We start from the raw sequence: 144,179 nt of genomic DNA, 5'->3' as shown, positions 1-144,179 counted from the left end.
GGTTGTCTTTTAACTCTGTTAATTTTTTCTTTTGCTGTGCAGAAGCTTTTTAGTTTGATATAATCCCATTTGTTTATTTTTCCTTTGGTTGCCCGTGCTTTTGGGGTCGTATTCATGAAGTCTGTGCCCAGTCCTATTTCCTGAAGTGTTTCTCCTATGTTTTCTTTAAGAAGGTTTATTGTTTCAGGGTGTATATTTAAATCCTTAATCCATTTTGAGTTGATTTTAGTATATGGTGAGAGGTATGGGTCTAGTTTCATTCTCCTGCATATTGATATCCAGGTATCCCAGCACCATTTGCTGAAGAGGCAGTCCCTTCGCCAGTGAATAGGCTTGGTGCCTTTGTCAAAGATCAGATGGCAGTAAGTGTGTGGGTTGATTTCTGGATTCTCTATTCTATTCCATTGGTCAGTGTGTCTGTTTTTATGCCAGTACCATACTGTTTTGGTTATTATAGCTTTGTAGTATAGCTTAAAGTCAGGTAGTGTTATGCCTCCAGCTTTATTTTTTTTGCTCAGCATTGCTTTGGCTATGCGTGGTCTTTTATTGTTCCATAGAAATGTCTGAATTGTTTTTTCCATTTCTGAGAAAAATGTCTTTGGAATTTTGATGGGGATTGCATTGAATTTGTATATCACTTTGGGTAGTATGGACATTTTCACTATGTTGATTCTTCCAATCCAAGAGCATGGGATATCTTTCCATCTTCTTGTATCCTCTCTAATTTCTCTCAGCAGTGGTTTGTAGTTCTCATTATAGAGATTTTTCACCTCCTTGGTTAACTCAATTCCTAAGTATTTTATTTTTTTGGTGGCTATTGTAAATGGGCAGGCTTTCTTGATTTCTCGTTCTGCATGTTCACTATTGGAGAAAAGAAATGCTACTGATTTTTGTGTGTTGATTTTGTATCCTGCTACTGTGCTGAAATCATTTATCAATTCAAACAGTTTTTTTGTAGAGGTTTTAGGCTGTTTCATATATAGGATCATGTCATCTGCAAACAGGGACAGTTTGACTTCATCTTTTCCAATCTGGATGCCCTTTATTTCCTTCTCTTCTCTGATTGCTCTGGCTAGTACTTCCAACACTATGTTGAATAGGAGTGGTGAGAGTGGGCATCCTTGTCTAGTTCCTGTTCTTAAAGGAAAACCTTTCAGCTTTTGCCCATTCAGGATGATATTGGCAGTGGGTTTGTCATATATGGCTTTAATTATGTTGAGATACTTTCCCTCTATACCTAACTTATAGAGGGTCTTTGTCATGAATGAGTGCTGAACTTTATCAAATGCTTTTTCAGCATCTATAGAGATGATCATATGGTCCTTGTGTTTGAGTTTATTAATATGGTGTATCACATTTATTGATTTGCGTATGTTGCACCAACCTTGCATCCTTGGGATGAATCCCACTTGATTGTGGTGAATAATTTTACGTACGTGTTGCTGTATTCTGTTTGCTAGTATTTTAGTGAGGATTTTTGCATCTATATTCATCAAGGATATCGGCCTGTAGTTTTCTTTTTTGGTTATATCTTTACCTGGTTTTGGTATCAGGATGATGTTTGCTTCATAGAATGAGTTTGGGAGATTTGCGTCCGTTTCAATCTTTTGGAATAGTTTGTAAAGAATTGGTGTCAATTCCTCTTTGAATGTTTGGTAAAATTCTGCTGTGAATCCATCTGGTCCTGGGCTTTTCTTTGTTGGGAGCCTTCTGATAACTGCTTCAATCTCTTTTATTGTTAGTGGTCTGTTCAAATTTTCTACATCTTCATGGTTCAGTTTTGGGAGCTTGTGTGTGTTCAGAAATTTATCCATTTCCTCCAGATTTTCAAATTTGTTGGCGTATAGTTGTTTATAGTCATTTTTATTTTCTAAAACTCTGTGTGAACATAAAAGTCTACCTACATAATTGTATTTTTTAAAGCAAAGGTCCGCATGGTTGTGGATAAATTAAACAGGTAACAGTGTCTATGTGTTGACTTCCTGTGGATTTTTATTTTCTACATATTTACAGTTCCTTATTACTTGAAATATTTTACAATGTGTATCTTATGTTTTTAATCATCAAGGATTAAACATATATATATATATATGAGTAAGCAGGTATAAAAATAAAATAAATAAAATGAAAAACTAGGCATTCATGCTGTCTTTCATAACCACATGATTACCTTCTTGTGCTCTTTGTCTTTTTCTGTGCTTTCACTTTACTTCCTGAGGTCTCTTGCTTTAAGACTGAAGAACTTCCTTTAATAATTTTGGAATAAGAAAATTTGAGGCACAATTAAGTTTTAAAGAGTTTATTCAGCAATTTATGAATTGTGAAGCAGCAAGTAAAAGAAGTTTAGTGCTTTGATGATGAAGTGTTAGAGACACGTGTTTGTAGGGTGATGACAGAAGCAAAATACACAGTTTGATTGGTTGCAGTCACAAAATTGCAGTTTTGTTCACCTTGCTGGAAAGGTCTTGGACACACAGTCATATGTTAGCTGGCTGCTTATGATCAGCTAAGGTTGTTTTGTTTATGTCCAACCCAGCATTTACCAGAAATAATCCACATTGCATTTCATTTATGTTTTCAGTTTAAGCAAGGTTAAGGCTGCAGTTTTAAAAGATTTAAAGCCTAGCTTTTCTTTTTCCTCAAGAATTTTTTGGCCTGGTTTTCTTTTTAATTTTGCTTAAACATTTCTTATAATATGAATGTCCTAGCAGCAATTTTTCTCAGCTTTTCTGTACATGCAATGTCTTTTTTTTCCTCTTTACTTTTGATACATAGCTAGCTGTGTGCAGAATTCTTCATTGACATTTTCTTTCCTGTGAGCATGGAACACAAATTTTAAAAAGAAGGAAGAGAAAAGCTTCCCAGAGGGCAATCAAAAAGACCTAAGGAAGCACATGGATGCAGCGGTGAGGCTGTGGTGATGGCAGCTGATGAGAGATGGGCCTGGGCTGGAGAGAGCAGGAAGAACTGTGTTTACAGACAGTAGAAGTCTGGCAGTGGGGTGGTCCTGACTGAGAACAAATGGAGGCTTGTTAGAGGATCAAAGATGACACATGAGGGTGAACCACGCTGAACCCAAACAGGCTGAGCTGCTGCCCTTTGCTGCAATCCATAGCGTTATAGGGGGGGAAGCCACCACTTCATCAACACATGGTGTTTGATTGATGTTACACTTTCCTCTGTGTCACCAAGATGGAAAAAAGGGAAAGAAAGAATTCACTCCAGGTAACATGGATGAGGCCTGGAGGGACTGCTGCCCATCAGGGGAGCAGCAGCCCCAATTCAAAATCAGCTTTTCTTTTTCTTGACAAAACAGGGAAGTTTCACAAGAAAAATCAGTTGATTCAATCATCAAAGAAGGACATAAAAACAGGCAGTGTTACAGAAGGGAATTATGGCTAAATATAGTTTTAAACAACTAAAACTAGTAATAGCAGTAAAATTAACAACGTGCTATTTTAGAATGCAATTTGTAAAAAGCTGAGTTGATCCACCAACAAACAGCTGCCCTTAGTAAACATTTTCTTTTTTACATACTTCCTACAGCCATTTCCTTAGCATATTCAAACAGCATTCAAGCAGTTTTTAAAAAATGTCTAAAGATCAGTAGGTTAAATAGTCAATAGTCATTCAAGCTGGAATCAAACCAGCAACCTAAAACAGTCAAAGTACACAATACCATCGATAACAGTGATTAGGATTGATTAGATGACTTTTGTCAAACTTATCTGTGGAGTTTCGACCCCTACTCAAGAGCCTTTTGGCTCATTCATGCATTACCTAAAAGTCCTATTCTAAGATTAAAGGAGAATAAAGATTTCTAACCCACTACACATTAAGAAAGAGAATCACAATGTGGCTGTCATAATCAGGACAAAGGGGAACATTAGGTTGGTTATAACAAAGATGTGCTTGATGGTGTCAAAGAAACAAAAAGTTCGGCAGATGCCAAGGAGGGGGTGCTGTAATGCTGAGTGTGTGAAATAAAACAGCCCTGTGAGTAGAGACAATGGTAGGGACCAAAGGCTGGGGAGGGGGGCAGAACACCACTATGAGAGCCTAATGCTCCCATCAGAGCAAGATGCATGAAGGAGGACAGTGCATCCCCCAAACCTCGGTGCTGTTTGGAATGGAGGTGTCCTTTCTGCTGCTATAAATGCAGCTGCCAGAAACTTCTGTGTGAAAACAGTCTTGCATTCTGCTCCCCTGACAAGTACACAGGTTCCGAACTATGTGCTCTGGAGGACAGAGCCCTTTGCCTAAGGAGGTCTGGCAGAGGGGCATCGTATTAATCATCTCAATGGTGTTTATGGTCTAGTTGTGCCCGTGTAAGCCAGAAACCACTGGGGAGCCTATGAGAAGACCACCAGGAGTCACTGGCACCTGTAGGGATACTCTTATAAGGCTGATATGGCACTATCCTCACGTTTGAAGTTAGGGTTAGTTGGAGGCTTCTTTTGCTGACAAAGACAGATGCAATACAACCCCCCAGGCCATGATGACCTAGGAAATGAGCCCCCACATGGAAAACTTTGCAAGCCGGCTGCTCCTCACGCTCTGTTTTCCAGTAATTAGGAAACTTTACTTTTTCTTTAGTTAGTTCCCTTTCTAGCAACCCCAAGGCCAGGGCCATCCTGCTTCACAGGTGACATGGCAATTATGGACCTGGAGGAAGATGAGCTGGTGGCATCTCTTCCTTATAACCATGTTTTGGGGGCCTCATCTCACAGGAACTCACTCCACAGACTCAGCTGGGTGAGTGTCTAATTCTCAGCTGCATTAACTGTGAGAACGCAAGATTCAGGTGGATCGTAGGAGGAGGCAGAACTGCCACAATGAAGTGTTAAGATAATTCTCTTCTTATAATTTTAGTTATATTTCAGTGAATGATAACTAAATATAGTGGATGTTTACAGTTAAAAATATCAATTTCATCCACCTTGTGCCATGTTAATAGATTAAAAAAAAACTTATAGTTTTATGATGTTGTATGTACATGAACTGAAATTGTGTTTGATATAATCTCATTTGCTTATTTTTTATTTTGTTGCTTGTGCTTTTGATGTCTTATTCATAAAGTCTTGCCAAGTCCTACATACTGAAGTGTTTCCCCTATATTTTCTTTTAGGAGTTTTATAGTTTCATGTCTCATATTTAAGTCTTTAATCCATTTTGAGTAGATTTTAGTATAAAATGATAGGTATGGATCTAGTTGCATTCTTCTACACATGGATGTCCAGTTTTCCCAGAACCACTTATTGATGAGGTGGTCTTATCCCCAATGTATATTCTCCGTGCCTTTGTCAAAGATCAGGTGGCTGTAAGTATGTAGGTTGATTTCTGGATTCTCTGTTCTGTTCCATTGGTGCACGTGTCTATTTTTATGCCAGTACCATGCTGTTTTGATTAGTATAGCTTTGCAGTATAGTTTGAAGTCAGATAGTCTAATGTCTCTGGCTTTATTTTATTATTATTATTTTCTTTCTTTCTTTCTTTCTTTCTTTCTTTCTTTCTTTCTTTCTTTCTTTCTTTCTTTCTTTCTTTTTCTTTCTTTCTTTCTCAGGATTGCTTTGGCTGTTCTGTGTCTTTTGTTGTTCCATATGAATGTTAGGATTGCTTTCTCTGTTTCTGTGAAGAATGTCATTGGTATTTTGATGGGGATCATATTAAATCTGCAGATCACTTTGGGACTTTTCACAATGTTAATTCTTTCAAAGCTTCTGCAAAGCAATGAAAACAACCAAAGAAACAAATTAAAAAAACAAAAACAAAAACAAAACAGAAAAGTTAATAGAATGAAAAGACAACCTAAAGAATGGAAGAAAATATTTGCAAACTATGCATTTGACAAGGGATTAGTATCTAGAATGTACGAGAAACTCAAACAACTTAACAGTGAAAAAACACCCAATTTAGAAAAGGACAAAAGAGCTGAATAGGCATTTCCCAAAGGAAGATATACAAATGGCCATCAGACAAATTTTAAAAATGCTTAGCATCACTCTGCATCAGGAAAATGCAAATCAAAACCATATCAAGATACCATCACACCCCAGTTAGACTGACTATAATCAAAAAGATAGAGAATAAAAAACACTAACAAACATGTAGAGAAAGGGGAAATCCTCCTACACTGTTGGTAGGACTGTGTATTAATGCAGGTATTATGGAAAACAGCATGGAGGTTACTCAAACAACTACAGACAAAACAACCATATGATCCAGCAATCTCACTTCTGGGTATGTGCCCAAAGGAAAAGAAATCATCATGTTGAATGGATTCCTGAGCTCCCATGCTTACTGCAGCTCTATTTACAATAGGCAAGAGTTGGAATCAACCTAAACATCCATCTTTGGATGTATTAAGAAGGAAAATGTGGTGTATTTACACAATGGAATAATACTCTGCCATAAAAAAGAATGTAATTGTGTCATTTGCAGCAACATGGATGAGCTTGGAGAAAATTGTTAAGTGAAATAAGCCATGCACAGAAGGAGAAATACTGCATATCCTCCCTCATAAGTGGGAACTAACAAAATAAACATAAAAAAGAAAGAAAGGAATATACAACAATTACACAATAAGTTGAACTTTCAAAAAATAGAACAGAACTGTGGTCACTAGAGGTGGAAAAGGGGGATGGGGAGGGGGTTTGGGAGAAATTGGAAAAGGGTCACAAAGAATGATTATATTCTGTAATATGACTATATTAATTATCTTGATTTGATCATCACGTATTGTACATGAGTATTGATAGAAAACTGCACACAGCTGATATATATAATTAATAATGTTTCAGTAGAAAACAAGAAATTATGCTTGACTTTCTTATTTTTTTATTAATTTTTATCAATTTAAATTGCTGCATATACTTAGGTAAAATTTTACCTTTTAAAATACAGGAAATCTGAACTTAAAATGAATTAAAAATGACTTATACTTTGTTTTTATTTCAAGTTTGAAGACATTTTAATACATTTACAATGTTTTATGTATATGTAAAATTATATGATCCAAAGAGAGAGGGAAAATGGAGAATGGTCAACAGATACAAACCTACAGCTAGATAAGCAGAATAATTTGCAGTGTTTTATAGCAGAGCTAGGTGTAAATAATTAACGACAACGTATTGCATGATCTCAAATGGCTAGAAGAGATGTGCTCAAATGTGATAAACACAAATAAAAATGTTTGTCATTATGGATATGCTAATTTGCCTGATTTAAACATCAAACATTGTATACATGTATTGAAATATCACTCTATCCAACCAAGATGTACAATAAAAAACTCAAAATTAAGTAAAAGATTAAAAACAAAAAAATAAACAAGATGTTTTTGATATTTTACATTAATTAGATTTTATTAAATGAGAATAAAGATTATTTTATCTTGTTATAATAATAGCTAAAAAGTACATTTTTTTGTTGTTGTTTTTGTTTACCGGGAAACTATCTGGAAATATCACTTTCTGCCATTTATGAAATCTTTGTAGAGTTAATGATACCTTGCATTAAGACTGCTTATAATATTAAGCTTGCTTTTGAATACTTCCATAAAATATACTTAGTTTTAATATTTTCTATTTTATAAACAAATTAAACTAATAAAATTTTCTGTATGTTTGTTTGGGTTACGTTATGTAGTGATGACAAAATAATAACCTTCAAATTTGAAAGACACAGCATCTACTTATTATTATAGGTATTCTCTAAAGGCTGAAGAAACTTGAACAGTGGAAAACTTCTGTGTTTCTAAACAGCATAAAAATGTGTTTGTTTTAAGTTAAAAGACCATGAATTTTATGCATTTAGGGAGGATAATGTTTGTGATAAGGTCAGTGAGGAAAGATGTCAACTGATACGAATAGAGAATATTTGCCTCCAAATTTCAAATTCCAAATTGGAATTTCTCTCCAAATTAGTATTTGACACTGTTGCTATGACTCTCATCTTTATGATACTGTGATACAGAGGAGCATGATTGTTTAAAAACAAACTAAACAAAACAAAACCAAAAACGCAAGCATTTAGAAAAAAAGCGTGTTATACTTTGATGATATTTTCTAGGCCGTGGTTGTCAAAAACACACTGTGTACAGGGAGTTTAGAATTTCTCCAAATTTGTGATTAAGCCCCTCCATTTTTTTTCTGTCTCCATCACCTGCAGCAGCACTTTCCCTGCTTCTGATGTTCTGCAGGGTAGCTGAGAAGTAACCTGAAATTATAACTATCCTTGTCAGCCACATTGTGCTTCCAGCTGCGCCTACACTGTTTAATTTCTAAGGAATATTAGATGCGTTTCAATTATTAATAGTATCTGATGCTTACCATAGGTAGTATTTTAACATTTGTACATTTCTTAAAGGTCATTTCATGGCACTAATGTTGGTGAGAAAAGTGTTTTTCTTTCTTGATTGCCAGCTGTGTTTCTCAGGTTGTCAACTATTGTCTCTGAACCAACCAACTCCCCTCCCCTCATCACCTGCAATTCTCATAATCACTTTGTGTTGTGTATGTCCAGACATAGGTCCCGCAACACTATTCCTACTGTATGATACAGAATATGACAAAATTGATAAGGAAATGCAACTTAATATAACAAGACAAATTTTTTTTATCACATGGATTATATTCTTAATTCTACACAAGACAAAGTGCAAAAAACTCTATTCAAATGATATCATGCCTAAAGTAACAAAACTCTAATAATTGCATATTATTATAAAGATGAGGGAGAAGATTTTACCAAGCTTCACTTTCCTAAAGAGAAAATATTCATATTATGCAAAATAGCAATTAGGTTCCTGTGAAAGTCTGCCTTGTTTTATTACATTCTTCGTATTTAATTCAGACATGGGATCTAAGCCCCCATTTGATGAAGTCTTTTCCTCCTGTTCCTTTTAATGCCATTGTTTCCCTTACCAAAACCCATGGTTATGAACATACTTTGGGCTTATACTAGTGAGAATAGCCTAAGGTCAAGACCAGTATAACTAGAATGTGCTTTATCTGAATGTCTCTTTGCTGAGAGTGCTTAGCCCCAGAAGATCTCTGGTTGCCATTTTTATTGTGGGTGCTAACTTCTATTTCATTGCACCCAGACTGGCACTGGATTATTGCAAATCCCATGATTCTTCCGTGATGGGGTTTTCAGATTCATCAAGTAAAAATACAGGACACAAGGTTAAGTTTAAAATTCAAATAAACAACAAATTATTTTCTAGGGCACAGAAGTATGTTTGTAGCAACTATTGCTTGTTTGGTTTCAGAACTAACTTTCTAAAACCTTTAACAAAAATAATTTTACTTTATCTGTGAACTCTAGTCCATGGGAAACAAGAAGACATTATTTGGTGACTCAGAACATCAACCTTTTCAGCTTTAAACAGTTATTTGCTGGGTGAAGGACATGAATCAGAAGGGGTGAGCTGGATATCACATGGGATGAAAAAAGAAAATATTAAAATTCTTACCTATCTTATTTTATTTAATTATTTTATTATATCTTGTTGGCACATGACCTATAGAACATGTACTATAGTAATACAATTATTCAGACATATATTTATATAGTATCAGTCCATGGCCAAATATCATTTTACTGGGACTGGAAAGTGATCCTTAAAATATAGAGCCCATCTCAGGGTGGGGCCACCATGCAGAGGTGTGTGTCGTTGGCACTATCAGTTGTGTCTTTGGTTCTGGCAATTAAGAGAAATGCGCCACTTTACTAGTGTAAGCTTTTGGACAAAAGGTAGCAACCATTTAATCAAGTAAGCATTTTCTCCTTTATAAACTCACACATATCAGGAGTTTTAGATTAATGTTTTACCTGAGCCATACATTTCTGAGTATGAGCCAGAAATACTGCCAACATTTTTGCATTAACATATATATTTATGTTTGTGTGCTGCTGTAATTACATGTGTCTTTGAAAACATAATAGAACAGTCTTCTATCTCAAAAGAATGCAAGTAATTGTAGTGGTTCTGCATTCACTTCTCTCATACAATTGAAGTATTCTAAGCCTTGGATTAAATTAATTTTATAAATAACAGTGCCTCCACGCAGAGCAAATAAGACAAGACAGTAATTGCAAAATTATTTAGTGAAATTTTATAAAGCGTTATAGCATTGAAGATATCTTAATTAAAACCTGATGGGACATATTGCCATTAAAAATCTATTTTTAAGGTATGGGAGGCCATCCCTGTGGTAAGGGACGTCTCAGTGAAAGGATCACCCTGTCAACATTATCATGCAACCTCACGGGTGTCACGTAGTGCATAAGTGTAGTATTTGTTCTCCTGATAGTTGAGAGCTGGGCTTTCACAATTCCCTCCTCAAATGAAGAGAGTTTACACAACAGGTTTCTGGAATGGAAACTAAACTGGGAGAGAGTCAGGACCATTTTGAGGAAATACCATTAAAAGGACTTAAGGTAAGCACAGTAGTGTCCCTCACCCAAAGCCCACACCCTAATCCCCAGATCCTGGAATTCATGGAACAAATGCCATTGAGTAATCTTATAGCCTATCACTGTTTGCAGTGCTAAATATCAGATGAGCAAATGCAGAAGAGAAAAGAAATACTTTTTTAAATGGGACACTCAGGTCACAGTGAGCACTGTACACAGGCATGATCACAGGTATGTTGATGCACGATCAGATGGATGTGGATATAGGTACAGACATAAGTATAGAAGGATATGTTATTTGGTGTGGAAAATAATACTGAGGTTGTATTTGCAATAATTTACACGAGCTAGTCATGACTATTAGAAAAATAATTGGGTGAAGTATAAATGACGATGGTGGGTGATAACTGTGACTTTTGATAAAAAGAACATTAATAACATAATATCTATTTTTTTCTATACATACAGAATATGTTTGCCTCATGCCATGAAAATGATCACTTTGCACTTATGTTACCATTAAAAACTACCTTTACTTTCCAAGCTGGCATCGGAATCTCAGCCAACACCTTCCTCCGTCTCTTCCACATTTTCATATTCTCTCTGTATCGCAGGCCTCAGTCCACTGACCTCGTCACCTGTCACTTTGCCTTTGTCCACATAGTGATGCTCCTCACCAGCACGTGTTTGATTTCTCCAGACCTTTTCAAGTCATGAGATTTTCGAAATGACCTAAGTGTGTGTCACTCCCTTAACGGAATGATGCGGGACATCTCCATCTGCACTGTCTGCCTCCTGAGCATGCTCCAGACATCACCATCAGCCCCAGCATCTCCAGGTTGCAAGAGTTAATTATAAATTCACAAATTATGTTTTACATGTTTTTGTCCTCTCGTGGTCCCTCAGTTTGTCCCGCAGTAGCTCTTCAACACTGTGGCTCCTTCTGAGTGACACCAACCCATCTTTTGTATATCAGTAATTATTGTTCCCTTTCTCAAGTAAAATTTACCACCAGGGACTGTTTTACAGGTTGACATTATCCGGGGATGTCAGCTTTGAGGGACTCGTGCTGCTCTCCAGTGTATACGTGGTGATTCTCTTGTGCAGGCATCAGAGGAGATTGCAACACCTTCACAGCACCAGCTTTCCCTCAAGAACCTCCCCAAAGAAAAGGGCCTCCCAGACCTTCCTGCTGATGTGACTTTCTTTGTGGTTGTGTACCGGGTGGACGTCACAGTCTCATTTGCCTCAACCCAGTTACCGGAGTTTACTTAGTTGTAGCGGGCGTGCAGAGGCTTGTGGCTGGTGACTATGCTACTGTCAGCCTTTTGATGCTACTCAATTCTAATAAAATAATAACCAATATTTTGCAAAATAATCAGTGGAAGTGCATCAATTTTTAACAGGTTAGTGATGAAAAAAACTTCGCGAAAACTATATTATTCTGTCATCAGTTAAATTTTTCAAACAGCACAGCATTTGCTCTCTGTTTTAATTAAAATGTATGGAATTTTACTTTTAATATGAATAAATTCTTTTGAAACTCTTGCTGTTTATTTCTGTCCTCTGGCTTCTATAGAAGAATGTGAAGATTTTGCTCTCAGCTTTGTAGCTTATCTCTGTTTCTCTCATTGCTTTCAAGTTGTTTTACTTTTTCTTTCTTTTTGTGTTATGCAGTTTTTCTAATATTTCTTTTAAGTCATTTTCCTTCTTTATAACTTTTTAACACAGTGAACTTCTGAATTGAAAGATTTGTGCATAATTTTTATTTTTAGAAAAAATTTAGAAGTCACCATTTCTTTGATTATTGTGTTTTATTCTTTTGCCTATTCTAGTCAAAAATTAGAGGTATTTTAGATCATCTTATTCTAATCGTCATGTATGCATAACTATATTTGTATTTTCTATCAATTTTACTCTGTTAATTATATTGTTACCTTTATTGTTCTCAATCTGTCAATTAACCAGTCTTCTCATTAGCTCAGTCTGATGTAATGTTTAGCTTGCACGTTGTGCATTAAGTTGACTTTTTATATTATCAATCAGTTACTCTCTATTTGGCTTTTCAAGCTTTTAGTTTCCTTCTTTTTTCATCTTCTTCTGATGAATTGTTTTTTCATTGCGTTTATTAAAACATTGTCAACATAACATTAGTGTCATAAGTTTAAGTGACATCTAATTTCTTCTGACCTTTCATCCTGGAATCTTGTTTCTTTTTCTGAATCATAATTTATAATACACATTATGTTACTGTCATACACATTATTATCTCACATCTGGGAGATACCATGTTTGGAATGTCACCCATCAGTTTATTTCTGTTTGTTCCAGTTGACCAGCTGAAAGTGGTACACACACATGGATTTGACATCATTGTAATTAGTATCCAAAGGGTGCACTTGATTCTTAGTGTGAATGCTCCTCTGGACTGTTTTCTTTATTTAAGTTTGCTCCTGGGCAGTACTCATATATATATTTTTAACTCTATTCAGAATTCAGAAGATTCTTGTAACTTTTTGAGAATTTTAAATTATCTGCATTAAAAGCTTTTGCAATGCAAAGTATTTTTCTAATGAGCACAAATATTCACAGTGTACACATTAGTAGAATATTTCACATAGATACCTTGTGGCTGACAACAGCATCTCATGAAAAATTGCAAATATCATCACTTGGAACATTTCTCTCCCCCAAATATGACATATAGTAATAATCTGTAAAGGGTGATATTTAAAATAGATAACATTTTATTTTATCTTTTATGCACATTTCTGAAAAGATATACTCTGCTGCAGGAAACAGTACCTGTATATGGTCAGAATTACTGTTTTTCTAGAACACTAAGCTAATAGGGTAAAATTATTTTTCTGAATTTGTTTTTCATGGTTCCAATCTCCATACTTCCTCCTTAGCATGTATGTGACTCTGCAAAAATAATCTGTTTAGAGTTTTAATTTAATGCAAAAGCTAATTAAAAGGAAAATATCCACACTACCCAAAGCAGTCTAAGATTCAATGCAATTCATACCAAAATATCAATGACATTCTTCAGAGAAATAGGAAAAATAATCCTAACATTCATATGGAACAACAAAAGACCCCAAATAGCCAAGGAAATCCTGAGGTTAAATAAATAAATAAATAAATAAATAGAAAAAAAGCTAGAGGCATGATATGCAAATTATACTGCAAAGCTGTAGTAACAAAACAGCATGGTACTGGCATAAAAACAGACACAGACCGATGAAACAGAATAGAGAACCCAGAAATCAACCCACTTACTTATAGCCAGCTGAATTGTGACAAAGGTACCAATAACATACATTGGGGAAAAGACTGCCTTTTAATAAGTCGTGCTAATAAAATTAGACAACCATATGTAGAAGAATGAAACTAGCTCTGTACCCCTTGCCATATACCAAATCAACTCAAAATGGATTAAAGACTTAAATATACATCCTGAAACAATAAAACTCCTAAAAGAAAATATAGGAGAAACACTTTAGGAAAGTGTTTGTGAATATGACCCCAAAAGCACGGGCAACAGAAGGAAAAATAAACAAATGTGATTATCAGACTAAAAACCTTCTGCACAGAAATGGAAACAATTAACAGAGCAAAAAGACAGCCTGCAGACTGGGAGAAAATATTTGCAAACTATGCATCTATCAAAGAATTAATACCAAGAATGTACAAGGAACTCAAATAACTTAACAGTAAAAAAAACAAATAACCTGATTAAAAAATGGACAGAGGAGCTACATAGGCATTTCTCAAAGGAAGATACACAAAATGGCCAACAAACACATGAAAAAATGCTCAACATCACTCGGCATCAGGGAAATGCAAAGCAAAACCACTTCAAGCTATCTCACTCCAGTTAGACTGGCTATTAATAGTGAGTGTGTAGAGAAAGTGGAACCCTCCTACACTGTTGGTGGGACTGTAGTGCAGCCATTATAGAAAATGGCATGGAGATTCCTCAGACAACTACAGATAGAACTGCTACATGTTTCAGTAATCCCAGTGCTGGGTATATGTCCAAAGGAATAGAAATCATCATGTTGAAGGGAGACCTGCACTCACATGTTTACTGTAGCTCTATTTATGATACCCAAGAGTTGGAATCAACCTAAATGTCCATCTTTGGATGAATTGAGAATAAAAATGTCACATATTAAAGAATGAGATGCTGCCATTCTCAACAATATGGATGAACTTAGGGAAAATTAGGTTAAGTGAAGTAAGCCCGGTGCAAAAAGAGAAATACCACATGTCCCCACTTATAAGTGGGAGCTAAAGAAAGAAACAAAGGTACAACTCTCACAACAATACATTGAACTTTCAAAAGGAGAGCACAGAACTGAGGTTACCAGAGGGAAAGGGGGAGGGGAAGAGAAAGGGGATAAGGGATGAATTGGTAAAGGGCCATGAAAATCAATCACATTGTGTATTGTTGAACATACTTATGGTCCTGATTTGAGCATCACATATTTCACACATTTATACTCAATGTTGCACCCACAAATACATACAATCACCGATGTTTCAATAATAAGAAAAAGTTTATTAAAAGGGATTTAAATAAAATTTGTATGTTGCTTAATATTACTGATCGGTTACACATTAACTTACAGTTTCTTTGGTTATTTCACAGTTCCTAAAATGTGACATGCTTGATATTAGCTTTCATGAATTTAATAAAATGTTTAGACAAAACCTTGCCATTTTAAATAACGTTATTTGATAATGGAAAATAATGTGCACCCCATGTTTACTGGTAAAGAATGCTGTCCATGTGTCTATACCTCATTAGTAAAACTTTCTAATAATGTAATTTAATATTCTTTAAGTTCCTTAATCTCTTGTATACCAAAACATTTTTATGGTCTTTTTAATGTCACCTAGTATGACTGTAAACGTGTCAATGTGTCATTGTTTATGAAGCATTGTGTTATATATTTCAAAATCTTAGGTGTTGTCTACAGGTGTAAAGCACTTAAAATTGTCACTAACACAGTATATGGAGTAAATAAGTACTTACCACTGTGATTCATCATGTTTTTACAAGTTTACAACTTTAAATATTTTCTGTTTTGTTCAGTATTTGTTCTTATTAAAACTTGTATGTAATATAAATAAATATTGATGAAAAAGAGGAGGTCCATCATCAGATGAGTGGATATGGAAAATGTGGTATATCTACACAATGGAATACTACTCTGCTATAAAAAAGAATGAAATACTGCCATTTGCAAAAACATAGATGGACCTAGAGTGAATTATATTAAGTGAAATGATTCAGGCACAGAAAAAGAAACATCTCATGTTCTCACTTATTTGTGGGAGCTAAAAATAAATAAATAAATACACAAATAAACTGGGGGGAGGGTAGAAGATACAACAATTACAATTCTTCAAAGTTGATATCACAAGAGAACAGATATGAGGTTGTTGGGAGCTAGGAAGGTTTCGGTAATCGGCCGCAATAATCAACCACATTGTATATTAACAAAATAAAATTAAATTATAAAAATAATAATACAAAAAATAAAATAAATAAAATAAAATAAACACACTAAAATCAGTAGCATTTCTATTCTGCAATAGTGAACATGCAGAAAGGGAAATCAAGAAAGCTTGCCCATTTACAGTAGCTACCAAAAAAATAAAATACTATGGAATTGAGTTAACCAAGGATGTGAAAAATCTCTATAATGAAAACTACAAACCACTGCTGAAAGAAATTAAAGAAGACACAAGAAGATGGAAAGATATCCCATGCTCTTGGATTGGAAGAATAAACATTGTGAAAATGTCCATCCTACCCAAAGTGATCTACAAATTCAATGCAATCCTCATCAAATTCCAATGACATTTTTCTCAGAAATAGAAAAAACTATCCTGACATTTATATGGAATAACAAAAGACCACACATAGCCAAAGCAATTCTGAGCAAAAAATAAATAGAGCTGGAGGCATAACACTACCAGACTTTAAACTATACTACAAAGCTATAATAACCAAAACAGCATGGTACTGGCATAAAAACAGACACACTCATCAATGGAATAGAATAGAGAATCCAAAAATCAACCCAGACACCTACAGCCATCTGATTTTTTACAAAGGCACAAAGTCTATACACTGGGGAAGAGACTGCCTCTTCAGCAAATGGTGCTGGGATAACTGGATATCCATATGCAGGAGAATGAAACTAGACCCATCCATCTCACCACATACCAAAATCTACTCAAAATGGATTAAAGAATTAAATATACACCCTGAAACAATAAAACTTCTTAAAGAAAACATAGGAGAAACACTTCAGGAAGTAGGACTGGGCACAGACTTCATGAATATGACTCCAAAAGCATGGGCAATCAAAGGAAAAATAAACAAATGGGACTATATCACACTAAAAGCTTCTGCACAGCAAAAGAAAAAAATTAACAGAGTTAAAAGACAACCAACAGAGTGGGAGAAAATATTTGCAAAATATACATCTGACAAAAGATTAATATCCAGAATATATAAGGAACTCAAACAACTTTACAAGAAGAAAACAAGCAACCCAATTAAAAAATGGGCAAAAGAGCTAAGTAGGCATTTCTCAAAGGAAGATATACAAATGGCCAGGAGACACACAAAAAAATGCTCATCATCACTCAGCATGCGGGAAATGGAATTCAAAACCACACTGAGATACAATCTCACTCCAGTTAGAATGGCTAATATCCAAAAGACTGTGAATGATAAATGCTGGCAAGGTTGCAGAGAAAAAAGGAACTCTCATACATTGTTGGTGGGACTCCAGAATGGTGCAGCCTCTATGGAAAATCGTATGGAGGTTCCTCAAACAATTGCAGAAAGATCTACCATATGACCCAGCTATCCCACTGCTGGGAATATACCCAGAGGAATGGAAATCATCAAGTCGAAGGTATACCTGTTCTCCACTGTTCATCGCAGCACTCTTTACAATAGTTAAGAGTTGGAACCAGCCCAAATGTCCATTATCAGATGAGTGGATATGGAAAATGTGGTATATCTACACAATGGAATACTACTCAGCTATAAAAACGAATGAAATACTGCCATTTGCAGTGACATGGATGGACCTAGAGAGAATTATATTAAGTGAAACTAGTTAGGCACAGAAAGAGAAATATCACATGTTCTCACTTATTTGTGGAAGCTAAAAATAAATAAATAAATACACAAACAACCTGGGAAGGGAGAGAAGAAGACACAACAATTATAATTCCTTGATGTTGATACAACAAGCAAAGAGATATGAGGTTGTTGGGAGGGAGGGGTAGAGGGAGGTCAGAGGGAGGTTTCAGTAACTGGCCACAATAACCAACCACATTGTATATTGACAAAATAAAATAAAACTAAAAAAAAAATAATAATAATAACTCATTTGAATCACATAACAAATATGAGTATTAAGTACAGCACTTATAGACATGTGTTTCATCCTACAGAAGAAACTTTGGGTCATTCATTGATTGTGCCAACATCTCATTCTCCTACATCAAGTTTTCTAAAACTTTCATGTGTACTGCCTATAAAATTTAAAAACATTGAACACTACAAATTAGAAATAAGTAACTTGGTAGGCACAAATTATCAAAGTAAAAGAATAAATATAATATATTTATAAATATAACAAGCAGAAAGATTGAATTAATTAAAAATGTTCTCATGAAGAGAAGCCCAGAGCAACATGCCTTAACTGGTAAATTCTACTTAATATTTAGTAAAGAATTCATGCCAGCTCTTTACAAACACTTCCAGAAAACAGAAAAACACTATTGGTTGGGAAAAACACTTCACAATTTATTCTCTGAGGCCAGTATTATCCTAATACTAAATCTAGACAAAAACTATGTAAGTAAATAAGACTGTGGACTAATAACTCAGATGAATATACAGACAAAAATTTTCAAAAAAAAAATTAGCAAATTGAATCAGCAACACACATAAAGATGATTATGCACCATGACCAAATAGTGTTATTTTACAAAAGCAATGTTGACTTATCCTAAAATCAATCAATGCAATACACAATAATGATATAATAAAAAACAAAAAATGATCTTTTCAATGTACACAGAAGAATATTTGAGAAATCTAATATCCACTTATAACTGAACTCCAAGCAAACCAGTAATGCAAAAATTTTTTTTCCATGTCTGCTTAAAGGAATCTATAAAAAAAACCTACAGCTACCGTAATAATGGTAAAATACTGGGTACTTTATCTCAATATTTGACAAGATAGACGTGTTTATTTAACCACTCTATTCATTGTGGGGAAATTACACAAGATAAACAAAATTCTTTATATTGAAAAAGAAGAAATATAATTGCCTTTTATTTCAGATGACATAATCTTGTATATAAAAGTTTGCGAGGGATTTACTTAAACCTAATAGAACAAATAAATGATTTTATCAAAGTCACAAGGTGGAAGATCAACATATAAAATCTAATTGTACTTTTATATACGAGCTATAAATCTGTAAATAAAATTAAGAAAAAAATTCCATTCATAATTATATCAAAAAAAACTTAGTAGTAAACTTAACAAAAGAAGTGCATATCTTTTACACCGAATATTTTTTTTAAAAAAACTTTGGTGAACAAAATCAAAAAGAAACTAAATAAATCAAAAGACATCCAATGTTTGATGATAAAAATACTTAATAGTGTTAAAATTTTTAAACTTCACAAATTGACCTAAAAATTAAATGCAGTCCCTTGAAATTCCCAATCATCTTTTTAACAGAAATTGACAAGTTTACCATACACTTCATATACGAGTACCAAGGTAACTTAATACCCAAACAATATTAATGAAGAAAAAAATGGATGACTCACACTTCCTGCTAAAAAATCTTACTACAAGGTTATACTAAGCAAGATAATCTGGTACTAGCATAAGGATAGATTCATGTCTGTGAATGTAATAGATATGAAGGTTCAGTAATAAACATTTTTATTTATGATAAATTGAATTTGACAAAGGTGTCAAGAAATTTTTTTTTTTTTTTTTTGGTGTCAAGAAATTTTAATGAGGAAAAAATGTCTATTTAACAAATATACCGGGGAAAATTGGATATTCATACTCAAAAAGATGAAGTTGGATGCCTAACTCCATTCATTTAAAAAAAATTCTGAATGGAAAATACACCTAAATGTAAGAGCTAAAACTATGAAATTTTTAGAGAAACACTGAAGCATATTTTTGTGATTGCAGATTAGTCAATCATTCCTAAGTTATACATCAAAAGCACATTGAAGAAAAAAAAACTTTCTAAATTTAAATTTTGTTCTTCAAAAAACTCCATGAAGAAAATGAAAAAACAACAACAAGAAAAAAACGAGTCACCAAATTGGAGAAAATATTTGAAATTATTAGTGTTTAGTGTCTAGAATTTATAAAACTCTCCACATCAATAATAGAAACAATTGACCATTTTTAAGAAAATGTTCAAAGGACTTGAATAGAACTTTTCACAAAGAAGATATACAAATTGCCAATAAGTACATAAAATAGTCTCAATATCATCAGCCATTAAGAAAATACAAATAAGAAATAGCTATGAAAAAGAGACTATAAGAAGTGTTGGTAAACATGAGGAGAATATAGAATTCTAATCAATTTCAGTTGAAAATGTAAAATAACGCAGCCATTTTAAAAAATAATTTAGCATTCCTCAAAATATTGAATATAAAATTGTACGACCCATAAATTTCACTCTTACGTATGTAGCCAAAGGGAATGAAAACTTATGGCCACAGATAAAAAGCGCTATGTGAATGCTCATAGCAATGCTGTTTATTACAGCTGAAAGTGGATACAACCCAAATGTCCATCAGCTAGTGAAAGAAAAAATACATGTGGTATATCCATGCAGTAGAATGCTGTTCCTCAAAATCAATGAAGTAACGATGCCAGCTATGACAGAAAAGAAATTCAAAAACATTAAGCTAAATGAAAGAAAGCAGACCCAAAAGAACAAGAAGTTTATGATTCTGCTTGTAATAATTTTTTACAAAAGGCTCATGTATAAAGACAGAAAATGCATTCATGATTGTAGCGCTTGGGCTGGGTCTGGAGCTCACAGACCCCTCAAGCCTCTTCACAAACCCTTCCGGTGCAGGTCTATGAGCTAGGTAACTGGACAAAACGGTCCTTGGGGCCTTGGCTAAAGTAGGAATAGTCTTTATTCAGCACACACAGCACTATGAGCTAGGCAGTACAAGGAGAAACTCAGAAACTCAACTGCTAACGGCAAAATCCTCAGAAAAACTGAAACTGAGCAGCTGCCAGCAGAGTAAACACGCTCTATTGTTAGACGTGAGCTCTCTGCCGCCAGCCTGCTTCACAAAGAACACACAACAGCCACAAAACTAAAAAGATACATTGATTGGTGCACATGCACACTAACTCCACCCACACAAGTTGTTTACAAGAAATGTAGGGGGAGCCTGAGTAAATTGTCCTATTTTTTTTTTTTTTTTTTTGTGACCGATAAGGGAATTGCAACCCTTGGCTTGGTGTCGTCTGCACCGCGCTCAGCCAGTGAGCGCACCGGCCATCCTCATATAGGATCCAAACCCGCAGCGGGAGCGCCGCTGCACTCCCAACGCCACACTCTCCCGAGTGAGCCACGGGGCGGCCCAAATTGTCCTATTTTCTCCACGATGATTGTCTAGTTCTGGGGTGGTAATGGGGAGTGAATGCAAATGGGACGAGTGATCAAAATATTCTAGAGTTAGATCGTGTGTATGGTTACCTAACTCTGCATATACTAAAAAGAGTTGGAATTAAAACATGCGATTATTATGTTACCTAAATAATATCCAAATAAAACCTTTCAAAAATAAACATGGCAAAAATTAGTGATGTTATTTCTATCTTTAAGGAACTGAAGTCACAATTTCTGAAAACCAAACCAATTTATTTTTTATTTTAATGAACATTAAAGTAAAGGAAGAGGTAAGGACATAGTTGTAGCATGAAAAGTTTGATAGTGGTTATGTAAGCATCAGAAAAACAAAAGTTTATAAAGGATTTTAGAGGACACAAATTATAGGGTTAGTATCACCAGGCTGGAAAAATGCAGTAAATGACGGTAACTTTAAGTTTTTAAAAAATTTTGTTTTTCTTTTGGTGGTTGGTCTATATGTGGATCTGAACCCTCCACCTTTGTGATACAAAGCAGTGCTCTAATTTGATAGTAATTTTTAGAACACCACACTGACTCACATATTGTAAGGAACATGGAATGGTGTCATGATAGGGCTAAGAATCTCTCTTATCAAATATGACTCAGAGAAGCAATCTAACATAAAATTTATTGATGGTACCCCTGCCCATACTTGGAGGTACTTTCAGGATAATCTAGTGCTAATTTTAAATCTGCACTATTTATTGCTACTCATTCACAAATAATTTACATCCAAATCTAATACTAAACTATTAAATTCATTACTACAACGTGCAAGATGTTGGCCTTTTCTTTATTATACAATATGGTTAAGGTCCAGTGCATGAAAATTTTCATTAAAAATCTTTAATTTTTCTTTTAAAAGTTAAAAACAATGAAGCATTAACTAAACAGGGACAGTTATATAGTAAAACTCACCAAAAGTCGCCATCACAAGTCTTCAACAATTCTCACTGTTCTTCTTGCACTCAACTATTAACTCTAATTATCCTGGTAGTATTTTAAAGTAAATTTAAAACAGCATATCATCAAGTCCATAACAATTTTAGTACCTCTATCGAATGGATGAAGAGATAAGATAATGAAGATACCATTATAAAACCTAATAAAATAGAAGCAACATTTATTATTAAAAAGTTTCAGAATTTTTTAACAGTCAAAAGTCTAGGGTTCTACAAAGAACAAAGACTGCATGAAATACCTTAATATTAATAGTCAAATATATAACCTGGAGACTCCAAGAGACAATAAATGAATATACTTGTATTTTTGGTCACAAGAGCTTGAAAAAAGTACAGTTTTTGGGGGGTTTTTTTTGTTTTTTGCATATTTCTGGTGTATATCAGTGGTTTTGACCACTCCCTGTGTGCTGGGGTAAAGCCCATGGACATAGGGAGGGTAGGCTGCTCTGATAGGTATTTTTTAACATCCCTATGTTTTGCTCAATCTGTGGATCATTAAACTCTTGCTAGTTAGAAACAATATTTTAGATTACAGGCCCAGGGGCCTAGGGAGACAGAATGGTCTTGGGGAACTGGCCCAAAGCACCCTTCATGGCTCCCTGCCCAGGGCCACCTCATGAAGCTGGTCTTCACACCTGCTTCAGCTGTGGCTAAATTGGCTCCATGTGTGACTGAACCTGCAGATTTGGAAAATACAAGCCAGAAGACTTGGCAGCATCCACGTAGAGTTAGTTCTGCAGGCTGACAGAATGTCAGAGCTGTGGAGACTTGGGAGCCTCCACCCTGATTTTAAAGGATGTATGGAAAAGCCTGGGAATCCAGGGAGAGATCTGTCACAGAGGGGAGTCACAACAGACATAGTCACTAGAGCAATGCCAAGTGGAAAGGTAGGGTCAGAGTTGCAGCAGAAGAGCTACAAGAGCACCATGCCTAGTGGAGCCTTGGGAGCTGGACCACCATGGAAACCCCAGAATTGTGGAGCTACCAGTGTGCAATGCCAGCCTGTTAGAGCTGAATTATGGCCTCAGACCAGGAAAGCCACAGAAGCAGAGCTGCCCTAGGACTTAGGGTCCCAACCCCCGCAGCAGCGCGCAGAGGTGGAACGTGGAGCCAAAAAAATGGCAGAACACTGCTCACTGGGCAGAATGGCTGCAGGGAAGGAGAAGCCCTAAAATCTCCTTCTTAAAGAGGTTACAAGTGTTGGGTGCCACCAATTTTATTATTCCCTCACAAGGAGCGAAGATCCAGAGGGATCACAACACTCAGATAAGGACGGATGGTTCTAACGTTTAAGAAATGCCAGTGGCCATGGGCAAGGCACAGGGCTGGAAGCCATATAAAGAGCGTCAGTCCATGGTCCCTGGCCCTGATGAAGTGACCCTCAGGAAAGATGGAGGCCCCAACACATGATAAGTGAAATGGTAAAATGACAAAACAAGAGATGTCTCAAGTTACCGAGAAGTTGAGGGCCCTGATTTTTTGGCTGCGGTATCCAGAGGGATCTTGGGCAGCTCCATCCCGGGGAGCCTAAGGCTGGCTCCCGAGGAGCTAGAGGCAGCATAGCCCGTGCTCGGTGTTCAGGGTAAAGGCAGAATTGCTCAGCACCGCATCCCCCGGCTCCAGGGCTGTCAGGAGCGCCCCTGCTCATTGTCAGCCCTCAGTCTCCCCACAAGAGCCCCAGCTGGGTCTGGGGCCTCCCCTCCCCATCAGCAGCGCCGCCCCGTGTCCCTCTGCCCGCTCCCCGACCCCCGACGCCCACCTGCCCCTCACCCGAAGTCGGGGGGGGGGGGACGGGGTTGACGTGGCAGGACAGCACGGCGACCGCGTAGGAGGCAATGACGGCGGCTGATGACCAGGTCACCAGGAGGAAGGGGAGGAAGGCCGTTCTCTGGCAGCACAGCGTCGCGCCACCGACGCCCGCCGCGAGGGCGCTGCCGTGCGCGGGCCGGGTTGCTGCGGGCTGCCTGGAGGAGGGACACCCACCCCACCTGGTGGCGCTGCTGCTGCTGCAGGGGTCCGGCAGGAGAGCTCGGTGCCTTCCTCCCGACCACGGGGCACACGCCTGGACGGCGTCCACCTGAAAACCAAGGCTGCAGCAGCGGGCGGCTGGCGGAGTGGGACTGAGCGCCAGCCTAGCCTGGGTCACCTATTGCCCCGCTCTCTAGTAGAGCGGACATGGAGACTTTTTCCTAGAAAGAAGATGTAGCTTTCTCCTCTCACAGATCTGGGTAAGTCCAGATTTGGAGCCTTGACCTTAGGTAAGTCATGGTGACTTGACACATTTCAAATCCTGCAAAAGGGATTTGTGTTCTGGAAGTTCTTGCCAGCGTGGGGATTTTGAGGTAATCTGAGTCCCATGTATGTGGCCTAAGACACTGTGTCGCTGGTGACGAAAGGTGGGTTCATTTCAGCCACATAAACCTCTCTGGGGTGCCACATTCTGCTAGGGATAGACTGCCGAGATTAAATAGTACCGCGGGGACTAGGAGATGGATACATCAGATAACATAAAATTATATGGAATATTAAATAGAAAGGAGAGAATTTTAAAAAGTAAAATAGAGTCACGCTGAGCTGTGGGCCAGGGGTCGGGGATCAAATGAAGGACCGGGGAGATTCTCTAACAGATGACGTCAGAGTTTTCGAAAGGAAATAATTGCTAACCAGACAAAAGTGGAAGCGGCATCCAGGCCAAGGAAACAGCAGAAGAAAGAGCATGCGCTGAAGGGCACGTTTCTCCGGAGTTAGGAGAGAACTTAAGTAAGCGTGAGGCAGTGAATGAAGGGAGGACACAGACGCCAAGTCACCAGCGCCGTGAGGGATCTTGGACGTGTTTTGGGTCGTGAGCACAGTGTACAACAGGGACAGACTAACGTTTTGGCAGGTCATTGTGGCTGGGGGTGAGTGCCACCTTACCGAGTAGAGCAGACACTGCGTATAAAGGCCTTTTGAAAATCACAAGAACTGCCATCCGTGGCGTTCCAGTGTGCGTCTCTCCCACGTTTCTGTGTTCTGAAAACCTTGTCTTCCTTTCCCGCCGACCCTACCTCCACCCGAGCCCCGGCGACCTGCAATGTGCTCTCTGGCTCCATGGACTCACTAGTTCTGCACATTTCATATAAATGGATCGTGAAGGATGCGACCTTTGGTGTCTGGCTTCTTTCACTTAGCATTCTGTTTCTGTGTTATGGCATGTACCACTGCGTCGTCTATTTATATCTAAATAATATTATATATATGAATATTTATGTTATATTTATTTATTCATCATACATACACTCATACATATGTTTATCCATAAGTATCTGTGTTTACCTTATTTATCCGTTTTCCAATGTTTATCCATTTATCAGGTGATAAACATTTGGGTACTTTTCATCATTTGGCTGTTGTGAATAGCGCTGATACAACATCACACCGTTCTAAATGAGGTGTCTACAAAAAGTTCATGGAAAGATTTGTCTTATGTTTTAATTCTATTTTCTCCCTAACTTTTTTGAAGTACCCTCATATGTATATGTATATGTATAATTTATATATCGTATTATATATAATGTGTGTATATATATCAGTTGATGAACATTGGGGTTGTTTTCACATTGGGCTATTGTGGGTTGTGCTGTTTTGAACATTCATTTATGAGTATTTTCTTAAGTACCTCTTTTCAACATTTGGAGTATATATACCTGGGAATGCGATTTCTGGGTCCTGTGATCATTCCATGTTTAAATTCTTGAAGAACTGCCAAACTATTCTCCACAACAGTGGAATTATTTTACGTTTCCACCAGCAGTCTACGAGAGTGTCAGTTTCTTCACATCCTTTTTAACTCTCGTTTCTTCATTATTACTCTTCATCCTGCTGTGTGCAAAGTGGCGTCTCATTGAGTTCGACTGACACTTTCCTGATGGTTAATGGTGTGGACATCTTCTCATGTGCTTCTCAGTCATTTGTGTATCTTCCTTGGAGAAGTGTCTATTGAAGTATTTTATCCATTTTTAAGCTGAGTTTGGGTTCTTTATCGTATTGAGTTGTAAGAGTTCTTTACATAGTCTACATACTAAACTCAATTAGGTATATGATTGACCATAGTATAAATTTTTTTTTGTATGTTGCTTCATTTCATTTACTAGATATTCGCTGTGGTAATTTGCATCCATTCCCATGAGAGGTATTTGGAGTTTTCTTTTCTTGCGATGTCTTCTTTGTTTTGCTATGATAGTAATCGTAGCCTTATATAGTGAGTTAGAATGAGGTTCCGCCTCTTGCATTGTTTTCGGAAGTTTGTGAAGAATTGGAATTAAATTTTGAAGGTTTGCTTTGAATGTTTTTTGTTTGTTGGTTGATTAACTTGTTTTTTATACTTCAACAGTGAAGACATCCTCCTCTAGGTTTTTCTTTTTAAAATTTTTTGTGTATATTTAAGGTGTACAACATGATGTTTGAATTTGGATATTCATATACACAGTCAAGTTATTACTACAGTCAAGCAATTTATCACATCCTTTATAGCATATCTTTTATCTCATATCGTTACCTTCCCTTTTTTTTGGTAAGAACACCTAAAGCTATACTCTTGGAAAATTTACCGTATATCATACAGGATTATTAACTATAGTCATCATGTTGCATTTTGGATATCTAGACTTATTCATCCTATGTAATTTCCACTTTGTACCCGTTAACCTGCATCTTCCCATGTACCCATCCCACTATACCCTACCCCTAGTAACCAGTGTTCTCTGTTTCTTTTTTTCTTTTAGATTCCACCTATAAGGAAATTATGCAGCATTTGTCTTTCTGTGACTGGCATATTTTCCTTAGCATAATGTCCTCCAGTTTCATCCATGTTGTGACAAAGGCTCGATAGTACCCCATTGAGTACATTACCACGTTTACCTTACCTATTAATCTGTGGACACTTAAATTGATTCCATAACTTATCCATTACATGCTGTAATAGACAGGAGAGGGCAGATATCTTTTTAAGGTGTTGATTTCATTTTCTTTGGGTATTTACAAAGCAGAGGGACTGCTGGGTCGTGTGTGGTACTATTTTTAGTTTCTTTAGGAAGCTCTATGCTGTGTTCCACAGTAACTGCACAAACGCACACTCCCGCCGTCAGTACACCGGGCTTCCCTTTTCTCTGCATGGGCACCAACATTTGATATCTCTTGTCTTTTTGATAAGAGCCATACTGACAAGTGTGAGGCAAAATCTCATTTTGGTTTTAATTTGCATTTCTATGATGATTAGTAATGTGGAGCACTTTTTAATATTCCTGCTGGCCATTGTGTATTTTCTTTTGATAAGTGTCTGTTAGGGGGAGTTGCCCATTTTTAAATGAAGTTTCTTGTTTTTGTGCTATCAAGCTGTGTGAGTTCCTTATAGATTTTGGATATTTGCCCCTCATCAGGTGTATCATTTGTAAATATTTTCTCCCAATTCATAGGCTATAAACTGGGTTTTACTGTATGGGTTGATTTATGTTGCTTTTGCCTGTCTACAAAATTTTCTTTTTCATCTACATTATGTAACTCATTGGCATATGATTTTTCAACTGTGTTCCTTTATATTTCTTCAAAGACTCCTTTATTTATTTCTCTAAATTTATTTATTTTTTACAATATATAGTCTTCTTTTATTTATTTCTCTAAAGTTGGTAGCGATGTTTCATCCTCTACAATTCTCAAAATTGGAGTTGTCTTTCTGTTTTCTTGATACATTTCTAGAGCTTTGTCATTTTTGTTGATCTTTTCAAAGCAGTAACACTTGGCTGCATTGATATTGCCTACTGTCTTTCTATTCTCTGTCATTAATTTATGCTTAAATTTTTCATTCTTTCTTGTTTTTTTGCTTGCTTGAAATTTTGTTGTTCTTTCTCAAGTCTAATAATAGATTAGAATATTGATTTAAGATTTGTCTTCTATCTTAATAAATGATTATAAAGTTATAAATTTACCTTTAAGGACTGCAATTGTTGCATCCCATAAGTGGCATCTTTATTTACTTTTATTTTAAAGTATTTTTGAATTGCCTTATCTATTTATTGATCCTTTGGTTATTTATGAGTATGTTCTTTAATTTCCACATATTTTTGAGTTTTCAAATTGATTTCCCTCACTGATTTCTAATTTTATTCTAACGTAGTTTGGAGGACCTACTTTATTTTATTTATATCTGTGTATATATGTGTGTATACACACACACACACAAACATATATATATACACACATATATATATACTTTTGGGGGGGTTAAAACACAAAAGATCTACTCTCAGCAAATTTCATGAATACAATACAGTGCTATTAACTATAGTCACCACAATGTGCATTAGATTCTCAGTAGTTACTTATCTTATAAATGAGTGTCTGTGACCTTTGATAAACATATTCCCATTTCTTCCATTCTCCAGGCCCTTATCACCACCATTCTACTCTGTGCGTTTGATTTTTTCAGATTCCATTTATAAGTGAGATCATGTGTTATTTATCCTTCTGTGTCTAGCTTATTTCACTTAGCGTAATATCCTTCAGGTTCATCCATGTTCCACATACGACAGAATTTAATTTTTTTCTAAGGTTGAAAAGTATTCCATTGTGTATGTAGAGTACATTTTTTAAACCCATTTATCCATTGATGAATCTTGGCTATTGCAAGTAATGCTTTACATAACATGAGAGAGAAGATATCTCTTCGATCTTCTGATTTTAATTTCCTTGGATATACCTCAACAGCCGGATTGCTGCGTCATATGGTAATGCTATTTTTAGATTATTGAGAAACTTCCCTACTGTTTTCCCAATGGCTGTACTAATTTCCATTCCCACCAACAGTCACAGGGGTCTCCCTTTCTTCAAGCCTCAGCCAAACCTGTTACCTTTTAGCTTTTTGATTTTAGCCATCCTAACTGGCGTGAGGTGATATCTCAGTGTGCTCTTGATCTGCATTTCCTTTATGATTAATGATGTGGAGCATGTTTTTACACACCTGCTTTCCACTTGTTTGTCGTCCTTTGAAAGTTGTCTGTTCAAGGCCTTTGCCCATTATTTAGTCAGATTTTTTTTTTTGTGGTTGTAAGAATTCATTGTTTATTTCGCATATTAACCTCTTATTGTATATATGGTTTGCGAATACATTCTCCCATTCAGCAGTTTTTCTTTTGATTTTGTTGTTTCCTTTGCTGTGCAGAAAATTTTTAACTTGGTACAGCGCCACTTGTTTATTAGTATTTTCTGAGATTTTGGTTTCAAATCTAAAAAAACAATTATATTTCAGATCTTACATTTAAGTCTTTAATCTATCTTATCTGTTTGTGGTGTAAATAGAAAGGTCCAACTTTATACTTTTCCATGTGGAAATCCAGTTATCACATCATTTATTGAAGAGATTATCCTTTCCCTATTGTGTCTTCTTGATGTCTTTGTTGAAAATTAGTTAACCATACATGCATGGATTTATTTCTGGGCTTTCAGTTCCATTCCATGGGTCTGTGTCTGTTTCTATGCCAGTACTGTACTGTTTTTATTATTATAGATTTGTAATATAATTTCAAAGCAGGAAGTGTTATGCCTCCATCTTTTTGCTCAGTATTGTTTTGACTGTTCAGGATCTTGTAGTTACATATCAATTGCAATATTTGTTTTTATACTTCAATAGTGTCATTGGAGTTTTGATGGACAGTGCATTGAATCTATATGTCACTTGAGTTAGTGTGGACATTTTCACAATATTATTTATTTCAACACATGAACATGGAATATCTTTCCACTTATTTTTGTCTTCAATTTATTTTAATTTATTTTTATTTGATAATTTCAATGACCATATTTTTCACCTCGATAGTTTAATTTATTTCAAAGAATTTTATTGCCGTTGATGGTATTATAAATGGGACTGTTTTCTTAATATTTTTCTGATAGTTTGTTTTTACTATATAGATTCAAATGGTATTTCTGATTTTTGTTGATTCTTAATTTTTTAAGTTGAAACAGAATTGGTTATACATATTTTTGGGGTAGAGAACTGACTATCAATACTTGTGTAAAATATGTGATGATCAAATCAGGGTAAGCACATTCATGATTACTAAATGTAATCATTCAAACTGATTTTTGTATGTTGATGTTTTGTCCCACAACTTTAGTACATTTGTTTATAATTATTACTTTCAACAAACCTCCACCAACAAAGTATATGTCTTTATAGACTTTATTTTCAAATTTTTAAATTTTTTTTCTAGATTATCATTCAGCAAACTTCATGGAAATATAGTCATACAGAAAAAATATCAAAATATTGAAATAACATTATCCTTAAGAGTGACCGTGAACTCAGATGTTATTCCAAATTATTTTACTGTGGTCTTTTCTTCTTTCACCTATTTCATAAATACCTCTGTTTTTCTCTACCTATCCCTCTCTTTTTTAACTTTCTATAAAATATTATTTCTTTTTTCTTTTTTGTCAGACAATTCTTGTTTACTTAGGTTAAAAATGATTAGCCAGATTAGACTTTCTTCCTTTCTTTCTTTCTTAGTACCCAGTCATAAGTGAGAATATGTTGTATTTCTCTTTCCTAGTCTGTCTTACTTCACTTAACATAATTTTCTCCAGACTCATCCATGTTGTTGCAAATTGCAGGATTTCTTTTTTTTTAATGGCTGAGTAGCATTCCTTTGTGTATATATAGTACATTTTCCTTATCTAGTCATCTGTCAAAGGACACTTAGGTTGGTTCCATATTTCGGCTATTGCAAATAGAACTGTGATGAACATGGGTGTGCAGGTATCCCTTCAACATGATGATTTCCATTCCTTTGGACATATACCCGGTAGTGGGATTGCTGGATCATATGGTAGCTCTATCTGTAGTTGTTTGAGGAACCTCCATACTGTTTTCCATAGTGGCTGTGCTAATTTATAGTCCTTTCAACAGTGAAGAAGAGTTCCCCTTTCCCTGCATACTCACCAGCACTTGTTTTTCATGGTCTTTTTAATAATGGCCTGCCTTATTGGGGTGAGATGATATCTCAATGTGATTTTGATTTGCATTTCTCTGATGACTAGTGATGCTGAGCATTTTTTCATGTGGAACAGAACAGAAAAACCAGGAATCAACCCATATACTTACAGCCAACTGATCTTTGACAAAGACAATGAAAACATACATTGGGGGAAAGACTGCCTCTCCAATAAATCGTGCTGGGAAAATTGGACATCCATATGCAGAATAATGAAACTGGACCTGTACCTCTCACAATATACCAAAATCATCTCAAAGTGGATAAAGACCTGAATACAAGACCAGAAACTGTAAAATTACTAAAGGAAAACATAAGGGAAACACTCCAGGAAGTAGGACTGGGCAAAGACTTTATGATAATCCTCCAAAAGCACAAGCAATGAACGGGCAAATAAACAAATGGGATTATATCAAGCTGAAAAGTTTTTGCACAGCAAAGGCAACAATCAACAGGGTGAAAAGACAACCTATGGAATGGGAGAAAATATTTGCAAGCTATACATCTGGCAAGTGTTTAATATCCAGAATATACAAAGAACTCATACAATTATATGGTAAAAAAAAAAAAAACCCAAAAAACAAATAATCTAATTAAAAAATCAGCAAAGGAGATGAATAGACATTTTTCAAAGGAAGACATACAAATAGCCAACAGGCACCCTGAGCTTAAACTTCCAAACCTACAGAGTGTAAGAAATAAATTTCTGTTGTTTCTAAGCTACCTAGTTTATGTATTTTGATATAGCAGCCAGAAAGTCTAAGACAGATAGGGAGGACACTGTTTAGGGTGGATAAAATGCCACACATTTTTCTACCAGCTTCAATGCATCTCATCTGAACATTGAGCTTGGCCAGGTACTCCAGCTTCTTAAATTTCTTCTAGATTTCTCTCAAAGGCCATTTGGTCTGCACATTGTTTTTAAGTTATTTCTCCATTGGGGAGAAAAATGCCTGGGGGACCTACTGTTATCTTGCTGATATAACTCTATAACTTCATTTTTAACTAAAAGTACTATTTAAAATTCTTTGACATGCTGTCATCATTTGTTGTTATTAAAATATAATAATTTTTATATAAATAGGGAGAAGACATTTTTTATAACATGAAATGATTACACTAGCAGTAATAATATCTGTGTCTTAAGCCTAATTATAAACACCCTTTAAATCCTATGGAAGTGGTATGTCACTAATGAACTCAGTCTGTTCAGTTCTTCTTAGTTTTTAAATGTATTCATGCTTCAATTTAAGTAATTCATGTTTTTATAAATTACATATAAGTTACATAATTACATATGTTATTTATAAATTTACATAACTATGTTTTATTGTTTTTCAAATGTATTATTGTAGATTGTTGAGTATTCATGTAAATTGTAGGCCAATGCAAAAAGACATTTCAAATAATCAAAATGCATAGAGTAAAAAGGAATAAATTTCTCTCTGTCTCTCAGTGGATAATATAATCTTCTTTGTAGTAAATACACTGAAACAGTTGAATTCTGCAAGTCACAGGATATAAGCTAAATGTGTAAAAATTAACTGTGCTTTTTCAAGAATGCCAATTAAAATTAAAACAAATTTCAAAATCATTCCAACAGCATGAAATACTTATGAAACATAATCAAGTATAATCAATACATTGAAAAATGTCAAAAAGTGCTGAGAGAAATTAAAGAAACCTGAATAAGTAGAACAGTTCATGGGGGTGTTCATGAATTAAAAGATTCAATAAAGCTAAGATGTAAATTTTCTCTAAATTGATGTATAAAGTCAATGCCACTTCAGTGCAAGTGTCACCAAAGTGTTTGTAAAGTGGGATAAGCTGATTATAAAATTTAATTGAAAACACAAAAATACATTATTTAAAAGAACACTGAAAAAAATAAAATAAAACATTACAGACTTAAAGTACCTAAAATTAAGACTCACAGTAAAACTACAGTACTCAAGACAGTGTATTGTTGTTTAAGAAAATAATTATAAATAATTTGAATGGTATACGAACTTCAGAAACATACTTTCACATATATGGTCAGCTGCATACCAAGAAATTTACCAAGACAATTCAAAGGGAAAAGAAATAATCATTCTAATAATCATTCTTGGAAGAATTGTATATCCATACGCCAAAAAAGAAAAAAGTAATTATGCAAAAATTACCATTAAATAGATTATAGATCTAAATGTAAATGCTGAAATTCTGTATCTTCTGTAAGAAAAGCATGGAATAAAATTGTGTGACTGAGAGATGGCCAGCATGGGGTACACAAAGCATAAGTTAACAAAATAAATAAAATTTTGGTCATTGTAAAACACTGTTAAGAAAATGAACAGGCATCAATAGCTTGGGACAAATTTTTGAAATACATGTATTTGATAGATTGGTGTTCAGAGTATATCGAAATCTTGTAAACATCATTAATAGAACACACACAACCTGACAAAAAATAATGACTAAAGTTCATCAGCTGTTGAAAGAATAACTATAGTTTTGGTGTATGGATACAGTGGAATATTTCTCAGCAATAACAAGTAGTGAATTGCTAATATGCACAACTTAAATGGTCCTCAAAACATTATAATTAATTAACAGAATGAGGCATAAAATACTACATACATGCTATCATTTTATTTATATGAAATATAATACCTAAAGTCTCTGGTTTTTGTTTTGTTTTGTTTTTATGGCTTTTTCATTTGTCTTAGATTTGGAAATATGGGAAGACACCATACTTTAAAGACACAAAGAAAGGAGACAGTTTGGAACAAGGTTCAAGGTAGTTTGGATTCCAGACAAAGGGTCCTGGAATAATCCGCTATTTAGTACCCGAAAGGTCTGCTTGTCAGACTCTTGGCACAGTTTCTCTGGTTTTCTTAGAACATTAAGTACTTTACTTATACAATATTATCTAACATAATTAATTTTTGCACATGAAAGTCCGCATTACTTAAACAATTCTCTAATAAACCGCTTTTGTTGTTGCTGACACTCTGAACTAATTCACAGTACTTAGAGTAACCAAAACACCCTAAAATTGTTTGGGAGAAAACAAAACAAGCAGAACAATATGAGAAAACATAAGGAGAAAATGTAATTTCTTTGTTCTTTAAAATAATAGGGTTTTAATAAATGACCATGATGGCATTTTATCTGCTCCACTTGAATTCTCTGTAATATAGAATAACCTTTGCTGGACATGTGACACTCATCCACTTTCTACCTCATGTCTTTCCTGTTAGAGAAAATTCACAACTTTATGTTCAAAGAGAATTGGACATTTATCCTAAATTCGGTATATTGTTTAATTTTACTAAAATTTATAATTCTGTAATTTTGAACTCCAGACTCAGAATTCTGTAGTGCAAAAAGCATGGATCCCATCTATTAAGGAGCTAAACATCTACTAATGTCAATATTCAGCACCATCTTGAGTAAATATAAATGGGTTGGTCAGTTTTTCACATTCCATTTGTTCATATGGGTCAGAGAGAAATTTTAGTGTCTAATTCTTCTAGGTATTACAACCTGCCCTATTTATAGGTAATTTATTTCTTAACTATCTCAAGTCAGCCATTCCACAATGTATGCATACTTCAAAACATCATGTTGTGCACAATAAATATATACATTTTTTATTTCTCAACTTAAAAAATAAATATGTAAATATGTTTTTAAAATTTGACAGAATTTACAAAAAACCATTAAGACTAATAAGTGAGTTTAATAAGTTTACAGGATACGAGATCAGCACACAAACATCCGTTATATTTTTATACACTATTCATAAACAATAGAAGGTCCAGGTTCCCCCTAGTGAAGAGAGAGAGGAGAAATGACTAGTCAAGTGAAGTTGGCAGCAGTGGAGCAGGACGATGACCCCCTGCACAGCCAGGCCATGCCCAGTCTCTCTCTGCTCAGGCGACAGACTCCCAGTGCTCCCAGTGCTCCCAGTGCCCCCAGTGCTCCCAGTGCCCCCAGTGCTCCCAGTGCTCCCAGTGCCCCCAGTGCTCCCAGTGCCCCCAGTGCTCCAGTCAACCACAAGTTTCCTCTCCCACAACTTTCAGTAAAGGAATGAGAACCAGGAACCATTTCCCAAGAGCTCTAATAAACCACATCTTCAGACAGGCATTTTATACCCATTCACATAGCCTCCTGTCCTCTCGCCATAAAGGGATTTCTAAAGTCACATGAAGAGTCACATGAAGAGTCACAGACTTACCTCCCTCAGTTCCATCTGGTCTAAGCATCTGAGAGGTAAACCCCTCCAAAGTCCCTACACCTGCCATCAACATGGAGAGAATGGCAAATCGAGGTTCCTGAGACGTTGTCAGAGCAGACTCAGAAGCACATAAAATGCCTCCAGCTGGTACGGCCCTCGGGATTTTGGTAGGAGCGTGTTGTTCATGTCTCCCTTGAGTCAGCTTGACTATTGTGGGGCTGAACACTTGCCCCACTTGGATTCCTTGGTCCTCCCAACACCAGATTCAGCAAGAGTAAGACCCATCACCCTCACTCTGCTGGCTTCTGATGTTAGTATCCCATCCATACTTTGGAAGTCTGCTAGCTCTTTTGCCTCTCTCTATTTCTCTTACTTAGAATATGCCTGCCAGGCACAGAAAACCTCGTAAACGGGGTTCAAGGTAGATGGAAAAATCAGGAGAAGCCGCAAGAGCTGGGCCTTCGGGGATGGAGGATATTATTACTTTTTTATTAAACAACAAAGCCAAGCATATGTGTGAAAATAGATACAAATTCTAAAAGGAAATGTTAAACATATCGACGCGGGAGTTTCTAAGAAAAAGACAAATTGGGCAGCAGATTATGCTACCCAAGAGCTTACAGATGACGAAGTCAGACATGGCTTCTAAAAGTGAATGCTTAGTAGACTTTGTATTGGTCAATTCTGTGATGCCTACTTATTTGTGTTTGAGCCCAGAAACCCTTCCAGCAGTGGTTTATACCCACATCCAGTGGAAGCCATGCTCTCGTGGGCTTAAAACCACAAAGTGTAGAAGCAAGAGTTGGCTTACGAGGGGCCCTGTGACCCCAAAGTCCTGGATGGCCATTACTTCGGGGCTTTCCTCTTCTGACTCTCAGCATCCCCATGTCTATACTAGGGGAAAGAGGCTGTTAGGAGGATGGAATGAGATAATGTAGAAGAAAAACAAGTCTAGCCCTAAACATTCACCAAGTGCTCCCAGCATGGGCTAGTATTTTCACCATGTTGTAAATAGACACACAATTGAACTTCCATAAATTCTGTGCTTAGCCATAGTGTGGAAAACAGCAAATGAACATATGGATGTACAATTTACTCTAACATATAAATATTTTAAAATATACACAGAACATGGGAAAGAATACGTTCTTGGACAAGTCTTCTGGCTGGTGTGTTGCATTGACCCGGCTGGATGACTGAGTGGAAGAACATGCAGGCAGAGAAAGGCGCGTGCTGCAGACAGTGCCCCACTCACCAGAGGGGGTCTTCGGCTTGAGATTCCTGTGTGGGTGTTGCTCAGAAAACATCCCCAGATCTGCTTCAGAAACATCTCAGATATGTGTTAAATTTACAATTTCTAGATCTGAGCCAAGCCAACCTGTTGTAACTTTTTTTTGAGAGGGGTGAAATCTGAGGTCTGCATTAATAAGAAGCATTTCTCAAAAGTCTTAGGTCCACAGGAGCACGATACCGACTGCTCTAAGGAGTCTTCAACTTGCTAAGCAAGGCTGAGGACTGGAGATCTAGGAGGAATCACCTATGCCTGCAGATTAAGGCTCCCGTCCTGTTCTTATCCAGAGCTTCTTGGTGGATGTCCTTGGGGAGTTAACTGGTTTCAAAGAAACCCTCAAGGGCAACACTAATTTCAAACAACTATTTTATGTTAAAGTAGATGTGGGCATTTCCCCTTGGGCATTCTGATATTCTTTACATATTCCATACATTTTATGGCTCATGAGAACTCAATCGGAAACATCCTTGCAACTGACCCCTCACTATTTTATTTTTAATTGAAAAATAATCATCGTCTGTATTTATGGGGTGTAATGTGATACACACACACACACACACACACACACACCCCACCTACATACACGCATGCATTGTGGAGCTACTGAGTAAAGCTAAGTAACACTACTCACAGGGAAGAAGCCTGGAGAGGTGGAGAAGCTCTTCTGCAACAGGAGCACCCTGAGGAGGCTGGGGCTACTCATTTCCTTCTCCTTGTACAATCCCATTCCCTGCAGAGCTTTCTGCACTTTCTTCTTCCAGGTCTGAGTTTTCTCCCAAGTTAGAGAAGGGAGGAAACAGCTACTGAAGCACTGACTTTGCACTTGTTCCCCAGTGGTTCTTACATGTGTTAGAACTGAGGGGAAGGTGCTTAGCACGCCCCATGCCCAGGCCTCACACAAGACCCAGTAAACTGATATGCCTGAGACAGGAACACAAACATCTGTATTTAAAGTGATTCCTGTTTGTAGTGAACCTGGGAAACAATCTATCCCACTTAATTATTAATGTGCATATGAATCACCTAGAAATATATTTTTTTCAATCCAGAACCTGTATTTCTAATAATGTATATAGATAATTGGAGCACATGGTAACTACAAGGTCTCTTTTTATCTAAGCAAACAAAATTTGATGAAGAAAGATTTTTGAAGTTGACCTGAGGTGACAAGGACAAGTCAGAAGACCTGTGCGATTTGTCATTTGTAGGAGCACTTTGTCAAAATGAAATAAATTATCCAAGCATAATTTAATGAGTTTGGTAGCCAAATTAACACAATTCATGAAACACTGAATTGCTAGACCCTATCTGTTCCCTGCATCTGTCCCCTCCTTAGGGCAGCAGTTCATCAGTCATGCAAGTCATGGAAGAGTGGAGGCTCAGTCTCATTCCTGAGCCTTCTCATCAGGGAGGAGGGGCCAGAAGAGAAGGTCCTCTTACAGGACACTGACTGGGACATGGGCTTAGTCTCTAAAATGTGGGTGCTCTGACCAGTGGGAAGGGACTTCTCAAGAGGGAGGAACGAGTAACCCATTCTGAATCTGGGGCCTCACCACCTCTTGTCCCATCTCATCCGGGTAGTTCTGAGAGGCTGCTCTGGAACATATCTGGCATTGAATGTTGAAGGACAGAGTAGGTTTTAATGGTACTCTTGTGAGGTCTGTTGTGCAGAGGCAGGATGTTAATGCTCAGCTTCTGGGCTGGCGTCCTGTGGTCACTTGATTTGGCTGGTTGGGTCCAGGTCTATTTTTACCAGGGAGGAGGCAAAGCAGTCTGGATGGCTCCTAGATCCCATTTCTAATTGTCTGGGGGGTGGATTCTGGAAGGGTCAGTATTTGGGGGAAATGCTAGAAAGTCTGGTTGAAAACCTGGGAAGACCTCTTGCCTGGTGCCAGAATGCTCAGTGTGGCGTCCTGGCCACATTTACGTTTAGCAGGCAGAGAGCTGGGTTTGCATTCCTGCTTTTTGATGCTGTGAAAGGACCCTGTATAAGTCTCCCCGAATAATAAATGTCTACGTCCCCAGCACAACCACAACCCACAACATTCCTTATTGAGATGCTGATGAGTGGCAGGAGGGAGGCATCTTTTCAGCCAATAGGAAGGAGCCACGCCCAGCTGAGAGGCTTACAAAAGGCACGTCCTGCAGGTGACACTGTGCCCTGAATCTGAATGTGAAGGAAAGAGGACATTTCACTTGGCCCTCAACATGGAATTAGGAACTGAGAACCGGATTCTCACTTCCCCTCCATCCAACACCCCACTGACCAGCCCTCCTTCCTGCAGATAATTAAAGAAAGAGGATCACATGAGGAGGAGAAGCCATCTGAAGAAAAAGGCAAGACACTGTCTTCCCATTTCATTAAGAACTGTACCCATTTCAGTGACAAGGTAGGGACTTGGGCTATTTATACAGAGACTGAGAGGAGGGGTAGAGTTAGGAGTACTGAGTTGTGCATCTTCGGGAGGGTTTGATTTTTAGACTGGAGGTGGTGAGTGGATAATAGCCCTCAGAGGGCTTTGAGAAATGTGGCAAAGATCTACTAAAACCATATTCTTCCTGCTCACTCTTGATGCTTGCTGAGCAGCCCCAGTTGAGAGAATGACCCACAAATATGAGTCAGGGTATACAAGGACAATGTGAGTCATCTGAGCTCCCTTTGCTCTAGAATCAGAGCCCAATCCAAAAGAGAATTCCGAGGAAACAGCTCAAAGCCAAAAACAGCATTGACATATCAGGTAAGATGTGACTCTTCTAAGAAGAAGGGGGATAGGAGATGGTTAACACAGTCTGCCCTGGGCAGGGAACTGGGAGCTCTTAAGCATCCAGAACCTTCCAGATCCTGGACTCTGGAGAACAGAGAAGAACCAAGTTTTAGCTGCAACCTCAGCTGTTTGAGTCCAGGATGGACTCAGTTTTCTAAGGTGTTGGTTTAGAAGCACTCAGACTCATTTTACCCACAGAATGAGAGTCCAGCTCTGATGGAAGAGAGTTCAGGAAGAGAAAAATCAGTTCCAGTGACAGCTGCCAGGATAGAACTGGTAGGTTCTTGCTTTTATTTTGTCCCAAGGGCAGACAAGCTGGTAACTTATACAGAGCTTGGGCAGGAAGGAGGTTTCTCCATGGATAAGAAGGTTTTAGAGTTTCTGGATCCAGGGAGCATTTGTGGACTAAGGACGGGTCGGCCTTGCTTCATTACAGAGGATGAGGGGGTCAGGAAGGAGGTAAAGACATAAGCGGGGTTCACCTGAAGGTGCATGGTGAGGTCCTGGGAATGAGGATCCAGGGGAACTGTCCTGGTGAGTCTCTCACTCACTTGCTTCCTCCACAGGGAACTGTCCAGGAGATGTGGGCAGCTTCACTTTGGATTAAAAAATTAAAGGTCTCTGATTCTGTACACAGCAGTGAAACTGAGGAGACCCATGATACTCATTGTAGGGGATCCCTGGAGGTTGACTGTGAAGAGCAAAGTGGCCCAGATCCTGGTCCCCAGGAAATAATCTGCCACCACTTCACTTTTTGGGATCACCCAGCTCAAGGGGCCTCTGTGCACCACAGTGCAGACCTTTTACGCCAGAGCCAGCCAGCCAGTGAGTGTCTTCCCTATTGAAGGCTGGCTTGAACCATCCCTACTGCCTGGCCCAAGGATCCGGCCCTGGATGAAGAAATCAGAGCTTCTTCTAGGAGGGAGGTGTGCCACCCCTTCCCTAGACAGGAGATAACTGAGCTGGCAGTGGATCAGATTAAGCTTGATCTGGGACACCCTGACCCTAATCAGCAGAAAACTCGAATCTGGGAGTGAGAACAAAGACCTGCTAAGTCTCACATTCTTCCAGATGATGAGCAGTGAAGATAGTAGACACAGTGTGCTGATAACTGATGGAAGCTTGGGTGGTCATAGGAAAGGAACTTGAACAGTATATTCAGAATGTTCAACTCTGGGTTTCATTGAGAGCTAAGATTGTATTTTATATATATTTTATTTGCATTTTACACTGAGATCTTGCAATTTTTCTCATCTTTTTTATTTTTACATTTTTTTATTTATTATTAGCATATTCATTCTTACAAATCATGATTTTTGCAGCAACATGGATGAATCTGGAGAAAATTATGTTAAGCAAAATAATCCAGACAAGGAAAGAGAAATACCACGTGTTCTCACTCATAGCTGTGTGCTAGGAAGGAAGGAAGGAAGGAAGGAAGGAAGGAAGGAAGGTCATACAACTTTATCATATAAATGTATATAAATTTTATGTAAAAATAAAAATATTTGGGTTTTTGTCCTTTGCCTTGTAATTTTCATATGACATAGTAATGAGATAAATATTAATTTTTTGAGTGTCATGTATTTATATATTAGATATTATATAGTTCGATCATGTGCAGGTTGTCTTACTTATGTGCAGGTTAGAGTGCCGCTTTCCCTTCACTCCTGGTTCATCTCTGCCCTGACCACTCTAACACAGCAGCTCTTGTTGCAGAGACGGGAGAGCAGTTTATCATTCCAGTACATGGGGCAACTGAACAGCAATATATTACAAATTTAACCCAAGACGTATCTTCAAATTACATACAAAAGGTGCCTCTGTATGTATAAAATAATATTCTACAAGTTACAGATGTGTTTGGTGTGCATTTACCAAAAAAAAAAAAAAAAAACCAATAATTAAAAAAACTAAGGAATAAGTCCAATAAAAATACATAAAATGTATTTAAGGAAAAGCATAGAACATTTCTGACAGTATGAAAATAGACAAAAACAAATGGAAAGCCACACCATGCTCTTGGGTAGAAAAACTCAACATTATAAAAGCAACGATTCTTCCTAAACAAATTGATAAATTGAATTTGGTCTCAACACAGATACCATCAGTTAGGTGTTAGAGCTAGGCATGTTCTTGTAAAAATCTTATACAAAAAAAAAAAAAAAAAAAACCCAAAAACCCACAAATAAAAATGGCCAAGAAAACTCTGAACATGAAAAAAAATAAAGGTGGTTAGTCTTATGAGATATGTTGATTGATGAATAGACTGATAGATAAGTGGAGCTAAACATTCATAACCAGACCAAAGTGCAGGGAAAAGTTAATAAGCTAAAAGGTACAGTGGGGATGACATCACTAATATTTGATGGAAATTTGATATTCCTATCACAAAGGTAGAAAAATCAACTTATTCTTAACCTATAGAAAAACAAAGGTGTAATGAAAGATAAGTTTACATGGAAAAAAAAAAACCAAATAAAACAAACAGAAAACACATTCGTCCTAAAATACACTCATTTTAATAAGGTTAATTCTGACAGGTTACCCCAGGTTTTTTGAGGTTTATGGGGATGGACAGACATTTCTTCAACATTCCCTACTCTGATATTTTTACTGATGTTACTCACCCTTACTTAATTTGAAAGTGGATAAAAATGTTTTCTCTATTTCCCTGAGAAATTGAAAATGAAAAAGATCTACTACCCACACGTGATCTTCAGACAATTATTTAGTTGGAGTCAGTGGCTCTTTGCTGAGGAAAGGCAGTGAACTTCAGACCCACAGAAGCATGATGTTCCTTCAGATAGATTTCACCCTGAGGCCAGAGCTTCTTTGATCTTTGACCTCCTACTTTCATCTCTTAATAATTCCCTCCTGGGTGGTAGGATTTTTTTCTTTTCTTTTCTTTTCTTTCTTTTTTTATTTTTATTTTTTTGTGGTCTACCTGACACAGACAGGTTGGCTTGGACAGAAGTTTTGATCCTCATTGGGACCCCTGCCCTGTACCACCACCTTTTCTAGAAGTATGATGTTCTAATCTCTCCTGAAAATATCATCTCAGGATATTTATCAGTGTCAACATAATTGCTTTAGCAAAGCAGGATGAGAAACAGTCAAGAGTCAGGGTGTGCTGGGAGCTGGGTCTCAGGTTCCCTTCCCTGATTTATGTCTCTGATTTATCCAAATATTGACAAAAATATATACATCTTTATGTGGCAGAAAAACAGAATAAGAGGCTCCAGCTTACACACAAAGTAAAAAACAAGACCAGTGTTGCATGAAATCCTGCTTAGGCTCAGCCAAAAGGTGCTAAGTCTCTAAGGAAAAGAAAAAAAAGCAATCATTCTCCATCATCTGAAGCAACTGTGACCTCAGACAGCTGGACTCTGAGTGTACACAGTCCTCACTAGAATTCTATGGCTACATCACACAGAAATGGAACAGTTTCCAAAAGACCTTTAAGAATGAGGTAAGGGACCAAAAGGAGAAGAGGACCCACGGCTTCTGACCTACTATCTGACTTAACTGATACTAGCAGTGTAAAATGTCCAGGCCCAATATGATCTCCAACTCTTCTCTGGGCCTCCTACCTCCAACCTCCATGCTCTCATTGTGTCGTACCTGCACTTTGGATTAACTCTGTAGTTCTTTCACATATGTCATTTCACATGTAACCCAAATATCACCTGTGTATAGCTTCACCCATTAGAAATCTCAATCTGATTCCTCCCAATCCATGGCCATAGTAGTCATAAATGTTCTGAGGAATGTTTTCTAATTTCCATGGATTTAAACTCAAGATCTCTACTGTCCTCAGGTTAGTCTTCCCTGTAAAATTATGTCCCCTTTTCTTCTAAAGTCTTTTCTGGTCTGCTTTGCTGTTGAGGCCTCTCAGTTCTTCCCCTTCAACTCATGAAGTGCCCACCTGCTGATTCACTCTGTCATTCATTCACATTTTATACTGATCACTTTACTGTCCCATGTTTATCCTCCACATGCACAACTAAGCCCATCCTTATCTTTAGAAAGTGGGATTGAAAGGTAATTAATTAGACTGATTCAAGCTAATAAGTTAGGTGAATTTATGGATGCAAGTAGAGGACATAAGAGCTCTGGATCAGAGAAAAACCTTTGCTTTTAATACAAAGCAGGTAAAGAAGAGAGAAGATCCAAATAACAAAAATTAGAAATGAAAAGGTGATATTACAACTGATACATCTGAAATACAAGGAATCATTCAAGACTACTACAAACAACTATAATGCCAACAAATTTGAAAATCTGGAGGAAATGGATAAATTTCTGGGCACACACAAGCAACCAAAACTGAGCCAAGAAGATGTAGAAAATCTGAACAAACCAATAACAATAAAAGAGATTGAAGCTGTTATCAGAAGGCTCCCAACAAAGAAAAGCCCAGACCCGATGGGTTCACAGCAGAATTCTACCAAACATTCAAAGAGGAATTGACACCAATTCTCTACAAACCATTCCAAAAGATTGAAACAGAGGCAACTTTTCCAAACACATTCTATGAAGCAAAAATCACCCTGATACCAAAGCCAGGTAAAGATACAACTAAAAAAGAAAACTACAGGCCAATGTCTTTGATAAATGTAGATGCAAAAATCCTCAATAAAATAATAGCTAACAGAATGCAGTAACACATATGCAAAATTATACACCGTGATCAAGTGGTATTCATCCCAGGGATGCAAGGTTGGTTCAACATATGCAAATCAATAAATGTGATACACCATATCAATAAAAGCAAACACAAGGACCATATGATCATCTCTATAGAAGCTGAAAAAGCATTTGATAAAATTAAACACTCATTCATGATAAAGACTCTCTATAAGTTAGGTGTAGATGGAAAGTATCTCAACATAATTAAAGCCATATATGATAAACCCACTGCCAATATCATCTTGAATGGGGAAAAGCTGAAAGCTTTTCCTTTAAGAACAGGAACTAGACTGGGATGCCCACTCTCACCACTCCTGTTCAATATAGTGTTGGAAGTACTAGCCAGAGCAATCAGAGAAGAGAAGGAAATATAGGGCATCCAGATTGGAAAAGATGAAATCAAACTGTCCCTGTTTGCAGGTGACAAGATCCTATATATCAAACAGCCTAAAGCCTCTACAAAAAAACTCTTGGAGTTGATAAATGATTTCAGCAAAGTAGCAAGATACAAAATCAATACACAAAAATCAGTAGCACTTCTATTCTCTAATAGTGAATATGCAGAAAGGGAAATCAAGAAAGCTTGCCCATTTACAATAGCCACCAAAAAAATAAAATACTGAGGAATTGAGTTAACCAAGGATGTGAAAAATCTCTATAATGAGAACTACAAACCACTGTTGAGAGAAATTAAAGAGGACACAAGAAGATGGAAAGATATCCCATGCTTTTGGATTGGAAGACTCAACACTGTGAAAATGCCCATACTGCCCAAAGTGATCTACAAATTCAATGCAATCCCCACCAAAATTCCAATGACGTTTTTCTAAGAAATGGAAAAAACTATACAGACATTTATATAGAATAACAAAAGATCATGCATAACCAAAGCAATTCGGAGCAAAAAGAATAAAGCTGGAGGCATAACACTACCTGACTTTAAACTATACTACAAAGCTATAATAACCAAAACAGCATGGTACTGGCATAAAAACAGACACACTCATCAATGGAATAGAATAGAGAACCCAGAAATCAACCCACACACCTACAGCCATCTGATCTTTGACAAAGGACCAAGCCTATAAACTGGGGAAGAGACTGCCTCTTCAGCAAATGGTGCTGGGATAACTGGATATCAATATGCAGGAGAATGAAACTAGACCCATACCTCTCACCAAAAGTATAATATCCAAAAATATAATTCCAAACTGGAGAATTAACTGAAAATTTATAATATTTCAAAATGATACCAAAAGATTATTTAAATTAGTGTGCGGAGAGGGGCTTAGCTTTTTCCAATCCAAAGACCTCATATGTCTACATTTGAAAATGTGAATTCTCTTTGTCAAAAAGTAAAATAATGTACTCTTAGGCATTTATCTTGCTACCAGGTATTTTAAAAGGAATTTTCAGCAAACTGGTAAGGGAGAATATAAGATAAAAATTACCACGTGTATGTTTTTTCATTTGAATTTATTTATTTTAAATAATTTAATTCAACTAACATTTATTGATTGACTAATATTTTACTATTTCCACTAAAAAGTAAAACAAGATAAAGTAATAGGAAGTGACCAGAATGATAGCACTATTCTACACAGATGGATAAGAAGCCTCTATGGGAGATTTCATTTTAGGAGAAATGTAAATTCAGTAAGGGAGTGAGCGAAAAATTGAAGAAGTTGTGTCTCAGGAGAAAGATGAACAAGGGAAATTCATTTAGGAAGAAACAAAAGTAGAGTGTTCTAAGAACAGAAACAGACTCCAGAAGCCAGTGTGGATTGAACCATGAAAACAAGTAGCAAGTGAAGTGAGAAGAGCAAGAGAGAGCCAGGTTTCAGAGGGCCTGTGGGCCATGAAAAGGACCTAATATTTAATTCTGAGTACTCTGGAAAACCATTAGAAAGTGTTGAGAAGAGGGTGATAGGAACCGACTTTTCATAGGACAGCTGCTGCTATGGACGGGAGTGTTCATGAGCAGGAGCAAGAATTGCAGGGGAATTGGGGGGAGATAGGTTGGGTGAATGGCAAAGAAAAATCATGATTTGTAATAATAATAATATGCTTATAATAATAATAATAAAAAGTTGCCAGAAGCAAGCAGTTGCAGAAGTGCAGGTTGGAGACGTTCAATTGAGGTGGTGGAGGGGCTGGGAAATGGTCAGATCTTTTAACTGTTTTTAACTAGTTTAAAAATGCAGCCAGAATTATTTTAGGAAGACGGGGTAGATCTATTCTTCTCCATTTCTTCACTTAATCACAACTAAAAAATTCATTATATATATATATATGTATATATATATTTATAATATTGTAATATAAATATATATGTATTAGTCCATTTATGTTGCTTAAAACAAAATACCTAAAACAGAGTGACTTATAAAGAATAACAACATTTATCGCTTACAGTTTCTGAGGCTGGGATGTCCAAATTCCATCTGGTGGTGGCGACAGTGACCCAGGGGCCTCACATTGCAAGATGGTGGAAGCAGAGAGAGAGAGAGAGACAGACTCTCCTCTTCTTTTAAAGCCCTCAGAACCATGCCCCGATCACCATTTTTAATCCATTCACTACTGCATGGTCCTACAGTCCAATCACCTCCTCAAGGCTCTGCCTTTCAATTTCCATAATAGGATTTCCCACCCTCTTAACAGTCACAGTGGGGGCTAAGTTTCTAATACATAAAACTTGGGGAATGCAATTCAAGCTACAGAGTTTGGTGGGAACATAATTCTATCCAGTACAATATGATGTAAATATATATAAAATATATAAATATATAATATGTAAAATATATTATATATAAAATATAACATAAGATGGAAATGTGAAATTACATATTAGATAAATATATATTATGTATTTTCACAAACATAGGATAACATTAATGTAAAGCAAGCACCCAGACTGGTTAGGGACCTCAGGATCCAAGTAATGACACAGCGGTAGGTTCTCTGAGTTTTATTTTTGCCTGATATATCCCAGATTGGATTATGGAGAAGTCAGCAACCTAGTAATGCCAACAGGCAGAGAAAAAAATCCCCAAGAACAGCCTGTCTCTGTAGCCCCAAATCAGGAATTGGGCAGTCTAACAAGACAGGAAACCTTTAGACAATAAACAGACAAAAATTTTTCAGCCATAAATAATATATTTCACACATATTATACACAATGGGAAAAACCTATAGCTCCACTCTCATTTCTGCTAGCAAATGCATCCCAACGTTTATCCTTGCCAGGCTGTACAGAGGACCCACTGTGATGGTGTCAGAAGACCAAGGAGAAGCCTAGAACTCCATCCCAGTGCGGCAATAACCGATCCATTCTCCGACCTCGGGCCAATCCCCATCAGTGGGGAGCCTGGATTTCTAGCCCCAAGGAAGGGTAAAAAGGCACTCCACTCCCACCCCACTAGGACGGTATCAGAGGAGAACTTGTGGAGGGTCAGGATTTTCATCACCACGTGGTGTTAATAAGGCTCCTCTTCCAAGATGTCTGTGGAAATTAGGTGGTGAGCAGTGATGCCTCGCCTCCATTCCTTCTGGGCACAACGCTGTAGGCCTGGCAGAGATCTAACAGAGGGCCTGAAGTTCCGCTTCACCCCTACCCGGCAGTAACAAAGTGGCCCTCACCTTCCCGTGCTTCATCTTCCAAGAGGCTGAGTAGAGAACGTGGACCTAAAACTCAGCCTGGAAATAATGACATGGTGCCCTCTTCACCCATTAGAGTGATGTCCTGTGGTAAGGATAAGATTTTTAAAAATCTAGAGTATTACAATACAAATTGCAAAATGTTTAGGTTATAACTGGCAAACACTCATTATATCGATTCCCAGGACGATCTTAAACTGAATGAAACGCATCATCAACACAAGTCAGCACTGAGATAAATGAGGTGTTTGAATTACCTCATCAGTATTTTTAAATGGCTACCATAAAATTCTCCAAAGAGAACTGTAAACATGCTTGATACAAGTAAAAAATAGAATGTTTTAGAAAAGCCCTAGAAAATATAATGAAGAACTTTATGGAAATTATAGAACTAAAAAAAAAAAATACAATAATTGAAATACAACTCAACTGATAAGTTCATTACCAGAGTGGAGAGGTCAGAGGAAAGACTTTCTGAACTTGCAGACAGATGAATAGACATTACCCAATCTGAACAACAGAGAAAAAATAGACCGGAAAACAAAATTACACATAGCCTCGGGGACATGTGTACTACAACGAAATATCAAACATTTGTGTTACCAGAGTAACATAAAGTGAGAAAAATAGGGTAAGACTTAAAAAGGTTTTGAATAATTTATGGCTGAAAACTCCCAAAATTTAGCAAACAAAACAAAAAGCAGAACACATTCAACAATACCAAATATATATAAACTTACAAATTTAAGAAAGTCAGTGAAACCCAGACAGGATAAACTCAAAGAAATCCACATCAATATATATCATAGTGAAACTATTGAAAATTAAAGACAAAAATCTGTGAAAGCAGCCAGAGAGAAAGAAGATATTACCTATAGGGAAAAAACCACTTTAGATGAAATGATTTCTCATCAGAAAACAGGGAGATTTGTAAGAAGTGGCACAACATTCTTTAAATGTTGAAAGAAAAAAAGCGTCAACCCAAGAGTCTATATCGAGTGATAATATTGTTCAGTAACAAAGCGGAAAGCAAGACATTTTCAAATGAAGGAAAACCAAGGTTATTTGCCACTAGCGCACTACCATAAACGAATTACTAAAAATATTCTCTAAATAAAAAACAAAAATAATAATAACAGAAGGAATTTTTGGATATTAGAAAGAAAGAAGGAAAGAAAATGGAGACAGTAAAGTTACTGATAAATATAATAGATTTTCCTTTAACTCGAGTTTTCTTAATTATGTTTGAAGCAAAAATGAAGACAATGTCTAAAGTGGTTACCAATGCATGTAGGTAAGAGCAGGAGGGTGAAAGGACATAAGGGAGATATGACATTGACATTTTACCCCAACTGGTCAACCATTGGCACAAGCAGATTTTGTAAAGTATTGTATATAAAATGAAATACTTAGAGCAAACTCTAAAAAATGTTATACAAAGAAATGCACTAAAATCCCTAGAGATTAATCCAAAGAGAAGTTTAAAAAAATGTTGAAGTAGACCAAAGAAAGGCAGTAAGAAGAAAATGGAGAAATAAAAATCAGAGAGAAAATCATAATACTTCAAAATACTTCCTAAAACTTCAAAAATATGGCAATTAAAGACATTTGCTTTTAAAGATATAGTTAAAAAAATTTTTTAAAAAGCTAAAATTGGAGAAAATTTTTGCCAACCACATATGTGCTGAAAGAATCTATAATATATAATGAAAGGACTCTCAAAACTCAATCATAAGCAAATAAGTAATCCAATTAGAAAAGATACAAATGATATGAGGTGGGATTTAACAAAAGAAGACATGAAAGTAGCAAATAATCACGTGAAAAGATGTTCAACAATACTAGTCATTAGGGAAATAGAAATTAAAACCTTAATGAGATATGAATGTTTATTAAAACAACCAACAGTTTTAAAAATTTGAATGCCAAATTCTGGCAAGGATATGGAACAACTGTTGTTGGGAATGTAAAATCGTTCCACCACTCTGGAAAATAATTTGGCAGTTTCTTTAAAAATACTAAATATACATTTAGCATATAACCCAGCAATTACCCTTCTGAACATTTTTGAAAAAAAAAAAAGAATATTCACATGTGCACAAAAATCTGTACACGATTGTTCGTATCAGCTTTATTTGTAAAAGCCAGAACACGAAAGAGTCCAGATATCCTTCAACAGATGAATAAACCAACCACAGTACATCGTAGCACAAAACACTACTCAGCAATGACAAGGAGCATACTATTGATGGACACAACAACTTCGATGAATCTCAAAGGGTATAATGCTAAGTGAAAAATAATCTCAAAAGGTCACTTTACTACACAATTAAATTTATATAATATTTTTTAAATGACATAAATATAAAGATGGAAAACAGATTAGTGTTTGTCAAAGCTTAGAGACTTCAGGGAGGGGGTGGGGGAAGATCTGTGTGACCATAAGGAGGTAGGACAAGGGAGCTCTATTTGTGATGAAATGAAGGCACAGTAAATTTAAATTCAGAAGACAATTATTGGAATGATCAGATAAAATATAAAAAATGTACATTTTAAATGACTTAAAAAGTAAGTGTAATGAAGAAATATCAGTCTATTGAAAAATACTACACGTATTGGCAAAAGAACAATATAGCACTTCAAGAAGTGAAGAAAAAAATACCTACTGCTTTAGCAACAACTAATTTTACCTAAAAATGTAATCATTTAAGTAAAAACAAATAAACAAATGAGTGTTCCCACTAAAACACATCTAGCTTTTATATACCTAAACATCAGGAAACTGTGCAACCCAACATTTTCTATGTATGATCATATATATGTATTCAAAAATGTATATAATGTATATTTCTTGTGGTACACTCTTCAGTAATGTTTCCCAGTGACAGGTCTCCACGTATCCAAGTCTTCCCACAGTATGTTTCTACAGTCAACTTTGTGCTTTGCCATTTGACTTGCTTTGGCCAATGGGACGTTTAAAAATGTGGTGCAAACATAGGTTTGAAAGGTACTTGCTACTGGTGCTTGCCTTCTTAAACAGAGTCATATCATAAGGAAGCCACCAGGAGCTATCCTGTTGGAGACACAGGGTCTAGCCAAGAGTCAGCACAAACCATAGGACATGTGAATGAAGCCATCTTGAACGAACCAGTCTCAGTAAAGACACCAGGTGACTAAAGTCTCTTTTGTAATCCAGGCAACTCTAGCATAGAAAAAGCCCAGCTGGATGCACATCAAAATGTGTATCCACAGAACTTGTAGCAAATTTTTTTAAGCTACTGAATTTTGGTTAGTTTCTTACCTAGCAAATGCTAGCTAATGCATACAAGCCCCCAGAACTCAATATTAACAGAAACATATGAGAGAGACTGTCAAACTAAGTGTCAAATACAATCAACAGAACTTCACAACCACACATACAAGTTTTGAAAATCACAATGAATGACAACTGGATGGACTTTAATGAGGTTGCTGGCACTGACGGAAGTCATGTGAATCATAAAAAGCAACTGTTTGCACACCAGTAAACTACATTGTAAGTTTTTTGGTTTGTTTTTTTAAGCAGCTGTCTGGTACAGCGATCCAAACCCTTGTCCTAGGTGTTATGATATCTTGCACTAACTGCTGAATTAGCTGCCAAATACACATTCTTATTTTTCTTAACATCTTAAAAAATCTGTTTACTTTAAAAAATGTGAAACATAAAAAGGGCTTGTTACTTATAAGTGAATATTGCACTGTATGATTATTGCATTTTAAGACATCAGTTTGGAGTAGAAGTGTGATGCAGCCTAATTTTCCCATTTTAAATACTGTTAAATAGACTTGCATTATATTCCTGCAGAATTCATGATTTTTAAGAACAGAGTACTGACATTAAATGGAAAAAACTTGTTTATTTGACCCTTTGAGGTCACATGATCCACAGAGATTGCTGGGGATTAAAAAAAAAGTGATGTTTAAGGCAAGCTATATTAAAGCGATGTTGGATCCAAGTTGACTTTAGTGTCACAAAAATAATCTCAAACATAACACTTGCTTTGACTTAAGTGTGGCAAAATGAATAACACTAGCCAAAAGACAGGATGTCAGACACCAACAACTCACAACACCCTGGGCAAGTCATGTTTCCTCAAATCCAATTTTTTACCTCTTTCTTTTAATATAGATATACCTTGACAAACCCTTTCTGAACGACCAGAAAGAACTATCAGTCTAGTGGGAGCATCAGCACATTCCTAGATGCCAAATTTCATGATAGACTAGGTTTGAGAGACCTTAGACACTGGAAAAATTAAGGGAAGATTAAAGGAATAAGAGTGTGTTTGAAGAGCACTGCAGACAGATCTTCTCAGGTATGACAGGTTATTTCTCCATGCCAGACCACCCTCTCAACTATATTAAATAAAACACTTAGGAGGCCATTGTTTTGGGCTGTTTCTGTACTAGGCCCAACAAAAACAGACTAGAACTCAAAATGGAGTCAGCCCTGCTAAGTTCCAGGTCACTTAGGTTGAAATCATGAGAAAGAGATAACAGCCAATTTCCCAAACAGGCTAGTTTAAATCTTTAATAGACATGGTGATGAAGTTCCCTCTCTTTTAATTCTTACACAAAAGGAATAGCTCTATTTCTAGTATTCTGTCTTCCTATTCTCACCGTGACAAGCAGATTGATTTAGCTTATGCCATTTTTACTGTTTGAAAAGAGTTTTTTTGTTTGAACCCCCCCGCCCCCCGCCAGCACCCCTAGTAGAAATTAGAAGTTAAAAATTATCCTGTACTTAGAAAAATTTTAAATTCTGCCTGCCTTTGCTGTTTCCCCGCCTATGCTATTTCTGGCTGATAAAACCAAGATCTGTATCCGGATGTATCCAGATAACTTAGTGAGGAAACTGCCCTGGGGAACTTCCTGCTGTTCCTGAGTGATTAACTGGCTTATCTTGGCTTCTGTAACCAGCTTGCACTAGGCCTCACCAAACCCCCTCCCTCTCACGCCAGGAGGAAATGTGTGTGACTATATGATAACTTTAAGTGTGTGACTATGTAACTGTTTGCCTTCAAAAGGCCCCTTAAACATAGAGTTGGGGCTGCTCTCTTACCAGAATATCTGGACAGACAGTTGCCGGCTGGCTAATAAAGATCCCCTTTTTTAAACTTTCGATTGGGTGTTCTGGTTCCTTTTCCATTCAACAGCCTCACATCACCTTATAAGGAAAGTAAATGTGAAATAACCAATCCACTTTTTTTTTGTTGTGTTCACTTTCTTCAGACTTTTTCTGTCTATAAAATCAATATCCTTTGTGGCTCAGCTCATCAGAACACTTAATTCTACTTTATGGACTTGTTGCCCAATTCTAGAATCACAATAAATTCAACTGAGATCTATATCTAAATTTATTGTAATTCTATTCTTGGACAAACCCCCTCCAAACAAGTAACATTTTCTAGAACCTTGCCTATCTTTCTCAAACTCTTCTTAGATCCATTAGAATTGAGTTCTCAGGTCAAATCACTGCCCCAAATTGGAGACACAAATGCACATCCAGAGAATCATAACTTACGTGATCACAAACCATAAGAAACCTCTCGGGGAAGAGTACAGGTGTAGGAAAACCTTAAGTGTAACTGGTGAATTGTTTAAGTTTGAGAGTCAATGTCTTCAGGGTTCCCAACACCGGAGTTCCCACAAGTTGATAAGTTTTACCTCCAGAAATATTGCCAGGCTCTTACAGTGAAGATCTTAGAAAGAGGTGTCTTCCTGCCGTCAGCACAGAGAGAAGAAAAGTAGCTATTTCCCAAAATGCTCAGAGAATCCCGTTCTTCTTAACAAGTTCTGCCTTCAAAAAAAACTATTTCTCAAATGACTAACAAACAGATTTTACCAGGGCCAAACTTTCTGGGGTAAGGGAAATGCCCACTTCCATCCCCCTCTAAACTTCCTGCCTCAATAAAAACAGAGGCAAGGACCGACAAGTACTTAGGCATGTCATACCCCAGGGAGATGCGGGCTTCCTAAAAATGAAGCTTAATCGTAGGTCTATACGATGTTTCTCCTTACCAACACATCAATAGCAGCAGAACTCATGCATAATAACAGCAGAGCACAACTACAAAATCTGTACCCCTCAGACCTGATGGAAGAAGTCTCTCACGGTATGCCAGCAAATGGATAACACTGGTGGAGTGGACAATGTCAAGAAACACACAATGTACTTAGACTGAGTCATGAAGAAATAGAAAATCTGAACAGACCTACAGTTGTAGATTAATGTAGAAATTAAAACCCCCCCAACAAATAAAAACCAAGGATGAAATACTTTCACTCCTGATATCTACTAAACATTAAAAAATAAAATTAATACCAATCCTCCTCAAACTCTTCCAAAAAGCTAAAAAGGACTCATTCTGTGAAGCGAAAATTATGCTGACACCAAAAGCAAAAGACACTAGAAAAAAGAAAACTGCAGACAAATGTCCTTTATGAATATAAATGCAATAATTTTCAAATATATACTAGCAAACAACATTTGTCAGATATTAAGAGTATTATATACCATGACCAAGTGACATTTATCCCTGAAACACAAGGATGACTCAACACATGAAAATCAATCAATGTAATACACCACGTTAGCAAAATGAATGGAACACTGCAAGTGTCTCAGTTGATGCAGAAGAGCATTTGACAAATGCAAAAACCACTTATGATAAGAACACACAAGAAACTAGGACTAGAAAAAAACCTCAGTATAATAAAGACCTCAGTATAATAAAGACCATATATAAAACACACAGAAACATCATAATCAATAGTGAAATTCAAAAAGCCTTTCCTCTAAGATCAGGGAAAAGACAGGACACCTGCTTTCACCACTTCCACTCAATACTGTTTTAAAAATCCCAGCCAGAGCAATTAGGAAAAGAGAAATGCATCCAAATTTGAAATGACAAAGTAAAGTTATATCTGTTTACAGATGAAATCAACTTATTTGTAGAAAATCCTAAAGAAAGCACACATAGAAATTAAAAACAATAACAAAACAAATAAACAATAAAAAACACCCCCAAACAATTGGAATGAATGAAATCAGCAAACTTGTAGGATACCAAATCAATGTGCAAACATTAGTTGTATTTATATATGCTAACTATGAACAATATAAAAAGAAAATTAAGAAAACAATACCAGGAACAATAGCATTGAAAAATATAAAATACTTAGGAATTAACTTAACCAAGAAAACAAAAGACATATACATTGAAAACTACAAAATGTTGCTGAAAAAAATTAAAGAAAATACAAATAAATAGAAAGACATCTCCTGCTCATGGTATAGAAGACTGACTATTATGATGTCAATACTATCCTATCCAAAGTGACGTACAAATTTGATGTAATCCCTATCACAATACCAATAACATTTTTTTAAAAAAAAAGAGAAACAGAAAGCAACATCCTAAAATAAATGTGAAATCTCAAAGAACCCTAAATAACCACAACAACAGAAAAAGAAAATCAAAGTTGAAAGTATCACTCTTCCTCATTTCAAAACTTATTCAAAGGTACAGCAATCAAAACCCTGTGGTGCTGGCATAAAGACATACATATTCACCAATGGAACAGAATAGGGAGCCCAGAAACATACCCTCATGTAGACAATAAAATGATTTTCAAATTCCAGGATCAGTCAGTGGGAAAAGAAGTCTATGGAAAAAATGGTGCTGGAAAAACCTAATATTCACATGTAGAAATACACATTTGTACCCTTACCTTCTACCACATACAAAAATAAAATAAAAATGAATCAAAGACCTAAAAGTAAGAGCTAAAACTAAACACTTAGAAGAAAATATAGGGCAAAAATTTCCCCACGTTGGACATGGTAATTATTTCTCAGACAGGACACCACAAGCTCTGTCAGCAACATTAAAAAAAAAAAAAAAAAAAAAAAAAAAAAACCAGACAAATTTGATTTTGTTAAAAACTTTTGTTCCTCAGGGAACACTATCAATAGAGTGAAAAGATAACCCATGGAATTGTAGAGGATATTTTAAATCACATATTTGGCAAGATGTTAATATCTAGAATGCACAAAGAAAAAAAGCATTTGACAAAGTTCAACACCCTTTCACAATGAAAAAAATAAACTAGAAACAGAAGGTAACTTCCTCAAGATACGGCAAGGCATCTATGAAAACCTCCACAACCAACATCTCACTAGATGCTGAGAGACTGAATGCTGTCTCCCTAATACTAGAAACAAGACAACAATGTCTGCTCTCACCACTTCTACTTAACATGGAAAGAAAGGTGCTACCAGGGAAAATAGGAACAAAGAAAAGTAATCCAGATTTTAAAGAGCATACACACACAGCCACCCAGAAAGACATACAAAATCTCACAGACTATGTCTCTGCACATACAGGTGGGTGCACCCACACAAACACAAAAGTTCACTGACCCTCAGAGATAACAACCTAAGGACCTCAAGAAATGCTCTGATAGACACACACACAGCTCCGGCCTCTGAACTCTTCTGCAACTTTCCCTCCCTCTTTAGCAGTAATCACCATCTGATACACTGTATATTTTACTTCTACCCCTCTCTCTTGTTTCCTATGCCAGCTTCAAGTGAACAGGGATATTTGTTCAGTTTTATTCACTACAGCACCTAGTAGACGGCCTGTCACACAGAAGAGTAACACTTGTGATAAATCACTGGGTTCCAACACACACACACAAACACACACACACACACACACACAGAGGTTTTACACAAACCTCATCATAAACCCATATCAACTTAATTTTCATGGAGTGAATTGTTTTCATCCCCATCCCATGGGGATGAGGTGTCTCCTGGACCCCAAACCAATCCCCAAAGGTGGGTTTATACAAATGAGTTGAAAATGGAGGTCCACACAAAAACCTGCACAAGGATGTTGATAGCAGCATTGTTCATAATTTTCATAACTTGGAAGCAACCAAGATGAAGGTGTGTTCACCAAGGTCAGAGGTGCAAAGTTAATATACAAAAACAAACTGTACTTCTACACATTTGCAATAAAATATCTGAAAATGAAATTAAGGGAAAAAAACAATTTGTGATAGCACCCAAAAAATACATAGGAAAAATTTTAACAAAAGTACAAAATTCATACTCTGAACACTACAAACCTTGTTGGAAAAAGCTAAAGATCTAAATAAATGGAAAACCATCTCATGTTCATGGATCAGTAGGCTTAATATTATTAAGACGGCAATACTCCCCACAACAATGTACAGATTCAATGCAATCTTTATCAGAATCCCAGTGACTATTCTATAGAAACTGAAAAGTTGATGCTGAAATTCATATGAAATCACAAGGGACTCAGACTACAACATGAAAAAGAGCAAACTAGGTCTCACAATTCATAATTTTAAAACCTGCTTCAAACCAACAGTAATCAAGATAGTATAGTAATGGCACAAGAAAACTCATTTAGATAATCAAATACCACAGAGTCCAGGGACAGTGAGGTCAGCAGAATGGCAGAGTGAGCTGCTCCAAACACCTGTTCCCTGACAGAAACATGGAAAAACAAGAACTACCAGAAACAAGATTTTCTAAACTCTTGAAAAAGACTGAAGGTCTATAGCAACGATGTGGATGCAAAATTTTTTTTTAAAAAGTGAGAAATGGTAGGAAAGCCTTCTGGAGTTTTCACTTGTCCTTGCCCCAATCCCTCCCTGATTTGGCGCCAGTCTTCAAAACAAGATTCCTAGTTCCTAGTCCCTCTGGTCACTGATTCCAGAAAGAGCAGTGCAGATCTTATTTGCAAATCATTCTGTTTATGTATTACAGTCTGTCTGGGGGCAACCCAAAGATCTGAAAAAAGCTTCAATTTCTGTTTTGTCTAAGTCAGAAGGCAATCGGTTTAAATAATTAGCAGGAATGGCTTGAAAATGCTGCTAAGTAAACAAAAAGCCTGCAGCAGTCTGGAACAATAAATTACAGTTGACACATACACTAGACCGCCTAAAGCTGCAGTGAAAGTTTCTTTCAAAAATTAGAATATTCATAGCAATCCAGATACACTGGGATAGTGAGAAAGCCCTGTTGCATGCCCAGGAAAAAACACATTTTCAGAAAAGACCCTCATTTTAAGCACTGGCTAATCTCTAGATTGAGTTAAGCAGGAAGTAAAGGCTGAATGAAGCTGAGTTTTAAGCAGCCTGTCTAAAAGAAATGCCCCAGCTCAGAGACATCCACAATAAAAGAGGTGAGGCTTTTTGTTTCTTCTCCTTTCTTTTTTCTTTTTCTTTTTCTTTTTTTAACACCTGGTATTCAAGAAAATCCCTGTGAAAAACATTGGCTGAACACATGCCAAGAAAACAAAGACTGCAGTGACTGCACACACCAAGTAATACGGTCTCTGCAGAAATACCCTGGAAAAGCCACTAAGAAAATGGACAGCTACAGCCCTCAACAAACAAGAACAGCAAACACAAGTGTCAAGACAGGCCATCCTATCACTTGGAGCATCCTCTCCCCCGCATCTGGCTCATTAAAGTCCCTAATAACAACCCTCCCAGGAGACACTCTGCTCTGTCCACCAATCCTCACCCTGTGCCCAAAGTTCCTGTACCACCTTGCTGGGGTGGGTTTCCCTTATCCTTTGGAATAGTTTTTCTTCCTTCACAAACCTGAGAATCTCCAGAAGGCAGAAATAATTTGTCTTTTCCTCTCAGTACCAGCATCTGATTGGCTGATCATGAAGGAATAAAAAGTGGGGATAGGGAAAGAAAATCTCAATGTCCAAGGGGTTAGCTTTTTAGGTGAAAGGCAGACCAGATTTCCCACCAGACCCAACACATCCAGTTGCTCCCTGAGAGGCTCCATCCAGGCCCATACCTCAGGCTGTCCTCTGGGAGATGAACCAGGGGCTGATGTTCACCACACACTACAAGAGATACGGCTGCTGTGGGCATCTTGTCTCAACCCCACACGGCTTTGACACCGAGAATAGGAGGGTGGCTGAGGACACATCATCCTGTCAAGTTTCCAAATGGGAACCTCAACCCAAAGGCATTCTGATAAGGCGTCTGTGCCTAAGGAAGATAAGAGGAGAGGAGGAGCAAAGATTTTTTTTATATATAGCAGAGTGTGAGGTAATTATTCTATGCTTTCCTGTCATGTGAAATATTAAAAAAGCAAAAACAAATATTTTAAAATGAGCCATCAATTGCTGTGTGAAAATATGATGAACAATTAAAATACTGTGTCTGTTTGAAATGTACGATAAAGAACAAATAGTTGACAATGTTCTGAATTGGAGAGGGGAAGTTGGAGAACTGGGAATGCGGAGAAGGAAATGGAAATTTAGGATATTACTGCAAGCCCTAGAAAAGTGTAGAATGAGGCACAGGGTGGTGGATTGGAGACCCTGCCTCCCATATATTTGGAAAAGGCAGAGGGAGACCAGCACCCCTTTGGAGTGTTAAATAGTAGGCAGTTAGAATGAAGTGGCTGTCCTGCCCTGGGTTCCTCCCTAAGGAAAAGGAAATCTAACTCAAATGCATTTCTCATAAATTACTTAGAGAAAACGAAAGAAATTTAGGTTTAAGCAACCAGAATCCTCCAACTAAGCTGTGATTACACAACCAGGAAATGTCCCCCCAGATAGTCCAAACAGGCGACGGATAACTGCAATCAGTGACTTGTAAGATTTACTTTGGTTTGCTTCACCAGAACCTTGTAAACGTCTTTCTTTCAAGCCCCTCTGGTGGACCCCAAACCACACACCACGGCTGGTGCTTCCCATTCACGAGTGGTTGTTTGCTCAAATAAACTCTCTAATATTTTAACCGGCGCCTCAGTTCCATTTTTAACAGGAGAAAGGAGGGACCGGGGACCCCACGCACCGCAGTTCCTCCCATGCCTGAGCCCCACACACCGGGTGGGGATTCTCCCGACGACCCTCCCGCCGTCACAGCACGATCTGGGGAGACGCGGGGCTGCGGGCACGGAGCTGCCCAGAGCGGGATCCGAGCCGCCGAAGTCACCGTTCAGGGTCGGGACAGGACGCCCGGGGCCTCGGCTGCCGCCCAGTGCCCACCCAACGGCCTCAGGGGACCGAGGGCCGAGCGGTGCCAGCGGAAGACTCGGCCGCAGACAGACCCCAGAGCTGACCGCGGGGAGGCCCGGGTCTCCCCCCCCCCCCCCGTCCCGGCGTTTCCATCCGCGCCCCCTCCGCATCTCAGGACGCCTTGCCCCGCACACTCACCATTTCCTGGCTTCCGGCGGGTCCCCCGTCCTCCCTAAGGAGCTCCCAGGACCTGCAAGTCACAGGCGACAGAGGCCAGGAAGGAGCCACCTGGGCCACGCAGAGAAGAAGACACAGCTGTGGGGACTGGACTAAACTCAGTGGGCGCCAGACACAAAGATCCCGCGAGATTGTGGAAGGCCGCCCCCTCCTCCCCGGCTGCGCACCTGATTGGACAGAGCTCCAGGCCCCGCCTCCCTCAGGCCCCGAGTGACAGGAGATGGGTGTGACACGCTGCTGGACGAGGCCAGAATCACAGACTTTTGGCTGCAACCCTTTTCAGGCAAGGCTTCCTCCCTGCTCTAGGACCTTACCCTGCCAGAGGGCATATTTGTATTTGTATAGAAGGTTATATCCACTTACAAGTAATATATACTTACATATATGTTATTTAAAAATGGAAACGTTATAATGATATTTTTAAATTTCCGATTTCGTAAGCTTCCCGGCCTCTGGTTTTGTGAGTGCAGATCTCTGACCAATATTTCGGCCAGGCTTTCAGCAGGGAGAAGCAGCAGCTGTGAGGCTCCAGCTTCTGCAGCCCCACGCTCCAAACTCATGTCGCTCCTCAGATTCTACATCAGCCTCCGGCCATGCCTAGATGGGAAGTGCGCATGCGCAAAGTAAGAGGCACCTGCAATTCCAAGAATTCCCTGGAACACGCTCTGCATTGGACTTCATATCCCCCCTAATTACAAGGGGTATCAGCAGATTCTTTACTTTCTGCATTAAAATTGTTTGAGCATTAAGGGTCTTTCTTATGGCAATAGCAATAGCACTTTTTTTGTGTCTAAATGCCTTTATTTGAAACAAATAGTTGAACTAAACAAGCATTTCCTTTCTCCACTCAATTAAAACGAAGAACAGTAGGGGCAGACTTCATTTGGCATTACAGTGGAAATATGTGAACATCCCACATCCTTCTACTTGTCGTAGTTGGGGTAACTTGGTTTACAAGCAGTGTTTTTTCATTGTTTTGTTTGTTTGTTTGTTTGTTTTTCCCATAGTCTTTCTTACATAAAATATTAACCGCAAGCTACTAGTGTCACTCAAAAGTAAGTGGTCTTCATTTCATGTGTGAGGAAGTATGTTCTACGCTGAAAGGTGAAAGAAGTACTACCGCAACCCACTCTATAAAAACAACCAAATAGCTCAAAGTAGAGTCTTCTATTCTTTCTTTGTCCTGCAATAAAAGGTAGCTCTGGGATCTGGCACCCAGATTTGGATTTTATTCGGACCGTTTACAGCGTTCTCCCATCTGACCTGCGTCATTAGTGTTGTGGGTGATAGTCCGCTCCCTTTGAATCGAAGTGTATCTTCTCCTTCCTCCACTTCTTGCCTTCGCACCCATGTTCCCTGTTACAGCAACTATATGAGGGTCTTTTAGAGTCGCCCTAACCAAAAGGACCTTCCTCAAACTGAACTGGTTCTTCTGGACCTCTTTGCCTAAAGTCTGCACCAGAAAACTTCTTATAGGGCACAAGTCTGTGGGACTTTTTTCTGACTTCCTGTTGTCACTGTATACATCTTTGTTACTGTAAACTGAGCAGTAAAGATCTAATTAAGTTAGGTTACTTGTCGCACTGAGAGCCAATAAGTGAGACAAAAGTAGTGTTGGGGAGAAGAATGTTATTATGGCTGAGAAAACAAGAGAAAAGTGTCAGCCCACCTCCTGGACTTACTAAAGTTTAGGGTTTTTAAAGGGAGGGAAGGAATGCAGGTGAGTGCAGTGAGGTAGTGACAGGGATTGTCACGGGATTAGTAGGTGGGTTGTGTCAGCCGTAATGACTGCGTGATGGACAGGGTCGCTGCACCATGGAATCTGTGGTTGGTGATATTCCCTTGGGGAAGAAAACACCCTCAAAGACAATAACCACAGCCAAGCATTGGAATCTGCCCCCATGAACCAAACACCTCCCAAACGATCCCAAGTTTGGGATCGATTTTGACATGAGCTTTGGGGGACAAAACATCCAAACTCTATCACAAGTCTTTTTATTTTAAATTCAAAATTGTGGTAAAATATCAGCCTTAAAGGGGGGAGGGGGACATTCTGACACATGCTGCAACAGGGTAAACCTCGCAGATGTCACATTAAATGAAATAAGCCAGGCACGAAAGGACTCCGCCTAACGGCCTCCCTAATAATAACTTTTAACACATTGCCAGTTGCTGCAAATCTATGCAAATCTACAAGCAGCACGCACGTCTTTTATAGCTGATAGCTGAAGAAAACTTGATTTCAGTTTCCCAATTTTTTCTCTAAATTCGTGAGGAAAAAATGTATTATAGAAGCATTTCAGGGAATTAACCAAAACAATACGTTTTCTGGATTTTGCAATGTTTGTGGTGAATGTCAGATGTTAAAGTGTGTACTCATTATTTATTTTCTCTTTCTAAGGAAATATTTCTTTTATCGCCTAATTTACTTATAATTTTGTATTTTTTTGTTAAAGAAGCACCCTCCCTTTTTTATGTTTCAAGCCTCACAAAACTGGTATCCACCTCTCCCACACACACCTTTTCTTTTTTTACAGATCCTACCTTTATTTGAAATTTTGATCATTTTTCTTTGTAACTTTTTTGAATTGCTTCTGATTTTTTAAAATATGGAATTATTTCTATTTATATGTATCTTAATAAGTGGCCTTTGATGCATCCCCCTCAAGTGCCGCACTCTTTTCTTTTCTTTTCTTTTCTTTTCTTTTTTTTTTAAGATGACCCTTAAGGGGATCTTAACCCTCGACTTGGTGCTGTCAGCACCGCACTCTCCCGAGTGAGCCACGGGCCGGCCCTGCCCCACTCTTTTTTCTTTCTTTCTTTCTTTCTTTCTTTCTTTCTTTCTTTCTTTCTTTCTTTCTTTCTTTCTTTCTTTCTTTCTTTCTTTCTTTCTTTCTTTCTTTCTTTCTTTCTTTCTTTCTTTCTTTCTCTTTCTTTCTTTCTTTCTTTCTTTCTTTCTTTCTTTCTTTCTTTCTTTCTTTCTTTCTTTCTTTCTTTCTTTCTTTCTTTTCTTTCTTTCTTTCTTTCTTTCTTTCTTTCTTTCTTTCTTTCTTTCTTTCTTTCTTCCTTCCTTCCTTCCTTCCTTCCTTCCTTCCTTCCTTCCTTCCTTCCTTCCTTCCTTCCTTCCTTCCTTCCTTCCTTCCTTCCTTCCTTCCTCCCCTCCCCTCCCCTCCCCTCCCCTCCCCTCCCCTCCCCTCCCCTCCTCTCCTCTCCTCTCCTCTTGTCAAATGTGACTTCTGCTGGCTTCATCTGATTGCTTTGAGGTTCTAAGTATTTAATCTACGTACTCAGAAGGAACGTAAGAACTGGTGAGTTGTGATGTGTCTAGACAGCCCTAATCCCTAACCCCATCCCTAATCTATGTTACGGTTATTTCGCGGAGAAGACTGTTCTTGCATTTGTCCGTGAGTAACTCATCTGATTTGGGGGTTTTTAGTTAAAGTTTGTTTTGTGACATTGTTCTAAGTTAACTTATTATGCAAAAGGTATAAGAGGTTTGCTTTACTTTCTTGTACTTTAAATTGTTCTTTTATCTTTCTCTTACGGTAATTCTTCTACTGTGCAAAAAAAAAAAATTATCTTTTATACTTCTTGGTGTTCAGATGTTTGGGTCTAAAATAAGTATAATTATTTTGTTGGTTTGGTGCTAATAATTTTGATTACAGCGTAAGATTTTCAAATGTTGGTCATTTAAGTACTTATAGCTGAAATACAATAATTTCTCATTTCATTAGTTGTGTTTAGATTCTGTGTGAGAATTATGACGTATTCTGTATTTTCAATAAGTACTATTTTTTTGTAGGTTTTATAGGGTTTTCTTTAAAACCTTTGCCTAATTATAGTAGTTTAGAATTAATTATCAGTGGTGGTTTTAGTTATCAAATTGTAATAAATTTAAGGGGTCTGTTCAGAATTAATAATATTTTTGACATATTTAGAGAGATGGTGGTCGTGTTTGGGTGTACTACAGAAATGGCTACTTAAGAATAACCTGAGACTTGAGGCTTTAGTATTGTCATCTGGGGAGTTTTACTACGAGGTTTATTAATAGAGTTATTTATGATTATACAAATGATAGGCTATGATGAGTGGAGATTTTTAGTGATTTTAAAAACCTAGAGAACTGGTTAATTTCTGAAGATGAAGAGATTGGGCATCTTAGTGAAGATTCTATGAATGTAACCATGTTCTATTCTTACGAAAGCCGATTAATAGCTGTGTCTGGTCAATCTTTGTTAGTATTTTCATTGTTATTGAAATTACTCAAAAACGTTAGGTGGTGAGAAGCATGGCTAGTAAAAGTGAAAAAAGAAAGGAGATAAAATATAATTAAATTAGGCTCTTTTGGTTGGAAATGAATGTTGAAGTTATCTTTTGGAAATGAGAGATATTTTTTGGAGTTACTTTTTCTAGTCAGGTTAAGTCTAATAAAAATGATGTTCTGTTTTGGCTTTTTGATAGGTTTATACATGGTGACAAATGTTGGAAGAAACCTAGTGAAATAGAGCTTCCTACACCCTCATAATGTATGCTCTCTGCTTCTGTAGAGTTGCTTGCTTAACCTAAGTAACTCCATTTTACCCCGTCTGACCTGCAGACTACCCCCCACCCGCTTCTGCATGACATACTGTTGACCTTCTCATAGAAACAAAAGCCATTGCATAGAAACAGGAGCCATACACAGTAAAGTATTACATGGTAACAGGAACCATACGCAGTGAACTATTGCATAGGAACATACACAATGAAAAGTTGTACGCTTGATTGCTCTAACGGCTCATTCTTGGCTTCTGTGACCTAGCTCCCTGGCTTGCTTTGTGCAACTGGACAAACCCGTGTGCCAACAGGATGTAGTTTTTGCCTTTAAAAATCCCACAAGACCAAGGCCCAAGGCTGCTCTTCCTTGCTTGCTCCTTGGAAGATGGACACTGGCCAGCTGGAGTGAATAAACTGCCCTATTCTGCACAAGTGGCGTGTAAGTGCACTTCTTGTGGGAAGGTTCCTCACAACACTAGGAGGTTGAAAAATGTATGTTTGTATGAGTAGGATTCAAATCTGAGATTAAGTGTGTAGTAGATTGAATTATGTCCCCCCAAAATTCATTGAAGCTTGAATTATTTCCCCCAAGTATTATGTTTTAGAAACTTAGCCCCCACTGTGACTGTTAAGAGGGTGGGAAATCCTATTATGGTAATTGAAAGGTGGAGCCTTGAAGCGGTGATTGGATTATAGGGCCATGCAGTAGTGAATTGATTAAACATTGTGGTCAAGGGAGTGGTTCTGAGGGCTTTAAGAGAAGAATCTGTCTGTCTCTCATTTGCTCTCTCTGCTTCCACCATCTTGCAGTGTGAGACCCCTGGGTCAGTGTCGTCATCACCAGATGGACTTTGGACTTCCCAGCCTCAGAAACTGTAAACAATAACTGTCATTTTTCTTTATAAATCACCCAGTTCCAGGTATTTTTTTATATGCATCAAAATGGACTAATCCAATATGTTATTAGGCTAAATTCTAATGCTATATTAAGGCCTAAGATACTGATGGCAAGAGCTGAGAGCTTTAGGTAGGGTGGCATAGCCATTTGTGAAATATTTATAGGAGTAATGTTGTTAGAGATAGCAAATCTAGCAAAAATACTACCAATCATTAGATACTCAATTGAATTAATTAAAAGGGGGCTGTTTTCATTGACATGAATTAGAGTTGAAAAGTGAGGTTGTTCTAGAAGTGCAAAGAAAATAACTAGAGTACCACAGAGAGTTGTTAGGGAGGTGGCATTAAGTCTGATTACCAGGACTTGGGCATTAGTATAGGACATGTTTGTGGTTTCAGTATTTGAGTCTTTGGAGCAGAAGCGTGTAAGAAGGGGCACAGCCGCAAGTGCCAGGCTTCAGACACTGACTGAAGTGGTGACAGGTACAGCTTTGAACTGGCCTCCTGTTTTTCAAATAGCTTGTTTGTGATTAAGGTTATAAATAATTGATCCAAAGCGTATGAGCAGCAGAGCTTGAAAGAATGCATGTGCAATGTAAGGAGTGTCTAGATGTAGTGGATTGATGATGATAGCAATTATCATGAGACCTGCTTGACTTGACAAAAAATGCAAAATAATTTTATGATGTCATTTGTGTTAGGACACAGGTTTCTTTGAATAAAGTGGCAATAGCAGCTAGGCATACCATTAGTGTTTGTTTTGTTGTTTCTGTTGATGAGTAACAGCAAATGAATAAGAAAATTCCTGCTACAACTTCTGTGCTGTAGTGGACTGGGGCTGAGGCTGATGCGGGGCCTCCTTCTGTTGAATGTAGACACGGGTGAAGGCCAGGTTGGGTAGATTCACTCATTGCTGCCAGAAAAAGGCTGATTAATTGGAGAATATCAGGGTAGGGTTGAGCACGAAAATCTGTTAAAATTCTCAAGTGTTTGAGTGTAATACAAATCATGGCATTGATAGAACAAGTCCAATATCTCCAATAGGATTATATAAAGTTGCTGTTATATTTGTATCTAATTGGCCATATTATTCTTTGATAAGTAAAAATAATATAATTTCTACTACTTTTCACCTAATGAAGAGTTGGAAGAAGCTGTTAGCAGTAGCTAAAATTAGTACGGGGATGAAAAACATAAGTAAATATTTAAAGAACTCATTTGGATGGTTTGATGTTTGGATCTGAATGTATATATTTTATTAAAAATTATATGATCAATCATTATGACAAGAAAGTGCTATGAGCACAAATATTATTGAGGAATAATCTAACTTGAAGCCAAGTGTAAGATTTAAGAATTAAATAGTCATTCGATATCAGTTTGAGGTGATTTTTTCTTGGTATGAATAAATAAATATCAGGGTTAAATTTAGGCAGATTATAAAAGCATATGAAATTGATGTTTCTACATAGAAGTGTAGAAGATATTTTTATAAATGTTAGTAATGGTTATGGTAATTAGTAAAATTAGTATTGTGAGTAAAATTATAATTAAAAAGAGAAGATATTTATTACTTTTATTTGGAGTTGCTCCAATTTTTTGGCTCCAAAGATCAATGGGTTACTTGTACCCTTTGCAAGTTGAACAAGCCATGTTGTCATTCATGGAGGCATGATTTAGCAGTTCTTGCATATTTTCTCAGTAAATAAAACATTTTAAGCTTCTATTAGTAGATTTACAAACTAATATTTAAACTATATTTACAGTATATGGCTTTTACAATAATGTTGTGATTAAGTGAGGAGTAATAGAGGTAGAAGATATATAAATATAAGAGTTTCTTTGTGTGTGAGTGATTGTTTAATGTTGTTAATGTGATATGTAAGTTGCCTCATTGTGTTGTGAAGAATATGTAGAAGGAATACAGAGCTCTTCTTACTATATTAAGTCCTATTAGGGTAATTGTAAAATTCGATCATAAAACTAATGCTAGAACCTCAAATATTTCTCCAATTAGGTTACTAGTTGGTGGTAAAGTTAGGTTGGTTAAGCTAGCCAGTGTTCCTCATGTTACTATTAGGGGAAGTAATGTCTAGTCTGAGAGATAATAGTATAGTTGGGGTATGGATTGATTCATAGTTGGGTTTTTGAGACAGAGCAGTGTTTATGATGTGAGGCCTCAAGCAATTATTAAGGCTCTGGCTCCTATAACACTTCATGGTGTTTGGATGAGAACGGCGGCAGTCACTCATGCCTCATGACTTACAGGTGAATGTGTGATAAGTGATCATAGGTCTGTCTGGTGCAAACAAATGGAGCTTGTAATCATTATTTACCAATGGATAATATGAGTCATTCTGCTATGGACTTGGTGAGCACTTCAAGCACCTCTCTCCCTAGGGAATCCTGGAGGAGGAGGACGGCTTTGAGAGTTCTGGTCAAGATGGTGGAATAGATGGTCCCCAGTGTCACTCTTCCACAAATCAACCAATTTACAACCATAAAAATGTAACATCAGCCAAGCTGGGGCTGCTCGAGCTCAGGGGAAGAGGAGGAGAGACCTACAGAGTACATGAAGGTGGGAGAAACCACGATGAGAGAAAGAAAAAACAGCTCTGTGTGTTTGGGCTGCTGCCGCTTTAAGGCTGGAACTGCTGAGCGCATGGAGCAGGAACCAGCAGAAGCTGCAGCTGTGCCCTTCAGATGGAGATGCTTGGAAGCAGCAGGAGAGAAGAGGGCCTTGTGGCCCCAGGACAGCAAGAACACTAATAGGGTTCCCATGGACCCACGCAGGAGTGAGGAGCCAGAAAAGCTGAAAAAAAAGAAGCCACTCAGAGGCTGGTGAGTCATCACAAGGGAACAGTGCAGGGCCCATCCCATGGGAAGCATTTGCAGCACGGATGTTGGAGGAGATGTGCCCACCAGGAGGACACTGGGACACAGCAAGGACAGCTGATCTGCCCCCCAATCAGCACAGGACCAGCCAGAGGAGACTGGTCAGGAATATACAATTGCATGGGGTGCAGTTTGATGAAAATCTCAGGCCCAGACCAGAGTTTCTATACAATCCTGGTGCACTGGGTCTCTGGAGAGATGGAAGCACCTTTAAGGTCAACCGTTAAACCCTGAGCTGCACAAAAAGCCTTTCCTAGGGAAACAGCTGCAAAGCAGCAATTTAGCTCAACCACAGAGCTCAAGTACTGGTTCCCACAGGAATTCCCCCATTTTAGAAGTAAGCAAAAGACAAAAAATTAGTTCCAGCCCAGGCACACCACCAGTGTCTTGGGACCTACCACGGGACATGAGGCATGGACCAGGGACTGGACCCTCCCTTCCACAACCAGGCACACCATCCCAGTGCCTCAGGGCCTGCCTGGGGACCCAAGTCATGCAGAAGGGGACTGGACCCCTCTCCCACAACCAGGCACACCACGCTGCACCTCGGGGCCCACCCGGGGACCCAAGGTATGGAGCCAGTGACCAGACACTCCCCACAACCAGGCACACCACCAGCACCAAGGAGCATGCCAAAAACATCACCTCCATGTGGATGGCCCACCACAGCCACCACAATAACCATGGCTGCCACAAAAACAGCTAACACCACAACCACCATGCAGGTGGTCCACCAGCCACTGGAGTGTATTGACACAAGGAGAGTCACCAGCAGAGATGAAGAAAGAAGGAGGATGTCTCTCTCCAAAAAGCCCATTTCAAAGTGACAGAAGAAGCATCTGCTCTATGATAACATTGGGGGACCTGATCACACCTCTCAGCATTGGACGGATCATCTAGGCAACAAATCAACAGAGTAACCATTATTCTTTCAGAAGGAGAGAAGAAATCTAGGGTAGTTAGAGGGGGAGGGAGGAAGGAGAGAGGGATGGGGAGAGATTGGACAAGGGGCAAAAAGAATAATTATGATTTGTAACAATATATATGCTAGTAATATTGATTTGATCAACATATATCAATGTTGAACCCCCAAAAAAGAATAATCAATTTTGACTCAATAAAAATTAATTTTTTAAAAAAAGAAATAAAGACGATGGCTCTGACCCCAAGTCAAACGGATGCCCTGCAGGCATTGCTTGAACAGAGCCCCTACCCTGGTATAACCACCAGACAAAAAGTGGCCAAAGAAATTGGTGTTCCGGAGTCAGAAAAGAGATTTGTTTCAAAACCAGAGAGGACGACGCCTCAGGCAGAGCCAGTTGGGGTCTGCAGGCTCCTCGAGAGGAGAGCAACTTCCTCAGCAGGAGCCACCTCGGCCTCGGACTCAGGAAACCTTACCCAGAGAAGGCAGATGACAGTGGACATCCATTACAAGAGCACAAAACAGTATCCTGCTTTGAGCTTTTGGAAAGAAAAAAAACCAAGTTCCCTGGAATTGCCACTAAGGAGGAACTGGCTAAAGAAACAGGCTTTCCAGAATCAAGAATTCATGTCTAGTTTTAGAACCAAGGAGTTTGGCACCCAGGTCAGAGCAGAAGTGGACCCATGAATTCCCTGGCAGAAGGTCCACAGCAGAGACCTCGCCTGACTTTTCAGCTGCAGTAAAGCGGCTTGTGCACTGCCCCAAGCAGCGACCATCATCTTCTTCCTTCCACTTCTTTCAGCAGCAAGAAGTCATTTGTGCCAGCTCTTCCTCCACCCCACATGTCCTTTGGTCTTTGGGATCCCTCTGGGGGCTGAATGAGCAGGCACCGAGGCTCAGGATGCTCCAGCTCACCCAGGCTATGCCAGGAGAACTCTCTCAACCTGTTCTGACACTTATGAGTCACATGTCATTGGCACCAGCTCTAGGAGGGGGCTGTCACATACTCAGACTCCTTTCTGGTGTGCATACCAAGGAAAGTGCCGGGATGACAAGGACAATGGGCACACTGGCCGGGCAGTTCTGCCCATAAAGGGGCAGCCTCAAACAGATAACACTGAGGAACACTCACAGGGCCTGGCTCAGCACATCCCACCTCATGCAGTGGTGCAGTGAGGAGCCCAGGACATGATGGTCCAGCAGGAATCTGGAGAAAAGGCACCTCAGCAGCCCGCACACACCCAGTCACCCGTGTGGTGGCAGCAGCCAGTACCAGCTAAGAAGCCATCTCATCTCGTGAGCAGGCAGACCAGCATCATGCACAAACCTCAAGCTTTGAGATGGCCCCTTGCGCCCACACAGTGTCCTGTGGTGAATCTGGATCCACAGCAGGAAGCCCCTCTACCACCCGAACCACCGCTCAGTGAGGAAGAATTTCGGGCTCTGCTCGACACGCTGCAGAGCTCACCAGGGCAGCAGCTGGAAGAAAGGATGGGGTCCTCCTCACCACTGCAATCCAGGCCTCCTTCCCATGGGGGCAGAATCAGTGTGATGCAAAAGAGGACAATGTAGAAGGAACACATCCTGTTTGGAAGCCAGACTAACACAAGAGTAAGTACCAACCATGTGGAAACCAAAAAGGAACTTTTTTCTCTGTCCTGTGGGCATCACTTAACTTCTGTTCTCACTTAATGGCTTAAATGATTGTTTCCAAGCTCCATACAGCCTCTGGGGGCACCGGGCACCAGGCAGTGGATGCCTTTGGTGAATTCTGGTGACCTAAAGCATTATCATCACAAGCATGACCTCCTCCCTGTGAGCATCACCCCCTGGCAATCCGGACAGTGCACAAGCTGGAACCCACTGAATCAAGAGTAGGTCTAAGGGGATCACGTCTACACTCCTGTCCTTTCTAGCAAATTTGAAGGCAGGTGGATGTGTAGTAAATAAGTAATGAAAAAAGACTGAAAAAGTTAAAATAGCAACTTGATGAAATCATTGAACATAAGCCTATGAAAGCTAATCCTCCCACAATGATAGCATTTTTACATATATGTACATACCTATCTACCCATAAAGCTGCCAATTTTATAAAAAATAAATTATATGTCATGTTTTTTTTTTTTTTTTAAAGAAATAGTTCTGTCCCTTTGAGCACTGGAAAAGGGCCCACAAGATCAAGTCCTGGTCCTGGATGAGTTGAGCAGGGACTGTCCTAGGAAAGGGGGAAGGGCTAGGTCAAAGCCCTCTGGGTGCACTGGTGGCAGTGGGAGTGTGGGGGGGAGAAGGTGAGATCCAGATAGAGGAGCAGCCAGGGCCTGAGGATTCTGGAGTAGTGGGGCCAAGGACACTGATGGCTACGCACCCCTGAGCAAGCAGATTTGGCCAGATCTAGGTGAATCTCTGAAGCCCTGGTGGGAGGGTCAGATGAGTGACTGAATTGGAGATACCTGGGGTGCCAGGTAAAAGAAGCCTCTTTTTCCTAATTGAGCTGCACCTCGGAAGGGGGCCAACCTTGACAAACACATTTGGCCATTGATACATTTGACAGAGGAAGGGAACTAGGCAAGAAGCAGAATCCTGAGGTTTGGCTTCCCCAACTGGATGGCCCTGTGAACAGGACTGCCCCTGAGACCAGCAGGTGGAGTGGGGCTGGGACTGCAAAGTCTGGAGCTGGGGATGTAAACTGCACATGTGTTTGCCAGGAGGCTGCTGAGAGCTCAAGGCCATAGGCCAGGTTTCCAGCCCTGAGCCTGCAGCAGCTCAGAGATTCAGGGCCAGTTTGGTTCTTCCCTGCGAGGTTGTGGGCCTCTAGGGCTGGTCAGCCAAAAAGAGCCCCATTTATTCTCTTCCTTAAAGCTCAGGTGGATCAAGATAGGTGAAGACTTGAATGTAGACCATCTGATAATACCAGGTCCTTGTGGCTTTGGGCACCCCCTCCATCCAGAACCAGCCAGCCCCTTCTCTCTCCTACTGCCATGAGCAGTAGCGTGGCTCCTTCCAAGCACTGTCTACTTTCTGCTTCCCCACCACTGCACAGTGCAGCCTGTGCACCAGCACCTGCTTGGCAGCTGGTACCATGCAGCAGCAGCAGAATCCTCACCCTGAGCACTGGAGGCCCCCATACCCTGGAGTGACCAGAGCATCAGGACCCCACACTCTGACACCCTGAACCAGGAGGAAAAGTCCCCCTGCTTTCTTGGCCTCTACCAGCTACCCCAGGTCCCCAAAATGTAGACGTGTGCCCCAGAAGTCCAAACCACTGAGTGTCACTTCCCCTGTGGCACAGTAGACCTTCTTTCCTTACACTTGCTTTACAGAAACTGACCAAGAGAAAAAAGGAGTCCACTGTGCACTAGACTGCAGAGACCAAGGCCCCTCAAGGTCTCAGGCCTTGGTGCCTGTTCATCGCCACTGCTCCAAACACAGCACGGTCCTGTCGACCAGTCCTGGGTACTTCACTCAGAGACAGGTGCAGCAATGACTTTCTCTTTATCTATAAATATATGCATGTATATGTATTTAGGGAAAGTCCTCTGTGTGTATATATTTATATTTATATCCCCCCAAACACACATATACACACACATCCATTGCAGGAACCAACCAGCCCTTCTGCCAGTGACTGTCAGGGAATGGACCAGGGAATGGATGTCAGGAGATCATCCCTACCACGTCCAGGAGCCCCTCAGCTGAATGTCAGACCAGGGCTGTGTGCTTTTGTCCAGGCCCAGCCCAAGGGTAATCATTGGGTGGTAGGAAAACTTTCCTCTTCCCCCAAAGCTCCCCCTGTATCTCACAGGTAGGCAGCAATATATCAGCCCTGAGCACTAGAGGTCCGCACACCCTGGAATGACCAGAATGCAAGGACACCTGGCACCATGAAGAAAAGTCTCCCTATATCCTTGGCCTCTACCAGCCACTCTGTGGCCCCAATATTCACAAGTGCACCCCAAAGCTCCGTACCACTGGCTGCCACCTCACTCGTGGCAGTGTAGACCTCCTTTTCCCCAGATTTACATGAGAGGGACTGACCAAGGGACAAACAGCCCTTACACCCAGACTACACTGTGAAATCTGTGGAGCTGTACCCCACAGCTGGCTGCCAAGAAGGCAAGGAAATGCCACATGGAGACATTCATTGGCATTTCAGGAGCCTCTGGGTCAAATTCCAGATGAAGGCAGTGCCCTCCTGTGCAGGACCAGCTTAAGTATCATCACTGGGTGGCAGGAACACTGCCCTCTTCAACCAAGCCTCCTCCTCAGACAGAGTTCTTTTCTTTCTAGCACCTAAGGGGGCACACACGGTCTGGTTCCATCCTGGATGGGTGGAGGAGAACTTTCTGCAGAAGGAAGAAGGACCATGTGGGCACTCTGGGATGCAATGGTGGCGGTAGGAACATGGTCAAGATGGGCCCAGAATGGAGAAGCAGCCAGAGCCCAGGCCGGGCAAATCTGAGAATCACAGGGGGCTTCTGAGGGCCCAGGATACTGAAGGCTAAAAACTCCTGTGCAAGACGGATCTGGACAGATCTCTCTGGATCTCAGCATCCCATCTCGGGCATGGGGAGTGAGCTCAAGGTGCCCTGAATTGCAGACACTGGGGGTGGGGCCGGCAGAGTCCCAGCAGAGGGACAGCTTCTGCACACACCTGAGTGAGCAGGCTCGGTGGCTTTTGATGACAGCATCCCAACCTCTATGGCCATGACAATCTGAAGGAGCCCCATCTCCTCTGTTCTCATAAGCTCAGGTGGGTCAAGACTGGATAGGACTCGAGGAAAAGACCCCCTGAAAATAGAGGGTCCTGAGGGGCTTTGCAGCCCCCACCACCCAGAACCAGCCAGCCACTTCTGTCCTGAGGCCAAGAACAAAAGCAGAGCTCCTGTTAAACACCTCCTACCCCTCTGGCTCCCCAATACAGCATTGGCGGCCCATGAACGTACCCTGGAATGACCATGGTGGCAGAAACCTCAACCCCTAACTCCTCTAACCTGAAGGAACAGGCTCCCTATGCACTCAGGCTACAGCATCCACTGCAGGGACCCAACAGGCACAAGGGTGACCCAATAATCCAAGCCACAAGTGGCCACTCCCCCTATAGCAGTGTAGACCTCCTGTCTCCAGGCACACAAGCAGGAGCTGACCAAGGGAACAAGTGGACTTTACACCTAGACTGTAGTGTGAAATCTGCATGTGCCCACTTGATACAGTTATGAAAATCCCTGAGTGTGCGGGTGTACATGTGTGTCCCACTTCCAGGAGATCCTAGGCTGAGGACCGTCCTCAGGGCACCCCCTCTTTTTCAGCCCCTGCCCAAGTGTTGTCACCCTGTGGTGGGGCAGGTCTCTTCCCCTGAACCTCTCCATCACAAACAGTTCTCTCATTTCTAACACAAAGGGGAGGGCACACACATTCATATATGTGTGGGAACTGCTACCCACCAACAACCAGTTCTGTGATGGGCACCTGCTGGGCAACCTGTAATTGAATTTCAGAATTTAATTCTGATACTGTCCACCTGGGCAGAGCCTCAGACCCAAAGATTGAAGGCTCAGTCTCACAAGACTGCCCCCACTTCAGACACCAGTTTCAAGTAGTAAGTTGTCATGTGCTTTTCCAACTGACTGGATACAAACCTGGGGTCCAACCAACCCCTCCTCAGGATTGAATAATTGGCCAGAGCTGCTCAGGGGACTCGGGGATACACTTTAATATGTTGAGTCTTTTACTACAAAGAATATTACAAAGTTAAAGATAAAGAGCCAGATGAAAAACATGAATTGAGCGAGGGATAAGGGAAGGAGCTTAGCACTTCCATGCCCTCTGCAGGTGCAGGTGCACCCCCTGCGGGAATATCCACGTATCCAGCCATGCCTAAGCTAGCAAAGCCCAGTTTCATTTTTTTTTTTTTTTTGTCTTTTTCGTGACTGGCACTCAGCCAGTGAGTGCACTGGTCATTCCTCTATAGGATCCGAACCCGCGGCGGGAGCGTCGCCACCCTCCCAGCGCAGCACTCTACCGAGTGCGCCACGGGCTCGGCCCTCATTTTGTTTTTTTAATATGGGAGCTTCATTGTATATTCATCATTGATTAAATCGTTGGCCATTGGTGATCAACTTAACCTTCAGCCTCTCCCCTTCCAGGAGGTTGGGATGAACATTCCAACCCTCTAGTCATGCCTTGGTCTTTCTGGTCCCCATTCTGAAGCAATCTAGGGTTCCCCAACCACAGATCATTTCATTAGCATACAAATGACACCTTATAGATCCCACAATTTCTAGGATTTTAGGAGCTGTGTGCCAGGAAACAGGGAAGAACAAATATATGTATTTTACAATGACTAAAAAGAGGAAAAATAACTAGAACTTTAGCCTATTGTACCATATTGCTTTCTCACAAAGAATACGAACACTGTGAGAACCAGATGCTGGTCACTGGAGAGTCCCCATTATCTCACCTCTGGGACAGAAGTGAACCTTCTCACCTGGGAGGGGGATCAACTCAGAATCTCTGACTTGTGTGTTGAATCACAGGCAGAGGGACACAGCTAGGACCCACTGGCATGGGAACTCCACTGACAAGTCAGTCACCTGCAGGAGTGGGTTCAGGCACATGTGGCTGGCAGTTTCGCACCACGACCACAGGCCCAGAAGCCTGGACAGCCCAGACAATCCCCTCCAACCAGTAAACTTCTGTAAGGACACTTGGTCTGGATCCAAGGATAGTAAAGCTGGGTGGCCTGTGACAACACTATTGCTATGTCCATGGGGAAGACTTTTAATGCCTGAACTATTTTAATTTCAGAATTTAAAAAATCTGCTAGAGGCTGGGGTTTTGATGCTTCCTGTTTGATTAGAAACTGTCAGTGAAGTAGAAAATACATTCAGGAATCGTGGGTGTGCATTTGTAGACTTGACAGGCTTACTTTACAGTTGGGGATGTGGGGTTCAGATTCTTTAGAATCTCTACCCTAGTGGAAGTCAGGCACATCCTGTTCCAGTCACCCAAAGGCTAGTTTAAGTGTAGCCTCGAAGGGATTTGGCTGAAGTAATCAAAGATAAAATTTTAAATTAGTCAAAGCAGGGGCTTTCTGGGTGGGCCTGATTCCATAAAAGAGTAAACTATAAATTTTTCTCCTTTGAAAAGGCTGGGCCTGACGAGACTGTGGTGGTCCTACCTCCCACCTCAGAAGCTATCACTGCCTCTGGATACTCTCAAGGTGGTGACATCTCTGGGATCCAACACCCACAACAGACAGAACTCATAGGATGTGAACTTCCTCATTCTGTGACAGATATGCCTTGGAAAAAACCCATATATCTTAGTAGTCAAATGAAAGGACAAAAAAGAAAGCACAGCCAGCCCCAGGCTATTTACAGTGTCTCACTGGTGCCCTGGGGTCCACAAGCATTTCTAGAAGACTGAAGTGTGTCAAACCTGCAGTAAATTAAAGAATGTCTGTCCTATCCGCCTCTTAGGCCTAGAGTATGGTCTGCTCACTCAGGTTCATGATGTAACTGTCTTAAGATGACATACCACAGTCAAATGTCAACAAAAAGAACCACGCACATAACGCGTATGAATCTGGCCCTCACATCATGAGCAGGAGGGGTGACAATTAGGTTTGTATCTCATGAATATTCTAAGTAAGTAAGTAAATAAATAAATAAATAAATAAAATAAATAAATAATAAAAAAGAAACACACACAGAATATGAAGGAAGAGATTTCTTATTGATGGAACACAGCCAATTGATGTGCTGGGGAAAGCCACATCCACCTGTGACAGGCTGCTCAGGCTGTCCCGGACCGCATTCTACTGTAAAAAAGAATTGGCCCCACATTTGCTCCCTCTGGGTGAGAGGAAAGTGCAAGAGAGAAGAGAAGGGTCCTTGCAGACATGAGAAGCCTACAGATGCAGGTGATACCTTTGGTGATCAGAATACTAAAGGCCAATATTTTGGAATCGATGACCATTTTGCAGACAATCTTTTAAAGTGAGCTTTGACCGTGCCTTGTCTGGACCCACGAGAGGTCAAGATTATCACCACAGTAGATGTTGGTAATCCGGGCATTACAATTACTGAGTTCAGAGAGAATTCGATCATCACTGTTGTACAGAGACAGCAGTGTGTTCTCACCCAGTTTGCAACAAGGCAGGCTGCAGAAGTGGCTGCTGATTAATTAATGAGTTGATTATTAATGACCACAGACTCAATGTGAAATGAGAAATATTTCAAGCAGCCAGAGGAAAAGAAAAAGGAAAGAATGAAACTGTAGCCTCTTGGATGAAGCTAGAACCTGTTCTATGACTGCCAGGAGCCTTTTTTTCCACCTGCAGCAGCAGAAGTCCCTTAAAACTCCAACATACCCCCACGTGATCCTCCAGCTCTGGTGGACATTGCCCACACCCCCCACACACCCCGCCTGGTATTGCTCTGCCTCCACGCCCAGGTTTTGAGTCGCACATACTACACCCAATGAAACCACCCCCTCCTTTCATAAGGACTCCAGGACCAATCTGCTGTCTTTCTCAGGACTCTCAGAGGATGGGGACTTATGCTGGAAAACACAGGAGTTTCTAACACGTTATCACCACTCTGGCACTCCATGGAAGAAAAGGCACTTACAATATGCAGTACAGTCATTCCTTGGCGTCTGCAGGAAATTGGTTTCAGGACCCTTGTAGCGACTAAAATCCAGGGATACTCAAGTACCGTACATTAAATGGGTAGTGTTTGCATATAACCTAAACACATCCTCCCTTATACTTTAAATCATCTCTAGGTTACATATAATACCGAGTAGAATGTAAATTCTATGAAAATAGTTGCCAGATGTATTTTTAAAAAATTTCTACCACTTTTATTGGTGGATTATAATTTTTACTGATTTGGGGGTATTTTTGATCTGCAGTTGGTTGAATCCTCAAATCTGGTGCCCAGTGATGTGGACGACCAATTGTAGATGTCTTGTAAAGTAAGTAACAGATGTCTTTTACACCCATAGGTGAATTTTACAGTTACCCAAAATTCAGTCATTTACACACTAATTATAGATGTTTTTCATAGCTTCTTATAAACATTATATTTTAATGCTGTTGCAAATTTTAACTCAGTTGTCTTATAAAATCAACTAATATAAAAATAATTTTATATGGCATTATAATGTTTTATTTAAATTCAACTTAAATTGATGTACTTTAGTTAGGAAATGTCTGCGTGTCTACCCCTCGCAGGCATTATGTAGGGTTTCACAGTCTGCACAGTCACCACATCTGGGGAAACTCTGATGTGTCAGACACAGGCTGTTCCCTGCATAGCTTTTCCCTCCTCAGGCAGCAGCCAAGTCATGAGAGAGTGAAAGCCGAGTGTTCCCTACAGTAGAGGCTCTTATTCCTGGGCACTCTCCTCAGAGTAGGAGGACACCAGAAGGCTCTTTTAGGGGACACTTACTGGGACATGGGCTTAGCCCTGTAAGATGTGAGGATTCTGACCAGTAGGTAGAGACTTCTAAGGAGGGAGGATGAGGCAGCTGTTCTGAACCTGGAGCCCCACCATGCCTTGTCCCATCTCATAAAGACAGTTCCGAGGGATTGTTCTGGAACATGTCTGGACAGTGAAGCTTGGGGAACAGTGTAGGCTTTGATAAGACTCAGGTGAGGTCTTCTGTGGGGAGACAGGAGGTTAATGCTCAGCATCTGGGCTGGTGTTCTGTGGCCAATTAGGGTGTCTGGTTGGGTCAAAGTCTATTTTTACTAGGGAGGAGACAGGAAAGTCTGGATGGCTCCCAGGTCTTGTTTCTAATTTTGGGGGGGTGGGGGGGTGGGGGGATCTTGAAAGGGCTGAGTCTTAATATCTTTGGGAAATTCTAGAAAGTCTGATTGGGAACCTGGGAAGACCCGTTGCTTGGTACCTGAATGCTCAGTGTGGAGTCGGCCACATTTATGCTTGGCAGGCAGAGAGCTGGGTTTGCATCCATATCAGCATAGCCTTGTGCCAGAGACTGAAGAACAGGTGGCTCAGGACAGGTGTCTTGGTGGCAGGCTGGTGAACATCATGAGTTTTGTTGGCTGTCAGCCTGGCAATGAGGGTTGGGTTCTGACTAAAGTGCTTGGGTACAGCATGGGGCCAATCAACAAATCCACCCCCCCATCCTTCAGCTCTCCCTGAGCTGAGAACCCAGTACACGACTTGGTTGAGGCTTTGCCAGGTAAATGGATCTCATCTCAGGTTTCGTGACAGGTGGCTGGCCTGTGAGATCAGATCCAAGACAGGTGTATTCTTGGATGTATAAACTGGCATCAGCCTGCTAAGGTGATGTGGGAGAGATGATATAAAATAAAACATATTGGAAACTCCTCTCAAAGAAGAATAAAAACAAACTCAGTATAGAAACACAAATGATCATATTTTACTTAAAGAAGCAATTCAACTTTATGATTGAAAAAAGTAAATTACAAAATATATGTGTTTTGTGTGAACATCAGTTTGAAAAAGAAAACATTTCCTAATGCTGTTTTTGTTTGTTGGTTTGTTACAATCAGTAAAAACACACCATCTTGTACATGCTTGTAGGGAGTATAAACAGCCAGTGATCTATGGAACGACAACTAAAAAAGACATCAAGAGTTGAAAAAGGAAAGCTCTTGCAAATAGGATTCTACTTTCTGGTGTTGGTGTGAGCAGGACTGAAGTCATGTTGGGACCTAAAACATCATGGGCTTTAAAAGATTTTAAAAGGACATAGTGTTTTTCTTAGAATGCATTTCTCTGAGTTCCCTCTTATCCTGTGGTTATTTAACATTTTGAAACTTGGTTATGGGACAAGATGATATTATTCACATTAATGTAAAGTTTGTTTTCCAGCCAGCCTGAAGCTGCAGACTTGCCAGAAGGAACAAACTATCCAGACCCTGAAATAACAGCAAAGATGGGAGCAGAAGCCAGATGGAGTCTTGGAGAGACTTTGCACTTCGCCCCTTGCACATTTCCCTCCCTCCTGCTTTTCATTTTTCAAATTCTATTCCCTCAGACCCCTCATAAAAAAACTCAGTAAAGGAGAGTCTTTCAGATGGCGTTGGTCTGGCTGTTCTTCAGGTTTACCAGGGAGATGGCTTCAGTCTGGTCATTCTCCTTCAGGTTGCTGGAGAGATAGTTTAGCCCAACATCTCTCCTCAGATCACTGGGATTCCTGGACAACAGCTGACTTCCAACTCCAACAACAGTTGACTTTTGAGTGGTTTGCTGTTGAAAGGGGCCAGGCAGCTGGACTGTGCCCTGTCACACTGGAAGGCATCTGATAATAACACCTGAACACATGCACCATGGTGTTGGTACACATGTAAATAATAGCAAACAAACAAACAAAGAAAAGTACACATATGAGAAAAATCTTTGTGGTCATCCAGACCTTTAATACCTACATATGAAGGGCATTGCTATAGGTCAAATGTGTGCCCCAAAAGTTTATATATTGGAAACTTCATCTCCATTGTAACAGTGTTAAAAGAGTGAGAAATCCAATCATAGTATTTGAAGGTGGGGCCTTTGTGCAGTGATTGGATCATGAGGACTGTGCCCACACTAGTGGGTTGATCGACTCATGAAGTAACGAGTTATCATGGGCGTGGCTCTCATAGCTTTATAAGGAGAGCCAGAGATTGTAGGTTAGCTTTCTTGCTCATGCCATGTTCATTTTCATTTTCATGTGCTCCCCTGTATCACCACAGGAACTGTAGAGAGTTCCCACTGAGAAGAAGGTCCTGTCACATGCACCTCCTGGACAATGGACTTCCCAGCTTCCAAAACTGTAAGAAATACATTTCATTTCTTTATAAATTATCTAGTTCCAGGTGTTCTCTTATAGGAAACAGAGAACAGACTAAAACAGGCATAGACATGAAGCAAATCAGGAGACTTGTAAAGAGCAATTAGCAGAAAACCAGGGAGGAAACACCATCAGAGAGTCGTAAGATTCCCTCATTACCCCTCGGTTTTGCTGATGCTTTAGCTGAAGTTCCCTGGGAAACTTCTACAATGGAATCTTCCTCTGCAGTGTTTCTTTCCTGCAGAACCAACCATGTTATGTGTCTAAATGTGTCTCACCTCTTGTCCCCACCTGGGTCATGGGAAGCAAGGACACAGTCTTTGCTTGTGTTTTGGAATGAAGGAAGCACTGAAGGTCTGTGAGCTTCACTTCTGTTAATCTTGTTAAAAACCCTGAGGTCTAGAGTTGCTGAAGCTTCCTTGGTTTCAGGTTTCTCTTCTCTTTATTAGAGCCCAAGGGTTGTGGAGAAGGGCCCCACCCCAGCAGTTCACGGGCACCTACTGGTCCTTGCTAAGTGTTCTAAGGCCTGACGGTTTTTCAAATTCTCTTTGGGTTGAGGAGGAGGGAGGTCAGTGAGTCAGCATCAATCACAGGCAGCTTGAAAAGGTTAAGGGTCTTCTGTATGTAGCTACTGGTTTTTTAGGACAGGACACAGACAAGTGGTCCATGAGTTGTCTGAAATTTGATGATGCAATAGTCATATCCACAACCAACTTTAATCAGGAAAACAAGAGAAAATCACCAAAGGTACAAGAATGGGAATCATGATCCACCTGTCTTACTATCTCAGATTTTGAATGCTGACTCAACAGAACACAGCGGCGCTCCCAGCATGACCAGAAAATGCTGTGGCAGAGGGAAAGTTTTCCTCTCCAGCTGGGCTTTTTGTTGCCTCTGAAATCAGAGGTTGATTAGGTTAGCATCGGTACTAACGTAGTGACATCCATGAAATCACACTTGATCTAATTTTTTCCACCCCTTTTAGGACAGAAAGGAGTATTTTATTTCGTATGTATTTTTTCCTGTATTTTTATTTTATTACACACGTGTGTATCTAATACAAAAAAAAAAACCCTATAATTTGGTATTTTTCATTTCCAAACATTAGAGAAAATTGAACATGTATACAATTTTAAAACTGTACATTATTTTTTTATGTACAAAATATGCAAGCGTACTTCAAAAAATTTATGAAAAAGTAGAAATAAAAGATAATACAAATCTTTCCATGAGTTTTTGTTTTGTTTCATTTTGTTTTGTTTTGGTTTGGTTTGGTTTTGGCAGTTGGATGGTATGGGGATCTGAACACTTCACCTTGGTTTTACAAGCTCTGTCAATGAACTTTTTGAAGACCCCTCGTGTATATATATATACATGTCAATATACTGTTTGTGTCACTCTGCATGTTGAAATCTGTGCAGGGTCTTAAATACTTCTGGGTGAGAATCGAGTCAGAAATCAGATGGAAATTGTCTCCTGACTTCCTGTATCTGTGTCCCCTGGCTACTTATCCTGCTTTTGGACTCTATGACAGAACCCTTCAAAAGTGTCCTTTTACCCATGTCTAGGTCCCCAGTACGATCACAATCCCCAACATTCCTTATTGAGGTGCCGATGCGTGGCAGGAGGAAGGAGTGTCTTCAGCCAGGAGGAGTGAGCCACGCCCAGCTGAGGGGCTTATCAAAGGCAGGCCCAGGAGGCCGACCCCCACTGCGCATCTGTACGTGCAGGAGAGAGGACCTTGCACTTGAACTTCAGCATGGAGTCGGGAACGGAAGAAGCAGAACCTCACTGCTCCCTCCAGCACTGCACTGACCAGCCTTCTTTCCAACAACTCTCCTTTAAAGAAAGTGGCTCAGAGGAGGAGGAGAAACCATCTGAAGAGAAACACAAGACTCTGTCTTTACATTCCAGTGAGAACTGCACCCAGAGGCGAGGTACGGACTCGAGCTGTCCATGTGGAGGCTGGAAGGAAGGTAGACTCAGGGACAGTGAGGATGTTTCTTTGGTAGAGTTTAACTTTGAGACTGGGCTTGGGAAAGGAGTCATCACTCTCCAGGGGCCTTGAGAAATGTGACAATTATCCCTTGGAAGCGTATTCTTCCCATTTACACTTGACATTGACTGAACGGCCTTGGTTGAGAGAATGACCCACAAATACAGATCGGGAACAGACTAGGGGGCTCTGAGGACCTAAGAGGAGCCAGTCACCTAAGCTCCCTTTTCCTCTAGGACCAGAACTTAATCTGAACGAGAAGGAGAATTCCAAGGAAACTGAGCTTAACGCTGGAAACAGCATTGACAGATCAGGTAAGATTTGATTTTCTCAGGGAGGGAAAGGGACAGGGGATGGGTTAACACAGTTTCCCCTGGGCATGGAATTGGGAGCTCTTGGCAGGCCGGGCCTTACAGATCCTGGACTCGAGAATGAAAGAGCACTGAGTTTTGGGTGCAGCCTCAGCTGCTTGTGTGTCCAGGATGGACCAGGGTTGCTAAGGTGTTCAGCTGTAGGCACTCCCTCAAACTCTCAATTATCCACAGAATCTGAGTCCAGCTCAGATGGGAGGAAGTCCAGGAAGAGGAAAATCAGTTCCAAGGACAGTTGCCAAGATGGAACAGGTAGGTCCTTTTTTGTCCTGAGAGCAGACCAGCAGGAAACTTATACAGGGCTTGGGCAGAAAGGATGTTTCTCAGCGTCTGAGAGGGTCTTAGAGATCCTGGGACTCAGAGAGTGTTTTGGTACCTATGAGGAGCTCAGCCTCATTTCATTATGGAGACTCAGAAGGTCAGGAAGGAGGAGGAGAGACAAGTGGAGTTCACCTGAAGGTGCACGGTGAGATCCCGGGAATGAGGTCTGTGGAGACTTTTCTGGCAAGTCTCTCACTCCCTTGCTTCCTCCCCAGGGAACTGTCTAGGAGATGAGCACAGCTTGACTTCAGAAAAGAAACCAAAGGCCTCTGACCCTGTGAACTTCAGGAAAATTGAGGAGACCTATGACATCCACAGTTGGGAATTGCAGGGGGCCCACACTGGGCACAGCAAGAAGCGAAGATTTGGGTCCCTAAGACACCACCCACCACCACTTCGGAAAAGCCTGGTGACCTTCCTGCGTGCTATGTGTGAGGTCATTTATCAAGACATAGCTCAGGTACAGGCCCAGCAAATCCATTCTCCGTTGACCAGGGAGCAGTTCTCTGATCTTGCCCAGCTCTGGGGGTCTCTGTGCACTGCAGTGCAGACCTTATATGCCATGGCCACCCAGGCGGCCTATGTCTTCCCTGCTGAGGGCTGGCTCATCCCAGCCCCAGAGCATGGTCCTGGAGATTCATCCCCAGATGGAAAAGCTCAGAGTTTCTCCTAGGAAGGAGAAGATCCCACCCCTTCTCTGCACAGGAGCTAGTGGAGTCTGTCAGTTTATCCGATTAGGCTTGAGCTGAGCACCCTGACCCTGATCAGCAGAGGACTCAGCTCTGGGAGTGAGAACAAAGACCTGCTAATGAAGACCTCGTCGGCTTCCTCCAGGTGATGAGCAGTGAAGATGTTAGACACAGTGTGTTAATAATTGACAGAACCTGGGCGGTCGTAGGAAAGGAAGTTGCACAATACACTCAGAATGCTGCACTCAGGGTTTCATCGAGGACAAAGATTACAGACCAATGTCAAATTTTATGTTAAACATTGACATCTTTAAAATATAACAATCATTCATTTTTTAATAATCAGAACAAATATTAGCATAATAATTCGTGTGTTTGAATATTTTAAAGTGTAGCAAAATGAGTATATATTTATATCCTCTGTGAATTGAGAAAAGGCTGTAGCTCTTCACTGTCCCGCCTCAGTCCGCGACGGATTGACGTCCCCACCACTGACAGCGTCCTCCAGTGTGCTGTGCACAGTTCTCAGTGTGAGGAACTCGTGGTGCAGTCACCACACCATGATCGTTTACTTTCTGTTTCCTTTTTGTCCCATCTAAGCTAAAGTAGGTAAATGCTAATTGATGTATTGTGTATTATTCAGCTGGCTTATATTATATGACTAACTTTAAACATTACCCCATTTTATAGGTTTCAGTTTGGCATATTTTACTGTAGAATATGAAATCTAATATAGATATGGTCATTTGACTTACATACACATATTTTTATGTTTTATTTTATATATTGTTCTATTTACATTTTACACTGAGTTTATGCACACTTTCATCATAAATGTATATACATTTTTAACAGAAAAATAAAATCAGTTGGGTATTGTTTTGTCATTTGCCTTATAATTTCCATTTAACATAGAGATGAGAAAAATATCAATGTTTTTTGAGTATTTAATATTTTAGATAATTACCTAGTTCATTCATGTGGAGGTTGTTGTTACTGACTGTGCGGGTTAGAGCACCATTTTCTATTTACTTCTGAGTTATATTCACCCTGATTACTCTAGACCCAACAGCTGTTTCTGTAGTTGGGGGACAGCAGTTTGTCATTGCAGTACAAGGGTCAACTCAATAATAAAATATTACAAATCAATTTGAACCCAACACATAGCTTTGAATTATACACAACATACACGCACATATGTACAAAATAATATTTTACAAGTTACAGTTGTGTGTGGGATATAATTACAAAAATACAAAATAAATAATATAAATAAAATAAAAAAGTACGTAGGAATAAATGTAACAAAACTGTGAAGTGTGTTTGAGAAAAAGCATAGAAAACTCCTGACAGTATGAAAGTAGACATAAACGAAAGATCATATTATGTTCTTGGGTAGAAAAACTCAATATTATAAACACATCACTTTTCATTAAGCTATTTTATGAATTTAATTTGATCTCAATAGGGCTGTCATCAGTTAGGTATTGAAACTAGGCATGTTATTGTAAAAATCTTAAAGATTAAAACAAATAAAAATAGCCAAAGAAATTCTGAAAAAGAAAAAGTAAAGGTGGTTTCCCTTATGAGCTATGTTGACTGGTGAATAGACTGGTAGATCATTGGAGCTAAAAATTCAGAAATAGACCCAAGTGTGTGGAAATTTTATATAAACAATAAAAGCTACAGTGGGGATGGCATCATTAGCACCTGGTGTTTGGGAATTTGATGTTCCTGTCACAAAGGTAGAAAAATTGATCTATTTTTTACAACCTATAGGACGACGAAGGTGCAATCAAAGATAAATTTGCATGGCTAAGAAGGAAATACTAAATATGCAAATTTTGATAAGGTTAATTCTAACAGGATATACTGGGTTTTTTGAAATTTATGGGGATGGAGAGACAACCCTCAAGAGTTGGTGTTGCTCCCCATTACTCAATTTTAAAATGGATAAAATATTTTCTATGTTTCTTTCTTTGAGAAATTAAAAATTACTAAGGCTTAGCTACACATGATCCTCAAATAATTATTTCATCGGTGGTGCTCTGCTGAGGAAGGGCATAGATTCTCACACCCACAGAGGCATGAGGTTCCATCAGATAGGAGACTTCCCCCTGAGGCCAGAGCTTTGTCCTTTGCAGGTCATCAGAGGCTTTCCCAGGTCTGCACTGTGCTGCAGAACAGCCCTGCCACAGAGGCTTAGCCCTGATAATCCGACCTCAGAAGTAATAGATCTGCAACATAACCAGCACCATTTTAGACAAGCTCAAGTACAAAATGGCACCGTCCACCTCCTCCCCTCCCCTCCACCTTTCTCTTTTACAAGAAGCCTCTTGGTTTCAGAGAAAATGAAACGTTTGGCATTTCCCCACGTGCAGAACTCTCCATCCCCATGATCTAACTCAATCCCCACCCTGGAACTACATCACCCAGCTCTTGGTGCACTGTATAAGCTCTACCACCCCCACACCTGGTGCTGTCCCCATTTTCAGGGCAGCCCTGGGCAGTCCTCCATTTTGAATACAGCCCGGCAGATTTCTTTCTTTAATAAAGCTTGAACAGTACCCAGCATCCCGACTCGCTTTCTTTCAAGAAAGTGACTGAAGAACCTGTGTTGTGGCACTCCTGCAGGGATCCTGATCTCTCTTCATAATCCCTTTCAGGGATTTAGGTTCTTTCCTGAATTTGCCCATCTCACAGTTAGACTGGAGGTTTAAACAAAAACTTTGTTCCTCACTGGGACCCCTGCACTGTCTAACAAGCTTCTCTAGAAGTATGATGTTCTAATCTGTCCTGAGAGGCCCCATCCCAGAGTTTCTCTATGTGTGAAAAGGAAAGTGGGAAGAAGAATAGGGAAAAATCAGGCTCTGCTGGGTACTGGCTCTAGGGTTTGCTTACCTGATTCATGACTCTGATTTACATAAACATTGACAAATATGAATGTCCACTATTACCATTCTATTTAACATTGAATTAAAAATTTTGCCAGCAAAACTTACATAAGAATTATAAGCAAAATTCTGAAAATTGAAAAAGAAGTAGGACTGTCATTGATTGCAAATGACATAAACTTGGTTATAAAATATTTAAGAAATTTGGGGCCAGCCCGTGGCTCACTTGGGAGAGTGTGGTGCTGATAACACCAAGGCCACAGCTTCGGATCTCTATATAGGGATGGCCGGTTAGCTCACTTGGGAGAGCGTGGTGCTGAGGACAAACACCAAGTCAAGGGTTAAGATCCCCTTACCAGTCATCTTTAAAAAAAAAAACAACAGTATGTTGCTGTTAATTGTAATGTCAAATTTATTTGTTAAATAGTTCCAAAAAGCAAAATCATTTTTGTTGCATGTTATGGGTTAATGTTCCTCTAATTGCAGTGCCATAAAAGCTTATTGAAGTTCTTTTGGTGAAACCAGGCACATCATGCCAGCACCTCGGGGCCTGCCCAGGGACCCAGTGCATGAGCGCCTTAAGAGCCAATCAGAGCATAGCCTGCCGTCGCGCCACCCGGCGGCCAACCAATGGGAGCGCTGCGGGCTCTATAAAAGCGAGAGCGCTGAGCTGCTCAGTGCCAGTCGGGAGCGGAGACAGCGGGAGCCACGTCGTGGTCATGGCTCGCACCAAGCAAAGGGCGCGGAAGTCGACCGGCGGCAAGGCGCCGCGGAAGCAGCTGGCCGCGAAGGTAGCCCGCAAGAGCGCCCCGGCCACCGGCGGCGTGATGAAGCCGTACCGCTATCGGCCCGGCTCGGTGGCGCTGCGCGAGATTCGCCGCTACCAGAAATCCAGCGCCCTGCTGGTCCGCAAACTGCCGTTCCAGCGGCTGGTGCGAGAGGTCGCGCAGGATTTCAAGACCGACCTGCGCTTTCAGATGTCGGCTATGATGGCGCTCCAGGAGGCCTGCGAGTCCTACTTGGTGGGGCTGTTTGAGGACACCAACCTGTGCGCCATCCACGCCAAGCGTGTCACCATCATGCTCAGAGACATGCAGCTGGCGCGCCGCCTCCGCGGGAAGCCGGTCTAGGCTCCACGGGCGGTCGCCCTGAGGTCCTGTCACTCCAAAGGCTCTGTTCAGAGCCACCCGTTTGGTACAAACAGTGGCTGTAACATGGCGGGTTTCCGGGCGTCCAAGGGGCTTCTTCTGGCGGTCGGTGCCGGTTCTGTCCCCTTTGTTCGCTTACCGTTTAGGTAGGTAATAAACCTAATGAGGTGTTTGTGGTAACTCAGCCCGATGCCAGTTAGGTTACGAGCCCCGCTAGTTGTCCGCACTAACTGGAGCGTCTGTTCAGACGGCAGCCTAGTTAGGCGCGCTAACTCGGCTTAGTGCCAATTAGGTTGGAAGACTAGTGAGTGGGGTTTATTGTTAACTTGGCCCATGTGCTGTGGGGCTGGTTAGAGGCGTGTGTTTTCAGGCCATCTCCAGTTAGGCCAGAAGTCCAGAGTCACATGTTAACAGCGTAAGTGGAAGGAGGCGCTCTACTCGGTAGTTAACTTCCTGAGCAGTGTCTGGCATGGATGGCCCACATCCCGGCACGTTGGAACAGGCTTCCCAGACCTGCAAAGTAGACTGATAATCTGGGGACGAGGGGCGAGGAATCAATTTGAGGAGAAATCCTGTCACCAGGGTGGTTAGCCAGGAACCCAGTAGTGGAGTTTAGGTCGGGATAACTTGAGTGGCTGTAAGGATACGGATGTAAGAATTTTCTTTCTTTGGTACAAATTACAGTTGTTCACTAAAGGCTTTATTAAATTAATGGAAGCCAGGCACTGTCTGGTGCTGAGAACACAGAGTAAAATCCATTCCCTACTGTCACTGGCCACTCGGTTTTCCAGGGGCTTACAGTTGAGTGAAGGAGGCTTGTATTGCATGTAGAAGCAATGATAGTAAAAAGTGCTCTTATGAATAGCAAGGGGTGTGAGTAAGAGGCTCTCAGAATGCAATAGTGGGATTTGGAAGCCTCTGAGCCCAGCTTGTATCCTGCTGACTCAATTCAAACGCTATAGCAACTAAATGAGTACGCACACAATTGAAAATCTCCACTTTTAGAATGTACGTAAGCTGATGACAAATCCTTGGAGGGCTGGCCAGAAAACAGTACGCAGAGACTGTTATAAATAGAAGCAGACTAATATAGTACTCAAGGAAGCCTTTCCAACACACACATTTGTGTTACATCCCCAGGACTGTCTGTGCGGAAGGGGCACAGCTCTGCACTAGGCACTGTTAATTCTGAGCAGAAAGAAATGGACCTGTCCAGGAAGCGCAGCAGGACTGATAAAGCCCAGCAAGGGTTTTGCGTCCAGGGGTTTGCAGGCAACATACATGTCAGGTCCCATGTGAATCCTTGACTCAAAACCATGTGGACCCAAAGCTGGAGAGACGTGCTGAGAACTGGGCAGGGTGGCCAAGGACAGGGATGCACCAACTGGGCCCCATGGGGATGCCTTCTCACTCTCCAGATACCATGCCACCAACTTGGTGGTGCAGAGATAAGATGACTTGAGAAAAGCTGGAAGAGGAGAGAGCACTGAGGAGAGGCTCAGGTTCTCCCCCTTGTGATATAACTGGGGTCGCTCAGGAAATAGCTTCTAAATACAGGACAAGTAATGCTGCCCTCTGTGGTAGGAAACAATTGCTTGAATGTTTTTAAGTTAATTGCTTTCAAGTGTTTGTCATGAGAACCAATTTAGTCCCACCTGGAAAATTTGAATCATTTTTATAAAACTATGAAACTATTACAATTAGGACTGGGGCCTTTGTTGCTGTCCTGCCGGTCCTACTCATGTGGGAATAGTAAGCTGAAGTGTAGACATTTGTTCCCCTTTTACTGAATTCTGTGAGCCCCTGAATGCTACAGAGACAGCCTCAGAGTGGAGCGTTTACCAGCAGAATGCAGCGGAAACCCTGAAAATAAGCAATGGAAGGAAAAGAGGGCTGGGCATCAGAGGAAAGAATACGCCACCCCAAATATGCCAGGTGGGCATGTGGATTACCTTGAGCTAAAGGCACTTAAAAAGGCACTTCTGTTTTCTTCCTGAAAGCAGGGGACGTGACTCCCATGGGAAACATGCCCTTCCTATACCAGGAGACAAGAAAGATTCTTATCACCAGAGATGTGGACTTGAGGCTGAGAAAAATACACACCTTGTTAAAATAACTTGTATCTTCGTTTAGCCTCATATAATTTAGTTACTTTTTTACAAGTCACTACTCTGCTCAACCTGGTATGTAAACACGTAGGCCGAACCACTTTGGGGGTCTTCATTTTCCTGTGAAGGTGCCCTGGTACATATAAAAATGCAATATGTATGCTTTTCTACTGTTAATCTGTCTTATGTCGTCTTACTCTGTTTAGGTTGCTATAACAAAATACCATAGCCTGGGTGGCTTTTAAACAATACAAATTTATTTCTCACAGTTCCGAAGGCTGGAAGTCATAGATGGGGTGCCAGCAGATTTAGTTTCTCAAGGTCATTTCCTGGTTCACAGATGGTAGCTTCTTCATGTGTCCTCACATGGTGGAAGGGGTGAGGACCCTTTCTAGGGTCCCTTTCATTAGGGCAGTAATCCCACTCATGAGGGCTCCACCCTCATGATCTAATCACCTCCCAAAGCCCCAGCTCCTAACCCCATCACCTTGGGGTTAGGATTTCAACATAGGGAATTCAGGGGAACACAGACATTCAGTCCGTCACAACCTGGATTTGTCTTTACACGACACAATGGACTTTCCTGACTAGGAGTCAGGGTTGAACACAGATGCCGTGACCCTGCTGTCCTGTTTCCGGGGGCCCGTCTTCCTTTCCGTTCAATGGAGCACACTATTTTTCAGGAGTGCCTGGTTCTTTCTCTCGTCTTCTCTGCAATGTTAATAACTTCATGGGGCTGGAGGGAGCAGCATCACACTGAAAGAGTGCCACTGACCGTCACAGTGAAGGGACAGCCGCCTTGTAACTGTTTAGACTTGGTTTCCGAATTGACATGGCTGACATTTTCACTTCAAAATTTTATTTATTTTTAAAAAGACAATCTATAGAAATGGTATAAGATTTAAGAATTTCAAGGGTTTATATAGTGAAAATTGAATCTTTTTCAATTGGAGGGGGTTTCTCAGCCCTTAATTTTCCCTTCAGATGGAGTTTCTTGTATATTTTTCAAGAGGTGCATATACAATCATCTAATTATGACTTTTTACCGAAATGTGCATATATGTTGTCTGACCTGTCTTTTAGTAAACCTAACAGCTTACCAGGATATATAAGAGCTTTCTGATTCTCCTTAATGATTTTATAGTGTTTCCTTTTCAGGATATTAAGGCTGTTTTTGTTTTACCATAAAGATAGCATCTCAGCCCAATAACCAGGGGTCCCTAACAGAACATTAATACTGAAATCCTAGGCTAATGCAGTATTTTAGCAAGTATTTGTTGAATATCCACATTTTCCTGGGGGTGGGGTGGGGAGGGAGGGCAGGGAACAGGCGGAGACCCTGTAAGGCAAATATAACCCTTTCTTTCAGAACTTCATCCTCTGTCCTTCTCTTTTTTTCTTTTGCCACTGGGATAAAAACCCTTGACCTTGGCACTGTAACACTGTGTTCTAACCAACTGAGCTAGCCAGTAGCCCCATTCTCTGTCTTTTTCAAATTCAAATGTATGTAAATCTTAATGGCTAAACACACCTCTTGCCAGTGTGACACGTCAGGAATATATCCTGAAGGACGTTGGAGCTATTTCTGAAATGTAATTGTAGAGAAGGAAAAAAACCTCTACCTTCTTAGGTTTGTAACTGGGGCCTACAAAGTAAACTGACAAAAGCCAGATTAACAGGAGAAAAAGCATGCACTTTTCATCTTAAGTTTTTAATTTTACATGCACGGAGGCTTCAGAGAAAAAGGAAAAACCAACGATGCTGTTAGGCTCAGGCACTCAGATACCATTTTTAACAGGTGATGAATTATGGGAAGGTGACTAGGGCATGCATAGGAGACAAGGGTTGTTTAGTAAGGATTATTTGTGCAGACTCTTCTTGGTGCAGAATTTCCATCTTCTGCGTGGCCATAAAAACTCCCCTAGAGAGGAGATTTCCGGCAGTCCTCATTTCTCAACGTTTCTGCTTTTAGTTAAAGGAAGCTCCAAGAAGGTTTCTTCAATTGTCTTCAGCTCAAAATAATCCCCGTGCCTGTGTACTCATAGCATATGTTGGGATGGCACACTCTGATCTCCTTCATAATCATTGAGGAAGACAGCACCTTGTGGAGGACACTGACATTAATAAACACATGTATTTCACAGGGCCATAGCCTATAGCGTAGTAGGACCAAAGTCCTTAGTTTAGCAGGACTAAAGTCCTGTAGTTTAAGTCATAGCCCAACTCTTTAGAAAAACACATGGAAATGCTAAGATTGGGAAAAACCAGAAAAACTTTCACAGGACTGAAGTCTTTAATGTAGATAAGAGAATTGAAACACAGCAAAAGTGATTGCTCTGGGGGCAGTTGCCCTTGGTGCCGCTAAACCTAAATAATGGGAAAGTATGTGAACTAAAACCTTCAAGGCTCTTCTGCTAGTTAGTGGTTGGGGGATGTTCCACATCTTACCCTCAGCTGTTTCTTTGAGTTTCTTAGGGAGATAAGCACTGCTATAGTGATTATTTCATTGTTTTTGTATGTCACATAGCTTAGTTCTATTATTCCTTTTGATGGTAAATTGCTTGGACTATTTTAAGTTACACCTGCTTTAATGAAGATTGTCCTGTAGCCAGTTTGTTTGTTTTCACTATGACTGATTAACCCCCTGTGTTTCTTCTGTAACTTTCTTGCCTGTACAATAAAAGCTGAGAGAAAACCTGACCCAGTGCTGTGCCTGGGACCCTTCTCTCTTGAAGGAGTTCTCCCTGCAGACAGACACTTCAGGCCTCTCAGTGCTCTGCATACGTGAGCTCTGAGTAATCCTTTGCATCTCAGTCACTCTACGAGAGGTGATGACAACACTCCGTCTTCCAGCTGCCTGGAAGGAGATGGGCCTCACTTCAGATGTCACCTGGCTCTGAATTGCAAGAGCTCCATGAGGTACTGAATGGGTGGTAGCCACTCAACTTGATGAAAGGGTGAGGTTGCTGTTCATCTTTTCAGTCTCTTAGTGAGTTGCCTGTGATGGGCATGATGTTCTGGTTTAATGCTTACTCAAAAATAAAATGGTTTTCTTTCTCTTCTCCCTCTGTGGAGGGGTTTTCTGGGTTGGGGAGAGATTTTGTTTTTTGTTATATTTGCCCAATAGGCACAGATGTACCTGAGGTCAGAGTGGACCCCTAGCACAGCTGCTGCCCTTCCTCTGATGGGACAACCCTGGGCACTGGCCACTGGGATCACCATGTGTACTAGAATTAGAATGCATTCATTTAAAGTCCTTTATCTTCTGCAGTTATTAGAATAAACTGATCCAGCCACTGTCTATTACATTAAAGGTTGTGTTCTGTTTCTTAGAACTCTTGGTTACAAGCAACAGAAATGACAATTCAATCTGGTTTCAAGCATATGGCATGGTTATTACTAGGATATCTCACAAAGCAGGGGCCGCAGGATAAAATAAGATTGTGGCCCCAGTGCCAGACTAATCCGTCTTTTTGTCTCCCACCTCTGTTCTTTTCAGCCCCCACTGTATTCATCTGGCTTTCTCCACACACGATAAACACCACAAACAACAGTTCTGTAGCCTTCTCACCCTTCCCAGCTTCATCCACCAGAGCAACAGTCAAGAAATGCTCTTTGTTCCTGAAATCCAAAACCTGGGAGGAAAAGAAAGAAATACTACATGCTAATTTTAATTGTAATGACCGTACATTCATTTGCTCATGTTGCCATAAGAAAATACTGCAGACTGGATGGCTTAAACAACAGAAACTCATTGTCTCTCAGTCCTGGAACCTGGAAGTCTGAGATCCAAGTGTAGGCAGGGTTGGTGTTTCCTAAGACCTCTCTCCATGGCTTGTAGACAGTGTCTTCTCCCTGTGTCCTCACATGGTGATTCCTCTGTGCTTGTCTATGTCCTAATCTCCTTATAGGACGTCAGTCCTATGGGATTAAGACCCACCCATACGACCTCCTTTTATCTTAATCACCTCTTTAAAGGCCCTTTCTCCAAATACAGGCACATTCTGAGGTCCTGGGTGTTAGGACTACAACATATGAATTTGGAGGGGAAAAAATTCAGCCCACCACAGATAGTGAACACAGGGACCCACCATGTGCCAGGCACCGTACAAGTGTGTTCATTAGATTATGATGTTCTGTGACCACCCTCTGATCTGGGCACTGACATTATCTATCAGGCCCAAGGGCTTGTGGCCCAGCTCAGGGCAGGTGTCCACCTGCATCTCATGCAAAGACCGCAGGATGGCCATGGGGAGTGGAGCCCAGTGGGAAGCCTGTGGCTGGGGGCTGGAATGGTGGGGGCTGGCTGGTCACCATGAGCTGTCCCTTAAGAAGGGTCAGAGGGTGAGGCCAACAGGAGGGTTCCAGGATTCTTTCTAGAAGCTTCCTGCTGTGCTCCAGTCAATGGGCAGTTCTAGCTATGAAAGTTCCATACCCTCACCACACACCAGTCTCACCCTCAGCCCCAACAGGACCCTCCAAGAAGGCCCTGCTGTGGGCTCCCCTTCCCTGATGCACTGTCTGTGGGGCTCCCAAACCAGAAAAAAAAATTTACAGACTTTATTTTTTAAGAGCACTTTTAGGTTCATAGCAAGATTGAGCAGATGCCATTAAATATCACCACAGAGCCCTATTGCTCAGGTTCCCAAGGCACCAGTAGATGGAGGGTCGAATAAATAAATAGGGAAAAAAGGAAAAAAAAAACACAAGAAATAAAAAAGTAAAAAATAAGGATGATTTTAAAATTTAAAAAAGAAAACAAAAGGAAATTTAAAAAAAGAAAAAAATATGCATATATCAAGGGGAGGAAAAATAATTTTCTCCAGACCCTTCATAGTTCTCAGCTGGACCTACCTGTGGCACAAGACAGACTAACAAGAGAAAAACAGAAGTTTAATAACACACATACCTCTTTGTACACATGGGCGATACTCAGGAAAATCTCCAAGAGTAAATCTCCAAGAAGTGGCTCTGACTTCAGACTTACATAACCACCTTTCGCTGAACCAAGAAAGGGGAGACTAGTTCTGGATAGGTGGCCAGGAAAAGCACCTTAAAGACAGGTAAGAAACATTATGCAGAGCTCAGTCAGTGCTGTTTTCACTAAGAGTCTCTAGTGAGTTAGTGACCTTCTTCCTGGTGCTAAGAGAGAGCCATCCTTACAGATGGAGACTTTCATTATAGATATAAATTTCCCTTACAAAAGGGTAACTTCTACTCTCTTTTTAGGGTTTCTTCTGTGTTGGCTATTTCCTCAAATAATCAACTTAAAATAATCCTATGCCAAAGATGCGTATTTGGGGTAGTGTGTCCCAAACCCTATCACTGAAGCATTCCAGATGGTGGAGGCCATGAACTGGCCTCCTGAGTGATGATATGTCACATGAAACTCCCAGGAGGCTGAATGGATCAGGACATGCCACCCTAAAATATGCCACTTTCATATATTGATTATTTTGAGTGAGGGCCACTGAGAAACAGCAAACACATAAGGAGTTTCCTGCTCTCTCCCTTTCTGCCTAAAATCAGGGTATAAATTTAAATTTTGTAAAGGAAATTTCCATTTGTACAGGTGCCCCCTCTCCCGTACCAGGAAGAGGAGACTGATTCATCACCAGAGGTGAGTCTATCTACCATGAGTTTCCCCCATACATTCCCTAGTCACTTCTCCACAATTTATTGCACTTTGTCAAAATGGTATAGAAGCCCCTGGGTCTAACTGCCTCTTTAGGTTTTCAGTTCTCTTATGTGAAGCTCCCATATTTGTGTTGACATAAAAGAAACTGAAGCCAAACATTAAAAGCATAGCATTTATTAAGCCAGTGTGGCCAGTTAGCTCACTTGCGGGGGTGGGGGGGCGTTGATAACACCAAGGTCAAGGGTTCAGATCCCCATACTGGCAAACAGCCACCAAAAAAAAAAAAAAAAACATTTATTGAGCCAATATAACAATTGCAACCAGGGAAATGCATAGTCAGGTCACTCTGAGAAATGAGTTCCAAAGAGAACCAGCAGAAATTATCATTTATAACCACAAGAAGGAGGAAGGGTCTAAGGACAGTGAGAGAAGACAGTCCCACCTCATCTCTTCATCAAGCTTTCTATCTGTTGTACATTACATATAGATTTGGGATTGTTACTAGGTTACAACCTACATGCAGGGATCCAGGATGAAGGTCACGAGGATTATTCTAGGTTATTGTATGGCTTCCTGGTGCCATTACAGCTGCTTCTAAGTAAAATGATCTTATGATAATGTTTTCCAGGACAGGTGGACATGATTGCTGACTTATCCCAGATCCCCGAAGGCACTATAATTTAGCTGACCTGGTCAAAGCAGATTTTTTAGTCATCATAGGTAAAAAAATTTTTTAAAAAGATGAAACATGTATGTCTTTTCTCCTGTTAATCTGTCTTTCGTCAGTTTAATTTGCAGTCCCCAGTCACCGAATCTAAGAGTGTATAGGATATTTTCCCCCTCCCCTACAAAGCCCGTGATGTACATGTTGTAAGTGTGAGAAATAACCTTGCTATGGTGAGCCTCCAGGATGCAGGGTTGTCTGTTACTGCAACAAAACCCTCACAGATACAGTACAGGCTCTATTTTGACTACAGAGAAAAATAATCACATTAGTTAGCAAAAAGTCTGGAAACCAGGTCCTGTAAGAAATTGTGGCAGGCATGAAGATATTAGGGCTAAAGAAGGGACAACCTGGTGGTCAGGGAGCAAGGTTTGGGAGAAGGTGTTGGGTTGATAAAGTAGAAACCAGATATTTGAACATCTCCATCTGATAGAAGAAGTCAAGGGCATGCTCCATGTTACTTCAAAAGGGCTGGAAAATTCTGGGCTGCAGACACCAGACATAACACCATTTCCACCAGATTCCTGGTAAGGTGGGCATGCATCGCACTCACTAGGAGGTGGGTGCCAATCACCAGGGTCATGTTGTTACCAGGCATGGGTCCGGCTGCCTGCTCCTTTTCAAAAACAAGCCACTCAAAAGTCAAATGGTGGTAAAGATGGAAGTCTGCTTTTATTCAGAAATACCAGTGACCTGAGGAGAGATGTCAGGCTAACCATCTCTCCAATAAACCTGAAGGAGAAAGGCCAGACTGAAGCCGTCTCAAAGACTAGTATTTACTGAGGGTTTTTTATTTTATTTTTTTATTTTTTATTTTTTTTATTTTTATTTTTTTTTTAAAAAAGATGACCGGTAAGGGGATCTTAACCCTTGACTTGGTGTTATCAGCACCACGCTCAGCCAGTGAGCGAACTGGCCATCCGTATATGGGATCCGAACCCGGGGCCTTGGTGTTATCAGCACCGCACTCTCCCGAGTGAGCCATGGGCCGGCCCAACTGAGGGGTTTTTAAAGAGGGGATTGAGGGAAGGGAGCATGGGACATGAAAAGCAGGATGGAGGGGGACACGAGCTGTGGGGGCTCCGTTCAAGGAGCCGGGTGCAAGGTCTCACCAAGACTCCGCCTGGTTTCTGCTCCCATCCTTGTGGTTATCTCAGGGTCTGGATAGTGTGTGCATCCTGGCAAGTCTGCAGCTTCAGGCTGTCTGGAAAAGAACTTTACGTTTCTGTAAATAATGTCATCCTGTCCCATATCAAGGTTTAAAATATCAAATAACCATGGGAAATGAAGGAACTCAGAAATACATGCCAAGAAAAAACTGTCCTTTTAAAATTTGCCTGGAGCCCATGTAATTTTAGGTCCCAACGTGGCTTCAGTCCTGCTCACTCTAGCAGTGACAGAACAAGTTGGGCAGGCCCTGTAATGCCAGAGTCCTGTATTAGTCTGTTTTCTGTAGCTTATAATGGAATACCTGATACTAGAACATTTATAAAGAAATGGAATTTATTTCTTACAGTTTTAGAGGCTGGGAAGTCCACAGTCCAAGAGGTGCATGTGGTGACCCCCTTCTTGGTGGGGACTCTCCACAGGGTCCTCTGGTGATGTAGGGTGTCACAGGTAAGAACAGCTCCCTTCTTAGAAAGCCATCAGTCTACACCCATGATAACCCATTACTCCATGAATGGATGAATCCATTCTTGAGGGTGTAGTCCTCACGATCCAATCACTTCTCAAAGGCCCCACCTTTCAAGTACCATAATAGGATTTCCCACCCTCTTAATACTGTTAAAGTGGGGGTCAAGTTTCAGCACACGAACTTTGGGGGAACACATTTGACCCATAGCAGGTACCTTCCCACTCCAGCACCACACAGCACTATGGATCTGATATCAACAATTGATATCAAATGCCCTTCAGTGTTCCCTATATTTTATTCCATACAATACTGCCTTTAAGGTTTACAGGAATGCCGACTGTTCTCCCAGCCAATGTCACTATAAAATGTGCAAACACCCCTCAGCTCCCACAAACCAGATGGTGAGGGGGCAACAACTTGTGGCATTCCAGAAGTCTTAGAGCAAATCAAAGCTTTAATAATGACAAAGACTTACCCCTTGACCAAACTTCAGTCAGGTACCTCTGGGCCCTCTTTTCCATGAGGCCTCAGCCTTGGACCCTGTCTTCATCCAGCCTAGCACAGTCTTAGCAAAAAGTCCTGCTAGGTCAGTTTAGAGAGAGCCCCCCACCCTTGATATCTCATCAGGCTGCTGTGGTTTGAATGTCCCCCCAAGCTCAAGTTGGAACTTAACCCCCAATGTGGTGGTAAAAGGTGGGGCTTTTAAGGGGCCATGAGGACAGTGCCTTCTGAATGGGTTGGTCCATTCGTGGAGTAATGTGCCGATGGTTTAATGGGCATGGTTCTGATGGCTTTGTAAGGAGTTCAGCTCTCTTGCTCAGGCCATTCTCACCACATGATTTCCTGCACCATCTAGGACCCTGCAGAGACTCCCTACCCAGAAGAAGGCCCTCACCAAAGGCGCCCTCTGGACCGTGGATTTCCCAGCTTCCCGAAATCTAAGAAATAAATTATATTTCTCTATAAATTACCCAGTTTCAGGGATTCTGTTATAAGCAACAGAAAATGGACTAATATACCAATCCTCATCCCTCACCTTTGATTTTTAAGTCTGTGTTCTGTCCTTCACAAGAATCCTGTTTGGTGAGTTTAGCAAGAAGCCCCCTACCCTTGATGTCCCCTCTCAGTAATGTCCCACGCACTTACCGCCTCTCTGTGTTCATTGGCTGTGAAACCCCTGCGGACCCTGCTATATTCAGAATCGAGCTCAGTCCTACACTGTGGCCTCTTTCCCCTATTGCAGTAGACCCACGTGACATCTGCCTTTACCACCTTTAACTCGTGTCTGCCTTGGTTGATCTTCAACAATAACCTCTGGAGGAGATCGGAATACGTCACCCTAGAATATGCCACTTTGACATTAAGATTATTGTGAGCTGGAGGAAGCTGAGAAAAAGCGGACACAGGAAGAACTCTCTGCCTTCCCTCTGTCTTCCCAGAAGGAGAATGGAAAATCCTCCTTGTGAAGGTGTCCCCCTCTCCCACACGAGAACAATCCTATCACCAAAGACAGAGACAACACTGAGGTGGATCTGTGTAAATAACTCTTGTTAAATGACCCTTATCTATTATGTTTCCTTATGTATTTGCCTTCCCACAATTTACCAGCAAGAAGCCCAGACCTCCTCTGCTTCCCTTTGTCTAGTCACTTACCCACAATTTATCACCTGTTGTTACAGTGGCTATAAGTCCCCACGGTTTTTAGCTATTTATGTTTTTTGGTTTTTTGTTTTAACATCTGTGAAGCCCCCATGCACATTATAAAAAAAAGTTAGCATCAGGACGGCCAGTTATCTCGGTTGGTTAGAGCGAGGCGTTATGACACTGGCTTAGATCCCCTCACCAGCCAACCACCAAAAAAAAAAAAAAAAGAAAGAAAGAAAGAAAGAAAGAAAGAAAGAAAAGAAAAGAAAAAGGAAGAAAGAAAAGAAAATAAATAAAAAATAGTTAACACCAAATGAAATATATAAGGTTTTCTTCTGTTAAACTGTCTTTTGTCAGTTTAATTCACTAAGAGAGTATAGGAAAAGGTTTTTCTCCCCTACACCTCAGAAAAGTAAATACTACAAACATAAGACTTTTCATTTGAAAGTTTATTCATATTTTTTCTACACCTAGTTTTGTAAATTTCAAATAATAGTTGTTTGATTCGGAATTAGGGTTTCCATCCCTCAGACACATGGTGGCAAACATGGACGGAAACAAAAATAATTAAAATTAAAATCATACAAACTTCACAAAACCAAATAAGTAGAAAAGAGCTACATATGCTGACAGTCGCGCGCTGGCTTCATCAGGCTGTCTTGGGTGAGGTGAGACCCTGAAGTCCAAAGTCTCAGGCACTCAAGTGCTCCTCAGTCCTATGGGATGATCTTTCCATTTCATTTTCTCCAAGATCCTGCACCATCGTCCACAGCCTCCCTCTACTTTCTACAAGCACCGTGGCCAGAGCTGCTGCTGTGCACCTGCCCCACCTGATCGGGCTTCCCACACAGGGCAGAACCCCAGCAAACACCCCCAGGCACAGGGCAGATCTCAGAGCCTATCCCAGGACAGCTTCGGGTGCATGTGCTCTCAGTGTTCCTCCAGTAACCTGCGCTGTGGAGAAGACAGGGCTCTGTTACCTGCAAGCCCTGAGTAAATAGCCTTTTGCCTCTTCTCATTAGGTGGTCTCTGTTTAGTTCCACACCAGGAAAAGTGGGGGGATCTGGGGAAAGGAACTACCCTCTGGATCTATTTGTCCTTCTGCATAACAAGACAACCTTTATTCACCCTCCTGTAACTTGTCACCACGCCCAGAAGCCCCAGCTCTATTCCTTTCTGTAGCTCAGGACGCTGTACAAACTCCAGTCATCTGGCCCTTCCTTGAGTCTCATGTTTTGCGGGACTCCTGTACCTATGCACACAGTTAAAGTAGTTTTTCTCCTGTTGATGTGTCTTATGTCAATTTAATTCATTGCCTATCCAAAGAACCCAGAAGGGAAGAGGGAAGCCATATCCCCCTCCCCTACAGCATTAAAAAGATGAAGTAGAAAAAGATGAAGAAAAAAGAATAAGAAAAAGAAAAGAGAAACAATACTAATGTAAGTCTTAAAAGACCTCAAAACCGTGTTAGGATCCTGACTCAAACAAACCAACTTTTTAAACACGCACGTTTTAGGTAATAGGTGAAATCTGAACAGGAATCAGAGGTCAGAAAAAAACAGGAATTACTGTCAATTGCGTTGGGTAGGCAAAGCCTTGACTATCGGTAAGACACTGATGAAACTTCTAGAAGTGAAACTACTGATGTCTGGGATTTGCTTTTAGAAAAAGAAAACCCTTCAGTCAAGACAAAACAACAGAGCAGATGAAGAAAATGCAGTAAAATGCTCATTTGGATTGTTTATTTATGGAGTTCATTGTCCTGTTGTCTTGGGTGCAACTGCTTGAAATTATTCATTAAAGGTTTTTTCCTTGTTGTTTTTTAATCCTGATTGTACTTTCTACACTGAAGGAAACCCTCAGGCCACATTCCCCCATTGATGTAAACAGCAGAGAGGGTTCCGGGACCGGGAGGGGGGTTGGTAAAGTAGAATTAACAGCAGTTGTTCGCTCATGCAGAGAACTGTGCGCGCCCACCACCCGCACCCTCCGGGCCACACGGAATCGAAGGCCAGACCCCGTCCTCGTGTGTTTAGTGAGGAGAGACCACGGAAAAGCTCCAGCCGGGAAGCCCGGGGAAAGCCAGTCGTCTACACCGGGAGCCAGGCCGCCTACACCTGCAGCCAGGCCATCTACACCCAGAGCCGGCCATCCACACCTGCAGCCAGGCCGTCTACACCCAGGGCCGGCCATCCACACCTGCAGCCAGGCCGTCTACACCCAGAGCCGGCCATCCACACCTGCAGCCAGGCCGTCTACACCCAGGGCCGGCCATCCGCACCTGCAGCCAGGCCGTCTACACCCAGAGCCGGCCATCCACACCCGCAGCCAGGCCGTCTACACCCGGAGCCGGCCATCCACACCCGCGGCCAGGCCGTCTACACCCAGAGCCGGCCATCCGCACCCGCGGCCAGGCCGTCCACACCCGGGGCCGGCCATCCGCACCCGCGGCCAGGCCGTCCGCACCCGGAGCCGGCCGTCCGCACCCGCGGCCAGGCCGTCTACACCCGGAGCCGGCCATCCGCACCCGCAGCCAGGCCGTCTACACCCGGATCCGGACATCCGCACCCGCAGCCAGGCCGTCTACACCCGGAGCCGGCCATCCACACCTGCAGCCAGGCCGTCCATACTCGCACCCCCAGGAGGTGGCAGAAAGGTGCTGCTCAGCCTTCAAGGCCTTCTGCTCTCCTGCTCGCTTCCCCACACCCCACGCGTGGCCGGAGCCTCAGTTTCCTCGTCTGTCCGCTCAACCCCAGGACTCGGACACGGGTTGGTCAGGGTTGGGGGGCGGCATTTCGGGGCTTGGTAACGTCCCCCGCCCCGCCCCAGGGGACCGGACCTACCTGTCGCCTCCCCGCAGCCCGGCCTGCCCCGCCCACCGTCTCCGCCTAAGCCGGACGCCCCCTCTCTTCAACCCCGGACCGACGCCGACGATGCCCGGGAGAGTTGGGGGATCGCTACCCCCGGTGACCCGCTTCACCCTCCCAGGGGGGCACCCGCCCCTGCTCGCTGCCGCCTGTCCCCCCGACCCCCTTCACCCACCGCCCACGGGGGCGCCCTCTCCCGCCCCCTCCACAGGGACCCCCTTCCCCTCCCAACGACTCACCCCAAACACAGCGGACAGGCTGCCGCCCCCTTTCCTCCCTTGTCCCCCAGCCCCTCCCCCACCAGCAAACCTCCTGTCCATCCCCCTGCCCAGGACAAGGCGGCCCCACTCCCGGCTGTCCCAGGACGCCGAGGCTCCTCCACTCTCCTCCCCTCCCCCACCCTGACCCAGCTGACGCCACAAAGTCCCCCGCGGCCCAGCCATCGCCGATCAGCCCCGGACGCCTGGCGTGGTGCGAGGGCCACCTCCCTGTGAGTACAGGCCCTGCAGGCCACCCTCCTGCGGCCTCTGGGTCAGGACCCCGGGTCCACCCCCGCCTTCTAACGGCGGCGCCTTCCCGCCCCTTCCGGCCGTCCTGTCCCTGCAGAGGGTGATACGTGGGAACCGTGGACACTCAGGCCCCGCTGTCACCTGGATGAGCCCGGCATTAACAAAGGAACATCCCCGGGACCGAAGGTGACCAGAGCCCTGATGACAACCTCTGCCCAGACTGAGTCAGACCCCCAGCTCACTGGACGCTCCCCATCCCTGGCTTCTGTCCGCGTAGACAGCGTCCCCCAACCCTGAGGACCAGGGAGAGAGCTGACGCCAAGAGCTAGGGCGCAGGAAGCGCTGATCAAGTTCCCAGGGGACAGACTCCGAATGTGTGCAGTCCATAGACGCCATCACTTTCGGGATTGCAGAAAAATAGAGGAGGGTGGTGCTTGGAGTTTAGAAACGATTTTCAAATCCCTTTCCTAACTCGGTCCCAACAGCACCCCCGTGAAGTAGGCAGGCGAAGCTGTGGACCTCCACTGCGTGGGGTTACATATTCTAACTCCAAAGGGTGCCTGTGCGCTCGCATGTGTGTGCCTGTGCATGTCTGTGTGAGTTTGTGTGTGGGCCAGTGTGTATGTGCATGCACGTTTATGTGTGTGTGCCTGTGCATGTCTGTGTGAGTCTGTGTGTGGGCCAGTGTGTATGTGCATGCACGTTTATGTGTGTGTGTGCCTGTGCATGTCTGTGTGAGTCTGTGTGTGGGCCAGTGTGTATGTGCATGCACGTTTATGTGTGTGTGTGCCTGTGCATGTCTCTGTGAGTTTGTGTGTGGGCCAGTGTGTATGTGCATGCATGTTTATGTGTGTGTGTGCCTGTGCATGTCTGTGTGAATTCGTGTGTGGGCCAGTGTGTAATGTGTGTGCCTGTGTGTGTTTACATGTGTTTCTCTGTGTACATGTGTTTGTGCATGGCTTAGTACGTGTTTGTGCATTTGCATGTATGCATATTTATGTATATTTGTGTCTACATGTGCTTTGTAATTGTGTACATGTTGTGCATGTGTGTGCACCTGAGTTGGTGTGCTGTGTGCACATGTGTATATTTGTAAGCATGGGTGTTTCTGAGTACCCATGTTTATGCATGCATGTGTGTGTATACATGTTTGTCCATGTACACACATGTATTACCGTGTGCATGCATGTGTATGTATATGTGTGCGTACACACACACAGAGCATGTCTTTTCCAAACTGCTCTTCATTCCCTAATGGAAGACATCTTTTTCTTCTTAAAGTCTGCTTTTCCTTGGTTTTAAAGGGGCTTTGTTAACGAAAAAATTATTCTGGCACTTGTTAAAAGGCTCACTATTGAAGCTTTTTGCAATGGGGATGTCACCCTGGGGAAGAGTTGGGGCTCTGAACCCAGCAGAGACAGCTGGGGTTCGTGGATGGAAATAACTGAGAGGGACTTCAAGGGTAGGAGGCTTTTGGTGAAACTGGCCTAACAGGAAGGTCAGGGGCTTAGATGTCAAATGTGGGGGTGAGGACTTGATCAGATATCGAGGTGGGGGTGGCTTAGGATTCTCTGCGAAGACTGGGCTGGGCAGGCCAAGGACAGAACAAGGCAGGGTCCAGAATTCATGGGCCAGAGAGGCCTGGTTAGCCTTTGGTCATGGAGGGTCTTTGTAGTTTCCAGAGAGGCATTTCTGCCTCTGTCACTGGCAAGGCTAAAAATGACAGCTACGCACCACCTAAGTGGACCCCAGTTTTAGTTCTTGCCTCCAGCAGGAGGCCACAGAGGAAGACTGCTCGTTGCCAGGGAGCGAGCCCAGAGCTCCAGGAACATGAGGGGACCACTTAGCCCAGCCTCTCTCTGGGGGTTGCTCAAAGCGGAAACTTGCCTTGTGTCTCCCCAGGAGCCATGGATGCTGTGGAACTTGCCAGAAAGCTGCAAGAGGAAGCCACTTGCTCCATCTGCCTGGACTATTTCAGGGACCCCATGATGACCTCCTGTGGCCACAACTTCTGCCGTGACTGCATCTGCCTAAGCTGGGAGAAGGCAAAAGGCAAGAAGGGGCAGAGGAAGCAGAAGGGCTCCTTCCCCTTCCCGGAGTGCAGGGAGATGTCCCCGCAGTGGAACGTGCGGTCCAACCGCCTGCTCACCAAGGTGGCCGAGATGGCACGCCAGCACCTGGGCCTCCAGAAGCGGGACCTGTGCCAGGTGCACCAGGAGCCCCTCAAGATCTTCTGCCAGGAGGACCAGAGCCCCATCTGCGTGGTCTGCAGGGAGTCGCAGAAGCACTGGCTGCATATGGTGGTGCCCGCCGGGGTGGCCGTGCAGGAGTACAAGTGTCTAGGGACAAGGTGGCCCCCATCAGAGACTGGGAAGGGAGCATCCAGGAGTACAAGGTGGGTCAGAGTCAGAAACCATGGAGGGGGTGTCCAGGGGGACAAGGTGGGCCTTTGTCAGAGACTGGGGGGGGTGTCCAGAGGGACAAGGACGTCAGACTGCACGTGTGTGTGTCGGGGTGGGGGTGGTTTATTAGTCAGGGCAGACCATTGGCCTCATAGCCAACAGCCCCATGGATTTTTAGATATGACACCAAATGCACAAGCAACAGAAGGAAAATAGATAAATTGGGCCTCATCAAATTTTCAAACTTTTGTGCATTAGAAGTCATTCTCAAGAAGTCGAGAAGAAAACTTAGAGAATAGGAGAAAATATCTGAAAATCATTTGTCTTATAAGAGTCTAGTGTTTAGAATATGCTAAAGACTCTGACAACTCAATAGTTTAAAAGGCCAACCCGACCTTAAAATGGCTAAATTACTTCAACAGACATTTCTCCCAAGAAGATATACAAGTGGCTAAAAAGCACATGACAAGATGTCAACATCATTAATCATCAGAAAAATACAAATCAAACACAGCAGGATACCACTTCACACTCAGTAAGATGGGAATAATTTGTTCAAAAGGATGTGTAGATATCAGAACTCTCATATATTGCTGGGGGAATGGAAAATAATTCAGCATTTGTGGAAAAGTTTGACGGTTTTCCAAGAAATTAAACATAGAATTACCATACGACCCAGGAATTGCATCCCCTACTCTGAAAAAATTGAAACAGACAAATATTTGTAAAAAAATGTTCACAACAGCACTACTCACAAATGCCAAATGGTGAAAAAAAACCCAAATGCTCATGAACTGATATGTGCATAAACGTTGGAAAACGAATAAGATAATTATGGATAGTTTTCAGTAAATTTATGCATATCATGGATTAATAAATGGATACGTAAATATCTCTCTACATAATGTTACAATATGTATAATTAGTGGTATATCAGCAATATTTGCATTAGCCAAATGATATAAACAACCTAAATTTCTATCAACTAATAAATGGATAAACACTGAAAAATGGATGGTAAATATAAATACTTACAGATAAATATATACATGAGGGTACTTCAAAAAGGTTCATGGAAAAATAGAATTAAAAGATCATACAAATATTTCCTTGAACTTTTTGAAGTTCCCTCATACACATGCGTATCCATATATATTTAATGTTATTTAGACAGAAATAAATGAAGTACTGACGATCACTGTAACACAAAAACATCTTACAAAGTGAAAGAGGCCAGACACCAAAGATCACTTACTTTTATGAAATCTGCAGAATGAGGAAATCCACAGAGCCAGAAAGCATATGGCAGGTTGCTAGTTGTTGGGTGGAGGTGGGGATGGGCAGTAACTTTTCTTTCAGGGTCATGACAATGACCTCCATAAAAACACAGGCACCCAAACTGAAAGTACCCTTGGTGGAGCCTCTTCACCTTTTGTTTTCTGATTGGTTGGTAACGCAGTGAAACTATCCAATCAGGGCTTGTCTACACGGTTCAATCAGATCGCGTCTTCCAGGAGCCCTCATTTGAATACAGAGTCTATAAATGGGCCGAGCAAGCCCACACTCGGCATTTTCTTTTCTGCGGAGCTGGTTTGAAAGATGGACTGTGTCTGGTTTTCGCTCGTCTGTGCTGGTTTCCCCGAGGTGTCTTCGCCAGTTCCAGGACAAGAAGTTGAGAAACCCAACGGGAAAAGCTGGTCCGCAGATGTGTCCGAAGAAGAGATGCAGGTACCCCCGAGGTGGAGAACTTTGCTGGGTCCACGCGCTTCTCCGTTCTCTTTGGACGTCTCAGGCCTGGTGAGTCTCCCCGTTTATTGTGAGCCCCGTGGTGTGGAGAGCGGAGGGCCCGGGCGTGGAGAGCGATAGGCCCGGGGCGCCGGTGTCGGGGTACCGCCGGCTTCTCCCATCCCTGCACTGAGTAGCGGAGAACGACGGGGCCCGGGCATGGAGAGCGGCGGGCCGGGGCACCGGTATTGGGGTACCGCCGGCTCTTCCCATCCCTGCGGAAAGCGGCGGGCCAGGTCATGAAGAGCGTTGGGTCTGGGGCGCTGGTTTCGGGGTACCGCTGGCTTGTCCCATCCCTGAGCCGAGCAGCGGAGAGCGGCGTGTCCGGGCGTGGAGAGCGGTGGGCCGGGGTGCCGGTATCAGGATACCGCCGGCTTCTGCCATCCCTGCGGAAAGCGGCGGGCCAGGTCGTGAAGAGTGTCGGGTCTTGGGCACCGGTATCGGGGTACCACCGGCTTCTCCCATTCCTGCGCCGAGCAGCAGAGAGAGGCGGGCCAGGGCGTGGAGAGCGGCGGCCCCAGCATGGAGAGCGGCGGTCCGGGTGTGGAGAGTGGCGGGCCGGTGCGCCGGTATCGTGGTACCGCTGGCTTCTCCCATCCCTGCGCCGAGCAGAGGAGAGCGGCGGGCCGGATCCTTGACAGCGGCGGGCCGGGGCATGGAGAGCGTCGGGCCCGGGGCGCCGGTGTCAGGGTACCGCTGGCTTCTCCTATCCCTGCGCCGAGTAGCGGAGAGCGGCGGGCCGGGGCGTGTAGAGCTGCGGGCGGGGGCGCCGGTATCGGATACCGGTGGCTTCTCCCATTCCTGCAGAAAGCGGCGGGCCAGGGCGTGGAGAGCGGCGGGCCTGGGTGTCGGTTTCGTGGTACCGCCGGCTTCTCCCATCCCTGTGCCGAGCAGCGGAGAGCGGCGGGCCAGGGCGTGGAGAGTGGCGGGCGGGGGCGCTGGTATCGGGGTACCGCCGGCTTCTCCCATCCCTGCGGCGAGCAGCGGAGAGCGGCGGGCCGGGGCGTACCCAGATGTGGGATTACTGAATCCTGTGTTAAATCTATCTGTAACTATTTGATAAACCTCTATACTGCGTCCCGTAGTGGCTGTACTTATTTGTAGTCCCACAACGGTGTAGAAGAGTACCCATTTCTCTGCATACTCCCTGGCATTTTATATTCTTTTTTATCATAATCCATTTAATTGGGCTGAGATGATATTTCAACATGGTTTTAATTTGCATTTCCTAAATAAGTGATGTTGATTGAGCATTGTTTGAAGTACCTGTTGGATTTGTATGTCTTCCTTTAAAAAAGTGTTTCTGCTCATTTGCTCATTTTTGAACCAGGTTATTTGGTTTTTTTCTTTAACGTGTATTTAAGAGTTTATTGTATATTGTGGATATTAATACCGTGTCAGATGTATAGTTAGCAAATTGTTTCTCCCATTTTGTAGGCTTTTTTACTGTTGATTTATTTGCTGTGCAGAATCTTTTTAGTTATGTTATAATACAATGAATTTACGTTTTTCTCTTAATGGTTGTGCTTTGGGGGTCTTATTCATAAAGTCTTTGCTCACTCCTACTTTTTGAAATGTTTCCCTGTGTTTTGTTTTAGTAGTTTTATATTTTCAAAACAGGTATTTAAGTCTTTAATGAATTTTGAGTTGTTTTGGTATGTGGCAAGATTTATGAGTCTAGTTTCTTTTACATATGGATGTCCAGTTTTCCCAGCACCATTTATTGAATAGGTGGTATTTTCTTTAATGTATGTTCTTGGTGCGTTTGTGAAAGATCAGTTGACTTGTAAGCATGTGTGTGTTGATTTCTGGGTTCTCTATTCTGTTCCTTTGGTCCAAGTGTCTATTTTTATGGCAGTATCCTGCTGTTTTGGCTGCTAGAGATTTATAGTGTAATTTGAAGTTAGGTAGTGTTATGCCACCTGCTTTATTTATTTAGCTCATGATTGTTTTGGCTATCCGGGATCTTTTATTGTTCAATAAGACTGTCAGGGTTTTGGGGTTTTTTGGGGTTTTTTGTTTGTTTGTTTTTCTATTTCTATGAAGAATGTTTTTCATATTCGATGCGGATTGCATTGAATCTGAAGATCACTTTGGCTATTATGGACATTTTTACAACGTTGTTTCTTCTAAGAGCATGGAATGACTGCACAATTTTGTGTTATCTTTAATATCTTTCAATAGTGATTTGTAGTTTCTTTTCTGTAGAGATCTTTAACCTCGGTGGAACTGATTCCTAGGTATTTTATTTTCTTGGTGACTATTGAGAATAGGTTTACTTAATTTATTTTTCTGCTAGTTCATTATTGGATAATAAAAATGCTACTGATTTTGGGGTGTTGATTTTGTATCCTGCACATTACTGAAATTGTTAATTAGCTTTGAGAGTTTATGGTAGAGTCCTTAGGTTTTCCTATATATATGATCATGTCATCTGCCAACAGGGCCAGTTTGACTTCATGTTTTCCAGTCTGGATGCCCTTTATTGCTTTCTCTTACTTGATTGCTCTGGCTAATTCTAATGCTCTGTTAAATAGGAGTGGTGAGAGTGGGCATCCTTTCCTTGTTCCTGTTATTAAGCAAAAATCTTTTAGCTTTTCCCCATTCAGAATGATATTGGTGGTGGGTTTGTTGTATATGGCTTTTACTGGCAGTGGGTTTGTTGTATTGAGATACTCTCCTTATATACCCAATTTACTGAGATCCGTTATCATGAAGGGATGTTGAATTTTGTCAAATGTTTTCTGCACACATTGAGATAATCATATGGTTTTTGTCTCTGTTTTTGTTGCTATGGTTTATCACATTTATAGACTTGTATATGTGGAACCATCCTTGTCACTCTGGGATGAATCCCACTTGGTCATGCTGTATAATTTTTTTTATGTGTTGCTGTATTCTGATGGGTAGCATTTTGTTGATGATTTTTGGGTCTTTTTGTTCATCAGAGGTATTGGCCTGTTTTCTTTTTCTGCTGCATGTTTTTCTGGTTTTAGTGTCAAAATGATGCTGGCATCATAGAATGATTTTTTGAGAATAGCATCTATTTCACCTTTTTGGAATAGTTGGAAGGGAATTGGTGTTAATTCATCTTTACTTTTTCTTTTTTCTTTTTTTTCAGAAATACAAAATTTTATTTGCACTTGTTAGTGTAGAAAGACCACAATGCTTCATACCACAATACTTGAGAAACACCAAGGTATTCAAATACATAGTTACTTATTTACCTTGACTACACAAAACAGTGCAGTTTCATAAAAGATATACCAAAGATAGAGTTTACAAATTTGTTATCAGACCTCTCCTTTTACCCCCCCCCCAAAAAAACTGAACACAGTCTAGACTTAATAGGAATAAGCTTCACCGTAAAGGGGAGAAACTTTATCATTACAAATGTACAGAATGTTTAGGCAAATACATGTATGTTTTTTGATATAGCAAAGTATATTTCCTTAAAACTTGAAAATCTTTTTCTATAGTTTCAAAAACCTCTTTCTTTTTTGAATCTTTGTAGTTCCTAAAAGCATAGGGTACCTCCATTAGGACCAGTGAGAGAGATTCTGGGCTTTAGGACCAAGTCAAATCCATCCCTCTAACTAGTAATATTCTACTATTACATCATATTAATAAATAATCTTCAGTGATGGCTGTGAATGAAACTGTGCTTGGTGGCAGAAATACTCCAATACTTCAAAGATGCTACTGCTGGGGATAATATATTGTGAATAAAGAAAAAGCACTTAAGATAGCTTTTTTCCCAAAAATTCTTTATTATCACAAAATTTTTTTAGAACAATAAGCAGAGCACCATGTTCTCTTTTCAGAGTATCTTCTGTCCTGATAATATGATTAACAAGGACTATTATTTATTTCAAGAATCGTTATATCTTCTATTTCTCCCACTCTTCATATTAGAAGTACTGAGTTTCCCAGTGTATGTACACTAGACACTGGGGTGATGAATGAAATGTAATAATTTGGAGGGAAATATGTAATTTAAAACCAAAACTTGGGCCGGCCCATGGCTCACTTGGCAGACAGTGGTGCTGACAACAAAGTCAAGGGTTAAGATTCCCTTACCAGTCACGTCTTTTAAAAAACAAAAAGAAACAAAAATTACCCAGGATTGCATCTTTGCGCATTTACAAGTTATGTCTAGCTCTGACTTGGATTACAAAGTGGGAAAAGAAATTCTCAAAATGATTGTAGTGCAGAATAGAACTTTCCTCTCTCCCAGGAATTGTTTCCACTTTGTCTCCAAAGTAGCAAATCAACAGCACCCAACATGTGATGGTGGAGGCAGTTCTGGGGACATTTCGGGCTCTTGTTGTAATGAGAGGATGCTATTGGACAACTCATTTCTTAAAATATCCAGAGGCATTTTTTTTCAGAATGTCATCGATGAGTTTCAGAAATACTCCTTCACGTTGGAGTTATCCTTGGCACGTGCTTCACAGAATGGCATGCCTGTGATCTGCTGTGCAGACTTTTCACTGTGCTGTCTGGTGATTTCTCTGTCCATTTCACAGTCCAACTTATTTCCAAGTAAGAGAAGTTCTGCATCTTCTGAAGCATATTTATCAATCATGTTCATCCATTTTGGCAAATCATCAAATGTTTCCTTTGTGATATCACGTACTAATATTCCCTTGGCACTGCTGTAATAAGCTGAGGTAGTGCTGTTGAATCTCTCCTGACCCTCTGTGTTCCAGATCTGTAATCTAATTTTCTTTCCTCTTAGCTCTACAGTTTTGATTTTAAAGTCAACACCCACGGTGGACTTGCAGGCTTCGCGGAAGGCCTCGCAGAAGGTATCATCGCTGCAGCGCTCCATCAGGCTGGTCTTGCCCATGCCGCGGGAGCCCATGATGATGATCTGCAGCTTGAAGTCAGCCTGCCTTGGGGGCCTGCTTCCTCGGGCGGGCCTGGCCACCCAACAGCGCCGGGAAGCTCGCGCCCAGGCCACCTCCACCCCCGGTCCACCCCCCAGAGGCCCTGGCGTCCCACGGGCTCCAAGCTGCAGCTGTGCCACCCACTGGCTCCACGCGCCGTGGTCGCCACCGCCACTGCCGAGAGAGGAGGAAGGTAAGCAACTGGTCTGCAGCAGCTGCAGTAGCATCCCGGACGAGAAGGAGCAAGAAGCTCAGGCCTTAATTCATCTTTAAAGGCTTAGTAGGCTTCTGCAGTAAAGCCATCTGGTCCTAGGCCTTTCTTTCTAGAGACTGCTAATTACTGCTTCAGTTTTGTTGCTTGTTATTGGACTTGTTTCGGTTTCCTGCGTCGTCTTGGTTCAGTCTTTGGTAGTTTGTGTGTGCCCAGAAATTTATCCTTTTTCTCTAGGTTTTCAGTTTTGTTGGTGTATGGCTGTTATAGTCTCTAATGATTCTTTGTGTTTCTTTGGTATCAGTTGTAATTTTTCCTTTTCCCTTTCTAATTTTTGAGTCTTTTATTTTTTATTTTTTTTGAGTTAGCCTCATATTGTTTTTTGGGCTTCTATTTAATTCAATGAACATCTGCTCTGATGTTCATTATTTCTTTTCATCAACTAACTGGGATTGGATCGTTCTTGTTTTTCTAGTTCTTTGAGATGTAGTGTTAGGTTGTTTATTGTGATAAACTTGTCTCTTAACAGTATCCCACATTTTTTGGTATGATGTGTCTTCATTTTCATTGGTTTCAAGAAATTTTTTGATTTCCTGTTTAATTTCTCCTTGTACCATACGTCTTTCAGGAGCATGCTGTTTAGTTTCCATGTACGCTTTCCAGAGTTTCACTTGTTATTGATTTCTCATTTGTCTGTTGTGGTCTGAGTAGTTACTTCAGATAACTTCAATTTTTGAAAGTCTGTGGAGACTTGATTTCCAACTGAACATGGGGTCTATCCTGGGGATGTTCAATGTGCTGAGAAGAATGTATATTCTGTGCTTGTTGGATGAAGTGTTCTGTAGATATCTGCCAATCCAACTGGTCTACAGTGTGTTTTAAATGTTGCGTTGCTCCACTGCTTTTTTTGCCTAGATCTGTTCAGTGTTGAGAGAGGGTTGTTCAAGTCCTCCGCCATTATCGTGTTTGGGTTTATCTCTTTCATTAGGTCTAATGTGAGTACTCTGATATTGGGTGCATATATTTGTGATTTGTATGTCTTCTTGCTGGATACATCCCTATAATTAAATACTAGCTTTCTTTGTTTCTTTTTATGGCTTTTGGTTTAAATTCTGTTTTATCCAATATAAGAGAAGATATTCTTGCTCGTTTTTGGCTTGCATTTGCATGGTACAACTTTTTCCATCCTTCCACTCTTAGTCTGTGTGTGTCTTTACAGGTGCAGTGAATCTTTTCAAGTATAAGTTGGATCTAGCTTTTTAATCCAGTCAGTCAGTCTGTGTTTTTTGAGTGGGGAATTTATTACCTTTGCATTGAGAGTTATTATTGAAAGGTATTGAGTTAGTCCTGGCATTTAATTGAGTTTTGTTTGAATGTTTTAGATATCTTTTGTTCCTTCCCTTTTTATTGTTTGTCTTTTGTGTGGGTTTTTTGAGGTGGATAAATAAAGTTTTCCTTTTTCATTTGCATTTTTGTTCTATTAGTGGATTTTGTTCTTTCTTGTGTACTCATGGTAGTGATTATTGTTTTTTGAATTGTAGATAAAGTACTTGAGGATTTCTGTAGAGCTGGTTATGTGGTAGGGAACTCTTGCAGTTTTTGTTTGGGAAATATAGTACTTCCTCATTTCTGAAGGATCGCCATGCTGGGTAAAAGTATTCTTGGTGGCAGTTTTTTTTTTTTTTTTAGTATTTTTAATATATCATCCCATTCTCTTCTAAACTTTAGGGTTTCTGTTGAGAAGCCTGCTGTTAGTCTGATGGAGGCTTCCTTATAGGTGACTTGATGCTCTTCTCTTGCTGCTTTTAAGATTCTCTTTCTTTATGAGCTTTGCCAATTTTACTGTAATGTGTCTCAGAGGACCTTTGTGGATTAAATCTGTTTTGGGATCTTTGAGTCTGTTTGTGGATCTGAAGGTTCGTAACTCTCCCCTATGCCTGTGGATTTTTCCACTACTGTTTCGTCGAATATGTTTTTAATTCCTTTTTCTTTTTCCTTTCCTTCTAGAACATCCATGATTCAGATGTTTGTGCACTTTGGGTTGTCTGCTAGCTGTCTTAGATTTCTTAATTTTTTAATTTTTATTTATTTATTTATTTTTATTTATTTTTTTTGCCCACCTGGGTTATTTTGAGTAGACCATCTGGAAGATCAGAAATCATTTTTTCTGCTTGTTCTAGCCTGCCATTTAAATTTGCAATTTTTTAAAAAAATCAAATGAACCCTTCAGCTCCATGAACTCAGCTAAACTCTTTTTTAGAACGTTAATCTCTTTGTATGTTTTCTCCTTCAGACCCTGGATACTTTTTCTCATTTTGTTGTGCTGCGTCTTCTTGTGTGTCATTGAGTTGCCTTAAGACTGTTGCTCAGAATTCCTTTTCAGTCATTTCAGGGGGTTCCTGTCCTGTAGGATCTGGCATTTGAGAATTACTATATTCCTTTTTAGTGTCTTATTTTCTTCTTTTTTAATGTACTTTTAGTCTCTCACCTTGATTTCTGGTCATCTGATAGATCACTTGCTTCTTTTATTACTCTGGAGTCTGGAGTGGACTTTAAGGAGAAAGACCGACTCTTCCTTTTCAAGGCTCCTCTGGTGACTCTACTTGTGTTGGTGCAGTTGAATATGTGGTGGGCCCCCCTGCATGGTGGTCATGGCTGCTCTGTGGTGGCAAGCTGTCCTTGTGGAGGTACAAGCTGTGGTGGCTGCTGTTGTGGTGCACGTCCATGGAGGTGGTTTGTGTCTTCTCTGTCCCTGTGGCAAAGCTCCTCCTGCCTTCTGTGTGGACAGGAGTGGGGTTGGTTGGGCCTAGGCATTTCCCTGCTCTAGGCCTCCCTGTCATGGCACCTGTGCTTTTCCTTCCTCTTGCATGGGTGGGGGTGGAGTTCTTCCCTTCATCTTGAGTGTGGTGGTTATTTATTTGTTTTACAAATTTCAGTATACACATCTAGAACCCTGATTTTGGAGGCCTTGTCTAGCCAGGGGTCCCAGGATCTTCCTTCAGACATACGACATCCACCCAGTTAATATTCACAGGTGCTGTCTTTGCCTGCACATCTGCAGGGACCCTCAATGATTCATCTATCACCCATGGAAAGAGTGAATCATTTACCAGCTGCTGGAGTGTCCTGCATCATCTGTGCACATCTCCGAATACCTGTAGGTCACAGATGCTGTGTGCAGCCACCTGGGCCTCCCATAGCAGAGGAGGATACGAAGCTGTGGTAAAAGAGTTAAGAATATTTTTAAATTTTACTTGCACAGAAGTATTCTGATTTATCATGTTTGATGCCTCTGTAATTACCATTTGGATGTATGTGCATGCATGATATGTAGAAGTTATTTGATTAGTTTTGTCTTGCTGATTTCTTAACTTATTTCTATTACTCTTCTCAGTTTTGAAATCTCCGAACATTCATTTAAGGTCACCTTGCATATGTGTCTGACGTAATTCTAGGACATATTAACTGGGATTAAACCCTGGCTCTATCACTTACTGGATATTTGACAAAATATTCTCATAAGAAAGCAAGATTTACGTATTTGCTCTCATAGGTTATATATGTGGTTTTATGCATTAATATATTTTTTAAAACTGCTAGAATGACATCCTGAGTATAGTCAGTGTTCAAAAAGTGCTGTTGCTATTCTTAATATAATATTAACGCCTGTATGTCACAGACAGTCCATTCAGTTCAAAGTCATCCACGAATCCTTTCCTCAGTACTCTACCTCTGTACTACTCAAAAGTGTGGAATTTGGACCAAAGGCATTAGCATCAGTTGAACTTGTTAGAAGTGCTGACACTTAGGCCCAACCCAAGACATCTTTAGATCAGAATTTGTATTCTAATAAGATTTCCAGCTCATTGTTGCACACATTAAATTTTGAGAACTATGCTTCTTACCATGTTTTTTTTTTCTTCTAAGAAATAAACACGACTTATTCTAAATGATATAAATATGGAATTCCAAAGTGTATATTCCTGTACTGATGCTTTAATTTTATATCCTATAAAAGCATAGTGTCTGCACTGGTTATGTAAATCTTATGTCATTCTTTTTGCACAGAGTTAGGAAATACATTAGAGAATATTACGATGTCAGCAAGTATCTTATTGGATAATTCAGGTCACTTATATGAGTCAGGACATGTTTTCCTAACTGTAATTTTATCTTGGGTCAAATGAAGAACTCTACCCATGGTCACATGGTCGTTGTGTTATTTATTTATTTATTTTTATTTCAGGGACTGTCAACATTTGGAGATGTGGCTGTAGAATTTTCTCCAGAGGAATGGGAATGCCTGGACCCTGCTCAGTGGAATTTGTGTAGAGTTGTGATGTTAGAGAACTACAGAAACCTGGTCTCCCTGGGTGAGGATAACTTCCCTCCAGAATTCTCAATCCACACCAAGGTTTTTATTTCCTTTCTATGTAGAAGGTCTCTTGAGAAATTGTGCTTTGCATATATGCATTTAAGATTTCTGTTTTCTAGAAAAAAAAAGAGCTGGGGTTTGTTGGTGGAAAAGAAAATCTTCATGTTTCATCTTGACGTTAGTCTTCCCTTTTCTTGAGGTGATCTTTAGCCTTCACTCTAATTTAGTAACAATTCTAGAAATTCAGTGGCATAAAATGTTGTTGCCCACACCTTAAAATACATTTCCCCTTTTTGTATTTGATTCAGTAGTAACTGGAAGTGGAGGTCAAGATCCACAAATTTGTAATGCTTTCAAAATATTCTGGGTGTGCCAGGAAAGTATTTTGGGATATAGTTTTGTACAGTCTTCCAGAGTGTACTCTGTTCCTTACCTAGCACAGAATTAGATGGATTAAAAAAATTCTCATCAAGTCATGTGACTTTTTCTGATAAAACAGGCCTTCCTGTCTTTAATCCATACCTGGCCATCTTTTTGGAACAAAGGAAAGAATCCAGGAATATGCAGAGAGAAATGACCATAGCCAAACACCCAGGTAGGTGAGCATATGTGAGCAGGTAACACAGGTCAGGACAGGTCCAAAGGTCAAAGAAGAAACCAGACCTTAAAGTGGGAATTGGGAAGATCTGCTCCAGTGAAAATAATTTTGGGAGAGGCTAGGTTTATTTCTCTTGTTCTCACAGAGGTACATCTTCTATTTAGTGCTCTTATGGTTTTCTGATCATTTTTCTTCCCCTTCAGTTATCTTTTTTCAAATTAATAGTGAGAGCTAAAGCTTTCTTTAGGGTCTCACGATCTGACTGCTGTTCCATTGATAATGGAGACCTGGGTTAAATGAGGACCTCTATGTTAAGTCATTTTAAGTTTTTTTTTGTTTGTTTTATGTCAGAAGTGTGTGACAGGTGTGGTGAAACATACTGGGATTTAGTTCAAAAATCCTAGAAACAGTGTCACATATTTCCAATCCCATGAAGTTTTCAAAGGCAACTATACGGAAATTCAGACCCAGTAATTTCATCTGAGCACAAAGCATCTCCCTAAATAGAGGAAAATCTAACCCTGTATTTCACCTCTAAATTTTCTTTTTTTTTCCTAGCCTAAAATAAGATAGGAATTTAAACAAATGCTGCAACTGTGAAGTAGTGGAGTACATTTCTTACTATAGAGAATTCTTAACTAGTGTCCATGGGAGCTTAGAACATTGGCTAGCATGTAGTAAAGTTCTGAGTGTTGCTTTACATCTTATCGTGTATAATTTTGCCTGATTTAGTATGAAGCTTACTGAGAATGTGTCCTCTGTTTTTTCTTGCTTTTTTGCCCCCTCCTCCGTTTTTTCTTCACTTGCCCCACTTTTTTTTCGTGACATGGATTTTTTGCAAATGTAAATTGTATATATTAAAGATGTACATTGTGATGAGTTGATATAAGTATACATTGTGTAATGACCAACATAACCATGTTAACTAACACAGTCACCATCTCACACAATTACCATATTTTTTTTGCGGTGAAAACACAATGTGCTCTCTTAAAAAATTCCCAAGTGTACAATACATAGTTAACTATAGTCACAATGTTTACATTAGATCCCCCAAATTTATCTTGTAACTGAGAGGTTATAGCCTTTGATCAACGTCTTTCCATCTCACTACCCCTGGCTGTCAGCACCCACCTTTGTGTTTTGACTCTACCTTTTTTTTTTATTAGATTTTACATGTAACTTATATCAAAATATTTGTATTTTTTCTGTCTTATTTCAGATACCATAATGTCCTACCAGGTTCATCCATGATGTCACAAGTGGGAGGGTTGCCTTTTTCTTTATGGGTGAATACTATGTATATGAAGGTACTTTAAAAAGTTAATGGCAAGAGTCAAATTATCTTTTCATTTTATTTTTCTGAGAACTTCTTGAGGTATCCTCATATATACCACATATTACTTATCCATTCTTCTGTCAATGGACCTTTAGGTTGTTTTTATATCTTGGCTATTGTAAATAATGTGCTATGAACAAGGGGGTACAGAAATTTCTTTGACATACTAGTTCTATTTTCTTTGTGTGTATACCCAGGTGTGCAATTGAATGATTGCAAGGTAGTTCGATTTTTAATTTCTGGAGATGTCTCCATATTTTTTTCATATGGACTGGATCAGTTTACTTCCCTACCCATAGTGTAGGAGAGTTTCTCTTTTCCCACACCCACAACAACAATTTATTATCTTGACTTTTTGATAAAAGCTATCTTAAGGGTGTGAGGTGATATCTCACTGTGGTTTGATTTGCATTTCCCTGATGGTTAGTGATGCCAAGCAGCACCTTTTCATAAACCTGTTTGCTACTTTTACGGCTACCATACGAACATTTTAAAATAGCATTTAATGTTTGTTATGATTGCAAATGCAGCGCAAATTGATCATGAAAAAATGTTTGATACTAATAAACCACAAAAGTAAAGGAGCAACGTCTGTAATCCCACCATCACAAGCTAACCAGTCGCCTTCCGGTCTTCTCTCACTCTCACATGTATACTTTTTAAAACAAAAAATGGATGTAGCCTCTGCACAATTCTTTTTTACATTCTCTTCTCCCCAAACATATGTTATGGATATTTTTCCACGGCACCAAATAGTCTACCGTATGTTGAATTGCCTTTTTGTATTATAGTCAGATACCACAGCACTTTTGAGCAATTCCCTACTGTCAGACATTTAGGTGGCTTCTAATTTTCCATGACAATGATCGATGCCACAGTGAATGTTCTTGGATAAAAATCTTTGTACAGACCCGTGGTGATTTTCTTATAAACTTATTTGTAAAAGAAAAGTTATGTTTTCTCACTAACTTGGTTACTCATAAGAGACTGAATGTGAAAATCTTTTCAATTCCTTTAAAAATTATGCAGAAAAGCATGGAGACAGCACATTTAACTTCTTCCAGTGGCTAAAACATAATACTCTTGTACTTCATGTTACGTGATCACAGGCACAGACAGCTGTGGGCTTGTGCTTCTGCGCGAGCCTTTGTCACTGTCTCCCCGTCATCACTTGTGACGTGTCAGCTGAGTTCTGCCCACAGCAGCAGGGCCCAGGCCCGTCCTCACAGACGTCACACAGCAGCACCGGCTGCCACTGCCTTCCTGTGCCCCACAGCCACGTGGCAGGTCTGAGGGGCTCTTGGCTGATTTGGACAAGCCTGGTCTCAGGGCTTAGTGGGACAGGCCAGGAGAGCAGCTGTGGTCATTCCTGTTCAAAAAGGGGGGAAATGGAGGGAATCACAGAGCCACTGGTCCATGGCAGTTCCCAGTGCCAGCCAGGCCCAGTCTTGCTGCTGGGATGGTCTCAGGGCCTGGGTCCCTTGCCTCACCTTCATTCTCTGTGGTGACTTCCTTAATGGAAGGCTGCACATTTGTTCAGCAGGGTTGGTCTGTCAGCCCGCAGCCTGCAGTGCAAGCTGGGGGTTCCTAGAGTCTCCTTCTGTTTCATCTGTGGTCTGTCCCTGTTAGCTCAAGTGACAGTGATTCTGCCTAAGCAGATTTCTTGAGTCTTCGAGGTCTTCAGATCTTTTAGGCTGAGACACGGGAAGCTCACCTCACCCTTGACCCTCACCCTTCACCCTTGCCCTTGACCCTGTACCCGCTGGTTGGGCTGAGGGTCATTGAGGCACTCCCTTGACCTCCTGAGAGGCTCTTCCTGTGACTGTATTCTCTGACCTTTTGTTTCTGAGGTTTTGGCAAATGTCCCATGGCCAGCCCTCGACCTTGCCTTGGGGCACACTTGCCAGCACTCAGTCTCTCAATGGCAGCATCTTCGGCCATCTGGAGAGACTGAGTTTTCAGAGTTATCAAATTTTCATTTCTCTTTCTTAACAGCTCTTGCCTCAGTTTCTCTTTCTGTCCTCACATCTGCCTCTTCCACATGCTGCTGATTCATCTCCGGCATGTGTGGACAGCCTCACCACGCCCTGGTCTTGCCTCCATGTCACTACACAGATGGCCTCAGTGAGCTCTCTGTCACCACGTGGCCAGCACCCTCCTTCCTCCTGTTGGGACAAGGCAGGCTATGCTTTCTCTAAAGCCCCTCAAGAGTCTTCCAGCCTCCTCACACTGCCAGAACCTAAAGCCGCTCCTACATTTTAGGAATTTGTTACAGTAGCTCCTCGTCTCTATAGTTTTATGTGCTGTGTAAGAAATTACCGTGAACATGATGGCTTAAAATGCACACGTCTTCTCCATTTCCATGGGTTGTGCATTGGCACGACATCAGCTGGGTCCCCTGCTGGGGTCTCAAGCTGCCATGCAGGTGTAAGCAAGGCTGCATTCCCACCTGCATTTGGGGTCTTCTTCCAAGCACAGCACTTGCTGGCAGAACTTGGTGCCCAGGGGCTGTGGGACTGGGTGCCTGTTGCCTTGCTGGCTGTCAGCTGGGACCTCTCAGCTCCTGAGGCTGCAAGAGGTGCTGGTTTAAGCTGCTAAGCCTGTGGCAGTGATAGAAAACTAATGCACTTACCAAGTGCTATGTAATCTTGTTTTGACTGTCCACAGGCTTGAGCCAATTGCTTAATTCAAGTTCAAGTTACCCTAAATCTCTTAATTTTGAGTCAGGGGCTTCCAGAGACCAACTCTTTCCACCCATCGTTGAAGGCAGCCCAGTGCTTCTGTTGATTAGTCTCCTAATCTATCAACCTCTGTAGGGAGAAAGACAAAATTGTTTCACAACATGCCTATCTAAATCCCAAGGATTGTATTTTGTTCTGCCACAGGCAGAAGTGAAAGTCCTCAGCCCTGTGTGGAAGGCTGTTTCCAACCGCAACGCCATGAGTTCTCCCTCCTGCTGTCATCAGAAGGGAGCTGCACAGCTGCCTGACTCATGCTCAATTTGAGCTCTTTGCCCTTCAAAGCTATTCACGGTGTCACACCTAATCTACATCATCACCTGCAATGGCAGTCACTCAGGGGACTAGCTATCAAGTTGTGCTGGCTCATATGCATCCAAAAAAGCTGGGAGTTAAAGATCTAAGCTTGCTGTGCATAACTTAAAGCAGAAAAAATGTTTTGGAGAGACTTAACATGTTTTGCAAACAGGCCCTTGTGCTCTGGCTTTTGGGGGATTTTTGTTTGGTTTGGTTTTTTGCTCCGTTTCTTTTTTTTCTTCCACTTAGCTTGCCTATATAAATCACTAGGCTTCCACACTGAAATAAAGTAAATATGTATTAAATCAAGAAACACCTTAAACTTGGATAAATGTATTGTTTAAGTTGTCACCTCATTATAACAAATCTTTTTGTAGAGAGCAGAGTCACCCTTTATCCCCTCCATTTTCCAACAGCGTTTCCTCATGCCATGCTGTCAGCTGTCACTTCCTCGGCCAGTTGAAAGCTTCTTACAGGTGTTTGTCACCCATTTATTTCCATGTGATTTGTATTTATGAGCTCGTGTTCATAAAGAAGCTTCATGATGTGTTGCCCTTGGCGCCCCCTCATGTGTTTTCTTGTCTCCCTGCTGTTTTGCAGCCCTTCCTTTATTTTGTTTCAGTTAGCATGTGTGATATTTTGGTTAGAGGTAGCACGTTTCAGTGAAGAGACAGAGGACCTCTGAGTCACAGTGTTAGGTGCACACCTGGGGGCTGTGGGGTGGACGTGTGTGGAAACAGGACTGGTAGGTGGAGAGGGCAGGAGATTGCAGGGGCCAGTGCCCATGGGTTTTCAGGAGTGCCCACTTCTAGCAGAGTCGTCCTAAAGCTATCTGTTGTGCCTCCTTCACGGCTCACTGCAGTTCTCTTTAATGGGTCTTATTGGGAGGAAAGGAGAAAGGAACCTTAAGAGTGGCCTCTAGATAGAGTGTCCTAGAAATGGAATCTGTGTGGAGAGGTTGACTTTCTTCGGGAATCTTAATATTGATAGATGTCCTAAACAACAATGATTAAAGTATATGCATTCACTGCAACATGCACTGTTTCTACCGATGAGTGGAAGTTTGCAATATGGTAGAATTTATGTGCACACACACGTACACACACACACACTGGCATAAATATCTCAACGGCCTTGTTAATAAATATGAGAAATGGGATGAGCTCAAAAGTTGATTTTTTAAATGCAAAAGAGAAAACGTCCCTCTATACCCTTCATTATTCTACTTATTGCACAACTCCAGCTTCTGCTACTCTCAGGCAGAAGTCCTCTTGCAGAGTGATGTTCTCTTCACACCGTCTTAGAAAATGGTAGAAAATCTGTGGTAGATTAATTTAACCTAAAAATTCAAACTTTTTTCAGATCAAACTATACACCCATCTATCCCAGCTTAAATCTCTACTCACGTGAGAAGCAAGTGACAGAAATAGGTTGTCACAGGTTGACAGAGATTTACAACTGACATTGATCTTTTAGCCATTTCTTGTGATGATTGCAAAAAAAAAATGTTCTCAGTTGGGGGGATGGGGCGTTGTGTGTTCAATAAACTCTTGGAGCTTTTTCTATGTGGATGATGGATATTTTTAAAAAATAAATAAAAATATTTGTCTCCTCTTTCTGATAATTTTACAAGAAAAATGCATCACTATGGAAGCACAGTGAGGGGACAGGCCCAGGGTAGGAGCTGTCTCAACAATACTGTGCAGAAAAGATGTGCTTCCCGCAGACCTTAACCTGTGTGTAGATCTTATTTTCTATATTTAGATTCTTGTTCTCACACAGGGTTTCTTAAGCGTAACTGAGAAAAAACGATGTTTCAGGTAGACTTTAGTAGTTACACTTTTGGGGCTGGCCAGTTAGCTTAGTCATTTAGGGCACAGGGTTATAACACCAAAGTCAAGTGTTCAGATCCCCATACCAGCCAGCTGCCAAAAACAAACTAGTTACACTTTTTAAATAAAAACTTTCCTGCTTTAATTTCTTTTTTATTTTTCTGAATTAGAGTATCTTGTGTGTGTATCTGCTTATACTATTGTGTTGTGTGTGTGTGGTGTGCCTGCCTCTACTCAAACTGTGTGTGTGATATGTGTAGTGTGTGCCTGCCTCTGATCACACTGCCATCGTGTATGTGTTGCGTGTGTGCATGTGTGTGGTGTGGTGTGCATGGTGTGTGTGCTGTGTGTATCTGTATGTGTGGTGAGTGCATGTGTGGTGTGTGGGGTATTTGAGCAGTGTGCTCGTGTGTGTGCATGGTGTGTGTTGTGTTTGTATATATGTGCGCTGCATGTGTGGTGCATATGTATGCATGGCATGTGTGTGGTGTGTGAACATGGTGTGTGTCATCCATGTGTGTGGTGTGGTGTGTATCTGTGTGGTGAGTGCGTGTGCATGTGCAGTGTGTATGTGGTGCACGTGCAGTGTGCTCACGTGTGTGTGGTGTGCATGTGTGGTATGTGTGTATCTGTGGGATGTATATGGTGTGTGTGACGTGTGTGGTATGTGTGTATGGTGTGTGTGTGGTGTTTGTGCATATGTGGTATGGGTATGTGCATGTCGAGTGCATGGTGTCTGTGCATGGTGTGTATCCGTATGTGTGGTGAGTGTGTGGTGTGTGTGCATGGTGTGTATATGTGTGGTGAGTGTATGATGTGTGTTGCATATGTATCTGTGGTGAGTGTGGGGTGGTGTACGTGTGTGGTGTGTCTGTGTATGGTGCGTGGCGTGTGTATGGTGCATGTGGTGTTTGTGCATATGTGGTATGGGTATGTGTGCATGGTGTCTGCATGGTGTATCTGTATGTGGGGTGTGTGTGCGTGAATGTTGTGTATCTGTATGTGTAGTGAGTGGTGTGTGTGCATGTGTGTGTTGTGCATCTGTGGTTTGCATGCGTGGTATATGTGTGTATCTGTGGTGTGTGGCGTGTATTGTGTGTTTATGGTGTTTGTGAATATGTGGTATGGGTGTGAGTGCATGGTGTCTGCATGGTGTATCTGTATGTGGTGAGTGTGTGGTGTTTGTATCTGTGCTGAGTGTGTGTTGTGTGTGTACATGTGTGTTGTGAGTGTATCTGTGTGGGGGTGTGTGTGCATGTGTGGTATCTGAGTGGTGTGTGCATGTGTGTGTTGTATCTGAGTGGTGTGTGATGTGTGTGTATCAGTGTGGTGTATGTGTGCATTGTGTGTATCTATGAGTGGTGAGTGTGTTGTGTGTGTGTGATATGTGCCTCCCTCTGCACCCTCCTTGCTGGCTCTTCCTCTGCATGGCAGTGGCCTCACAGTCATCGAAGGGCATCACAGGTCTGGCTCTGTTTCCCGTGTTCTCTCTGCTCCCTCACAGGTGTTGTCCCCTCCTATGTCTCCATGGCCTTGTCCTGATTGGCCAGCACAGGTAGTCAGAGGGGTCTCCTTATGAAGTCCCCTCCCTTGTTACACTTGCCTCAGGTCTGCTATGAGCTTGGCTGGGAAATGAGACACCAGCCCCACTAAACACTCTGCCACACAAGGAAGGCCTGTCCTGCCTGGGCTGGTCAACACTTTGTTCAGGAACATCCCCTCAGTGTCTATGCTCATGGCTGAGTTGTGGACATACACACTTGTTGAAAAGCTAATTGCTGGCTCAAGGGTGACCAGATCAATCTGTCAGCCAGACCCACACCTGCATGCTCCTCCCTGTGCTGACCATGCACAGCCATCTCCCTTCCACCTTCAAGTACTTGTTCTGGGCCACCAACTCTGCACCAGTCACTTCCTAAGAAGCCTGAATGGCAGCTGGATGCTCCTTTGAATCCCAACGGGCTGGGATTTGGGGGCAACCTCCTGCCCAGGAGCCACATACTCGGCCCCTCCCTGCACCTCCTCACTGTTACACCGTGACATTATTTCCCCCTTCACCACGCTCTGTGGCTTCCTGGGAGGGAGGTTCCTTGGTGGCCCCCAGCAGGGGTGTGTGACACCTGCAGAGTGATGAAGGATGTGGGAACCCGGGTGGCCAGTCATGACTAGGCTCATCCCCCAAGTTCAGGAAGGGGCCGAGGGCAACAGAAGCTGGGGGTCCAGGTGCCCTTGTCCAACCTCTGACTGCCCAGTGTTAGGACAAAAAGGCTGAGCGAAGACACACGAGACAAAACTCTTTGTAGATGTTTATTCTACTTCAAATAACAGAACCTGACAGCCCAATATACAGTGATAAAATACTCTGCAATATAAATACAACTTACAGAAATTTCTATCAACAAAACCTAAAGAAACGTATTACATTTGTATATTTAAATTAGACCAAAAAACCTTCACAAAACCTTCACAACATATTAAATATTGGAAATGACACCTACTTCAAGGTAATTTAACCTAGTGACACGTTTTATAACACAAACACCCCAAGTAGATAAGTTCTCCATATTTCCATAACTTAAAAATTTGTGCTATGAAGTGAAAGTCTGTAGTGATGTGTAATGCAATAGACTCCAAAAGAACATGTGAAATGCTCTAATTTTACATCTGAAAAAGTAAGTTTAAGAAAATATAAAAATTATCAACATGTATTTTGTACAGTCAAATAAATTAGCCAGGTTTTCTCTTATTTCACATTTCAGAAGGACTTGAAAAATACAACAGGCAGTATCCTGTACTTCACAGTGAAAAGCTTTCTATTTAGTTTGTAGTTCCTTAGCTAATAATCACTATTTTACATTTCAGACTTGATAGAAATATTGCTCCATTTTCAATGGCAGACTTTTAAATTTATCACCTGACAAATACAACAGCTTAGAGCTGAGTGCACTTGTCCTGGGATAACGGAAGAACTGCTCAGACGGTAAGATCGACAAATGTTCCTCATTAGTCAAACCTCAGACAACCCCGCTTCAAAGTGCATTTAATTGGTTTACTTTCTCAGTTTCCTTAGGCTGGTAAAATCTAAACACTTTTCAATAAATTGCTATTTACAATGTAGCAATTTCTATAGGACAGATGTTTTTAATAATTTTTTTGAAAAAGATTTATAAAGTGATACAGAAAAACTGAAGAAAACTAAGAAATGTGTTTTGGTTTCCTGATTGAAATTTGTTAATTCAATTTTATGACAAAAGATGCATTTGTAAGTTTTGCATTTCTCAACATGGCAGACAATGAGCTGCTAACACTGTTCTCCCACAGCTGGAACGGCAGGGACACGTGCAGCTCACCACATGACACTGGCCTGGGCGGCACCTCAACCCCTCTGGCAGAGCCGATAAAGACCCGTGAGAACAGCTCTTGTGGACACACAGACATAAGCTGAGATGTCAGTGAAGGGACAGCTCGGAGGTCCAGTAAAATCCCCTTAAAATTTGTAAGTCAAGTTATTGGAAAAGATAACTCTACAATCTGAAAAAGAAATATGCTTTTGTAGGTACTTCCCATTTTTGTAACTAAGTTGAAATATTGAATTTAGGTTTTTGTTTTTAAAGGCCACCAGAATTGTAAAGATGTGAAATTTTGTAAGAAAGAATTATACACAAAATTGCAGCAGTTTTTGATGTCCAGAATGTTCTCTTCCTGCATCTAAAAGTTCATAGTTATTTCAAAAACTATTCTTTTCAACACATTTTATGAACTTTGCCAGGTGACATCAATGCATTGGACACTGAGAAGTGGTCCATAGAGGCCCCGACGGTCACCCTCTGCTGCCTAAGAGCTTCCTCCTGCTCCTCTAGCTGCCTCTTCTCTCTGCTTGTTTAGTTTTTCTGACATTTTCTGCTGCTCAAGCAGAGAGGGAGTGGAGACGTCCGAAGCGTGCTCTGCAGGCCTCTGTGAGGAGATGCTTCTAACGTCTGCACACATCCTGTTGGGAACGTCCTCGATGGTCATTTTCGCTTCTAAGACTGTCTCATCCTCGGGGTCGCAGGCCACCTCTTCCCTCTCGCCTGATTCAGGAGCCGCTTCCACATCGTGGCATGTCCCTCGCTTGGCGAGCTGTGCATCCAAGGCTCTCTCCAGGTTCTGCTCTTCTTCAGGGCTGTGCGGCTGATCCTCCTCCTCTTCCTCTAGAGCCTGAGCCTTTGAGAACTGACCAAACTGCTGAACAGTCGGGTCTGGCCAAGGAGCTGCGGACACCCCGTCGTCTGCCTTGGTGTTGGAGTCCTGGTGGAAGGAAGGAAGAGCTCTGACAGACTCCTTGGCAGGGGGCTCAAATGATTTCTTCTTTCCGAAGAGAATTCACAAGATGGCTTCCAGTGGTGAAGCTGTTTTCCACATATTTGACACGACACAGGAAGTTGCTGTAGTGACTGCTGCTCGCTTAGATGAGGCTGTGTCAATCCGGGTAGCTCCTGGCTTGATGGATGACTGTATTTTTAACACTGATGTTTCTGGAAGAGAGGGTGGAGGCGGAGGGGACCCTGTGGGTGCGGTGCCGACAGCGGTGCCTGCAGGGTACAGGGGACACTTGGAGGGCTTCTCCTCAGACCGCGGGGCTGCGGTTATCTTGGGGTAGATGGAAACGTCCACTTCTTCCTGTTGAAGTCGGGGCCGTTTCTTCTCAATCTTGTCTAACTCTCCAGCACTTGAAGGATGTTTTATTTCATGACAGATTACTAACCCAAGGATTATATTTGGACGTGGTGACTCAATCCCTGAAAACAAAATATTTGTGTGAATTTTAGAATCTAAATCCAGTTTTCATCCTTCAGAGGTAAATTTTATTAAGGGCTTTCATGTGGGAGATCCTGTGGGAAAATAAAGCCGAGTGTTTGAGGAGCTTATTGCAAAAGAACGAATGGTTCCCGTCCCACGAAGTCACCACCAGGCCTACCCAGCCCTGATGGTGGCCGCTGAAAGGGAGGGATTAGCCCCCCTAGCCACCAACTACAGAACCAAGCGCCCAATTCACGAGTAAACTCACCCCAACGGTCAGAACTTGTTACATGTTTTATAAAAAATTACACACAATGCTAAAGCAATAGCATGGTGGAGGCGGCGGGAAGGGCACTACAGCAATGACTAACATTGTTAACCTGCAGGGATCAAAAGTGTGTGTGGACCAGCATGTCTTTTAAACAAACGGATCTCAGATACGCTCTTATGTGCCTCTTGTGACATATCCAGAAGGTAACAGCCCTTTTTGTCATTCACTTATGAGTTGCAACACATAAGTTAAGCTAAATATACTAGTATTAGGTGTTAATGATTAAGGACCAATTCAACTCAATTTACAATGACCAATAGGATCATAATCAGTAAAGCACAAAAACCATTAGGTAAATTCATTAGTTTCTGGTACCAGAATTACAATGAATGAAACAATAATGCTGACTGAAATAGCTAGAGTAGATGTTTGAGGCTTAGAAAAAAATTCAATGAGCATTAATTTATCAAAAAATTGCTAATGTTTGAGTCTTTGTAAACACAGGGCTTGTGCTTAAGTAAAGCGCTGAGGCATTCAGAACACTGGTGGGGAAGGACAGTCACACGGAGACAGACTGGGAGCTTCGGGGCACAGCATCAGTTTACAGAATAGGTATTTGTTAAGAAACGTTACCCCAAAGATCCTAAGTTGTGACAACTTACATCAGGAATGCTAACGTTCCCACACTGATCCCCCACCCCCACACTCACACTCCATCAAGAATTCCCAAAGGGGAACTAACTAAACAGCCAAGTCACAAACAGTAACTTACAGAAAAATCATTCACGAAGGACAGAATATTTGTTTCAATAGCATAAGGATACAATCAGTCAAACTGTATAAATTCAATTTACAGATAACATTACATAATATACAAGAGGTAATCACACTTTTTTCTTATAATTTAAACCAGTGCTAAGATTGTCCTGTTCTTTTTGTGATTTAGAGATGATCACACATCACTTCACAGTGTTGTTTTCATAGTTCTAAATATGTTTGCTGTGAGTCTTCCAAAATTCCAGTACGGAATTGATTACCGACAGCTGAGCACACAAGTGCAGGTGGATGTCCTGCCCGCCACTTAGGAGGAGGACACCAGGTTGAGCTGGGGCAACCCGGCCTCCACAGACTGACGCCGCTCTGCTCCTCTCCCTGCTTAAGGGTGTCCTAAGGTCTCCTGCTTCACAGGCTGCTGTGTAAGAGATTCGTGTTGAAGGCACCCATAGGTGAGCTGTGATCACAACATATCCTAGTACCACGCCACCCTCCTCTCATGAGAACTTTCTGTCAAAACGTCCTCTCCCTGCCCCATCTGGTAACAGCAGTGTGTCAGCAAAAGAAAAGGTAAAGGAGGGGATAGCATCTGGCGTCTGGCCACCACACTGAAGAGCACTTCCAAGCAGGAAATTTTGGCTATCCCAAAATGCATACTCCTATCTTGAGATAGTCAAGTCTTATCACCTCACTCACATATTTATGTCATGTTATGGTTCCATGAATATTTGAAATATAACTAGCACTTGGAAATAACATATTCCTGGAAGAAACTATAAAATTCACTTATCTTGGACCTTAGAAGTCTCCTGGATAATCAGTAAAACCCCAATCATTAAGAAGGCCAGAAAGTACACCTCCACTTCATTTCCCTGAGAAAGAAAGGTCATAATCCTATTTCTTCTTTGGGTCATCCACCCTGAGTCTGCACACCACATTTGCTCAGCAGCAGTCTGACTACCCTTGCACATCCAGCCAAACCTTAGCACTCGCACCTATTATTCAGGATTCCAACTTTTTGAGCGACAAGAAGATCCCTGACACAGAGGAATCCTTCCTGAGGTATGAGAGCAGTGACACAGGATGCAAGAAGAGCACAAATGATGTTTCTTTATCCTCTGCCAAGCCCAGGGCACGCTTGGAGCTGCCATTCTCCTCCTGGGTGCAGCAGCAACCACTTCTTTGTCAGTTCTATGATTCAAAACTACCAACTTTAAAAATTAAGTCACCTAAAACTTACATAAGCATTTGAAAATAATCAAGAAGACTGTCCAAACAGTGCTAGTTAACGCTTTGCTTGTCATAAATGTAACGTCAACCTGAGCCCCAGGACAGGCCTGGACAAGAACCTGTGATTTCCAGCCATCCCTGAATTGTCCCCAAATTCCACAGAGTACCAAAACAGGACAATCTTGGCACAAGCCAAGGGCAGTCTCCTCTAGCCAGAAGCAGGCCATGCCCAGAGTCCTTGGCATGAACTGAGGGAAGCATCTCCTGCCTGGAAGCAGGCATGAAGCACACCAAAACACCACTTCCACGTGGGTGGGCCACCACAGCCACCACCACAGCCATGGCTGCTGCAAAAGCAGCTCAAGACCACCACAGTAGCACAGCTGTCATGCAGGCAGCCCAACAGACCCTCAACTGCATTGACACAAGGAAAGCCACCAGTGGAGTCTGGAAAAAGAGTACATCCCTCTCTTTAAAGCCCAGTCCAGAGTAACAGAAGAAGCAACTATTCTCTACCAGATGACCAGACATCAACATAGAGATACTAGAAATAAGAAAGTCCAAGAAAATGACACCACCAAAAGAATACAGTAATTCTGATATACCAGATCCTACACAGCAATAAGTCCTTTCAAGGACTGAAAGGGAATTCCAAGCAACAATCTTAAAGGAACTCACTGAGATAAGAGAAGAAATGGAATGAGAAAAAAAATCTAGGATATAAGGAAGGAAGTTTACAAAGAGTTAATACCTTATAAAAGAATGAAGAGAACTCATGGAACTAAAAGATTCACTCAACAAAATACTACAACCAATAGCCTTAAGCAGCAGGACAGAACAAGCAGAAGAAATAATTTCCCCTCTTGAAGACATACTTTTCAAAATTACCCAGGCAAGAAAAATAACACACACACACACAAAAAAAAAAAAAAAAAAAAAAAAAGGAGAAAAAGAAAAGAAAAAAATGTTTTTAAAAAGGAAAGCTAGCAGGCAACCTTAAACACACAAAAATTCAAATCAAGGGTGTTCAAAAAGAGGAGAAATGAAAAGGCATGGAAAACCTATCCAGTGAAATAATAATGGTAAACTTCCCAGGAACAGGGAGAGACATGGACCTTCAGACCCAGGAAGCTCAAAGATCCCCACACAGATTCACCCCAATAATCCTCTCCAAGACACACAATAGTCAAACTGGCAAAGCTCAAAGATAAAGAGAATATTTTAAAAGAAGCAAAAGAAAAGCATCAAGTCACCTATAAGGGAGCCCTTATCAGACTACCAGCAAACTTTTCAACAGTAACTCTGTGGGACAGAAGGAAGTGGGATGACATACTGAAAATACTGAAAGAAATAAACTGCCAGCCAAGCATACCATATCCAGCAAGGCTATCCCTCAGAAATGAGAGAGAAATAGTGTACTTTCCAGACAAAAACTGGGGGAGTTTACCACCACGTCACCAGCCCTGTAAGAAATCCTCAAGGGAGTCCTACAGCAGCAATCCAAAAAATGGTAATCACCCATCGTACTAGTTATAGTTCCGTTCAAACTGTTTCTTTCAAAATTCAGTTTTAGTAGGTGCTGTGTTTCTAGGGATTCACTCATTTCATCTAATGATCTAATTTGTTGACCAACCATTATTCATAGTATACTCTTATAACCCTCTTGATTTCTGTAAATTTGGTTGTAACAACACCTTTTGGTTCTGATTTTAGTTACTTGAGTCTTTCTTAGTCCATCTAGATAACGGTTTGCCAGTTTTGTGGATTTCATCAAAGTACCAACATTTAGTTTCATTGATTTTCCCATTTTTTCTATTTTCTGTTTCATTTTCTATGCTCTAATTTTTATTATTTACATTCTTTGCTAGGTCTGGGCTTAGTTTGTTCATTTTCTAATTTCCCAAGGTGCAAAGATAATTGTTGATTTGAGATCTTTCTTTTTCACTAATATTCACATTTGTATTAAATAAATTTCTAGTTTAGCAAAAAAACTAAAATAAAAAGTAAATAAGTAAATAAAAACAGGTAAGCTATGGAGACAGTAAAAAGATCAGAGGTTATGGAGGGGGAATGGATGAATAGGCAGAGCAGAGAGGATTTCAGGGCAATGAAAGTCTGCAACAGTACCATGGTAGATACATATCATTAAACATCTGTCCACACCCACAGAATACGCAAAAAAGTGTGAACTCTATGGTCTTTGGATGATAATGATGTGAAAATCCGTTTCATTAATTGTAACAAATGTACCACTTTGTTGGGCAATGTTGATAATGGGACAGGCTACACATGTGTGGGTCAGGGGTATACGTGGGAAATCTCTGTACTTCCTGCTCAATATTGCTGTGAACCTAAAACTGCTCAAAAAGTAAAGTCTATTAAAAAATAAATAAAAATAATAAAGAAACAATCTTGTGAGTGAGGTCTCCAATGAAGAACGTAGCCTTGTCCAGAGCTCACCTCCCTCCCAACTGCCCTGTGTGTCTACTCTCTATACAAACTCCATCGGGTGACTGCCAACTCTTTTTTCAAGACTGCTGCCAGTGTCCTGAAGTCTTATGTTCTCCAGGCAGCAGTGAGTTACCTGCCTTTGCTTTACTGCATTTACGTGACTGAATTTCAGCTAATGGGTAATAAAAAACAAATACATGGAAAAGGTGGAAGACAAAAGTAAAGGTGCTGCTATCTGCAGTACATCTGTACCTGCTGTCCCCTACATTCTACAGATAAACAAGTCTCGGGGAGAAAACACTTTTACACAAATTTTGCTCCAATTGTTCAAGTGGCTGGTCTTAGCCAGCTTACCTGAACAGCATCCTGTGGAAGATGAGGTTTTCTGGCTTCATCTTGATCTTCTCCTTAGATTTTGGCTTCTGTTCTTTGCCTGAACTTAGGCATTTCATAGTAGCTGCAGCATGTGTAAGAATACTGTCCTTGCTGCAGTAGGCCAGGTTGGGCTGCACCACAGTGGAGCACCCAGGGCGGGGACACCTGGAGGTGCCCGGAGCCTCTACCACCTGCAGAGCAAAACAGGGAGCTTCAGACAGTGCGCTGGCCAATTTCAGCATTAAAGTGCTGTGTAAAGTCACTATGTAGAATACCAAGCTCACTGTTTTTAATGAAGAGATACCAACAGTATTTTTAATATGAATAAAACGTTATTTTATGTATTCAAACTATATGAATGTATTTCACTGAGGCAAGGCATTCACATTTTAACTGTCCTTCACACCATCTGTGGTGGGCAGAACTCTGAGGTGACCCTCAGGACTCCGGCCCCTGGTACATGTCCTCTGTATAATTCCCTCCCCCTTGAGTGTGAGCAAGGTCCGTGGACATGATGAGATTTCATATCCACAATCAGCTTCTGCTATAGGGCAAATGTGCAGAGATGTAATCAAGGCCCCAAATGAGGTGACCAGAAAGGGGCCTGACTTCATCAGGCAAAACCCTTAAGAAAAACTAGCCTTTTCTGAAGAGAGGAGACTCCATATTACTGACTGTGAAATAAACTGCCCTGTATTGAGAGGGACAACCAAGGTTAGGATCTGAGTAAGGCTGCCAAATAATATACAGGACACACAACTAAATCTGAACTTCACATAAACAAAAAACATTATATAAGTATGCCATAAGAATTGCATGGGACATACTTATATACTGAACAACATGAGGGCTTCTGGGCTTCTGGAAGGGGATCTTTCCCCTGCTGAGCCTCTGATGAGTGACTGCAGTCCTGTTAAGACTGAGCAGAGGGTCCAGCTAAGCCACGCTCAGGCTTGAGAGGTACAGAAACTGAGACCATAAATATGTGTTGTTCTAAGCTAAGTTTGTGGTAGTGTGTTATACAGTAACAGAAACCTAACAGCACAAGAAGTACACTTGGTTGCTTCTGTTTTGATGGTCAAGACTAAATACACATGAAGGTGTCCCTCAAGTGTACTTAAGTGAAAACTTATTTCTCAAATTAAATTATTAACATAGTTATTTTTCCTCCATAGAATCTATTTTACTGAGAATACAATTTTATATAGGCTTAAAATCAAAGACATTGACAATAAAGACATGAAAGATAATTTTCCTATTAATTTTTCTTAATGATTGTGACAGTAATGTCATATTTCCATTTAGTCCCTCTTAATACTTTCATGGTTCAGTCCTTATTCAAATGGCTCAGTCCCTCCACTTCCACCTTCCAGCTAACACAGTGCAAGAGTGTTCATAGGCAGAGACACAGCAACCTCAAAGCTTCCTGCTCAGTTGGCCTCTGTTAGAAGACAAGCTGCCAGGGTAGGGGTGGGCCAGGGACTCAGGAAGGCCCAGAGGGAAACATGCTCTGAGTCACGCCCCCTCGTGGGCACTGGAATGGAGATGATGACAGCATGTGACAGCTCTCAACAGCAGAAGCTGACATATGTAGGAAAAATGATAAACAATCACAGCCCCAGAGGGGCATAAAAACCAGGTGGGAAGGAAAGTCAAGGAAAGAGCCACAAGACAGAGAAGTGATACACTGAGGACAAGAAGTAGTGAGGGTCGGACTGATGCAGGCGCCACCACCACTCAGGGTTTCCCACACTGAGTTGGCACAAGAACCACGAGGCAGCTGGAAAAGGTGTGTGTGGGCACATAGGGGTGCACATGCACTTAAGCAATTGACAAAGAATGCTGCTGATACACATAAAATACATAAGTAACATCAAGAACATGGAAATAAAAGTGATTGTTAAGAATTAAGTCCACAACAGCAGATGAGGTAGGTACAGATGCTTGTCCAGATGGTGTGGGCAGGAGACGGGGGCAGAGCTCCTGAGACCCCACCCCAGATGCACCAGCTGTCCTGGTAAAAATTAGCTTATTCCAAGACAAACTTTTCTAGCCTTGATATTTCTACCAATAGCAAGTCTGGAATCCATAAGGTCAACCCCTTAATATTTACCTTGGTAGGCAAAATACGCACAGGCTGGCAAAGCTTGAGTTTTTTCTTTCTGCTTGGATTTGCAGCTTTCTCAACTCTCCTCTTTATCTTTCGGTCTTCACTAGATTTTTGCTCCACTGTTCCTGTACTTGTAAACTCTGTGTCACCAGCATCTCCAGGTCTAAATTTAGTTTCCCGATGATCTGTGGTTTCTGCCTTAGTCTCATCCTGCACTTGCAGAACGGTGCAGTTTGGGCAGATATAATCTTCCCTGTTCCTTTCCAGAAGCTTTCCTCGAGCCTGAGAAGCGCCCCCACAATCGCCACAGAACCGTTCTTCACATCGGTCACAGCAACTCAGAAACCTGAAACCATAAAACAGTGATATTAGGAATGGGACGTGAGGGACAAACACTCACTTTTTGACAAATTAAGAAGTCCAATTAGTTTTAACATTTTATTGCTTAGAAAATACCAATATAGAGAAATGTACAGAGAACAGAATGAAGAAGATGCATATGTCCCTCTCTTGATTTTACTAACATGCAAGTAAGTCTTTTTTATCCGTTTTTGGCTGGAGTGAGCTATAGGCTTTCCAGGCATTGTACCCTAACTACTTCAGTATATGTCTCCTCAAAACAGCAGTGATGCCTTTGTCCCACCAACAAGCCAACAGAGATTCCTTAACACCAAAGTCTAGTGAAGACTCTGAGCTGCCCCCAGGTCCACACTGGGGTTCCACGAGTCTGCACCTGGCCCTCTGCTGTCTCCCAAGGAACAGTCTATGGGAGCACTCTCTGACAGATTACTGAGACCACGTGTGGTCTACTCGGCAGCCACTGGCTGCACATGGCTGGGTGGGGGCAGGGGATTCTCACCTCCTCCTATGCTCATCACTTTGACTGTAAACAGCCACATGTCCGGTGGCTACCACAGAGCAGGTGTGGCTCTAGGCAGGCCTTTCGTTCCTTTTTTGATAATGATGTGTTCATCTTTTTTGAATGAACAAATTATTCATCTAGCCTAGCTTTGTAACATTTAAAATCAAAACAAATATAAACACTATTTTCGTCACCTTGATTTCTTTTAAAGCTGGGGCAGCCCATCCCTGTCCTCCCATGACCCACCTGTTGTTACGAGGCTGGAGACACATGCGGTCCAGAGTGTTGCGGTCGTGCAGCTCACATTCAGGCTTAGGCTTGCCCGAGTCCCTGCTTTCTTCAACTTTAACTTGCAGAGCTGCTGTCCTCTCCCACTGATTCTCTTGGTCATTGGTCACTGCCTGGGACACAACCCTCTGGACAGTCTCTGGCTCTTGCTTGCTGGGCAGAGCATTCTCGACAGCAGTGCCTGCCTTGACATGCACAGTTCCTGTGGGATTCTCCTCCCGACGCTTCTTTCTCAGGTGATTCTGGATGCCTTTCAGGGGCCTGTCAGGTGGCTCTTGCTCTCGCTTTCTCCAAAAGTGATTCTGAAGCTCCTTCAAAGTCAGGCCATCACTGTCATTGTCGGAGGTGTCCTCCTTCTCCTTGCTCCCTGTGGCCTTTCCAGAAGAGGCAGGTCGCTCCTGTACACTCAAGGAACCAGAGTAGGGGCCACTTTTCATCTCAGAGGTACTTCCTACGCTCCCTTCCAAGGCAGTTTCAACATCTGGGACTGGACAAGACGTTGGCTCACTGGAATCCGCAAGGGAGACAGGAACATTCTGTCTTCCTTGGTGCTGAGCTGCTGTAAGGAATTCCTCCACCCGCTCGGTGTGCTGTGGCTGCCTCCCAGTGCGTCCCAGGGCCAGGCTGTGCTGCCGTGGGGGCTGCTGCCCCAGCGAGCCTGCCTCCATGTCTCCCGCACCCTCTCGCTTAGCAACAGTGGTTCTTCCAAATCCCCGGGTTTGGCTGAAGCCTTTCCTTGTGGGTTTGATAGTCTCAGGTGCCTCCGCACTGCTTGGGTCACCTTTATCTTCCATACCTAATGAGAAAATGTCATCACATCATTAGCAGCAAGCCACTGAGTGAAAAGATCACACAAACTTAACCATGCACAAGAGGGAGCACAACCTGCCTACATGTAAATAAGAGGACATGGAACCATCCACCTTCTATCTACAAGACATGGAGCGGTGCAGAAGTCAGTCCTGTTAATCAGTGTTTCATGAAGTGTGGCATGTGAGATGATTTCAAGAGACTCATTAAGGAAACTTTAATTAGTTACATATCTAACGTTTAGCAGGAAAAGACAGCAAGTCAAATGTGTCCTGCTGCCATTACCTGCTTAGGACAAGGCTTTACAGAACATGGAGCAGGGAACATAGGAAGTAAGCACCAGCATGAGTGGGGTAAGGACACGATCACAAGAGCGAGGTTGACAACCCACAAGGGGACTGGCCATGTCCACTCTGGGCTCTGGAGCCCTAGGCTGCTGACCACCCCCTGCTGGAGACCTCGTGGAGGGGAGGAGCTCAGCTGAGCCCAGCTTTCAGCCACCCCTACCCAGGCCCAGGAGGGACACTGCCATGGACCCTCCACAGCAGCCCTGACTCTAGCTTCTTCTCAGTAACCCTCCTGGATGCCAAGTGGGAGGAGGACCACCCTGATTCCACATGGTTCAGAGACATGAAACGGGCCTTGTTTTAGTCCACTGAGTTTTAGGGATATTGTCCGCAGCGACAGATAACTTTAGACACTTAGAAAACACTGACCTAGACAATAGCTTTAAGGTATACCATTCTTCTCTGTTTTTTTTTCTTTCACTTTCTAATATATTCTAAAGGGTCATGTTTGTGAAACTTTTACTCTTGTTTAAACCAACAAAACCTGAAGAAGACGGTACCATGAGAATTATTTTCCAAGCTGTCCAGTCTTTAATCACATTTAAATATTGATTATGACTCTGGTTTATGCCATATTCCATCCGATGGAAAGGACAGGTATAAAATGAAAACCTTAAAACATATAAAATACACAAACTTTAAAATCACTTGCAAGCTTTTTTTTTTTCTTCTTCTGTCTAAATGCTGTCATTTCCCAGTTTCCTGTCTAGCTATAGGTGCTGCCTGACTGCAAACCTGACCCACACACTCCTTGGTCACTCAGAAGCTGCTGAGGGGAGAACCAAACCCCTTCCTTCCTCCCCAACACAGCTGAACTAAACCAGCTGCCAAAGTGACCCAGCACCACTGTGGAAATCCCAGACCCCCCCAGAGCATGCAGAGGAACCTCCATGATGGTGGCAAACACAAAGGGGGGCTTCCCATGCCAGCTGGGGATCCAAAGCAAGTCACAATCCAGGAGGCAACGCTGACCTCAAAAGTTGTGGGTTTTAAATGTGAGAAATAACATGAAATGCAGAGACCTGCTCCTTATAAATATATACAGCAGAGCAGTTATTATATTACAGTATTAACTTATAATTACAATATAATCATATGCTAAATCACAATTGCTTACTCATTCTCTCTATAAAATTTTACTTTTTGGAAAAAAAATTTTCTGCTTCCACAAATCATCAAATTTGCAGCAAATTTGATAGACATCTTGAAAGTGGGTCAAGTTTCAATTCTCATACAACACACAAGATGGTCTTCTCAAAATAACCCAGGTGGGGGAAAAAAAAAAAAAGAATTTAAAAGATGAAGAAAATCTAAGAGCTAGCAGACAACCCAAAGTGCACAAACATCTGAATCATGGATGTTCCAGAAGGAAAGAAAAAAGGAAAAGGAATTAAAAACATATTTGATGAAACAGTAGAAGAAAACTCCCCAGGTATAGGGAGGTCTCTTCAGATCCAGGAGACTCAAAGATCCCAAAACAGATTCAACCCAAAAAGATCCTCTTAGACACATTACAGTCAAATTGGCAAAGCTCAAAAACAAAGAGAATCTTAAAAGCAGCAAGAGAAGAGCATCAAGTCACCTATAAGGGAGCCTCCATCAGACTAACAGCAGGCTTCTCATCAGAAACCCTAAAGGTCAGAAGAGAATGGGATGATATATTAAAAATACTAAAAGAAAATAACTGCCACCAAGAATACTTTTACCCAGCATGGCGATCCTTCAGAAATGAGGAAGTACTATATTTCCCAAACAAAAACTGCAAGAGTTCACCACCACACAACCAGCCCTACAGAAATAGGGAGTACTTCATCTACAATTCAAAAACAATAATCACTACCATTGAGTACACAAGAACAAAACCCACTAGTAGAACAAAAACGCAAATGAAAAAGGGAAACTTTATTAACCCACCTCAAAAAACCAACACACACAGAAGACAAACAATAAAAAGGGAAGGAACAAAAGATATCTAAAACATTCAAACAAAACTTGATAAAATTCCAGGACTAACTCAATACCTTTCAATAATAACTCTCAATGCTAACGTATTAAATTCCCCACTTAAGAAACACAGACTGACTGACTGGATTAAAAAGCTAGGCCCAACTTATACTTGAAAAGACTCACCGCACCTGTAAAGACACAGACTAAGAGTGGAAGGATGGCAAAAGTTGGACCATGCAAATGCAAGCCAAAAACGAGCAAGAATATCTTCTCTTATATTGGATAAAACAGATTTTAAACCAAAAGCCATAAAAAGAAACAAAGAAAGCTAGTATTTAATTATAGGGATGTATCCAGCAAGAAGACATACAAATCACAAATATATGCACCCAATATCAGAGTACCCACATTAGACCTAATGAAAGAGATAAACCCAAATACGATAATGGCGGAGGACTTGAACAACCCTCTCTCAGCACTGAACAGATCCTCTAGGCAAAAAAATTAGTGGAGCAACGCAAGATTTAAAACACATGATAGACCAATTGGATTGGCAGATATCTACAGAACAACCAGCACAGAACATACATTCTTCTCAGCACATTGAGCATCCTTTACACCAGAAAAACATGCAGCAGAAAAAGAAAACAGGCCAATATCTCTGATGAACAAAAAGACCCAAAAATCATCAACAAATGCTACCCATCAGAATACAGCAACACATAAAAAAAATTATACAGCACGACCAAGTGGGATTCACCCCAGAGTGACAAGGATGGTTCCACATATACAAGTCTATAAATGTGATAAACCATAGCAACAAAAACAGAGACAAAAACCATGATTATCTCAATGGGTGCAGAAAACATTTGACAAAATTCAACATCCCCTCATGATAATGGATCTCAGTAAATTGGGTATATAAGGAGAGTATCTCAATACAACAAACCCACTGCCAGTAAAAGCCATATACAACAAACCCACCACCAATATCATTCTGAATGGAGAAAAGCTAAAAGATTTTTGCTCAATAACAGGAACAAGGAAAGGATGCCCACTCTCACCACTCCTATTTAACAGAACATTGGAATTAGCCAGAGCAATCAAGTAAGAGAAAGCAATAAAGGGCATCCAGACTCGAAAAGATGAAGTCAAACTGGCCCTGTTTGCAGATGACATGATCACATATATAGGAAAACCTAAGGACTCTACCAAAAAACTCTCAAAGCTAATTAACAATTTCAGTAATGTGCAAGATACAAAATCAACACCCCAAAATTAGTAGCGTTTTTATTCTCCAATAATGAACTAGCAGAAAAATAAATTAAGTAAACCTATTCTCAATAGTCCAAGAAAATAAAATACCTAGGAATCAGTTCCACTGAGGTTAAAGATCTCTACAAAAAGAACTACAAATCACTATTAAAAGATATTAAAGACAACACAAAATTGTGCAAAGTCATTCCATGCTCTTAGAAGAATCAACATAGTAAAAATGTCCATAATAGCCAAAGTGATCTTCAGATTCAATGCAATCCCCATCGAATATGAAAGACATTCTTCATAGAAATAGAAAAACAAACAAACAAAAAACCCAAAACCCTGACAGTCTTATTGAACAATAAAAGATCCCGGCTACCCAAAACAATCATGAGCTAAATAAATAAAGCAGGTGGCATAACACTACCTGACTTCAAATTACACGATAAATCTCTAGCAGCCAAAACAGCAGGATACTGCCATAAAAATGGACACTTGGACCAATGGAACAGAATAGAGAACCCAGAAATCTTTCACAAACGCACCAAGAACATACGTTAAAGAAAATACCACCTATTCAATAAATGGTGCTGGGAAAACTGGACATCCATATGTAAAAGAAACTAGACTCGTAAATCTTGCCACATACCAAAACAACTCAAAATTGATTAAAGACTTAAATACCTGTCTTGAAATTATAAAACTACTAAAACAAAACACAGGGAAACATTTCAAAAAGTAGGAGTGAGCAAAGACTTTATGAATAAGACCCCCAAAGCACAACCATTAAGAGAAAAACGTAAATTCATTGCATTAAACCTAACTAAAAAGATTCTGCACAGCAAAGAAATCAACAGTAAAAAAGCCTACAAAATGGGAGAAACAATTTGCAAACTATGCATCTGACACGGTATTAATATCCACAATATACAAGAAACTCAAATAAGTACACGTTAAAGAAAAAACCAAATAACCTGGTTCAAAAATGAGCAAATGAGCTGAAACACTTTTTCAAAGGAAGACATACAAATGACCAACAGGTACTTCAAACAATGCTCAACATCACTTATCATTTAGGAAATGCAAATTAAAACCATTTTGAAATATCATTTCAGCACAGTTAAATGGGTTATGATAAAAAAGAATATAAAATGCCAGGGGACATGTAAAGAAATGTGTACTCTTCTACACCGTTGTGGGACTACAAATAAGCATAGCCACTATGGCAAACAGTATAGAGGTTTATCAAACAATTACAGATAGATCTAACACAGGATTCAGTAATCCCATATCTGGGTACGCCCCGGCCCGCCGCTCTCCGCTGCTCGGCGCAGGAATGGGAAAAGCCGGTGGTACCCTGACACCAGTGCCCCAGGCCGACGCTCTCCACGCCCCGGCCCGACACTCTCCACGCCGCTGGGGCCACCGCTCTCCACGCCCACCGCTCCCCACGCCGGGGCCGCCGCTCTCCCCTGCTCGGCGCAGGGATGGGAGAAGCCGGCGGTACCCCGACACCGGCGCCCCGGGCCCACCGCTCTCCACGCCCCGGCCCACCGCTCTCCACCGCTCCGCGCACGGCTGGGAGCAGGAACCACTGGCACTGAGGTTTGGAGGCTCCGGGTCCACCGGCGGCGGCTTCAACAAGGCAGGGCCTGCAGCTACTCTCTGGACGTCAGGAACAGACTTACCCTGCTTTCCACCACTACCCCACTAACTCGCGCTCACGATAAACCGGGGGGACTCACCAGACCTGAGATGTCCAAAGTGGATGGAGAAGCGCGTGGACCCAGCCAAGTTCTCCAACTCGGGGGAACCTGTTTCTGTTTTTCGGACACATCGTTGGGGCAGCTTTTCCCATTGCTTTCATCACTCTGCTTCTCAACTCTTTGTCCTGGAACAGGGGAAGACACCTCGGGGAAGACAGCAGAATCCAGCAGAGTCCAGCAACAGAAGCCAGCCTCCAAGAAGAGAAAATGCCGGGTGTGGGCTTGCTCAGCCCATTTATAGACTCTGTATTCAAATGAGGGTTCCTGGAAGACACGTTCTGATTGAACCCTGTAGACAAACCCTGATTGGATAGTTTCACTGCTGTTACCAACCAATCAGAAAACAAAAGGTGAAGAGGCTCCACCAAGGGTACTTTCAGTGGACCTTCACCCCAAGTGCCTGTGTTTTTATGGAGGTCGTTCTCATGTTCCTGAAAGAAAACGTCAAGATGATTAAACTGTTACTGCCCATCTCCACCTCCACCCAACAACTAGGAACATGCCATATGCTTTCTGGCTCTGTGGATTTCCTCATTCTGCAGATTTCATAAAAGTAAGTGACGTTTGGTGTCTGGCCTCTTTCACTTTGTAAGATGTTTTTGTGTTACAGTGACCATCAGTACTTCATTTATTTTTGTGTAGATAACATTACATATATATGGATACTCATTTATCCATTTATCGTGTGTGTGTGTGTGTGTGTGTGTGTGTGTGTGTGTGTGT

At 41.2% G+C, this 144,179-nt stretch overlaps 4 protein-coding genes and 2 pseudogenes across 4 annotated transcripts; 4 read left to right on the top strand and 2 right to left on the bottom strand.

The window, feature by feature from the left end:
- Positions 1–71,043: 71,043 nt before the first annotated feature.
- On the top strand, positions 71,044–77,928 carry LOC134376060 (pre-mRNA-splicing factor RBM22-like; annotated as a pseudogene).
- Positions 77,929–82,931: 5,003 nt separating this feature from the next.
- On the top strand, positions 82,932–84,533 carry LOC134376059 (protein FRG2-like). Its single transcript, XM_063094745.1, has 4 exons — positions 82,932–83,109; positions 83,405–83,482; positions 83,714–83,791; positions 84,076–84,533. Exons 1-4 carry the CDS (start codon positions 82,932–82,934, stop codon positions 84,531–84,533), a joined length of 792 nt encoding a protein of 263 aa, XP_062950815.1.
- A 3,611-nt stretch (positions 84,534–88,144) lies between these two features.
- On the top strand, positions 88,145–88,573 carry LOC134376058 (histone H3.1-like). The gene has a single exon (XM_063094744.1). The coding sequence runs from the start codon at positions 88,163–88,165 to the stop codon at positions 88,571–88,573; it is 411 nt and encodes a 136-aa protein (XP_062950814.1). The 5' UTR covers positions 88,145–88,162.
- Positions 88,574–94,947: 6,374 nt separating this feature from the next.
- LOC134376057 (uncharacterized) lies at positions 94,948–103,613 on the top strand. The gene is made up of 4 exons (XM_063094743.1): positions 94,948–95,043; positions 96,272–96,319; positions 102,301–102,468; positions 102,957–103,613. The coding sequence occupies exons 1-4, from the start codon at positions 94,948–94,950 to the stop codon at positions 103,611–103,613; spliced, it is 969 nt and encodes a 322-aa protein (XP_062950813.1).
- Positions 103,614–112,174: 8,561 nt separating this feature from the next.
- Positions 112,175–113,023, bottom strand: LOC134374586 (ras-related protein Rab-12-like; annotated as a pseudogene).
- Positions 113,024–120,469: 7,446 nt separating this feature from the next.
- Positions 120,470–138,120, bottom strand: LOC134376056 (death-inducer obliterator 1-like). The gene is made up of 7 exons (XM_063094742.1): positions 137,285–138,120; positions 136,201–136,522; positions 134,073–134,257; positions 128,612–128,714; positions 128,162–128,530; positions 121,052–121,260; positions 120,470–120,623 (listed from the first exon to the last, which is right to left on the bottom strand). The coding sequence occupies exons 1-7, from the start codon at positions 138,118–138,120 to the stop codon at positions 120,470–120,472; spliced, it is 2,178 nt and encodes a 725-aa protein (XP_062950812.1).
- Positions 138,121–144,179: the final 6,059 nt, after the last annotated feature.

This window comes from Cynocephalus volans, chromosome 4, assembly GCF_027409185.1.
Source record: "Cynocephalus volans isolate mCynVol1 chromosome 4, mCynVol1.pri, whole genome shotgun sequence".
Taxonomy (NCBI): domain Eukaryota; kingdom Metazoa; phylum Chordata; class Mammalia; order Dermoptera; family Cynocephalidae; genus Cynocephalus; species Cynocephalus volans.
This window is presented reverse-complemented; position numbering and strand designations above follow the sequence as displayed.

Excerpts from the sequence above, each read along its gene's own strand:
- LOC134376059 (XM_063094745.1), top strand. The coding sequence starts at position 82,932 with ATGGAGTCGGGAACGGAAGAAGCAGAACCTCACTGCTCCCTCCAGCAC. Across the intron at positions 83,483-83,713 it reads AAACAGCATTGACAGATCAG|AATCTGAGTCCAGCTCAGAT; the intron begins GTAAGATTTGAT and ends AATTATCCACAG. Across the intron at positions 83,792-84,075 it reads CAGTTGCCAAGATGGAACAG|GGAACTGTCTAGGAGATGAG; the intron begins GTAGGTCCTTTT and ends CTTCCTCCCCAG.
- LOC134376057 (XM_063094743.1), top strand. The coding sequence starts at position 94,948 with ATGGGGAGTGGAGCCCAGTGGGAAGCCTGTGGCTGGGGGCTGGAATGG. Across the intron at positions 95,044-96,271 it reads CCCTTAAGAAGGGTCAGAGG|GTGCCCCCTCTCCCGTACCA; the intron begins GTGAGGCCAACA and ends CCATTTGTACAG. Across the intron at positions 102,469-102,956 it reads CCGCCTACACCTGCAGCCAG|CCAGGCCGTCCATACTCGCA; the intron begins GCCATCTACACC and ends CCACACCTGCAG.
- LOC134376056 (XM_063094742.1), bottom strand. The coding sequence starts at position 138,120 with ATGGAAGATAAAGGTGACCCAAGCAGTGCGGAGGCACCTGAGACTATC. Across the intron at positions 136,523-137,284 it reads CTCCAGCCTCGTAACAACAG|GTTTCTGAGTTGCTGTGACC; the intron begins GTGGGTCATGGG and ends TTATGGTTTCAG. Across the intron at positions 134,258-136,200 it reads AACTCAAGCTTTGCCAGCCT|GTGGTAGAGGCTCCGGGCAC; the intron begins GTGCGTATTTTG and ends TTTGCTCTGCAG.
- LOC134376058 (XM_063094744.1), top strand. The coding sequence starts at position 88,163 with ATGGCTCGCACCAAGCAAAGGGCGCGGAAGTCGACCGGCGGCAAGGCG.